Raw genomic sequence first — 135680 nt, forward strand, 5'->3', positions numbered from 1 at the left:
AGTGGAAAGGGGGCTCAGAGCCGAGTGGTCTCCAGAGGTCCCGTTGTGTTACTATTACTATAAGGACCGGTAGGAGACCCTCGAAACCACATTTCCCTTTGGACGGACTGGAAGACTGAGCGTCTGATAACTGGAAGTGCTCCAGATTGTGTAAATGGCCAGGACAAAAGGTGGAGGGGATCGGGGCCTCTGCTCATATCCCGCTGAGACTGGAGATAACCTGCAAGACCTAGGAGCTTCGCCTATCCGACTCTGTTCAATCTAACACCAGCCGTCCAGGGAACCAGAGTCTTCATGAACTCCATTTCCCAGAAGCCTCCAGCCCCCCTTCCGTCCCGCCCCCCTGTCACAGGACTACATTTCCCAAGAGCATGGCGCCCGAAAGACGGAAATGAAGGGCTGCCCGGGCTTCGCAGAAGGAGAGGGCGGAGGGCCGCTCGCGCGGCAGGGGCGGAGGCGCTGGTACAGAGTGGACTCCATTTCCCAGCGACCCGCCGAATGCAGTGATTGCGTAGTGTCACGGCGGCGAGCGGAAGATGGCGGCGGCGTCTGTGAAGAGGCGCTGCTGAGGGGGCGCGAGGGGGACGGAAGCCGGAGCCGCGGTGAGCGGGGGGCGAGCAGCGTGGGGGCCAGGGACGAAGGGAGGAAGGACTCTGAAAGGGTAGGGGCGCTGTCGGGGCCAGTGAGGACACTGAGAGGAGAAGGGAGCAGTGACGCTCGGGACCCCAGTTTCTTCCCAGCTTTTGGACCCTTCCGTGGCTCCTCAGTACCCTCAGGGCAAAGTTCCAACGTGGCCGCCAAGGCGCGTCCGCGCTCCCCGGCCTCAGCTCTGCCAATTTGCTGTCCCTCTTTTCGCGCAGCTGCACTGGCCTTTCGATTTCCTCAAACTCGCCATACGCTTTCCCGCCTCAGGCTTTTTGCACATGCCGTCCCCTCTGTCTGCAACATCCTTTTACTCATTCCGCCTGGCTGACTCCCATTCATCTTTCGGATCTTGGCACCAACGTCACTTCCTCTGCGAAGCCCTCCTTTCCCGCCCTCCGTCCCGAAATCCGCCTGTTGGAGGATCTCATAGGTCGCTGTTCCTTTCCTTCATGCCACGGAGGGGGTGGTCTCACTTGTTATTGAACCTTTATTTGTGTGGCTTGTTAGTCCTGTCTGTGACCATGAGCCACATGGTGGGTAGGGACTGGGTGTGTGTCGGTCTCCGCTGTGTTCCCAGCACTGCGGAATCGCGCTGAAAACTCCAGTTAAGGTTCGTTGAATCAATGAAAGATTCTCAGGGGGCCACTCTGTGAATGTAAGGGAAGTCGTCGTACTCCAGGTGGGAGTGGGGCGGCAGGACTCTATAAGGAGCACAGCGAGAGGGAAGGGGAAACGATGATTATTGGTGATAGCAAAAGACTGCAAGATACCCCCAGATGTTCTTTAGTAGGGAGACTGGCAGGAAAAAACCAGATAGCCTTCAGAAAATAAAATATCATGGAATTGTAAAAAGGAATGAGGGAAGGGGGTAAAAAAGGAACCAGAGACAAAGAATGGACTGCAGCATATATTAAGGGAAAAGCAGAATGGAAAACAGTGTTTATCGTATGCTTCCTTTTGACAAAAGTAAAGGAAATACTTGAAAGTGAAAGTCGCTTAGTTGTGTCCGACTCTTTGCGACAGTCCATGGAATTCTCCAGACCAGAATACTGGAGTGGGTAGCCTTTCCCTTCTCCAGGGGATCTTCCTAACCCAGGGATCGAACCCAGGTCTCCCGCATTGCAGGTGGACTCTTTACCAGCTGAGCCACAACGGAAGCCCAAAGGACATACGGATATACATTTAAAAAAAAATGTGGAAGAGGAAGGACACCAAGTAAAAAGTTTGGGTGACTCAGTGTATTCTCATCATGAAAAGAGAAGAAAAGTTCATCATGAAAGCGTTCATTGTGTTCTGGGAAACAGCAGTATACTGAATTGTTGGGTGGCCATGACCTTTAATTTGCATGAACAGAGCTGGGGGGCAGGGGAAGCAGTTCTTTTTAGAGAGGCAGTCCCGCGTGGGACTGAGAAGGCTAGGTTCTGCAGCCAGGCTGCTGGGTCTGCATCTTAATCGTTGTGAGCCTTTGATCAAGTGGTTTTACATCCTTGGACTTCAAACATCCACATCTGTAACATGAGAACTGGGGCTTCCGTTGGGGCTCGGTGGCAAAGAGTCTGCCTGCAGTGCAAGAAACTCGGCTTTAATCCCTGGGTTGGGAAGATCCCCTGGATGAGGAAATGGCAACCCACTCTAGGATTCTTGCCTGGGAAATCCCCTGGACAGAGGCGCTTGATGGGCTACAGGGTGTTGTGAGGTTTAAATAAGTTACTGTGTGAGAATTGTGCCCAGGACATACTAAATGTTCAATAAATATTTAGCTGTTATTTTTCAAGCATTCCCAGAGCCAAAGGGCATACTGAGGGATACTAAGCCCAGTGATTGTTGAAGCCATTTGACATTTACTCAAAAGATTTTTTTTTTTTAATCTTTTGGTCACACTGCGTGGCATGTACGATCTTATTTTCCTACCAGGGATCAAACCTGTGTCCCCTGCATTGGAAGTTCAGAGTCTTAACTGTGGACCACCAGGGAAGTCACACTCAGCAGATTTTTACTGAATACTTATTAGATGACTTCCCTGGTGGCTCAGACGGTAAAGTGTCTGCCTACAATGCTGGAGACCTGGGTTCAATCCCTGTGTCGGGAAGATCTCTGAAGAAGGAAATGGCAACCCACTCCAGTATTCTTGCCTGGAAAATCCCATGGATGGAGGAACCTGGTCCATGGGGTTGCAAAGAGTTGGACACGACTGAGTGACTTCACTTCTTCTCCTTCTTCACTTGGTGCCAAGCGCTGTTCCACGCTGGGGATAAAGTGAACACACACACCTCTTCCCTCGTGGAGCTTATAACTATGTAGTGTGTTTATAATGATCCACGCCATGGAGAAAAACAAAGCAACACAGATGGTGAGGGAGAGTAAATGGAAATTTGAAATCAGATGGTCAGAGAAGACCTCGCTGCTGGGATATCTGAGTTGAGACCTGAAGGAGATGAGGAGGAAGAGAGCTGTGGCAGTATCTGAAGGGAGGGGTAATCCAGGTAGCAGGAAGAGAAGCACAGAGGCTTAGAGGAAGGGGTATGTTGGTGCAATGACGAGGAGGCCAGAGTGACTGGAGCAGAAAGAGCCAAGAGAAAGAGCAGAGACAGCAGAGCCGGATCATGTAAGGTCTGCCCGGCCTTGGTGAGGACTTACTTGGCTTTGACTCTAAGCAAGGTATGGGGGTGACAGGCAGCAGGGAGGCTAGGAAGGAGGCTGTTGGACAGTCATTCATTCAGCAGATACCTGTTGAGTATAAACTGCTATGTACAGTATATTATGATTCTTTCAAAAGGTGCATCTTTTTCACCTCCTCAAATTATTAACAGTTTATGCAATAGCCTTCAGATCTCTTTCCCCGCACGTGAAAATAGCTATACTTATGTTTACTATGTCTGTTAATTCATCTAATCCTCAGAATAGTTCTGGGAGATCACCACTGTTGCCATCCCTGCTTTACAGAAGAGACAGCTGAGCCCCAGCTGTTTCTTGCCTCAGGTCATTCTGTGTACACACACACACAAACTTGACAAAACTCAGTTGAATCGTATACCTTCCTCTGTGAGGCAGCAGACTGTCACTGTCATCTTTTCATGATGATAATTCTTTGAGACCCATCCTTTTTTTTCTTGTTTGCTCCCTTTCCTACTTTTTGGTTTTTCCTTCCATTCGTTTTTGATGTTTTTAACAAATACATATATTTTTCCTTTCTTTTGTGAAAAGGGAACATACAGTAAACATTGCCTTCACTTTGCTTGTTTTTAATTTAATATGTGCTGGAGCCCACTGTTTATCAGCACACAGAGAGATTTGCCTCATTCCTTTTTACAGTTGCGAAGTATTTTATTTTGTGGATGTATCACAGTTCTGCAGCCCGTTTCCCTATTTGAGAAGACTCGGGTTGACAGCAGTCTTTTGCTACTAGGAATAGTGCTGTAATTGATATCCTTATTTCTTGATTTTTGCCAGTGTGCCTTTGAGAGAGATGTCCAGAAATATCCCCCACTTCTTTTGAAACACAATGTCATAATATTCCAGAAAATGGCAGAAGTATAATTTATTTGATTAGGCCTTCTCTGAGGTACTGAGTACTTATCTACTGTGTGGAGGACCCAACTGGAGAGACGAGGGGCACTGAGACCAGAGAGAGGCGGCTGCTGTGCGTGCATCTGTTCAGTCCTCCAGCAGGTGTTTGTGGTCAGCCTGCTCTCTGTAAAGTACTGGAGGTGAGGCTTGGTTCTCCACGGGGTACAGCCTCTTAGCCAGGAGACATCAGTCTCCCCCAGATTACAACCCCACGAATACAGAGCCCTTCAGAGATAGTGGAGTAATGGCCGAGCTTGCTCCATCCTCCTCTCCAGCAGGTACCGGGCCGCAGCCATGGCAGCCAGCAGTGGGGACAGCGTCACACGCCGGAGCGTGGCATCACAGTTCTTCACTCAAGAGGAGGGGCCGGGCATCGATGGCATGACCACATCAGAGAGAGTGAGTACAGAGAGAGGTGTGGAGTAGGGAGGCCTGGGCCCTCTCCAGGGTGACCCACCCCTAGCTGGAAGATCTCAGGAGTGCTGTAGGAGCTGACCTGACCTGCCTTTCACCCTCCTTCCAGGTGGTAGATCTCTTGAACCAGGCAGCACTGATCACCAACGACTCAAAGATCACAGTGCTCAAACAGGTGAGGGGAAGAGGGTGACGCCGGGCTAAGCAGGATGAGAGGAGCTGGGATGGGAGCCTCGGAAAAGAGGGCACTGGTACTAACACTAGCATCCACGTCTAAGCGTTTGGGATACGGCACGCAGCGCTGCTCGGCCACACCATCGTTTAATTCTCACAAAAGCTCTCTGAGGTAGGGTAATTTCTTCTCTGTTTTACAGAGAAAGAAGTAGAGTCTCAGAGCTTAAATTAGCCCAAGGTCACTCTGCTAGGACCTGACAGAATTAGGACCTGAATGCTGGATTCAGACTCCAAATGCTATGCTCTTGATCCTCAAGTTTCTTCTCCGCCAGAGTCCTGTCCAGTGGGGAAGACGTACAGGTGACCCAACAGTGGGGACCCAGAGTGGGCAGGGCTGAGATGGAGGCGCCTAGGGGGATGTGGAACCCAGAGACTTCTGACCCAGCCTAATGGCGGGCAGTTAAGGAGGACTTCCTAGAAGAGGGATGTCTGAGCTGAGACCTGGAGGAGAAGGAGAGAACCAGGCCAAGGGAGAGAGGGAGAGTGTCTTGAGCAGAGGGCACAATAGCTGGTACAGAAGCAAAAGAGGATGGGGATTTAGGGAGTGCTGAGTGTGGTTCAGAACAGGAGGCAGATGGAGTTCAGGGGACCCCAGTTCTGCTTGTTCTGCACATGGCCTTGGGTAGCCAACGCCACCTCAGCAGTGAGTGGGGTTCTGACAGGGCCTCCCTCATGGGGTGGTTGTCAGGGCTGTTCACCAATAGTGCCTTGGCTCGTAGGCACTGAGCTTCTGTGAGAGTGTCTTTGGGAAGGGCTTATTCCAAAGAGCCTGGCAGGTATTACACAAGGGCCTCAGGAAGTGGGCTCTCACTGGGATAAAATGCTTGCTGAATTATGGCAGTTGAATGGGGAGTAGAAACAGAAGGAGCGTGGAGAGAATTGCTGGATGCGCCTCAGGAAGGTAGGAGTCCCATGGCACCTCTCACATACTCACTGGTCCACCAGGACCTGCGCCTTGTAGCATCTTCTTATTGAAGCCTCACAGTAGCCCTACAAGCTGTTGTTTCTGGTTCCCATTTTACAGAAGAGTAGACTGAGACTCAGGGGAAGCCGCTTCCCTAGGCCATGCTGGGAGTTGAGCTGAATCTGAACTGAACGTATCTGCTGCTCCCCCATGCTGGTTTCTCCTTCGCATGCCTGTCTGTACTGACCAGCCTCTGGTTTCATAAGTGTGTCCTCCTCCTCTTTCCTGATCTGCTTCCAGGTGCAGGAACTGATAATCAACAAAGATCCCACACTACTGGACAACTTCCTGGATGTGAGTGGCCAACAGGAGAGAAAGGGTATGGGTGTGGGGATAAGGGAGGTGATCCTCGTACAACTCTGACCCACCTTCTTCTTGACCCTGGCAGGAGATCATCGCTTTCCAGGCAGACAAGTCCATCGAAGTGCGCAAATTTGTCATCGGCTTCATTGAGGAGGCTTGGTACGGGGTGTTGCATGGCATCCGTGGGGGCACCCCTACTGGAGTCAGCCTCTCGGGCTCCTGGCCTGGCCCTGCCCTGAGAGTCTTGCCCTCTGCTGCCCACACCCATTCTCCCCCTCTGATTCCCCAGCAAATATTTAATAAGGTCCAAATCTTGGATCGTCCACTATTCCTCTACTTCTTCCACACTTCACATCTGCATCATCAGTAAGGACTGTCGACCCTGCCTTCAAGCTGTAAACAACATCTGACCATTTTTCAACCACTTCCCTTGCTGTACCAAATACTTTTTTATTCGATCCTCATACATGGGATTATTTGTTTGGCCCATTTAACTGAAGAGAAAACTGTGAATCAGAGAGGTGAAGTGAGTTTCTTAAGGTCACACAGCCAGTATATGGCAGTGCTGGGATTTTAACCCATGTCCATAACACCATTGCCCAGATTCTCAGTCTCCCATCTTTTACTGGTAGAGTTTTTTTTCCAATTGAGGTATACTTGATTTATAATAATATACTAGTTTCAGATATACAACATAGTGACTCAAATTTTTTATAGATTATATTCCACTCAACTATTATAAAATATTGACATATTCTCTGAGCTGTACAATATATCCTTGAAGTTTATCCATTTTTTATGTAGTAGCTTGTACCTCTTAATCCCCCTACCCCATCTTGCCCCTCCCCCATTCCCTCTCCACACTGATAAATGTTAGTTTTGTCTTTTTTTAACATGTTAGCATATATAGAGAAGCATATGGAGAAGGCAATGGCAACCCACTCCAGTATTCTTGCCTGGAGAATCCCAGGGACGGGGGAGCCTGGTGGGCTGCCGTCTATGGGGTCACACAGAGTCGGACACAACTGAAGTGACTTAGCAGCAGCAGCAGCATATATAGCACTTTTGATTTTAAAATTTTAACTGTTTTTCCAAACAAGCAAAAAAGAAGAGTGATATTTTTTTGAGGTATAGTTGATTTATAATATATTAATTTCAGATAAGTAACATAGTGATTCAGAATTTTCATAGATCACTGGGACAATCAATGGTACATTTTCTGAGTTTGCCAAAACACTTTTTGTTCCAGATATGTATCACATGACTGCTGTGTGCCAGGCATTTGTGTCAGGCTGTAGAAATAGAACTGGATAAAAACAGATATTGTTTCTGCCTTCATGTAGCTGATAGTTGAGTTTCATATTTTTCAACGGATTAGCTTAATATTTAACTTGAGATTGTAACATGATGTGAAAATTCACATTCTGAGCTCTAGGTGTAGCCTTGAATTTATTCATTCACTGAACAAATATTTATTGAAGGCCTTTTCATTCTTTCCTTCAACAAAAAATGAGACTCTGCTAGTACTTAGATGGTAAAGAATCCCCTACTTTCAGAGCCCTCCATCTTAGGTAAAAAAAATTAGTAAATAAGACTCATGATTACGTAGGGCAGAGTGCTTTAAAATATTAATGACTAATATTTGTTGAATGCTTTCTTATAGCCTTCTAAGAGCTTTACATGTATTGTTGCAGTTTTCACAACAAGCCTCCAGGTAGGAGCTATTCAAAATGAGACAAAGGTGCTTGTTCAGATTCACACCAGTGGTCTGGCACTGCTGCCTCTTAGGTGAACTGTGGGGCCCTAATAGTACGAGAGAGTGGGCGTCGTAGGACCCACCTAGACCGTGTTCGAGCGCACCTATGTCCAAAGGTACCAGATGCTGGCACACACGACAGGTGCCCACCTGCATTCCGTTCTTTTGACACATCGGCCCTGATTTCCCTTTCCTTGGAGGCTGCAGGCTCCCATCACCTGCGCAAAGGCCACCTTGACCTTGCCTTTCTTCTTCCATCCCCAGCAAGCGAGACATTGAGCTGCTGCTGAAACTGATCGCGAACCTCAACATGCTCTTGAGAGATGAGAATGTGAATGTGGTGAAGAAGGCCATCCTCACCATGACCCAGCTCTACAAGGTGGCCCTGCAGGTAGGAGCTCCCTTCCCAGCCTGACAGGTCTCATTCGTCTCTTAGAGTTCAAAACCAGCGTCAGATCACATCTTTCAAGGTCAAGATGTGCTGTTGATCTTTAGGAACAGACAACGAGGGGCTCTAAATTCTAACAGCCCAGGAGTTGCCATTAACCCCTCTTTCCCTGCATCCATCCATCCATTTATGCGTTCCACAGACGTTCCCCAAGAACCAGGTCTTGTGATCAAATGGGCCAGCTGGGTCCACACTGTGGTGTGATGTACATTAACATTATCAAAAGGAAGAAATCCGTTTGCTCTCTGCCACCACCTTGTGAGGTCGGCATTGTTGTTCCTTTGGCTTCTTTAAGATCTGAGCCTTCAACACTCAGCCTTGTCACTACCTCTGAACCTTATGAGGGCAGGGCCAGGCCTGGCTTGGTCACCCTGGGTCCTGTCCCCCGCATCACCTAGCCCGGGGCCAGGGACGGAGTTGTAACTCGGTGAACGTGTCCCCAGTGAACGTATGTATCATCGTTGATGGATCTCTGAGCTGTGGTGGAGTCAGTGATTGGCGTCTTGTCCCCATTTGCCTGTCTGTCCACCCCTCCCCGGCCCACACACAGTGGATGGTGAAGTCACGGGTGATCAGTGAGCTCCAGGAGGCCTGCTGGGATATGGTGTCGGCCATGGCTGGGGACATCATCCTGCTGCTGGACTCTGACAACGACGGCATCCGTACCCATGCCATCAAGTTCGTGGAGGGCCTCATCGTCACCCTTTCGCCCCGCATGGCTGACTCGGAGGTGCCCCGACGCCAGGAGCACGACATCAGCCTGGACCGCATCCCTCGTGACCACCCCTACATCCAGTACAGTGAGTGCCCCGTCAGCTGGTGCCATTGGTCTGCCACTGCACCGGCTCCCTTCTCCTCCTTTCCCCCTTTCCCCCTTTCTTCGTAGTTTTTCATTTCTGGAATCAGTTTGATACAGTGCTTAAGAGCCCTGATGCCACATTCAAATCAGTGTTACCTCTTCCTCACGTGAGCCTGGGCAAATTACTTCTTTCTGAACCTTATCTTCCTTCTGTAAAATGAAATGGCAGTAGGGCCCTTCCAGGTTGGTAGTGCTGTTCCATGGGAATGTGAGCACCCAGTAGTAAATACCAGCTAGTTCTGCAGCTTTTCTGATTGCAAATTATAAAAGTAGTACATGCCCGTTTTAGTGTCAAGCAATAAATATGGAGGAGTAGGAAGGGAAATTCCATCTTTCCCCAGTCCTGCTTCTCAGAGATGAATACTGCCAAGAGTATTGTTTCCTCTCAGGTCTTTTCTATGCAAAGATAGGTATTTATATGTGTATATTCATAGTTTTGTGTTTGTTGGGTTTGTTTATAGAAAACAGGGCCATGCTTAATACTTCCAACTGAGAGGCATGAAAGTGTAATGACTTGTGTTTGAATCTCTGCTCTGCCATTGAGCACCCGACCTATTCTCTCTGAGCCTGTTTCTTCATTGGTAAATCCGGAGTCATTACTATGGCATCTACTTTAGGGTGTTAGTATGAGCTTTTGGTGAGTTTATATGGCTGGCATTGTAAGCATTCCACAGATATTAGCTGTTCTTCTATATTGTTTGACCACGTTTTGAACTCAACAAAAATTAAGTTGCATCTTTCCCAAACAATATCATGTTCAGATGTTACAAAATATTCCATTAGAATGGCTACATTACATTCTGTATTTTATTCACTGTTTTGTATAATGTCGCATCCAGTAGGTTTTTGCACAAGAAATGTCAGGAAAGATATTTGCCACAGTTTCAGAGTTCACTTTTGGTGAATGGATCAAGGACCCTGGTGGTTCAGAGGATTTTGAGTCCTCTATCTGTGTGTTGTCACGTGTGTACATATTCAAAGTTTTACGTTAGTGTAGTTCAGACAGATTCCTTATAGTTGGATATTTTAAATTATTTCTACTTGGTCAGGATTGCAAGCCCATGCTTTGAGCGTCATCTCTAGATTTTTATTAATAGTATTATAGTCAGACTCATCACGCACTAAATCTCCTGAGTTTTTTTAGCCAGTCACAGCCATCCATGTACGAGGATCTTTCTCCTTTTGGTCCCAAAGACTGCTCTCTCTGGAGGCCAGGGAGAAAGCCGCCTACTAACTGGTCCTTTTCTCTCCCTCGTTAGATGTGCTGTGGGAAGAAGGCAAGGCAGCCTTGGAGCAGCTGCTCAAGTTCATGGTGCACCCCGCTATCTCCTCCATCAACCTGACCACAGCCCTGGGCTCCCTGGCCAATATTGCCCGCCAGAGGCCCATGTTCATGTCAGAGGTGATTCAGGCCTACGAAACCCTCCACGGTAGGTTGGTGCCCTCCCCCACTTCCCCTGTCCACAGACCAATCTCCTCTTATGTGGGCTAAACAGCAGGCCCCGAAAGCTTTCATCATCATCAGTCTAGTAGGTTATGGCCATAAGGAAGGCTTCTCTAGATGAGACACATATCTTTCAGTGATTGCACATGACAGACACGTGGTTCAGAGCTGCTTTAACATTGAGGTATGTGTGGGTGAAGTGACCTGGTGTCTAAGTACTTTACAATACTCCAGCTCTTCCCCTGTCTCCCCTAAAAAAGCAGGGAGGATAGACGTGCCAAGATCAGCGAAATGTTGATGGCTACATGGTGATTCATTACCCTGGTCTCTCTACTTCTGTGCATGTGTGAAACTGAAAGGTGTGGAGCAGAGGCATGAGTGTGTGAAGATCAGGAGTCCCTCTCCCTCTCCTGGCTCTTATGTGTCTCTTCCCTAGGGTAGCAAAGATGGCCCCCAGTTGTTCCAGACTTCCATCCCATCTACTTGGCAACCCCATGGGAAAGAGAATGACTCCTTCCCAGCCATTCCAACAGAGGTCCAAGGGCTCATTGTTTCTGATTGGCCAAGAAGACATTGTGAGCCTATCTCCCAACCAATCACAATGGCCAAAGGATTGCAGTGTTCTTACTTGCTCTGAGACTCTTGTCCCCTTGGACTGAGAATGGAGCTGGGATGGTTCCCTCAAAGGAAAATGGGAGTGTTGTTGGCTGAGGAAGTGGGAAAGGATGCTGGGCAGACACAGTTGCAGGCATCCTCTTTTGCTGTGGAACAGGGGAGACTCACCTCTCAAGGTGATTGTTAAGACGTTTGAAGGTCACTCTGGTGTCAGGGACCAACAATGCACTGCTGTGGCAGCTCAGTTGAAACATTCTGCAGGTGATTATTGCTTTCCGCAGGACAAGTGTGTTGGAATTTCCAGACCACAGGTAGAGGGAGATGAGACTTAATGTTTAATAAAAGGAGGCTGGGTTTTCTGTTTTAAGGTTGACTAATACTGAGGGAGACCTCTCAAGGGAATATCAGCTTGTACAGGGGGAAGGCCATACAGTAGATCTGAGAGTGAAGGAGCTCTGCTAGGAGATGCCCGCCACCACTGCCCAAGGTGGGGCTTAGGAAGTCAGGTGGGCAGGGCCCCATGAGCTTTGTCCACAGCATAAAGCTCTTGCTACTTTTCTTGCAGCCAATCTGCCCCCAACGCTGGCCAAATCTCAGGTGAGCAGCGTGCGTAAGAATCTCAAGTTGCACCTGTTGAATGTGCTAAAGCACCCAGCGTCCTTGGAGTTCCAGGCTCAGATCACCACCCTCCTGGTGGACCTGGGCACGCCTCAGGTGGAGATTGCCCGAAACATGCCCAGTGGCAAGGATGCCCGCAAGCGGCCCCGAGACGACTCGGATTCCACACTCAAGAAGATGAAGCTGGGTGAGCTGAGGAGCTGGGTCAGGCCTGGCAGGAGGTGGTGGCAGGGACTGACCATGTCCAAAATGTCTAATTATTTACAGGAAACTGTAAGCTTAATTTACATGATAGATTATATTGTATAAATATGATGACATATAATAAGTGATGTCAAAGTAAAATTATTAAAGAATATAACATACGCAAAAGTAATTACTTAAGTTATACAGAAAGGAGTAAAATGAAAATAGTCTCCCTTTCATCCCTCTCCCCAAAAGTAACAAAACCACAAGTATTAACACTTAGGTTTTCTTTCAGAAATGCCTTTGATGTGTAGAGTTCTCCTTTCCTGTGAAGTAATTTGCTGGGGGGTGGGGGGCGGCCGTGCTGCAATACACAGATCCCATGATGCTCCCCCCCGCAAAAAAAAAAAAAGAAAGGATGGAATTTTATTTTTGTTTTTTTCATTTTGAAAAATAACTTATTGGGTATGAAGATTGAGGTAGAGATCTGTTTTTCTCCACGTATCCACCTAATTTTTTTTTTCTTTATTTTGGCCGCTCCTTGTGGCATGTGGAATCTTAGCTCCCTGACCAGGGATTGAACCCACAATCCCTGCAGTGGAAGCAGGAAGTCCTAACCACTGGATCTCCAGGGAATTCTGTAAATTTCTGATAGCATTTTTCCAAAAAAACTCACATCAGTGTATGCCACCCCAGCAGTGTGTGAGTGCCAGATACCCCACTGGGTAAACCCTGGGTATAAATGGTATCCTTGGTTTAAATTTGCTTTCTTGCCTGTTTTGGAGTTAGGCTGTGCATTGTTTTACATTTATTAGCTGTTTGCATTTATGTGAAGTACCCGTTCTATTGGGCTGTTCAGCCTTTTGTAATTGAATTGGAGATGCCCTTGGTTAATGCAGGGTATCAGCTCTTTGTTACATGTGCTCCAGACTTGACAAAATTGTGTAACATGTCATATTTTTGCCTTAATCTACTTAAATCATCATTCTATTGAACATTCCAGCTTTTCCACTTTTGTAACTATAGCTTCAGGGAACATCTTTGCACACAAAGCTTTTTCTCTAAGGTTCATACTAAATTAGTTTTTTCCCTTGAGCTAGAACCTCTGTACTTGTATTCACCCAGCCTGTTCTTGATAGAAGTTGTATGCTGTATCTCTGTACCGTCAGTGTTGCTGTGAATTTGCTGTACATTTTACTTTGGCTGTATCTGTAAGTTTTTAGGGTAGATCCTATAAGTGGAACTGCTGTGTTGAAGAGGTATACACGTTTAAAATTGTGACCTGCTATCAAACTGCCCTTCCCGAAGGCCATGCCAGTTTACACTTCCACAGTTCACACCCCCACAACAACTGTCACTACTTTTTTTTTTTTGTCCATCATATAGGCAAATTTGTTGTCTTATTAGGATGTTTTACATTTTCTTGATTCCCTGTGAGGCTGAAGACTATTTCAAAGATAGGTGTTTTTAAACAATAAAGCTCTGTGAGCTTATTAGTTAACCTTTTCGTCTTCTTGGAGCTTAGTGTGATCAGCCAGGCTGGTGTTTCCATTTCTCAGGTGAAGAGAACTGAGGCCTAGAGAGAGGTGGGTAGTTCCCCAGGGTCACGTGGCCACACTGCTCCTGTTTGCTGAAGCTGCTTCGGGGCAGGGACCGCCAGGGGTACCTGAGAGGAGAGAAGGGCCTGGTGCTCCCTCCAGAGAGTCAGCATCTTGTTGTCTCCTCCATCCCAGAGCCCAACCTGGGGGAAGACGATGAGGACAAGGACTTGGAGCCAGGCCCCTCGGGAACCTCGAAGGCCTCAGCCCAGATCTCAGGCCAGTCAGACACAGACATCACAGCCGAATTCCTCCAGCCTCTGCTGACACCCGACAACGTGGCCAATCTGGTAAGGACACGTAGGGGCCTTCTCCCACAAGGCAGGGAGGAAGGGTCTCCAGTCTTTCCCTGCCTTTCCGCTCCATGCTGCCCACCTTTTGCACATAACATCAGACCTGAAACACTTCTCTTTTCAGGGTTGGGAGGGTGTGGTCCACTGGGCCTTCCTCACCTTGGATGGACCTCTTCTTAGATGATCTTTATTCCTTCAAGAGGTCACTTGTCATACCGCCCACCCCCCAGTCATAGTTCCCCGTCAGGTTTTCTAAGTCTCAATCTAAGACCCACCCACTCTTCTCTCCTTTCCTTTGCAGGGAGGGCCTATTAGGTCTATTAACTGGAGCATCAGCCCCATGACTTGTTCATTATGTGGTGTGGGATTGGCATTGGTGGGGTGGGATGACCAGTGTTATTTTTAGATTTTCAAAGATGTCCTGCTCCAAAGTAACAGAACCATTGGTTTGAGTTGATGAGGCAGTTGGAATGGGGGAGGGGCGAGGAGGTGGGAGGGTGGTGGTCCTCACATCAGTCTTCAGGCTGTAGCAGCACTGAGACCTTTTTGTTGGACCCTCCTGGAGAATATCTCTTCCCATGCTCGACGGCAGTCACCATCAGCTTTCCCTTCTGTCTCCCTAGAGGCTCCAAGGGGGTTAGTTGCTGGGCAGTTGGGGCAGCGAGGAGTTTACTCTCCAGCTCACATCTCTTTGGTGAGCTCCAGGCCTGGGTGTCTGGCCACCTGCATCTTTCTCTCCTTGAGTGAAAGGAGACTTAACATGTCAAAACTCAACTTGTGAAATTTCTCCTCCCACTCCAGTATAGGCCCATGGCCCCTCCTGTGTTCTTGGCACACATGCCTCTCGTCCCCACACCAGAAACTTGGAAGTTCAACTCTTTGCCTCCACCTCCCCCCAGCCCTTCCCCTCTTCCCCAGCCCTGTGACTGACCCCTGCCCTGTCCAGGCCCCGCCCTCTTCCCACAGAGGACCACTTCTTCTGGCTCTGCCTTCTACCCTCCCTGCGGCAGCCAGAGGCATCTTTGTCAAGTACAAGTCATAAAGCTCCCCTGCTCAGATCCCTGCCAGGGCTCTCTGCTTCCTTCCAGATAAAACTTAAATTCAGCTTGCCTTAGGCCCTGTCTGATTTGGCTTCCATCAACTTGTTGTATCTTATCTATCCCCGTCACACTTCAGGAAATTGTCTTTTTCAAATTATTAGCATGTAGTTGTTCACAGGATTCTTTTGCTCTCGTAATACCTGCTGTCTCTGTAGTAACGTGCCATTTTTTTGTCCCTGATACTGTGTCCTTCCTCTTTATTTTGTATATTCTTGCCATAGATTTGCTTGTTTTAAGCCATTTCAAAGAGCTGGCTCTTAAGTTTTTGATCATCTTTCGTAATCTTTTGTTTTATTTCTGCTGTCTTTTTTTCTCTTTTGTTTCTGCTGGCTTTCTTTCTTTCATGTTACTTTCTTTCAATGTTTTTCCCCAAAGGTAAACGCTTGGCTTATTAGTGTTCAGTCTCTGATAGCTCAGTTGGTAAAGAATCCGCCTGCAATGCAGGAGACCCCAGTTCGATTCCTGGGTGGGGAAGATCCCCTGGAGAAGGGAAAGGTCACCCACTCCAGTATTCTGGCCTGGAACAAAAGAGTCAGCCACGACTGAGTGACTGTCACTTCCACTTTTCTTCCAATGTAAGCATTTGAGGGTCCGATTTTCCATTTAAGTACCATTGTAGCTGTATCTTCCATGTTTTATTTCATTATTTTTCTCTTGTCATTATTTAAGAGCATGCATTCAAACTTCCAAGCCTGTAGGGGGTTGAAGTTATCTTTTGTTACCGATTCCTGACAGACGTGGATATGTTGTTCTGTTAGGGTACTGATTTTGTGTGTGTTTGTTTTAAATCAATTTCTGTCTCATATTACACTCTGTCGCTGAACCTCCTTCCACTCTCTGGGCAGAGTACCAGCTCTGGTGCCTCTTAGCCTTCTCCCATGCTGTTCCCACACCTAGAATTTCCCCATCCACCTGCCCCCACCGCTGCAAGGCCTCACTCTCTGTCAGTCTGCTTCCGGCCTACCTCTCAGTTCCCAGCCTACATGCCACCGCCCGGAGGAGCCAGAGCGGTCCTTGGCCTTCCTGGGGTGACGCCCCCTTTCCCTCTCTCATATGCCACCCACACTGCATCAGTACTCGTTTTCTCTCTCACTTGCACAAGAATCTGTGCTTCATGAGAGGCGGCCCAGGCCTGTCCGCATCACTGCCATTCTGCCAGCAGTGTGTGGAACCAGTGTCCATTGGGTCAGTAAGTAAGGAAGGTTCCTGGCATCTTGCAGGTCCTCATCAGCATGGTGTACCTGCCCGAGGCCATGCCCGCCTCCTTCCAAGCGATCTACACCCCAGTGGAGTCAGCAGGCACCGAAGCCCAGATCAAGCACCTGGCTCGGCTCATGGCCACGCAGATGACGGCCGCAGGACTGGGGCCAGGTGAGTGCCGCAGGGAGCTGACCAGGGCCGGGGTTGGCACTGTGGCCACTGGGCTCTCCTTACTTGGAGAGCGCCTCTTTGTCAAAGTGCAAATGGAAAACCATGTGAAATCTTAGGTGTCAGTAGTCACAGGTCCCATAGATAGAGTGAGTGCTCAATATTTTCAGGCCCTGGGCTTTGAAGTCCAGCAGACCTGGGTTTGAGGTCTGAGAGGACCCAGACTACCTCAGCCACTTAGTAACTGTGTCTTTGATCAAGTTACTTAACCTCTCCAAGCCTCGTGTGGGTTCCCATTCTCAAAGTGCTGCTGAGGTATAAATTATGTACAGTGAAACTCATGGCTCAAAGTGTAGAGCGTAGTGGATTTTCACAAAGTGAACATGTCAGTGTAAGCACTACCCAGGTGGAGAAGGACTGTCACCAGCATTCTGGAAAGTTCCTTCTTGCTCCTTTCCAGTAGAGACTCAGTGCATCCCCTGTCCCCACTCTTGTCTTCATAGGTGAGTTGTTTTAGTTTTGAACTTCATATCAGTGGGATCATAGCCTCTGGCTTACTATAAACTCAGCATGTTTTTGAAGTTCATCCATGCTGCTGTATAAACCAAGTGTTTATTTTTTATTGCTCATTAGCCTTCCTTTATGTGAACAGGCCCCCATTTGTTTATCCACACTCCTCTGTTGACAGACCTGTGGGCTCTTTATACAGTTTTTGGCGGTTATGAGTAAAGCTGCTGTGCCCTCATTTGTGTTGAGTTTATACGAAGCAGTGGAATTGTTGGGTCTTGATTTGGGGCATGTTCAGTGCTGTTTGAAACTGCTCATCAGCTTTCTAAAGTGGCGATACCTGGTATCACTCCAACCAAAAGACAATGACGTTTCTTGTTTGAACCTCAATCGTTTTATTGCAAAGTAGGGATGAAAAATATTCCTGCTCCAGAAAAGCATTTTGCAGAATTTTTTTTTTTTCCTAATTTTTTGCTTTTTTGGCCATGCCACAGAGCTTGCAGGATCCTCATTCCCCAACCAGGGATCCAACCCACGCTTTACAGATTGAAATGAATTTCGGGTATGCAAGGCTTAGAGTGGAACCTGGCCCACAGGAGGTCCTTGGGTGGGAGCAGGTGGTTCTGACACACCAAGAGCCCGTTTGCTGCCTTCCCCTCAGGCGTGGAGCAGACCAAGCAGTGCAAGGAGGAGCCCAAGGAGGAGAAGGTGGTGAAGCCAGAGAGCGTTCTGATCAAGCGGCGCCTGCCAGCCCAGGGCCAGGCCATCTCGGTAGTGGGCTCCCTGAGCTCCATGTCCTCCCTGGAGGAGGAGGCGCCCCAGGCCAAGAGGAGGCCGGAGCCCATTATCCCCGTCACGCAGCCCCGGTGAGTCCCCTGACAGGTGCTGGTGCAGGAAACTGGGGCCTGGTTTTGGTGTGTATGTGACAGACGAAGGCAGATAAACAGAGATCGGTCTGGGCCAGGATCTCAGATTCCAGAGTCAGTGCCGTAACCACTGAACCTTATCTGCTGTTTTCTTGTATATAAAACTACTGTCTTATATCTAAAATGGGGCTGATCGTATCTCTCTGTCTTTGAGGATAAGAGAGAATTAAATGAGTTCACAGTGCTGGTTAGAGGATTAAATCAGATGGCTTTTGGGTGGACAGTGATGATGAGGTAAAAAGCACTTAGCGTGGTTTCTAGCACGTAGGAAGTGCTCCTGGTTGTTCCCATCATTGTCCCCATCATCACCTGTCTTACAGACCACAGAATCCAGCCTCTCCCTGCCCTGTCCCCAACCCAGGCTCGCCAGCAGGCCCTGACCTGCTGCCCCTCCAGGCTCTCTGTTCGCCTTGCTCCCTCCTCCTGTCACACCAACCTCTTGGTCGGCAAAGCATGTCCCCACTTGGAGGCCTTTGCACTCCCTGTTCCCTCTGCCTAGAGAGCTCATCCCCAGACACTTGTGGGTCTGATTCCCTCACTTCATTCAGGTCTCACGTTGTTATCCGTTGCCTGCTCCTTATAGCAGCCTCCCCTCAGATACCATGTACCAAACCAGAATAGCATCCTCTGCCTTCTCATTGCCCTGCAGTGCCTCGGGGTCACGGGGGAGTTGGAGGGACAGTGTGGGGTTGTCTCTGTCTGTATGGCCTGGGGTGGGGCCCGGGTTCCAGAAAGGACGTTCGGAGTCACCAAGTCCCTGTCCCTACTCTCGCACATAGGCTGGCGGGTGCTGGCGGGCGCAAGAAAATCTTCCGCCTAAGTGACGTGCTGAAGCCCCTGACGGACGCGCAGGTTGAGGCCATGAAGCTGGGCGCTGTGAAGCGGATCCTGCGGGCCGAGAAGGCCGTGGCCTGCAGCGGGGCCGCCCAGGTGTGCCCCCGTCCTCCCAGTGCCTCCTCCCAGCCCCTCTCTCCAAGAGCCTGCCGCACGTCCCAGCGGAGAGACGGACCTCCGGGTTAACCCTCCCTGGCTCCAGACCCCAGCACTGCCGCTCACCGGCCGCTTCTCCCAGCCTCACTCTGACCTCCCATAAGGCAGATATGATAGCAGCAGCTCCTCACAGGCAACGTGGAAGAAGATGTGTGGACACGCGTGCTCTGTCCCCCAGCGCGGTGGCTGCAAGGAAGAGCCGCCTGCACGTGGGCTCTCAGGGTGCTTGCTCTTGCTGCGGTTCACAGCATTCTTGTTCTTTCGCCGCAGACACACTCACACACCCACACCTGCTTTAATTCTGATTCTGCTGCTTGCTGGGATTGCAGCCTCAGTCAAGTGGCTGTTTCCCCAATTTTTGAAGTTTAGTTTTAGTTAACCAAATAGTATATGAACATATGCTTTCTGTTCAAATTATTTCCAGGCCATAAAGGGACCATAAGTCTTCTTTGGCCCCCATCTGCGAGCCATCCCCCTAACAGAAGCAACCAACAAACACACTCGGGGAGTCCTTCAGGATCATTTTCTGTAAACTCAAGATAATACTCCTAAAAATTTAGATATTTATATTTTAGATGCACTTTAGATACAGTGTAGCTATTTGTAATTTTATGTATCTATGATTTAGATATTACTCCTAGAAATTCTAGCTATTACTCCTAGTTTTATTGTTACTGTTTTCTCCCTTTGCAGTTTTTTTCTTCATATAAAGGAGACCTCCTGAAAATACGGTTCTTAGGTTTTCCTTCCTCACTTAATACCGGGTCTGCGCTGGCTCCCTGAGGCTGGGCGGGAGCAGAAGCAGGACACAGTGAGGGGTGCCCGGCGTTGCCCGCCCCCCACGCCGACACAGATCCTCACTCCCATTTCAGGTGCGCATAAAGATCCTGGCCAGCCTGGTGACGCAGTTCGACTCGGGCCTGAAGGCCGAGGTCCTGTCCTTCATCCTGGAGGACGTCCGGGCCCGCCTGGACCTGGCCTTCGCCTGGCTCTACCAGGAGTACAACGCCTACCTCGCAGCTGGCGTCAAGGGCGCCCTGGACAAGTATGAGGACTGCCTCATCCGCCTGCTCTCCGGCCTGCAGGAGAAGCCGGACCAGAAGGACGGGTGAGGGGGCAGCCCTGCACCCGCCGTCCTCAGGGGTCCCCTGTCCGTGTCCTGCCTTTGCTTTCTGGGCTCCGAGCAGCTCTTCTCAGCACCGAGTGGGTCCTCCACGCGCCCGCCCCAAGCCGCCGCCTCTCCCCGCCCTCCCCACACACAGAACAGGTCTCTGCAGTGTCACTTTGTCCCCGGCTCTGCTGCTTGCCCTCTGACCGAGCTGCGTCACTCACCTCTGGGCCTCCGTTTTCTCCCGTGATGTGTGATGACAGTGCCTGCTTCAGAGGCCTGTTCTGGGGGTCAACTTCTTGCCATCCCCATCTCTTGCCTGAATTGGTTCTGTAGCTTCCTCCTTGTTCTTGACCTCTAGCATATCCATTCTCCAGCAGCACAGGTGACATTTGATAATGTAAAGCCTCTTATTTCCCCACTAAAAACCTTCTACTGTCCTCAAGATAAAATGTGACGTCCTAAAAAAAAAAAAAAACTGATGTCCTTAATAGGCCTTGTGAGATCTTGTATAATCTAGTCGCCACCAACCCTCTCGAGCCTCTTTTTGGCCTCTCTGCTTTTCCCTGCCCACCCCCCACCCCCTGCCCCGACTTCAGCCGCGCCAGCCTTCAGTCCTGTGTTCTCACACATGCCAAGCTTGGCACTTCTCTGTTCTCTACCTGGGGTCCTCTCCACCTACTCCTTGCATGGCCAGCTCTTTCTTATCTACCAGCATTGACTAAAGCATCTCAAAGCAGCCTTTGATGGTCACCGTGTCTGAAATACAACACCCTTCCCAACTCCCCTCATCATTCCCTCCCATTGCTGCTTTGAACAAGCTAGGAATCCCCATTGGACAAAACTGAGTTTCAGAGAGGCAGTCTCTGCCCATGTCGCCAGTCCATCCCCAGGCAGCATTTGAACCCTACTCTGTTGCTTCCAGAGCTCTGTAGCTCTGTCCGCAGGGGGTTGAGCGAGTGCTCTGTGAGGGGTCCTGCCAGCTCTGAGCTACAGTCAGCAGGAGGGGGAAGCCCAGGGGCCTCTCCTTTGCAGCTGTACCCCGTCCCCCCCACCCCGGCAGGATCTTCACCAAGGTTGTGCTGGAGGCGCCGCTGATCACCGAGAGCGCCCTGGAGGTGATCCGCAAGTATTGCGAGGACGAGGTGAGGATGGGCGCGGCTGGGGCCATGCTCGCTGCAGCCTGGGGTGGGGTCGGGGGTTCTGTGAGGGACGTGATCTGACTGAGACAAGGGAGACACCCCAGAGACACACTGCGGTGCCCTGAGCTCTGGCTCCCTTCCTTCTTGCCGCAGAGTCGCACCTACCTGGGCATGTCCACTCTCCGAGACCTGATCTTCAAGCGCCCATCCCGCCAGTTCCAGTACCTGCATGTCCTGCTAGACCTCAGCTCCCACGAGAAGGACAAGGTGACCCCTCACCCCTGCTCTGTGCTGGGCTACACTCAGCCCATCCTCTGTCCCGAGTAACCAGCCCCGTCTTTTCCACATGGCCCTGAAGGTTTCTGGGCCAGCTGCCCTTCTTGTGACAACTTGGTGGTGGTGGCTTTTCCACTTTTGATGGCACGAGGCTGCTTAGAATGTACATAGACAACACCCCCCCCCCGCTCCTCCGGCCCAGGAATGGCAGTCCATTTCGCTCTTACTCCGCCCATGTTGGTGCACCCCCTCTTAAGGCCTGGTGCTGTGCTGGGACCTGGGGGCGGGCACTGACCAGGAGGGGAGCCATTGTGACCACACAGCGTGTTCAGTGCCTGGAGTAGAGTTGGGTGTGCAGCCAGGGAAGGGAAGCGGTCTAAGGAAGACTTCTGGAGGAGGAGTGGTGTGAGCCAAGACCTGCACTGAGTGGACGAGTGTGCCCTGCACAGAGGGTCAGCGTGTGATTGAGAGGCTCTCGGTCCGTCCCTGTTCCTGCCTGCCGCCAGCTCCTTCCTGACATCTCATGGCCATTCACTCAGCAAGCCTTCCCTGCTGGCTTGGCTCAGTGGTGCTGTTGGGGATAAAGCGGTGCCCAAGACCGAGCCCTGTTCACAAGGCCCCCAGCAGGGGATGTCTGAGTGAAACAGGATCTAGCCAGTGACAGGCATGCCAGCAGTGGGAACCTTTTGTGCCAAGTCTTAGAGCTGGGGAGAATGTGGTCACTTTAAAAAAAAGTGAGGGCTTCCTTGGTGGCTCAGACAGTAAAGTGTCTGCCTGCAATGAGGGAGACCTGAGTTTGATCCCTGGGTCGAGAAGATCCCCTGGAGAAGGAAATGGCAACCCACTCCAGTACTCTTGCTTGGAAGATCCCATGGACGGAGGAGCCTGGTAGGCTGTAGCCCATGAGGTCGCAAAGAGTCGGACACAACTGAGTGACTTGACTTTTTCGAGCGACTAAGGAAAGCTGCTTCCAGTTGGAGTGTAGCAAGCAAGACAAGAATGAACGATAAGAGACGGGATGGGGCAGGTAGACGGTGGCGTGGTACAGGGCCTTGGGTTGGGCCAGAAGCCTCTCTCCCAAGCTGGTAACCAGCCTTGGGCACGGCAACTCAGCCCCGCCGGGCCTCTCTCAGACCTCGGCTTGTTTCACACCAATGCCGCCAAGCTCAGAGCGGCCGTCCTCCCCCGACCCCACTCCTCAGGTGCGTTCCCAGGCCTTGCTGTTCATCAAGCGCATGTACGAAAAGGAGCAGCTGCGAGAGTACGTGGAGAAGTTTGCCCTCAACTACCTGCAGCTCTTGGTCCACCCCAACCCGCCGTCGGTGCTGTTTGGAGCTGACAAGGACACAGGTATGGCGCAGGTTCTCCAGAGGTGCAGTGAGCTGGGGGATGGCCCGCTGGGGGAGACAGCCAGACAGCAAGAGCTGGAACGCGCTCAGGTGGCGAAAGCAGGAGCCTGTGGGAACCCAGAACGGGTGCCTGGCCCAGCCTGAGGGGTCAGGGAGAGTGTCCTGAAAGAGGGCGCAGCTGGGCTGGAAGCCGAGGACCAGGAGAATGAGCCAGTGATGGGACTCCAGGAAGGGCCAGGCAGGTTCTTTGCAGACCATTCCCTTAGCAGAGCTCCGGGTCCTCTGGCATTGCAGACCGGGAGACCCAGGCCCCCAGGGAAGGGCCCATTAACCTGGAAGGTTCTGGCTGTGGCAGAAAGCAAGGGGCTTCTAGGAGCACAGGAGCCCCAGTGCAGCTTGGGTGCCGGGCCAGCTTCCCAGGAGGTGTGCTGGCTCTATGACCCTGAGGTGGTGCAGAAAGAGGAACTGGAGGGCTTCCCTAGTGGTCTAGTAGTTATGACCGCATGCTGCCAATGCAGGGATCACAGGTTCGATCCCTAGTTGGAGAACTAAGATCCTGCCACACAGTGAGGTTAAAAATAAAAAAGAGTTGGGCGCCGGGTTCCAGGCAACAGAGTAGCACGTGCACAGGCTCCAAAGTGGGGGCCCCAAGGGACCGTCAGAAGGAGGCTGTGAGCCCAGCACACACCCCCAGAGGCAGGGCAGCCCTGAACAGGAGCTGTCAGGGAGAGCAAGGCCAGGCGTCCCCTGAGGGTCCCGGATGGTGGTGAGAGCGCTGAGGAGGGGAGGGGCAGGGCCAGATGTGCTCTTGGGAAGATCGGTCTGGGTTGGTGGTCAGAGGAGACCAGATGGGAATGTAGGGCAGAGACTTCTAGAAGGGGAGCAGGTCTGGTTGCACCTCATTTCCCAAAGGACTGGCTTCCTTCCCTGGGACAGTTTGCTTCCCAGGCCCAGCTCCCAGTCCCTTCTGTGCCTACTGCCCCCCAAGAAGAGCCAGGTGCTGGGCAGGGGCGAGGGGGAGTGGGGCCCATCTGATCTTCACCCCCTGCACCCCTGCCCTCTTAGAGGTGGCCGCACCCTGGACCGAGGAGACGGTGAAGCAGTGCCTGTACCTCTACCTGGCTCTTCTACCTCAGAACCACAAGCTGATCCACGAGCTGGCGGCCGTGTACACGGAGGCCATCGCTGACATCAAGAGGACAGTGCTGAGGGTCATCGAGCAGCCGGTGAGGCCCCTGGCCCGCCCCTGGCCCGAATACCAACTCCAGCCCCGCACCTGCCCCTCCCCTGGATGTCCTTCCCCTGCTGAGTGCTGAGGCTATGGGTCATCACCCCCCGACCCCCCACTTCCATCCACTCCTGAGAAGACAGCAGGGTAGCCCTGTAGTTAAGAGCTTCCAGTCGGACAGACCTCAGTTCACATTCCATCTCTCCCCTTCTCACTGCGTGACCTTGCACCCTTCAGTTAAAACCAAGCAAATAATTCAGACCAGCAAGCTTGTTGGAGTGATTGATTCTGTGACCTCTTGCCTGTGAATACCTGTATCCCTGTTGTCATGTATGAGCCGTCCCTCCCCTGCCTTGCTGACAGGAATCTTTACTTGTCGTGGCCCGAGTCCCTCCTGCTCCTCTCTGGAGCCACAGGGTCACACACAAGAGAAGCAATGCAGTTACAGGCTGGCCTGTGAAATTCAGAATGTCTGTTCTTCCCTTCTGTCGCCAGATTTGAAACTGCTCTTCTCTATCTCTGTTCCTGACATTTTATTACTGAGAATTCCACCATAAACCAAAGGAGAAAATGTGGCAGGTTAATTCCCACATACCTGCCTCCCAGAGTCAATGGGGTCCTTACCTGTAACGTGGGGGTAGTGATCTGGTTGTGAGGAGGAAGCAGATTCTTCTCCTCATTGTCACGGTGAGCCCAAGGGACTGTGAGCTCCTTGAGGGCAACGACTGTCAGCTCCACTTGCAGTTGGGCAAAGGAAGGGACGAGCCCTTGATGCCTGGCCCTCCTCCGCTCCCTGTGTTCGGTGCCCGTGGAGGGGATAGGGGGAGGCTGCAGACGCAGCAACAGGTTGAGCCCTGATCTGAGCCAGCAGCAAAGCTGGCACCTGGGTGGTCACAGGGAGGTGGGCAGGGGTCACTTGTGCCTGCAAAAGCAAAAAAAGTCTTCACCAAGGAATTGAAGAATAGCTTGGGCATCAAAGGTCAGGTTGAGTCCCAGAGGCCAGGCCTGGCCTGCCTGGTGGGAGGGCAGCATGATAAGAGTGCAGGAAGGCGCTGCAGGAGCCTGTGTGTGTATGAGGTCGGGTAGAAGAGACCTGGACACTTCTGGCAGCCCTGCCCACCTTCCCCAGATTTCCCCCACTTCTCTGAAGCCTGACACCCATTCTTTTCTCTCTCTGCTTTATTGAGATACCACTGATCACAACATTATCTTAGCTTAAGGTCTACAAGATAGTGATTTGATACATGTATATATTGTGAAATGATTATGATCATAAGTTTAATTAACATCCATTACCTCAAAGAATTATTGCTTTTCTTCTAACGATGAGAATATTTGAGATCCGCCCTCTCTTGCCAGTTCCTCCTCCAGAGTCCCAGTGTCCCGCCAGCTGCCTGGTCTCTGATGCCTCCCCAGCTCTGCCCCTGGGCCTGCATCCCCTCACACTGCCCAACGTCTCCTCTCTCATCTCTCGCCTGTAGATCCGGGGGATGGGCATGAACTCGCCAGAGCTGCTCCTGCTGGTGGAGAACTGTCCCAAGGGGGCGGAGACACTGGTCACACGTTGTCTGCACAGCCTCACGGACAAAGGTGCCTCCCGGGACCCCATCTTTCTTCCTTCTCCTCTCCTGTCCAGGCCCTCCCCATTTGCCTTCTCAGGACCTGGGGATCAGAGCCACTGGGTCCCTAGACGCTTGGCCCTCTTGTGAGTCTCTCCCCATCCTTGGGCCTCAATTTCTCCGTGCGCAAGGGTGCACTGCTAAAATGCATTTGAGAAACCGAGGGCCAGGGATTTCTGCTCTGAAGTGGAGCAGTCCCTCCCCGCCCCTGCCACACACCCACCACCATTCGTTTCTCCTCCTCAATGTCCACCCCACCACCCCAAGCCCCTGAGCCTCCTGCTTATTCCTCCGCCTGCAGTGCCCCCGTCCCCAGAGCTGGTAAAGCGGGTCAGGGATCTCTACCACAAGCGACTGCCAGACGTCCGCTTCCTCATCCCAGTGCTCAATGGGCTGGAGAAGGTACGGAGCTGCACACCTGGATGCCCCCACCCATGGGGACACGCCTGGCAGGGCGGGGAGGAGGGAGGCTCCCGGGCACCCTCATCAGATGCTGTGAGCACAGTCTGGGTCTTGTCTGGGTCAGTCTCAATTTGGCAAGCCCCGCCCCTCTCTGAGCCTCAGCTTCTTCCTGTTGTGAGTGAATATCCCAGTTATCCACCACCAGAGCCCTCCTCCCCTCCCGCCCCACCCTGTACACACGATCCTCCTGAGAACAGAGTGGAGCCACAGAAGCAGGGCAGGGGACACCTCCCCTTGAGCGTGTGCTTCCCCTGCCCTGGTCTTGTTCCTCCCAGGCTATGGGACCTCGCGTGAACCTCCATCTTCTCTTGTAGGAGGAGCCATCAAGCTGGCCCAGGGGCTCACCAGGGGGTGATGAGGCTGGGGCTGGGTTAGACCAGTGAGCTGGGAAAGCTAAACCTTGAGGGACCAAAGAGAGGAGAGAGGGAAGGCACTGGGGGTCTAGGTGAGGCCAGAGCTTGCCCCTCACCGCCCCAGGGTGAGCAGTGGGCAGGCTTCTCTGGAGTGGGCAGGGGATGCATCTGACCTGCCCTCCTCTGCCTTGCCCTTGTAGAAGGAAGTGATCCAGGCCCTGCCAAAGCTCATCAAGCTTAACCCCATCGTGGTGAAAGAGGTCTTCAATCGCCTGCTGGGCACCCAGCACGGTAGGTGATGTGCTCGCCTCCCCACCAGGGGCCAGCTCAACCCTGGCCCTCGTTTCCCTCCCCAACAGCTCCCCCAGGAGACCCCACCTCAGGTGCAGGAAGGAGGAAGAGGTCCCAGAGGTGAGAGCTGGGGGAGGGATGCCACCACCTTTTGGTGGGGGGTGTTCATCTTGCTCTCTGAGGCTGCCATTCAGGCTTGGTGACATCTCGACATCTGTCCCAAAGCTCCTGGGCCACCCTCCCATGATACTTGGGTGATGGTTTCATCCACATTGGGGACAAAACTGTGGGACTGAGGGCTGACTCTCTATAAGCATTTTCCCTTCCAGGACCTCAAACACGGGCCCCATCCCTGCCCTACCTCAGGTCTTGCCTGAACCCCTCTGGCTGTGGGTGAGGGGCCTTTTGTTCGAGTTTGGACTCGCCCTGGTCCAAAAGAAAGAAAACTTTCAACCTAGACAGACTACCAGAGGGCATAGGGTAGATTCCTCAGCCCTCACCCCAGGGGCTGGAGCTAGGGAGGGTGGAAGCTCTCTGTTCCGCACGTGACTTGGCGACTCAAAACACGCGCGCGAGTGTCTGGGACCCTCGACACCCCACCAGAAGAGTGCCGTCTCCCCCAGCCTCGTGCCCTGTGGCGTTCAGCCCGAGCGCTGTGTGCAAGTCTGTTGCCTGGCCCCCTCTTGTCCCGTCTAGCAGGCGCCCCTGTGCCTCTCTGCTGTGCTGGGGACCTGGGATGAGCTCGTCCACTCCCTGCCCTTGTGGGTGCACAGCCTGGGCCGGGACGGGAGAGTGGTTGAGTCACAGGCGAGGTGCTGGGGGCCCAGTGCAGGCCTGAAGGCCTCTGGTTGGAATGGTCACCAGCCGCGGCCTCACTGGGGCGCCTCCTGGTGCTCTCAGTCTCTCCTCCCGCCACTCCAGCCCTCTCTACCCCTAATCCCAGAGGGCGCCTTGTCTTCCTCTGCCGCTCCCCCAGTCTAGGGGGGCTTGGACCTGTCTCTCAGGCCTCCATACTGTCTCCTCCTCCTCCCCCCGTTCCCCATGCTGCAGGTGAAGGGAACTCAGCCCTGTCCCCCCTGAACCCTGGAGAGCTGCTCATCGCCTTACACAACATTGACTCGGCAAAGTGTGACATGAAGTCCATCATCAAAGGTGAGGCACACCCCCCGCCCCGCCCCGACCCCCTCTTCAGTGGCCTGGCCATTGCGGACCCGGGGAAGAACCTTGGACTGGAGTCGGCCCCCTGTGGAATCAGCCAAGTCGGAGACTGTGCCCACCGCAGCCCCGTCTCAGAGCTCCGGACGCCAGCCTCGCTCCTTTCCATCCCTCCTCCTCTCCTTCCTTCCTCCCCTGCCCCATCTAAGGAACTGATGCACCCCCTGTACACCAGCACAGAGCGTTCCTCAGGAAGGGTGGGGAGCCCTCCTCCCCAGCCCCCAGGGGCCTGAGGAGTGACCAACGGGAGAGCTGAGCCTGGAGAGCGGCCCGAGGCAGTAGGTGACAACCTGGCCGGCCCCCCACAGTGAGCAGTTCCCTAATGACAGCCTGTCTGTTCACCTAGCACTTAGTCTGGGCTGCGCTTTCCCAAGCGCCTCAGAGGCCCACCCGCCCAGCCACACCACTCTGTTCCTGGTAAGTATGCTGACTTCCGTTTTGTAGTCGGAGTGGAGGTTCCAGAGAGGTTAAGTAACTTGCTCAGGGCCACCCAGAAGCTAAGTGGTGTAGTGGACAAAACAGAATCGGAAGTTGGGAGACCCGAGTCCGAAACCGGTTCTGCCTGCAGATGGCCTCCTGGGTCCCAGGGGGACGCTCCCCTCCCTCCCTCGGCGCGCCCTTCCCTCCCTTCGCTCCCCTCCCCTCCCTCCATGCTCTCCTCCAAGTCCTCCATGGCTGCTGGTCCAGAAACCACGCTTTCCCACGGAGGCAGGAGCCCTTACTGTCCCTGCTCTTCTCAGAAGACAGCTGGTCTTGCTTCCTCCTCTCTCCTTTAAAAGCAGGGAGGGGGGTTTTCCCTCCTTGCTAGTGTCTTGTCCTGCCTGAAGTAGCTTCAGTGACATATTTCCTAGTCTTCCTCAGCAGATTCTCTCAGAAACCTTTAGGTCAAGAGAGGAGCTTCTGAAAATACTAAACACACACTACAACTGAGAGGGAACTCAGGCCTCTAGTGCACGCGGTGGAGTGTCTCAAAGCTGAGGCTCAGGAGTGGTCATCTTACATGCCCTGGCCCCTTAGGTGACCTCTGGAAGTTATGAGCCCATTCCCAAGGACCGTACCCACACGTGACCTTGTGTACCATTTGAGGGGACTCAGATTGTGCTAGCATGGCCTGGTTCTGGAACTGTAGAGCGGCCCCTGGCTGGATCTGGTGGTTTGGGGGCAGGGGTCTGGTCAAGAAAGGAGGTCAGGCTGTAACCGTCGGGCCCCGCCCACCGCTCCAGTGATGCCCGTTCACAGACCCGGGTTTGGTCCTTGATCTCACAAGGGAGCTGGGGCCCAGGGGGAAAGGCCTTGACCACAGGTCACCCGTGCAGCCAGCAGCCAGGCCCTGGAGATGTTGGCGACGCCCCGAGTGGTTTCTCCCTAAACCCACGCCCACGCGGAGCCTCTGTATTGCTGCGCTCTCAGCAGCCCTTCAGCTGGTCTCCCTACTGGCTGTTCATCTCAGAGCACGCTTCTCCGCTCCACTCGTGCTTTTCTCCATTGCACCAGTAACCCTGCCTGCCTGTTAGCTCCAGGTCCTGTTTTGTGCCCCATTGGACTCCCCACTGTCTGTCAGTATAAGCAGTCATCACTGGCATTCACTTCGCTTAAACCACCCTCTCTGATGAGTTTTTCTATAGCCAGACCTGTCCAGTGGACTGGCCCAGCGATTAAGACTCACTACACACCTCTGCTCAGCCCTGTGCTGGGCCCTGCTGAGGACATGGCAGGGATGGGGACTGTCCTGGCCCTGCCCTCCCCGGGCTCACAGTCCATCCCTCCAGTAACAGTCCAGAGTGAGCAAGACTGGGGCAGGGGGCCCAAAGGGGCCCCCGACTCTCCCTTGGGTGGGATGTTAGGAAAGGCTTCCTGGAGGAGGGGACACCTGAGCTGAGACCGCAGGATGAACAGGGGTGAGGAAGCAGGAGAGATGATCCCTGCTAGCAAGGCCTGGTTCTGGAACTGCAGAGCAGACCCAGCTGGATCTGGTCGAGGATGGTGGTGGGGGATGGAGTCGGGCTGTAATGGTGTAGGCCCTGCCCACAGCTGGTCTCTCATAGACCCGAGTTCAAGTTCAGACACCCTCTCAGGCTGCTGTATGGAGGGTGGATTAGAGGGTGGGTGGGAGGCCCAGGAGGAGGCTGGGGTGGAGCTGAAGGAGAGGAGAGGGAAGAAGGCTGATTTTGGAGGCTTTCTGGCAGAGCAGGCAGAAGCCAACAGCTACCTAGATGGGAGGAGGAGGAACAGCCTCTGTTTCGGGCGGGTCCTCTTGCACTGTGTTCACCTTCTGCGCTCCCTGCAGCCTAGGTGCCCTCCCTACCCCGCCTCCAGCCTCCTCCCTGCCTGTCTGCCTGCAATGCCTCCAGCCTCCCTCTCTTCCTTACAGGAGCTCCCCAGCCCCCATTCTTTATAGGCATCTACCTCTGTTCTCCATTAGCCTCTCAAGGATTGGGGGGCCTCTCTTCTAGCTCAATAAAGACTTCCTGGTTGACAGACTCACCTGGCAAGTGGTGTTTGGGGCAGAAGGGGTTCAGAGGCAATTCCCAGAGTCCCCCCACTAACAGTGGATCCGAGCACCACTGATCTCACTGATTTGGAGTCCCACAGCGTGCTCCTGAGGGGCCTGTCCTTGTGGGTGCTTTTGCTGCACCAGCCCCCCTCAGGCCCTTCCTGGTGCTCATCTTACGCCCAGACTTCCTCCTCTTGCCCCTCCTTCATGACTCTGTGAACTATGACCTCCATATCCCCCCAGGCCTGGTAGCGCCCGAGCACCAGCACGAGCCTCGTGCACTGGGTTGAGAGCAGGCAGTCTCTTGACCAGTCTGCTCGTGGAGACCATGAGCAGCATGTCCCCTGAGGGGACATGTGTCCCCTGAGGGACTGCTTATGGAAGTCACAGCTGCTTCCTTCCAGTAGAGGTGGAGGTGCCACGCCATCCCAGTCCAGCCACAATGGGTCCCCAGGGGTAGGCAACATATCTTTCTCCCCTCACCCTTTCTGGACGTTGTTCTCCAAGAGAAAGGACCAATGTCTTCCTACGGCCCAGTGGGGCTTCCAGGAGATGGACGTGTCCTCTCCCTTACCCCAGCTCCCAGGCTTTCCAAGGATCAGACCACAGTGTCCACTTCTGGGTGGGAGGGAATCTGTCTTGCCTGGAGCTTCAGGGAGTTGGGGCTGGATCTCACCTCATGCAGGCAGATCACAGGGCTGAGGCTTTCTAAGGGATGTGGGGCTCCCACTTCCCAGGGGCTGCTGGGCAAAGGGGACAGGTCCCCTCTCCGCCTCCTCACAGCCACCAACCTGTGCTTTGCGGAGCGGAACGTGTACACGTCGGAGGTGCTGGCCGTGGTGATGCAGCAACTGATGGAGCAGAGCCCCCTGCCCATGCTGCTCATGAGGACCGTCATCCAGTCCTTGACTATGTACCCCCGCCTGGGGGGCTTCGTCATGAACATCCTGTCCCGGCTCATCATGAAGCAGGTAACCCGCCCCGACCACCCTGGTCTCCCAGGCAGGGGACTGCCGCAGGATGTGCTGCCAACAGACTTGAGGCAGAACTGCAGGCTTTTCCAGCCGGTTTGGCCAGTGTCCCAAGGGAGCCCTCGTGCAGAGACCTGCTCTATGACTGGCAGACTGCTGAGACAATACAGCCCTCTAGGGGTCACTGTGTCAGACAGCAGCAGGGCGGCAGGGTGGCGAGTGAGGCTGCTGGGTGGTAGGAGCAGACTTCGAGAGGTGCACGTCCAGGAGGTGTGGCTGCCCCGTCAAAGTGTTCGTCACTTAGTTGTGTGCAGCTCTTTGCAGCTGCTTAGACTGTAGCCCACCAGGCTCCTCTGTCCATGGGATTTCCCAGGCAAGAATACTGGAGGGGGTAGCCATTCCCTTTTCCAAGGGATCTTCCTGACCCAGGGATCAAACCTGGGTCTCCCACACTGCAGGCAGATTCTTTACCATTTGAGCCACCAGAGCTGCCCCTTGCCCCCCATCATTTGGCACTCAGTCAGACAAGAGGCATCTTGAGCTGAAAGATGGCACCAGTTTTCAAGAGAAGCTAGAAATGTTTTATGAAACTTCAACAAAAAAAACCCTCTATCCACAAGCCTTCAGACTGGATTCAGACCACAGGTTGCCACTTTGCAACATCTGGCTTAGAGGTTAAGTGCAGATGCAGGCAGATCTGGGGCTTGGTTCTGCCCTTGGTACCTGTGTGACCCTGGACGAGTCCCGCACCTCCCTGGGCCTCCTAGCTTTAGCAGGGCTAACGTCGCCCTCTAGAGGTGGCGGTGAGAATGCAGCGAGGCATGGCCTTCTTGCTAAGGTCTTTGTCCCAACTTCTGGTGCAGCTGGCTGCCTGCAGGCCCCCTCACGACTGCTCCCTCCCTGCCTGGTCCAGGTGTGGAAGTATCCCAAGGTGTGGGAGGGCTTCATCAAGTGCTGTCAGCGCACCAAGCCTCAGAGCTTCCAGGTCATCCTGCAGCTCCCACCCCAGCAGCTGGGGGCCGTCTTTGACAAGTGCCCAGAGCTCCGGGAGCCCCTGCTGGCCCACGTCCGCTCCTTCACCCCCCACCAGGTACCCCCGGGTGTGGGGTGGGTGGCCCCATGGGTCCAGCCCTGGGGGACTGAGGCGGGGGTGCGGGCAGGGGCACCCTGGCAGTGTCACGAAGGTCCTGGGGTCTGGAGAGTCAAGGACACCTAGGGTCTGAGTGGGACTTGGGGGAGGGGGTTGTGTCCGGATCGGAGCTCTCCACAGCGCCCCCATCTGCTTTTCCCCTAGCAAGCGCACATCCCCAACTCCATCATGGCCATCCTGGAGGCCAGCGGCAAGCAGGAGCCAGAGACTAAGGAAGCACCTGCCGGGCCCCTGGAAGAGGTGAGGGTCTGCAGCCCCCTCCCCAAGCCAGAAGTGCCCTGCGCCCCTCCTCCTACCCACACCAGCCCTCTTTGCTGTCTGCCTCAGGGTGGTTTCCATCTTTTCCCCCACCATCCCCTTGAGAGCAGCCTGGGTCTTGGGTCCCAGCCGTCCCTGAGGTTTTGTGTGTCACCCCGCACCTCCAGGATGACTTAGAGCCTCTGGCCCTGGCACCACCTCCGGCCCCCCGACCCCCTCAAGATCTCATCGGCCTGCGGCTGGCCCAGGAGAAGGCCTTAAAGCGGCAACTGGAGGAAGAACAGAAGCTGAAGCCTGGGGGACTGGGAGGCCCCTCCTCGTCCTCGTCCTCTTCCTCGGCGCGGCCAGGCCCCCCCCAGCCAGAGGAAGCCATTGACTTCCGGGAGGAGGGGCCTGAGTGTGAGACCCCGGCCATCTTCATCAGCATGGACGATGACTCGGGGCTGACTGAGGCCGCACTGCTGGACTCTAGTCTTGAGGGACCCCTACCTAAGGTAGGGATGACCGCCCCAGAGCAACAGAGGACGAGGGAAACCAGGGGCCGGGGTTAAGTGTGTGTGCCTAGTGTCCAAGGCGGGGAGGGGGCGGGAAGGGTAGGGCCTGAAGAAGTACTGGAGGTGCGACCACGCTGTCTTTGACCTGCCCCCGCTTCTGTCACCAGGAAACTGCAGCAGGTGGATTGCTTTCAAAGGAGGAGCGGAGCCCCCAGCCCCTCACAGCTGCTGGAGAAGACACAGTGCAGACTCCCAGCCCCGCCACTGAGGAAGTGGGCGAACCGGAGACCAAGGGGAATAGCTGACGGAGCTTGTTGGGGGGCCGGGGAGTGGGACTGGGAGCTCAGGGAGGCCGGGGAGGGGCTTGGCCGACGGTGCTTTGCCTTTAAAAATTAAAAAAGTAAAAAAGATCGCCGGTCTGGGGTATGCGTGTCATCTCTGATGCCTGCCTCCGTGTCAGCTGTGGGATTGTGCAGAGGCTGGTGGGCGTGCCCAGGAGGCCCTCCAACCCGCCGGGGAAGACTGCAAGCCCCTCTGGCATGGGGCTGCGCCTGCGCGAAAAGCCGCTTCTTGGTCGCGCATCCCCGCGTGCCCTGTCCTGGTAACGGCCCGCCCCCTCCATCCCTAGCAACTGGCGCAGCTAGCCCAGCGGCTGCTGGGTGCACACAAAACGGGCGACTGATCTGGCCTGCCTATCTGCAAGCCTTCTTCCTGGAAGTCTGCGATCCCTTTGAACTATGGGGGACCCTCCACCTGACCCCGAGCCCCCTTCTCAGCCGACCTCCAGCAGTAGAAACTCACAGGTCTCCGAGCGGCGGCGCAGTCGGGAACGCACCAGGCCCCTGGTCCCCGAGGAGCTGCAGCAGATACCGCTTGACGCCCAGATCCTGCGCGGCAGTCAGGAGGTGCTGTCGAATCAGAGCAACCTCCGTGGCTGGCCACAGAGGGCCAGCCTGACCCCAAACGAGAACCTGGTTTTCCAGGCCGAGGACCCTTATGTGAACCCAGGCTTTTCCGCAGAGGTGCAGCCCCAAGCTTACCTGAGCGAGGGCAGGCTCCAGGCCAGCCACAACGCCAGCCTAATGCTGCCCCAGCTACAGCAGGGTGAAGGCAACCTATTCCAGCAACTGGAGTCTGCCTACCAGGGGCCGCCAGCAGACCTCCCGGGCCAGTTCACCATGTACCAGAGAGACGACCTGCCATTCAGCCAGGGTACCCAGCATGGGCCCTACATGAGGGATGACCCCACTCTTCAGTTCTCGCCCTCTGAGCTGGGTTTCATGTCCTTCAATATGGAGTTGCCCGAGCCAGAACCTCGCGAGCTGGCCGTGCAGAACGCCAAGGCCTACCTGCTGCAGACCAGCGTCAACAGCGACCTCAGCCTGTGAGAGAGGGCCATGGAAGTGGGGCGAGGGAGGGACCCAGACAGGGAGAGACCTCAGCCAAGGCCCCACCTCCTCGTCTAGACGAGATTGCTCTTCACTGAGAACCAGCGACCACTCTGGGGGCATCTAACTCAGACTGAGAGTTAGGGAATAAATAGCAACACTAGCTAGCATTTACTTAACCAGACTGTGCCAGCAATTCACAGGTTAACAGCTGGTTCTCATGGCTGAGCTTAGCACATCTGTTCCAATTTTGAAAGAAAAGTGAAAGTCGCTCAGTCCAATTGGAGGCTTTACAACCCCATGGATTGTAGCCTGCCAGGCTCCTCTGTCTATGGAATTCTCTAGGCAAGAATATTGGAGTAGCTAGCCATTCCCTTCTCCAGGGGATCTTCCCAATCCAGGGACTGAACCCAGGTCTCCCGCATCGCAGGCGAATTCTTTACTGTCTAAGCCAGTACTTAGTTAGTTACTGCCTAACCCAGGGAGGGAAACAGACACAGAGGAATTAGGTCCCACGTGCAAAATAACACAGCTTAGCTATGGTAGATCCAGGATTTCAGCACAAGTGATTTGGCTCCTGAGGCCCTGTTATCCACTAACATTTCCTGCCTGAGAAAGGCATTTGCCAAGGCCATGTAGATGCAGTCATAGGCCCCCATCACAGCCTCATGAAGCTTACACTCTAGTGGGGGAATGGACAATAAGTATAAGGTGATAACAGCTAAGGTGAGCGATAGAGCAGAGTAAGGGGGATGGGAGTGGATGTTAAATCATACGAGGTCAGGGAAGGCCTCTCTGAGGAAGTTACATTTGATCAGGAACCTGAAAGAGGTGAGAGAGAGAGCACCATGTGGGTAAACTGGAGGAAGAATTGTCCAGACATAGGACACAGAGTAAACTCCGGGAGTTGGTGATGGACAGGGAGGCCTGGCGTGCTGCGATTCATGGGGTCGCAAAGAGTCGGACACGACTGAGCAACTGAACTGAACTGAACTGAACTGAGGCCACAGTGAGCTTAAAGGCTTGGGAGCTTGCTGTGTTTGAGGAACAGCAAGGAGGCTGGTGTAACTGGAACCAAGGGAGGAAGTAGGAGAATGAGAAAAGAGTTGGGAGGAGTAGCAGGTCTTGCTCAAGCACAAAGCTGACCCCCATTCCTCCCATGCTCAGAGCCTGCCATGGCTCACCAGTGCCTTCAGAAGAAGGTTCCTACTTCTCAGAACAGCCTTCAAGGTCCTATGTAATTCAACCCCTCCTCCCTCTCCAAATGTCATCTCTAGTCAGCTCCTACCTCAGATCCTAGAATCTAGTCAAAATTAACCTCAAAATAAATAAATAACCCACAGCTCTGCCCCAACAGCACCCAGCCCTTGGGAGTTTCAAGGTCCCTTAATGGGTCTTTTCTCTTTCTTTTTTTTTGGTCATGCCGCATGGCTTGCAGAATATTAGTCCCCTGACTGGGGATTGAGCCTGGGCCATAGCAATGAAAACCTGAATTCTAACCAGTAGGTTAGAGTGAGCTCCAGTGAGTTCCCTCAAGTCCCCTGTTGGAAAGCTCTCTCTCCTTCTTGCCCTTCCCAAGTCAATGATGGCTCTCAACCACACCCAGCACTGCTGCCAAATGGTTGCACACTGAAGAGGCTTAGACATACATGATTTGAAATTAGGCAAAGTGAAAGTGAAAGTGGAGTTGCTCAGTCATGTCTGTTTGTGACTCAATGAACTGTAGCCACCCTCCAGGCTCCTCTGTCCATGGGATTTTCCAGGCAAGAATACTGGAATGGGTTGCCATTTCCTTCTCCAGGGGATCTTCCCAACCCAGGGATTGAACTTGGGTCTCCTGCATTGCAGACAGACTCTTTACCATCTGAGCCACCAGGTGGCTCAGAAATTAAGCCAACTTGGTTTTCGATCCTGGCTGTGCTACCCCTGGGTGACCTCATGACCTCAACTTTTCTAAGCTTCAGTTTCCTCATCCGGAAAGTGAGGATCATAATTTTCTCTCAGGTGTCTGTGGTGAGAATTCAGCATTGCTTTCAAGGGCCCAGCATAGTGCCTGACTCAGGTGAATGGAAGTCATGCTGGTACTGTTAACTCTCCAGCCTCCTTTTCCTATCTCAACCCGTCTTCCTCACTCTGCTCCAGCCACAATGACCTCAATATTCCTCCAACATGCCAGGCACACCCTCAGCTCAAGGTCTTTACACTCCATTCTCAATCATGTCATCTGCAAACCATGGTAGTTTTGCTTCTTCCTTTCTAAAATTTTACATTTTCTTTTTCATGTCATATTTCATTGGCTGGGATCTCCAGTGCATTTTATAGAAATGGTAAAAGAAGGCTTCTACCTTTCCAATCTCATAGAATTATTCAGTCTTTCACCATTACATTTGGTGTGTGCTGCAGCTTACACATGTCTCCTCTTTATGAGATTATAGAATATTATTCTATTCCTAGTATCCTAGGTTTTTAAACATCATGAGTGGATACTGAATGTTAGTTTCTCTGCACCTATTGAGGTGATCTCCCATAATCTCTTTTAACATGTTAATGTGATTAATTAATTTTTTTCTGTATTTTTCTAATATAGGTCCAGTCTAGCATTCTTGTTAGCCCTATTTAATCATGGTGTGCCACCCTTTAGGGGCTTCCATGGTGGCTCAATAGTAAAGAATCTGCCTGCCAATGTAGGAGACGCAGGTTGCATCCCTGGGTTGGGAAGATCCCCTGGAGAAGGAAATGGCAACCCACAGTATTCTTTTTTAATTTATTTTTTAATTGAAGGATAATTGCTTTACAGAATTTTGTTGTTTTCTGTCAAACCTGAACATGAATCAGCCATAGGTGTACATATATCCCTTCCCTTTTGAAGCTCCCTCCCATCTCCCACCCCATCCCACCCCTCTAGATTGATACAGAGCCCCTGTTTGAGTTTTCTGAGCCATATAGCAAATTCCCATTGGCTATCTATTTCACATGTGGTAATGTAAGTTTCCATGTTACTTTTTCCATACATCTCACCTGCTCCTCCCCTCTCCCCATGTCCATAAGCCTCTTCTCTGTGTCTGCTTCTCCACTGCTGTCCTATGAATAAATTCTTCAGTACCATTTTTCTAGATTCTGTATATACACATTAGAATATGATATTTAACTTTTTTTTCTGACTCACTTCACTCTGTATAATAGATTCTAGGTTCATCCACCTCATCAGAACGGACTCAAATGCATTCATTTTTAATGGCTGAGTAATATTCCATTATGTATATGTACCACAATTTCTTTATCCATTCATCTGTCAATAGAAAGCTAGGTTGCTTCCATGTTCTAGCTATTGTAAATAGTGCAGCAATGAACAATGGGATACATGTGTCTTTTTTAATTTTAGTTTTCTAAGGGTATATGCCTAGAAGTGGGATTGCTGGGTCATATGGGGTTTTATCCCTAGTTTTTTTTTAAGGAATCTCCATACCATCTTAGTGGCTGTATCAATTTACATTCCCACCAACAGTGCAAGAGCGTTCCCTTTTCTCCACATCTGCTCCAGCGTTTGTTTGTAGGCTTTTTGATGATGGCCATTCTGACCAGTATGAGATGATATCTCATTGTAGTTTTGATTTGCATTTCTCTAATAATGAGCAATATTGAGCATATTTTCATGTGTTTGTTAGCCATCTGTATGTCTTCTTTGGAGAAATGTCTAAGTCTTTCCCCCACTTTTTAATTGGGCTGTTTCTTTTTCTGGCATTGAGTTGTATGAACTGCTTGTATATTTTGGAAATTAATCCTTTGTCAGTTGTTTCATTTGCTATTATTTTCTCCCATTCTGAGGGTTGTCTTTTCACCTTGCTTATAGTTTCCTTTGCTGTGCAAAAATTTTTAAGTTTAATCAGGTCCCATCTGTTTACTTTTGTTTTTATTTCCATTACTCTAGGAGGTGGCTCCTAGAGGATCTTGCTTTGATTTATGTCATCGAGTGTTCTGCCTATGTTTTCCTCTAAGAGTTTAATAGTTTCTGGTCGTACATTTAGGTCTTGAATCCATTGTGAGTTTATCTTTGTGTATGGTGTTAGGAAGTGTTCTAATTTCATTCATTTACATTCAGCTGTCCAGTTTTCCCAGCACCATTTATTGAAGAGGCTGTCTTTGCCCCATTGTATGTGCTTGCCTCCTTTGTCAAAAATAAGGTACCCATCGGTGCGTGGGTTTATTTCTGCACTTTCTGTCTTGTTTGATTGGTCTATGTTCTGTTTTTGTGCCAGTACCATACTGTCTTGATGACTGTAGCTTTGTAGTATAATCTGAAGTCAGAAAGGTTGATTCCTCCAGCTCCATTCTTCTTTTTCAGGACTGCTTTGGCTATTCGGGATCTTTGTGTTTCCATATGAATTGTGAAATTTTTTGTTCTAGTTCTATGAAAAATGCCTTTGGTAATTTGACATGGATTGCATTGAATCTGTAGACTGCATCTGGTAGTACAGTCATTTTCACAATATTGATTCTTCCTACCCAGGAACATGGAATATCTCCCCCTCTGTTTATGTCATCTTTTGATTTCTTTCATTCAGTTCAGTTCAGTCGCTCAGTCATGTCTGACTCTTTGTGACCCCATGGGCTGCAGCATGCCAAGCCTCCTGTCCATCACCAACTCCCAGGGTTTACTCAAACTCATGTCCATTGTGTCGGTGAAGCCATCCAACCACCTCATCCTCTGTTATCCCCTTCTCCTCCCACCTCAATCTTTCCCAGCATCAGGGTCTTTTCCAGTGAGTCAGTTCTTTGCATCAGGTAGCCAAAGTATTGGAGTTTCAGCTTCAACATCAGTCCTTCCAATGAATATTCAGGACTGATTTCCTTTAGGATGGACTGGTTGGATCTCCTTGCAGTCCAAGGGACTCTCAAGAGTCTTCTCCAACACCTCAGTTCAAAAGCATCAATTCTTCAGTGCTCAGCTTTCTTCTCAGTCCAACTCTCACATCCATACATGACCACTGGCAAAACCATAGCCTTGACTAGACGGACCTTTGTTGACAAAGTAATGTCTCTGCTTTTGAATATGCTGTCTAGGTTGGTCATAACTTTTCTTTCAAGGAGTAAGTGTCTTAATTTCATGCCTGCAGTCACCATCTGCAGTGTTTTTGGAGCCCAAAAAAATAGTCTGTCACTGTTTCTACTGTTTCTCCATCTATTTCCCATGAAGTGATGGGACCAGATGCCGTGATCTTAGTTTTCTGAATGTTGAGCTTTAAGCCAACTTTTTCACTCTCCTCTTTCACTTTCATCAAGAGGCTTTTTAGTCCCTCTTCACTTTCTGCCATAAGGGTGGTGTCATCTGCATATCTGAGGTTATTGATATTTCTCCTGGCAATCTTGATTCCAGCTTGTGCTTCTTCCAGCCCAGCATTTCTCATGATGTACTCTGCATAGAAATTAAATAAGCAGGGTGACAATATACAGCCTTGAGGTACTTCTTCTCCTATTTGGAACCAGTCTGTTGTTCCATGTCCAGTTCTAACTTTTGCTTCCTGACCTGCATACAGGTTTCTCAAGAGGCAGGTCAGGTGGTCTGGTATTCCCATCTCTTTCAGAATTTTCCACAGTTTATTGTGATCCACACAGTCAAAGGCTTTGGCATAGTCAATAAAGCAGAAATCGATGTTTTTTCTGGAACACTTTTGTTTTTTCAGTGATCCAGCGGATGTTGGCAATTTGATCTCTGGTTCCTCTGCCTTTTCTAAAACCAGCTTGAACATCTGGAAGTTCACAGTTCACGTATTGTTGAAGCCTGGCTTGGAGAATTTTGAGCATTACTTTACTAGCGTGTGAGATGAGTGCAATTGTGCAGTAGTTTGAGCAATCTTTGGCATTGCCTTTCTTTATTAGTGTCTTATAATTTTCTGTGTTCAGTTCTTTTGTCTCCTTAGGCAAATTTATTCCTAGATATTTAATTCTTTTTGTTGCAGTGGTGAATGGGATTGATTGCTTAATTTCTCTTTCTGATTTTTCATTGTTAGTATATAGGAATGCAAGTGATTTCTGTGTATTGATTTTGCATCCTGCAACTTTGCTAAATTCACTGATTAGCTCTAGTAATTTTCTGATACTATCTTTGGGGTTTTCTATGTACAGTATCATGTCATCTGCAAACAGGGAGATCTTTACTTCTTCTTTTCCAACGTGGATTATTTTTATTTCTTTTTCTTCTCTGATTGCTGTAGCTAGGACTTCCGGAACTGTTTGAATAATCCCACAGTATTCTTGACTAGATAATCCCATGGAGACAGAGGAGCCTGGCACCCTACAGGGTTTCCATAGGGTTGCAAAGATTCGGACAGGACTGAGCAACTAAACAGCAACAACAACATCCTTTTAAGAATGCCAGGTACCACTCGCTTAGGATTTCAGCATATGTAGTTCTAAATGAGACTGGCATGGACTTTCCCTTTCTCCTACTTTCCCTGAGTTCTGATATCAAGATTATGTTAGACTCATGAAATGTCTCAGGACCTATGCGTATGCTGTTCCCTCCAACTGCAACACTCTTCCTTCTAATATTTGCACAGTACGCCCCCTCAGTGAATAAGATCATTCAGATCTCAGCTTAAAGGTCACCTTAGTGAGGCTCCCCCTGGCCTCCCTATTTAAAACTGCAAACCATTTCCTATCCCTAGCATTCCCAATCCCCATTCCCTGCTTTGTTTACCTCCCTATAATTACACACTTTTGTATATTTTGCCCATTTGGTTAATATCTGTCTCTATCGCCAGACTGTCAGGTCCATCAGGGCAGGGACCTTTTCTGTTATCTATGGTGTCCCTAGTGCCAGGGACAGGGCCACATACACAACAGCGAGCTCAGCAAGCTGAGTGATCAGTGTCCCCCACCTCCTACTCCCCTCTCCCTGAGGCAGGTATGAGCACCTGGCGAACCTGCTGACCAAGATCCTGAACCAGAGGCCGGAGGACCCCTTGTTCCTCCTGGAGTCGCTGAACCGCACCACTCAGTGGGAATGGTTCCACCCCAAGTTGGATACGCTTCGGGACGACCCGGAGATGCAGCCCACTTACGAGATGGCCGAGAGGCAGAAGGCATTGTTCGGCCGGAGCGGCAGTGGCGAGGGAGAGCAGGAGATGGAGGAGGAGACGGTGAGCGAGCCAGTGGGGAGGCGTGAGTGGCAGAAAGAGCCGGAGTGGTGGGACCAGCCACTGAGGGCCTTGAACTCCAGGCTAAGGGGTTTAGGCTTTCTCCCGAAGCCACTGGGGCACCACCAGAAGGTTTGAAGCAGAGGGAAAGTTGTAGAAACCTGACTCCAGTGCCACATGGAGGTAGAGGCTGGTTTCTCCTGCCATCCTTTCCTCCTTTCTGCAAAATAACTGCTTTGTGGATATTTTCTGTGAAACCTGCTACCTTCTGGAGTTTTTCAACACTGAAGGTGTCTTCTATCCCCTGGACTCAGTTTCCTCTTTTGCAAATTGAGACCTGCTAACAAGTCTTCCACCCACGACTCATGAACATTCTACTATCCTCGGAATATTTAATTCCATGGTTTTCTTTCCAGCATTGTGTTCAGTTGCTCAGTCGTGTCTGACTCTTTGTCACCCTATGGACTGTAGCCCGCCGGGCCCCTCTGTCCATGGTATTTTCCCAGCAAGAGTACTGGAGTGGGTTGCCATTTCCTTCTCCAGGGGCTCTTCCCAACCCCTGGACTGAACCTGTGTCTCCTGCATTGGATGGTGTCTCCTGCATTGGATACAGCATTGGACGATGGCTTAAAATTTGGCTGAAATGTTCTTTCACTGGTTTAAGAAACATTTTGGGGGGACTTCCCTTGTGGATTTCCCTTGGAGAAGGAAATGGCAATCCACTCTGGCACTCTTGCCTGGAAAATCCCATGGACGGAGAAGCCTGATAGACTACATCCATGGGGTCGCAAAGAGTCGGACACGACTGAGCGACTTCACTTTCACTTTCCCTTGTGGTCCAGTGGTTAAGACCTCACTCCTCCAATGCAGGGGGCACAAGTTCCTTTCCTGGTCAGGGAACTAAGATCCCACAAGCCCTGTGGTGCAGCCAAAAAGAAAGAAATATAAACAAACATTTGTTGAGAACTCTCTGTTTACGATAATTCTGACATCTCCTAGGCTTAGGAGTGTAGGCTCATTTCATCCCTGAAGCAACCTTAAGGCAAGTGCCATTTATTATTCCTATTCATGGAGGGAGGACTTAGAGGGCTCAAAACTAGAAAAGCCGGGACGAAGAAGGCAGTGAAAGATTGTTGTTGAATCACGCGAATACACCGGGATTCTTGGCCCCCGGAGGAGAAGAATTCAATCCGGGGCCAGAGACGAGGCTTGATTGCTCAGAGCTTTTGTGTAATAAAGTTTTATTAAAGTATAAAGGAGATAGAAAAAGCTTCTGACATAGGCATCAGAAGGGGGCAGAAAGGGTACCCGCTTGCTAGTGTTAACAATGAAGTTATATAATCCAAAGAATATCTGGAGGTTGTAAAGACCTCATCAGTCCTACTCCCATAATTTACATTTTAAGATAACACTGTCCTCAGGCAAGATACATCCATGTAAAGACCAGGTCTACTCCCATAATTAACATTTTAAGATAACAGAAGGTTGAATCCAAAGACTGTCCTTAGGCAGGATACATTATTGTTATATAATCCTAAGGAATGTGGAGAAAGAAAAAAAGTTTGTCCTTTCTTCCTCCTTGAGAATTCCAGACCCCTCTCTCCTTGGAGACCCCTAGACTCCTTATCAACCTGCCTAGGAACTGACTCTCTCAGCAGGGCTGTGTCCTCCAAAGCCTGGGCTATCATCTCGGCCATCTCTGCAGATGCTGTTGGTCTGTGCTCACGTCTCATGCTTCTGAAATTCTAGGGTTCTGGCCACAATGGGGTGAGATGCTGAGAGAACCGGGAACGACCATCTGACCAAGGAATGAATGAGCCCTTGGGTGAGCAGAGCGCAGGTGGGAATCCAAGTCTTAGACACGAACAGTTTTTACCTGAAAATACGGTTTTAAATTTTAGATCAGCAGTCTCGAAGTCTCTAAGGAGGCCGCATCGCCTTAGAACTGCACTCTTCCTCCCCGACTCCTCCAGGTCGCACCCCATCTATCGCCAGTCCCTGATGGCCCCGCCTCCTTAGAACGCTGTGCCTTTGGAGGCTCCACCCTCGGCTCCGCCCCCTGAAGTATAATCCTGAGGGAGGCTCTGCCCTCTTCGAAGCCAAGTCACTAGAGGCCCCACCCCTTAGAACTTGGAGGCGGGGTTTCTTTGGTCGCTGTATTTTTGATGATTGCTTTTGGAGCTGGAGTTTTTAATATGAGGTTTGTAAAAGGGCAAAATTAGTGCGGGTATCTGTGGCCTGTGCATGATTCTAGGAAGAAAATCGAATTTGTTACTCAGCACTTTGTATTTATTTTTTCTGTATGAGGGGCTCTCATTCCTCTCATTTTCTATTTCTTTCAAATGGAAAGAATTTCTGTTTCTTTTATGATCCCCAACAGCATTTATGGGAAAACTGTCCTTTCCCCGCTTTGAAAATGCCACCCCTACCCTTCGCTTACACCCGTGTGGACTCCAGTCTGTTTCTGGAGTCCCTGCTTTGTGCCTTGCTCTGTAGATGGTTTTCTGTTCTGGGACTCTCCTGCTTGTTGTGTACAATCGCTGCATAGCAGATTTGGCTCCCCATCACTGCACCTCTGTTTTGAAAAGTTCCTCACTAGTCTCACGTTTATAGTTTTAAAGAAACTTTGGTATTATTCTTGTACTTGTTTGTCAACAGAGCTCACTTTAAGACAGGAAATAGATGTCACAGAAATGAAGACGAGTGGCTTAGACAAGATAGTTTTTCTCACACCTAACAGTCAGGTGCAAGCAGTCTGTGGCTGGCAAGGTGGCTCCCCAGAGAAGGGATACTGAGGGCTATCTTCTCCCCCTCTCTCCCCCTCATCCCTTGCCCTTACTCCATCCAAACCAAGAAAGCACCTTTCAGGATCATAAGAATTTGGGCGTAAACCCTATCTCTGACCAAGGCAGTCAGTAAAGCTCACTTTGGGCTGCAGGGACTTGGTCCAAGCAGTGCAGCAGAACATTTCATTGCTTCGCTGGGCTGAGAGTGGGTACAGTTGGGGCAGCATTTCCATGAGATCATGGAGAGGCCCAGCGCTTCCCTCCCTTCTGTTCGGTTATCATCATGTTGACGCTTGGTACCTTGAGTTTATCACTTTATGTTTGAACAATGACTACTACAGCCTCAGACATCATATTTCCACACCAGTGCCCTGAAAGGGGAGTGGGGAGCTCTTCTCAGTATGCCCCACCTTTTTTTTTCGGTTGAGCCATGCGGCTTGTGGGATATTCATTCCCTGCCCAGGGACTGAACCCAGGCCACAACAGTGAAAGTGTTGAGTCCTAAGCACTAGGCCACCAATAAACTACCCCCCACCCACTGACTCCCTTTTTTTAAAAATCCAGAAAGCAAGGGAATTCCCCAGCAGTCTAGCGGTTAGGACTTGGCCCTTTCACTGCTGAGGGTGCTGGTTCAATCTCTGGTTGGGAAACTAATATCCCACAAGCTGGGCAGCATGGTCCAGTAAATCAGTCAGTCAATCAGGAGCCCCTCAGAAAATATCTGCTTGCATCTTATTGGCCAGATGGGGTCACATGACCATCCCTGGCTGCAAGGGAGGCTGGGAAAGTGACTGTGGAACTTCTCCACTTCTCCAGTCTGGAGAAAGCAAGCAATGGAGAAGGGGGTTGAGAATGGTCCTGATTTGGTGGACTGAACCCAACAAACCCAAGGGCAGGAATGTAGCTGGACCCTAGGCCAAGCTGGCATTCAGAGATTCCCCTCTGCTCCTAATTTTTTAAATTCCATCCAGTTGCCAGTAGGAAATCTTTTCCTTCAGGTCATAGATAGGATCTTTCTGGAAACTGGGAGAAAGAAAGAGGAAGCTTCCACAGTTAATAGAAGAGTTACAGAGTAGGGGCTAAGACTATGGCCTCTGGAGCCAGACCAACCCGGGTTCAAACCCAGCCAACCCACAGAAGTCATTTCTAAGCTGGAGGGCACCAGCTGTAGTTTCTCTCCACCCAGTTACAAATTGCAGAGGGACAGAAAGGAGAGCCTGAACTGCCATTTTGTCCTCACTTGCTCCAATCAACAGTGACCAGAGGGCAGGGTGACATAATCTGATCATGGTTGGTGAGGCCACTCCATTGCCAAGTGGGTGGAAGACATTCCCAGAAAGAGGGTGATGGCCACTGGCTCATGGGCCAGGCACACACTCCAAAGAGGGTTTCCTTTGCTCATTCACTTAGCTTCCCTGCCGGCAGCACAGTGAGTCTGGGGATTCAGTTTTGACTCTGTCCCACCGAGCTGCTGGTGTAAATGTCGATTAGGCAAAGAAGCTTTTGCCCTGTGTTTTAGATTGCGGGAAACTGCCAGAATCACTTTCAAAATCATGGTGTTCCTCCTATAGAGTATTAGTCAGGGTGTGCCATGTCGAGCTGAGATAACAAACAGCGGCTTAACGTCACACAGTTTATTTCTCGCTCACACTTCCTACCCATCCAGGCTGGGCTAGGAGGCTCGGCTCATCAGCCATTTGAGATGAAAGGTGATGGAGATGCCGCCGTGACTCAGGCTCCCACAGTTGCAGAGCAGGAAAAACAAGGCATAGCAAACCCCACACTGGTTCTTATTGCTCCTGCCTGGGTATGACCTGTGTCCCTTTCACTCCCATTTCAAGTGGTCAGAGCAAGTGACATGACCGCTCCTAATGCAGGGGTGGGGGTGGGAATGTATAATCCCCCTGTGGAGAGGGACTTCTGATATTTGTGAATAAAGAACCAGTCTAGCGTTCACAGAAAGCAAATGCAGTACTTGTTCCTTTTATTAATAACACTGAACTCACAAATGGAGCTTTAAAAAAATGGAAATGCACTATACAACTTTAAGAAAAAAAATGCAATACATTTGTCCCCAAATCTTTTACATCAACTATACAATTTAAGGGCTTCCCAGGTGGCTCAGTGGTAAAGAATCTGCCTGCCAGTGCAGGAAATGCAGGTTGGATCCCTGGCTTGGAGAGATCACCTGGAGGAGGAAATGTCAACCCCACTCCAGTATTTTGCCTGGAGAATCCCATGGACAGAGGAGCCTGGCGGGATACAGTCCATGGGGGTTGCAAAAGACTCAGACACAACTGAGCAACTGAGTACTCACGCAGGTACAATTTAAGTAAGCATCATGGTTCCTTGGCACACATACCCCTCCATCAGTGGCCAGAAATGGTTGCTTGAGCAACTGGATTACCGAGTAGTTTAAGTCTCTGGACTCTAGGAGAGTCAGCATGGGGAGCAGGGCTTCAACCTGGTTCCCTCTGCCATCTGCCCCCTACCCCGCTGCAGGCTGAGACCGCGGTGCCAAACATCATGGAGAAGGCCTTCTACTTCGAGCAGGCCGGCGTGGGCCTGAGCTCCGATGAGAGTTTCCGCGTCTTCATGGCCCTGAAGCAGCTGGTGGAGCAGCAGCCCATCCACACCTGCCGCTTCTGGGGCAAGATCCTGGGGCTCAGTCGCAGCTACCTGGTGGCCGAGGTGGAATTCCGGGAGGGCGAAGAGGAGGCGGAGGAGGAGGAGGTGGAGGAGATGACGGAGGGCGGCGAGGGGATGGAGGCGCACGGAGAGGAGGAGGGCGACGAGGACGAGGATAAGGCCACGGACGTCATCCCCAAGCCCACGTGGAAGCCGCCGCCCGTCATCCCCAAGGAAGACAGCCGAACCGGCACCAACAGGTACCTGTATTTCGTGTGCAACGAGCCGGGCAGGCCGTGGATGCGGCTACCCCACGTCACACCGATCCAGATCGTGCAGGCCCGCAAGATCAGGAAGTTCTTCACGGGTTACCTGGACGCGCCAGTCATCAGCTACCCGCCCTTCCCGGGCAACGAGGCCAACTACCTGCGGGCCCAGATCGCCCGCATCTCGGCCGCCACGCACATCAGTCCCCTCGGCTTCTACCAGTTTGGCGAGGAGGAGGGCGACGAAGAGGAGGAAGGTGGAGCCGGGCGCGACTCCTACGAGGAGAACCCCGATTTTGAGGGCATCCCAGTCCTCGAGCTGGTGGATTCCATGGCCAACTGGGTGCACCACACGCAGCACATCCTGCCGCAGGTGAGGGCGGGGCTCCAGCCGCCCAGGCCGGGGCGGGGGTGGGGTGGGGTGTAGGACCAGGTGTGACCCCGGAACTAGCTATGCCAAGAACCTGCTGGCAGCGAGGCATCTGTGCTCCGTAATAGTCCTCCATGCATCCATCCATCCATTCATTCAACAGATATTGGTTGACAGTCCCCAGTCAGAAACCTTTGGGACCAGATGCCTCTTGGAATCCCGAATTTTTCAGATTTAAAAATGGTGATATTGGAATTCCCTGGTGGTCCAGTGGTTAGGAGGGGCTTTCCCCAGTCACTCAGCGGTGAAGAATCTGCCTGCAATGCAGGAAACCTGGGTTTGATCCCTGCGTGGGGAAGATCCTCTGGAGGAGGAAATGGCAACCCACTCCAGTATTCTTGCTGACTCCAGGCTTCTGGGGGCCAGGGTTTGATCCCTGGTCAGGGAACTAAGATCTGACAAGACAAGTGGCATGGCAAAAAAAGTACTTATAAAAATAAGAGCATTTTAAAAATACACAAAAATAAAAAGATGACACAGTGCACAAACCATATATTACATAACATGTCAAGGAGGCACTGGGGCTGCAGCCCATTTTTAAAGGTGTCACTTTCTGCAGCAACACTGAAAAGCCTCTCATCTGTCAGTCAGGATTGCAGCCAAATGACTCATGAAAAAAACTTGGTTTTCAAAGCTTTCCAAATTTTGAAAGTGTGGGTAAGAGGTGGTGGACCTGCATTTACTGAATGCCTAGTTTGTCTAAACTTTACATACATTTATTTGTCCATTCAAGGACGCATCTGTTGTGTGCTAGGAACTTTCTTATTCATTCATTTATTCGATAAACATTGATTATGGACTCCGAATAACCGCTTTTGAGATTGCTATAATGGCCATTCCCATTCAGTTGCTGAAACTGAGGTCTGCTATATGGTCTGCACTTAGGTTCACTCATTCATTCAACAGACGTTTACTAACTCTTCAGTACTTCCTTCAACCCAACAATAATCCAATGAGAGAGGCATCCATGACACCCCCATTTCACAGATGAGCAAACAGAGTGCCATATGGGCTGTTGAATGTCAACTCCACAAGGGCAGAGATGTGGGGGTCTCTTTTTCTCAAGGACGTAACTCCAGCACCAGAAGCACTGCATGTATATAGTAAGTGCTCCTTAAATATACAATAAATGAATGGATGGATGGCTCCCTAAACGGAGCCCACAGAGGCTGAGAGAGGAGGGGTTCCCGTCTCACCGCAGCAGCTCTCTCGGCCCATTCTCCCCCGCCCTCCTGCCTGTGCAACTCACCCTGACCTTTACCCACACCTGGGTCCCTGGGAATAGGACTGGGCCCCAGCATCCTGCCTGGCCCTTCACCACTTCCCAGGGAACAGAGCCTGGGCTGTTCCCTGGGGCTACCAGCTGACCTCCTCCTCCCCACCTGCAGGGCCGCTGCACTTGGGTGAACCCTTTGCAGAAGACAGAAGAGGAGGAGGAGTTGGGGGAGGAGGAAGAGAAGGCAGATGAAGGAGTAGAGGAAGTGGAGCAGGAGGTCGGGCCCCCGCTGCTGACCCCCCTCTCAGAAGACGCAGGTAACAGCCCCACACACAGGCCAGTGGAGGCTGGGAGAAAGGGAGGGGAAGCAGTTCTCTGAGCCTCTGTTACATTCTCATCTATAAAATGGGCAGCCCATGGGGTTATAGGAGCATGTCCATCTTGTGAGCCGTATCTGGCCCATGCAACGGCCCAGATGGTGACACATGATCTTTTGAGTCCCATGTGGGCTTGGAAAAAGGGAGCGAGAGCTAGGGCGGCCTCCCCAGAGGAGGCAGGACTTGAGCTGGATATTGGAAGACTGGACAGGAATTTCCTGAGGTTGGGACCTCAGGTAACTGATGGGAGGAAGGAGGAGAGGCTGAGAGTGGGTGAGCAGAGTGAGGATGTGAACGCAGATTTCCATGAGTCTGGAGCCTGTAGGCCGTCCTCTGAGCCCTGGTTCAAACTGATGGCCAACGTAGAAGGGGAATCATAGCGGCACCCCTGTCAGGGGCCCTCGGGACTCATGCCACTCCGCACAGGAGGTGAGGTAAGTGTCTCCATTGCCTGGGTGTGATCACTGAGGCTCAGAGAGGTGGAGTGGCTTCCTCGGGCCACACAGAAGGAGTGGTCAGAGCCAGGGTTCAAACACGGAAGCCAGAGCTGTTGGTTCCCACAGTTCCCTTCATGCCCTTCCGCTTCCTCCCTCTTTGCTCCCTCCCATCCTTCTCGCTGCCTTCCCTTCTCGGGGGCTGTGCATTGCAGCGGGGCAGGGGGCTGCAGGCCAGTCTCTGACCTCCCTGGTGCTCTCTGCTCCCCTACAGAAATCATGCACATGGCACCGTGGACCGCCCGCCTGTCCTGCACTCTCAGCCCGCAGTATTCCGTGGCTGTCGTGCGCTCCAATCTCTGGCCAGGGGCCTATGCCTACGCCAGTGGCAAGTAGGTCTTCTTCTAGTTTTCCCCAGCAGAGGGCGCTCCTACAACTTCCTCAGAGTCTGACGTGCTGGGGCAACCCACTAGGGTGGGCAAAGATCGGATAGGCTCCCTTAAGGAAGCCCCTAGGGGCTAATGTCTTCACTCAGAATCCAGGAGTCCCACGAGGATTAAATCCCAGACCAAGAAATCCCAAACCAAGAGGGTGTGAGCCTCTGGGATGACAGAATGGAGGATCAGAATGGGAAAGGAATTGACTCAGGGTCACACAGCACCTGCAGGATTCAAACCTGGATATCTGACCCCCCTGGCCCAGGGTTCCGTGCTGTTTGAGGCATGGAGCCAGAGAGCACTCAGATGTCCCCTTTGGGGTGGCCATTAGAGGGACAGAGTCTCATCTCTGGGGAAGCTAACTGCTTCCCTAAGTCTCCTGGAGGGTCTTCTCTCTATGGGCAGAAATCTTCCCCACCAGGATTCCCTCACCGGTCATTTCCAAAAGATCTGCAAGCCAAAATCACTTCCATATCCGCTCACCTCAGTTACACACTCCAGGCGGTCCCTCCGCCTCTCTCCAGCTTTTCTGCTCCCCGGGCATGCACTTACCAGCGCTGTCCACCAGATGGCACGACGACTTTTCATAGCTTTTCCTTTTCCGTCTTGATGATGAACCTGCACGGGGTTCGCTACTGGGATTCACAAGGAAAGGTGGGATTTGATGTAATCTTTATAATTTATCCACATTCTTCGCAATTTCTTTTTCGCCTCCGGAAGCGTGGAAGAGACATACTCGCTTTTACCAATGCCCCTCTGGCCACACCCTGATTTGCCAACATTCCTCTGAAAGCAAAAGATCCAAACTTGGTCTCACCCACCCATCCTCCACTCCCGAGTCCCCAACCACCCATCATCCACCCTCCCATCCACCACCCAATCAGGCATCCGTCTATCCCCACTTTGTTCTTTATAAAAGACTCTGGAATGTCACTGTTTGCCAGCTGTATGCTGGGCCCCAAGCACTTTGTTGAAAAAGCAGATATGAATCTGGGAGCAGGCAGAGGAGGCATAGCTGCCAACGGCACATGGAGCCTCACCCTCCCTCACCCCCATCCCCACCCCAGTCAAATATCTAGTTCCAAATGGAGAGAAGTACCACTAGGGAAAGTGGAGGGACAGATGACAGCTCTCAACTGTCATGTCTAGGGATCAAGGAAGGATTCCTGGGAAAAGCAACCTTGATCTGAAACCTTTGAGGGAAAGAGAAAAGTAACTAGGGGACATTCCCCTTCTTCTTCTTCTTCTTTTTTTTTTTTTTTAGCAATTCAAATCAGACTTATTCATTTATTTTGGCCGAGAGACTTGCAGGATCTTAGTTCCCTGACTAGGGACTGAACCAGGTCCCGGCAGTGAAAGCACTGTGTCCTATCCACTGGACCTCCAGGGGGCTCCCCAGGAGGACATTCTAGACTGGAGCTTCCTAAACTTCGAGTGGCTAGGACTCACCAGGGGCTCTGGTTAAAGCGAAGTTTCTGGTCCCCTAGGTCTGGGTTGGAGCCCAAGACTCTGCCTTCCTAGCAAGTGCAGCCTCCTGAGTGAGGTGCTGGTTCCTGGACCCCAGGAACCAGGGCTGGCAGAGGTCAAGGGTTTCCAAGGAAGCAGTGATTTTTGAAGCCTCCGACAAAGCGATCTGGAGGAAGAGGATTCTCGAGGGGACAGCAAGGCTGTGAAAATAAGGTCAAATCCAAACTGCTCCCCAGGGCAAACTCTCTGGCTCTCTCCCTGTCTCTCAGTCTCTTCCCCTTTCTCCCACTTACTCCTCTTTGCTTCACCCATTAAAAATCTGGGGAGAGGTGAGTTGGTGGGGCTGCTGCTGCTGCTGCTAAGTCGCTTCAGTCGTGTCCGACTCTGTGCGACCCCATAGACGGCAGCCCACCAGGCTCCCCCATCCCTGGGATTCTCCAGGCAAGGACACTGGAGTGGGTTGCCATTTCCTTCTCCAATGCATGAAAGTGAAAAGTGAAAGGGAAGTCGCTCAGTCGTGTCCGACTCTTCGCAACCCCATGGACTGCAGCCTACCAGGCTCCTCCATCCATAGGATTTTCCAGGCAAGAGTACCGGAGTGGGGTGCCATTGACCCAACCAATTACATCCTTGTTTATTATTAGTCTCCTCCCTCTAGAATGTAGGCACCATGGCAGCAATTCTAATTCTTTTGCTTTTTTTAACATTGATTTGTTTTTAATTGAAGGATAATCGCTTTACAATATTGCTTCGGTTTCTGCCAGCAATTCTAATTCTTGTCTAATTTGTTCACTGCTAGGCTCCCACAGTTAGACCAGTGCTGGCCAATGTATATAAAATATGAGCCACATATGTCATTTAAAATTTTCTAGTAGCCACATTCAAGAAATAAAAATAGACAGGCAAAATTCATTTAATAATGTATTCAACTCCAAATATCCTAAATATTCTTATTACAACATGAAATCAATAATGTAAAAATTGTTAATGAGCTACTTTGTATTTTGTTCATACTGTCTTCAAAATCTGGAGTGAAGGTTACACCTTTAGTAGATCTCAATTCGAGTGCTGCATTTTTTTTTCCACACCTTGCGACCAGTGGGATCTTAGTTCCCCAACCAGAGATCAAACCCACACCCCACTACATTGGAAATGCAGAGTCTTAACCACTGGATTGCCAGGGAAGTCCCTTAGGTACTAAATTTTCATCAGAAATACTTGACCTGTATCCAGATTTCACAACATTTACAGTTGAAAAAGTAGATTTACGTGCCCAGGTTGTCCCAGACATATTTGGATGTCTTCCAATAAATGAAGTATTGGTTTTATAATTTAGATTAATTAAAATTAAATAAAATCCACATCATCCAACAACAGCAGAACACACATTCTTTTCAAGTGCATATGGAACATTCCCCAGGATAGACCAAATGATAAATTTAGAAAGATTAATCATATAAAATATCTTCTCTTACCACACTGGAATAAAATTAGAAATCAATTAAAGAAGCAAATCTGAGGTGGCACAGTGGTTAAGACACTGAGCTTCCAATAGAGGGGGTGCAGGTTTGATCCCTTCGGGAGGCTAAGATCCCACAGGCCTTGAAGACAAAAAAACCAAAACATAAAATAGGAGCAATATTGTAACAAATTAAATCAAGATTAAAAAAAAAAATTAGTCCACAACAACAACAAAATATCTCTTAAAAAAGGAAATTTGGGAAATTCATAAGTATGTAGGCATTAAACAGCATAATCCTGAACAATCAACAGGTCAAAGAAGAAACCACAAGTGAAATCTGAAAATTAAATAAAATTCAAAATTCAGTTCCTCCGTCTGGCCAGCCCCGTTTCAGGTGCTCACCAGCTATGTGTGCTGTTAGACATTGCAGCTCTGGACACAATCTGGCAGTTAGGAAGATGCCCAGGAAATAGTGAAAGAACAGTCGAACAGGGAAACCTGGTGGGCACATTGCACTCTACCGCCCACAACTCTGCAGCATGCTGTGCCTAAATTGGGTCCCACCTTTAACAAAAGTCCAGGCTGGGGTCTTTGAGGGAGGACTTGCCAGCACCTCTCCACCCCTCCAGGAAATTTGAGAACATCTACATCGGCTGGGGTCATAAGTACAGTCCTGAGAACTTCAACCCGTCCCTGCCAGCCCCCATTCAGCACGAGTACCCCAGCGGCCCGGACACTATAGAGATGAGCGACCCCACGGTGGAGGAGGAGCAGGCCCTGAAGGCTGCCCAGGAGCAGGCCCTGGCGGCTGCGGAGGAAGAGGAAGAAGACGAAGAGGAAGATGAGGATGAGGACCAGGATGACTGAGGCCCCCTAGCCCCCTCCTCAAGCAGGTAGCCAGCAGGTTTTCCCTTATACAGACTTATAGGTTGATTTTTTTTTTTTCATAGTAGGTTTGCTTTCTGACCCTAGAGGACAGGGGTAGAAGAGGAAGACAGCTGCTCTAAATAAAATTTCCCCAAGGCATTTGGGTGAGTCACTCAATCATTTGTTCACCACGTCTGTTGACAGGACCTCAGAGTCAGGACTGTAGCACTTTGCTGTGAACCCAGACATTGCCTGGCATAGTCTCTCCCATCTGTTCATTTATTCATTCATCTGGCCATCAAACAACTCTTGAAGTGCCGCCCCTGGTCAGGCCAGCCCTGTGCTGGGGACACAGCAGCGACCAAGTGACCCAAGATTTATTCTCCCAGGGCTGGATACTCTACAGGAGAGACAGATGCCTACCTCAGGGAATGACAACCCAGAATGGGGAGCCCAGAGCACTGACAGAGCTGCTGAGCTCTGGCTCATAAACAGCCAAGAACAGAGTAGGAAGGCATTCCAAGCAGAGGGAACAGGGTGTGAAAAGATCCAAGAGCAAGAGCGAGTGTGATGTGTTGGGGTAGATGCTCAAACCTCATTTTTGAGACATGGTGTGAGGAGTCAGTGGCAACAGATAAGGCTGGAAAGTTTGCAGGAACAGATTACCCAGGGTTGAACTCTGTCCTGAGAGCCCTAGGGAGGCCATGGATGGGCTTTGAACAGCGGTGGGCCGGGCCTGATCGTATTTATGCTTTAAAAAGACCTCTCTAGATCCCAAGTGGAGTGTAGATAGGGGAGACATGGGTCTGGGAGAGCAGAGACAAGGCTGATACAGGGAGAGTCCAAGCAGGAGAGGAGTTTCGACCGAGGCTGCAAAGAGGAATGGACTGGAATAGAGGAATTCAGGTGACAGAATGCAAAAGACTTGGGGATTGTAATCAGGGAGTGAAGAGAAATGGCAGAAGTCTAGGGAAACACCGAAATCTGCAGCCTGGTGACTGGAAGGAATGGCAGTGCTGCCTCTAAAATGACACAGGAGATGAGTGGGGTTTGAAGTAAGATTGTCAGTTTCATTTAAGATCTGTGATGGGAGCAGGAAGGGAGGGACACTGACTATTAGGGAGCTGTTGGGATCAGGAAGAAATTTTGGATTACCAGTGGATTACTGGGACACCTAGAGTATTGCAGGGATCAATCAAATTTTGGTGGGTGTTGGAGGAGTGAGTGAGGTTGTGGAAACATATAGGAGTTTGGTGGAAAATGTGGAGCTGTTCAATTCAGTTCAATCACTCAGTCGTGTCCGACTCTTTGCAACCCCATGGACTGCAGCACTCCAGGCCTCCCTTGTCCATCACCAACTCCCGGAGCTTACTCAAACTCACGTCCATTGAGTTGGTGATGCCATCCAGCCATCTCATCCTCTGTCGTCCCCTTCTCCTCCTACATTCAACCTTTCCCAGCATCAGGGTCTTTTTGCTGTTAATCAATTAATCAGTATTGGGTCAGATGAAGTCACTGGAGTTTTATGGAGACGTTGGAAATCAATGAGATTTGCAGAATCATCAAGGGTGGGGAGGAAGGGTTGGAGATGCTGTGGCTAGTCGGGGACTTTAAGATGTAAGTGGAAAACACTGGAGGGTGTATGTTGGGAGTCTTCAGGAGACATTAGGGTCACCTGAAGTTATTTCTGTGACGTCATGGGAAAGACAAGTTGTGGACCAGGCCTCCTCTTGAGGGTACTCCCGTTGCTAGGAAAACGGTTCCCAGGGCGCCGTTGCTAGGGACTAGGGCTCTTTTAGTGGCCACGCCCCTTTCCCTGAGGGCCCCGCCCCCACAGCCAACCATTAGACGGTCGCAGGCACGAAGGCCGCGCCCACCTTGTAGCCCCGCCTTCAGACCCAGAACCGTTACCGGAGCGACGGCTGGAGCTCGTCCCGCCTCCCTACCGTGTTGCCAATCGAAAAGGCGTTGCCCGGGCGACGACCCCACCTCTTCCGGTGCGGACCCCGGCTTCCGGCAGGGGGCCCGGCGGCGGGCGGCGGTCCGGCAGCAGCGGGGTCCGGGGTTGGGGTGGGGGGGCGCCCAAGATGGCGGCGGGCGGAGCGGAGGGCGGCTCGGGCCCCGGCGCCGCCATGGGGGATTGCGCGGAAATCAAGTCGCAGTTCCGCACCCGCGAGGGCTTCTACAAGCTGCTCCCCGGCGACGGCGCCGCCCGCAGATCGGGTCCGGCTTCCGCCCAGACCCCGGCGCCGCCCCAGCCGCCGCAGCCCCCGCCCGGCCCTGCCTCTGCCTCGGGCCCAGGCGCCGCGGGCCCCGCTCCGTCCCCTCCGCCTGCAGGCCCCGGGCCCGGGCCCGCGCTGCCTGCGGTGCGCCTAAGCCTCGTGCGTCTCGGGGAGCCCGACAGCGCCGGGGCCGGGGAGCCGCCTGCCACGCCCGCGGGACTGGGCGCCGGGGGAGACCGCGTCTGCTTCAACTTGGGCCGCGAACTCTATTTCTACCCGGGCTGCTGTCGCCGTGGGAGCCAACGGGTGAGCGGCCTGCATCTTGGGGCCCTGGATGCAGGCTGAGGATGGGGACCCCTGAGGTGATTCACAAGTGACAGGAGGGTACCTGAATGACAGAGGGCCTGGAGACAAGCCTCCTGGATGTGATGGACGTCCTAGGGGAAAGGGTTCTTGTAGGTGATGCAGGGTTCTAAAAGGTGATGGGAGGCCCCCTGAGTGCTGGCCATCCTGGAGGTGGTGGGAGGCCTTGAGATCACGTGAGATCCCCAGGTTATGCGTGGGGCTTCTGGGATGGTGACTCTTGTGGAGATGATGGAGAATCCGAGATGGTTGTGGGGTCCTCCAGGGTTCTGGCTGGCAGGCATTTTGCAGGTGTTGGGAATTGCAGGCTCATAAGTGATACCCAGGGATATTGCATTCTGGGGGTGTCCGGGGGACTTAGGGAGCCCAGAGGTAAGGAGGATTCTAGAAATGACGGGGGCTTAGAGGTAATAGGGATCATGAAGGTGAATGGGATTCTAGAGAAAATTGGGGTTCTGGAGATTAATGACGGTGCTGGAGGAAAGGAGAATCTCGGAGCTGATGGGAGATACGGAGGTGATATCCTCAGGTATGACAGGTGTCTCTAAAGTGATGTCCATCCCAGAGGACGTGAGACCCTTGGAGTAAGTGGTGGCCGCTGGAAGTGTTGGGGATTCTGAGAGCTCAGAGGTGATGAAGGCACCTAAAATTTGGGGGGACTGTGAGATTTAATGGGTTCCTGAACTGTGTGATGGGAATTCTGAGATTTAGGAACTCCAGAGTGAAGAGACTCCTGGGACATTGGGCTTTAGCGTTCTAGGGATTGGGTGATCCTGAGTTTTGGTGGTCTTGGAATATTGTGGTGCTAAGACCTAGGGGAGTTGCTGAAATTATGGGGGAGGACAGGAAAGGTATAGAAGCTCAGGGACTGTGGGGACCTTGCACTGATACTCTAGGCAAGAGTCCCTGAAGTTGGGCTGGGAGGGGCGTCCAACCTGGGGAAGGAGGCACTTAGTGGTCTTATGTGGTGGCAGCGGGGGAACCTTCCTGCCTGGTGTTCTCCTCTGTTTGTGTTTTGGGTCGTCCTTCCTGTCTGTGGTTGCCCCTTCCCTCCTCATTTACCCATCCACCTACCCACTTCCCTCAGGGCTTTAGCCCTGCTTCCTCTTTGTGGTTTTCCCCCCAACCTCAACACCCTCTTCCTTCCTCTCAGTGGTAGAAGCCATTAACTCGTTTTCTCCCACCACTCAAGTCCATTGACCTCAACAAGCCAATTGACAAGCGGATCTATAAGGGCACTCAGCCCACCTGCCATGACTTCAACCAGTTCACTGCTGCCACGGAGACCATCTCCCTGCTGGTGGGCTTCTCAGCCGGTCAAGTCCAGTACCTGGATCTCATCAAGAAGGACACCAGCAAACTATTCAATGAGGAGGTGATTATGGGTCCCCATGGCTCAGAACTCCTTCCCCATCCCACCCACCCGCACGCTGTTTGCCATGAGACTACAGCTGCCTGGGGAGCAGTGTCAGCCTGAGTGGGGGCAGGGTGAGGTAGAGACTGGGGATGGACTGACAGATACGTCGAGGGGGGTGACAGCAGTTACTCTGATGACAGCCAACGACGACGGGTGCACCTCTGGTGCCCAGGCCCTGAGCTATGTTAGCTCTATGCTGAACACATCACTCCTGGCATTTTCATCAACCAATGGGTTAGGATTGTGAGACCCATTTTGCAGATTAGAAAACTGAGGCTGGTCACTGGTTGGGATTTGTTTGAAGCCAGAGCCCTTGCTCTTCACATTCTGGACTACATCCTCTACTCACTGTGTGGCTTTGGGAAGGTGCCTGTTCCTGAGCCTCAGTTTTCCTCCACTGCAAAATGGGATTCCTGTCCCTACCTCACAGGACTGTTGTAAAATCACATGTGGAGATTGCTCAGTCGTGGCATAAAGGGAAATGCCAGTGGAAGAGCTTATCTGTGTTCAGAATTACTCTTGTCCTCTTTCTCCTGTGTTCAGAGAGGGTGTCCCAAATGTACAGAAAGCATGAATGGCAGAGAAAAGTGAGTCGAAAAGGGAAGGGATTAAAAATGGACTAGCTCATCCATTCACAAAATATTAGCTGAGCATTCGCATTCGTTGCCAGACTTTGCTGTAAGCACTAGGAGTATTATATGTCAGTGAACAAAACAGAGGGCCGTCTCTTTGTGGAGCTTTCATCTCGCTGGCAGAGACAGTTATCAAATACCTAAGTATGCTGTGTGTCAGCAAGTTGTGGGCGAAAATCCAGCAGGGGAGGCGAATGGGGAGTGCTTGGCGAGGTTAGGAAAGGTCTCGCTAGAAAGTGACAGGGAAATAAAGGACCTGAAGGAGGCAGGAGAAGTTACTAGGGAGAAGGATGTTCTGCATAGAGGGAACAGCTAGCACAGGTGCCCAAAGCAGGAGAGCAGAAAGGCTGGGTGGCCAGAGCAGCGTTGAGGGGGAGGGTAATAGAGGAGTTCTCAGAAACCCGGCACGGAAGGGAGAGGAGATGTAGGGTCTGGAAGGTCATGGACGCTTGCCACCTGAGCCATAGAACGCAGGAACGATTTGATTGATTTCTAAATTCTCCAGAGAATGCAGAAAGGGAATCCACTTAGATACCTGGGAAAGAAGTTAATTTGTTACAGACACTGGATGCCTAAGGGCTTCAAGGCTTGGTTCTCTCCGGAGCCCTGCCTGATAGAGGCTGCCCTGTGTGTTCAGAGTGGGAGAGAGTGCTAGGCTGCTGGCTTAGGTTTTAATCGCATCTCTCTGGCAATGGTGTAGAGAAGAGACCTGGGCGGTGGTGGCCGGGAGGCGGGTTAGGCCATCAGAAGCCTGATGACGGCTGAGACCAGGGTGGTTGGATTCAATGGGGGGAGGTGAGGACAGGTCCGTTTCTGGGTGAATTTTGAAGCTCCAGCCCACAGGATTTCTTGCAGGTGTGGAAGAGAGTGCTGAGGACAAAAAGGAGCAAAGATGCTTAGCTGACAGGACGGAGGTTGTCGTTCATGAGTCCAGGAACTACTTTCCAGGACTCCTATCTGCACAGCTCTGTGCTGTGGGGCCAGAACAATGAACCAAATAAGCAAAGGTCCCTTCCTCAGGGGAGCTGATAGTCTGTGAATCAATTTCTTGCCTTAAGCACGACACAGTAAAGATGGTGGAGGGGGTTAGACAGAAGACATTGCTCTGGAACGCAGGACTGCCCTCCTGCCGAAAAAGGGACGTTGAGACTCTATGGAGTGCCCTTCACGCAGCCCTTCTCCCCCTGCCTTCCCGTGACCTGGTGTCTGTCCTTTTAACTCAGCCCCTCCTCTCCCGGGAGATCCAGGCTGGGGATGATGACTTTATGTGAGGAACCAGGCTGGGGGGGAGGTGGGCCAGGGGAGGGTGGCCTTCTCCCAACCGTGCTCTCTCCCCTGGTAGCGGCTCATTGACAAGACCAAGGTGACATATCTGAAGTGGCTGCCCGAGTCAGAGAGCCTGTTCCTGGCGTCCCACGCCAGCGGCCACCTGTACCTGTACAACGTCGGCCACCCGTGCGCCTCGGCGCCGCCCCAGTATAGCCTGCTGAAGCAGGGCGAGGGCTTCGCCGTCTACGCCGCCAAGAGCAAGGCGCCCCGCAACCCGCTGGCCAAGTGGGCGGTGGGCGAGGGGCCCCTCAACGAGTTCGCCTTCTCGCCCGACGGCCGGCACCTGGCCTGCGTCAGCCAGGATGGCTGCCTGCGCGTCTTCCACTTCGACTCCATGCTCCTGCGGGGGCTCATGAAGAGCTACTTTGGGGGCCTGCTCTGCGTGTGCTGGAGCCCCGACGGGCGCTACGTCGTGACGGGGGGCGAAGACGACCTGGTCACCGTGTGGTCCTTCACCGAGGGCCGCGTGGTGGCCCGGGGCCACGGCCACAAGTCCTGGGTCAACGCCGTGGCCTTCGACCCCTACACCACGAGGGCGGAGGAGGCAGCGGCCGCGGGTGCTGATGAGGAGCGGAGTGGCGAGGAGGAGGAGGAGCCGGAGGCGGGGAGCACAGGCTCGGGCGGGGGCGCCCCCCTCTCCCCGCTGCCCAAGGCCGGCTCCATCACGTACCGCTTCGGCTCAGCCGGCCAGGACACGCAGTTCTGCCTGTGGGACCTCACCGAAGACGTGCTCTACCCACACCCTCCCCTGGCCCGCACGCGCACCCTCCCAGGCACGCCTGGCACCACGCCGCCTACCGCCAGCGGCTCGCGGGGCGGCGAGCCTGGCCCCGGGCCCCTGCCCCGTTCACTGTCCCGCTCCAACAGCCTTCCGCACCCCGCGGGCAGCGGCAAGGCGGGTGGCCCGGGCACGGCAGCAGAGCCTGGCACGCCCTTCAGCATCGGCCGCTTTGCCACGCTCACGCTGCAGGAGCGGCGGGACCGGGGGGCCGAGAAAGAGCACAAGCGCTACCACAGTCTGGGCAACATCAGCCGGGGTGGCAGCGGGGGCGGGGGCGGCGGGGACAAGCCCAGCGGTGCCGCCCCCCGAAGCCGGCTGGACCCCGCCAAGGTGCTGGGCACCGCGCTTTGCCCGCGCATCCACGAGGTACCGCTGCTGGAGCCACTGGTATGCAAGAAGATCGCCCAGGAGCGGCTCACGGTCCTCCTCTTCCTGGAGGACTGCATCATCACCGCCTGCCAGGAGGGCCTCATCTGCACCTGGGCCCGGCCGGGCAAGGCGGTGAGTCTCCCCTTGCCCGCCCCCCGGGACCCAAGTGGAGGTGGGCCTTGGCGGAGGGCTTCGTGAGCGCACAGCTTCCAGCCCCTGGGGTATGGGGAAGCCATGGAAATCTTGTCCCAGAAAAAGGCTCCCCAGGTCTTAGAGTGGCTTCTAGAACGCTTGCCAGGCAACACCAGCAGCAGGTCAGGTAGGAGAAGCCTCTGGGAGTGGTGGAGACTGGGGCCGGCTGTCTGAAGGGCAGTCAGTGGGCTCCTCATGGCCAGGTCTTACCGGAATGGTGAGATGTTTCTAACGCTGCAGGTCCAGCTCTATGGGCAAGACTAAGCCTGTGGGCCCCAGCTTAGCAGCCTGGGTGTCAGACTCCTGGGATGCAAGCCCACTGCCGGAGGCATGGGCGGTGGGATCCAGGCTTGGGCTTCCAGCTTGCACTTTGGCTCCCTGTGTGACCTAGTTCAAGGCACTGCCTCTTTCTAACCTTTCTCACCGCTGAGGACAGGGACATGGATGTGCCCACCTCCTGGGTTGGCTCTGGGGCTCAGAGAGGCCCCAGTGAGTGAAGTGGGGGCCTGGTGCTGTGTGACTTGGGAGCTGGGGTGTCAGGAGTCTCCTTGGGCTTCGGGCTTGGGGGCTAGGAGGCCAGATGGGAGGGCTGTGCCTTGGTTCCCTGGAAGAGTCTTAGAGTCGTAGGTTCCTGAATCCCTAGAACTTAAAGCATAGTCTCTGAGGCAGGGGCATCGGGATCTGGGGAAGCTGGTGAGCCCTGAAAGAGACCCCTCTATCTCCCTAGTTCACAGATGAGGAGACCGAGGCCCAGACAGGGGAAGGAAGTTGGCCCAGGTCACCCAGCAAGTCAGTGGTAGAGGTAGGACTGTCCCTAAGTCCTTCCCCACCAGAATCTCAGGTCCCCCCCCAGTCAGAAGGGGACCCCAGTTCCCCCCTCTCCTCCCTCTCCCCTACCCCTTCCCCATCCTCTCTGCTCAGGCTCAAACGAGGACTTTAATTATTGTATAAAAGTGCCGCTTGCTGGGACTGGGAAGCTAGCTGAGATTTAAGTTCCTGAGCCCAGAGCAGCGGCCTCTCTGGGGGTGTTTGGGGTGGGTTCAAGGGCAAGGCCAGGGTAGCAGCAGCCTGGCAGACGCCGGGCTGGCTCCCTCCCCGCGGGACTGGTGAGAACCCCAGGTGGTCTCTAACCCTTGCCTGTCTCCCCTCTCCTCTTCCCCAGGGCATCTCCTCCCAGCCAGGCAACTCCCCAAGCGGCACAGTGGTGTGAAGCCGTGGATGTTGGGGTCCCCACACACCACGCCCCCAGCCTCCTAGTGTAACCCTTCCCGCTGAACTCCCGGATCGACGTATTAACAAGACTAACCATGACAGATGGACTGCTCCGGTCCCTCGCCCTGCACAGATTTGGGGGTAGATGGTCCCTCAGACTGGCCCAGACACTGGGGGGATGTAGTGGCCTGTGTGGCCTCCACCTCGTCCCCACCCACTGCCAAATACAATGACCCCTTCCTCCGAGACATCAGTGTTAGCCTCCCTGTCCCCAGCATGTGACTGGTCACTCCTGGGGGAGAAACCGCCCCCTACAAGAGCCCCAGCTCTGCAGTGTGCCCCTCCGTCCTGTGCGCAGGGCAGGGGGCGGCCCACCCCTCCCCTGGCCCCAGCCCTGCCCTTGCCGTTCCTTGTGCTTTTGAAGAGTGTTAAATTATGGAAGCCCCTTGGGGGCCTCCCTGTCCCCTGGGACCTCTTATTTATACTAAAGTTCCCTGTTTTCACCACGTCTCTGTTCCCTTCCGCGGAGGTGTGGAGGGAGTGTGTGTGTGTTCAGTGCAGTCCTAGAATCAGTCCACTTTATGCAGAGCAAGAGCTAGGCCCAGTCTCCCCCCAAACCCCCTTTCGATGGCAGGAAAAATAAGACTGGAGGAGGGCGGTGCCAGGGGCACAAAGCTGGTGGGTCAGTTGCTGGCCGGCCGGGGGCAGGGCCCTTCAGATGGGGAGGATCCCTCACACCGTCCCCACCCCCAAACTCTCAGAAGGAAGGGAGCCGCCAGTACCCCTTCAAGGTCTTCAGTGGGCGTTTTTAAAGTTGCCTTTTCAAAGTGTCCAAATCATAAGTGATGGGTCCCCAGAGAGCCCCCGAGGTCCCCTGAGTGACCTGCTGCCAGCACAAGCCTTGGCCTGCTCGCTCGGCCAGGGGGGCCCTGGCATCCAGGGCCGACCAGAGACCACGGTTTCCTCTGGGAGGACTGTCCACCCTGGAAAGAACAACGAAAATCCCTCCTGGCAGCTCTCTGAAGCCACAGGGAGTAGTGTCTTCCCGCTCCGCCCTTCACCCCCCGAAATGTTTCTGTTTCTAATCCTAGCCTGGGCAGGAATGTGGCTGTGCAGCCAGGGTCCAGGGAGCTATTTTGGGGGCTCCTTTGGCTCCCCTAGCTTTGGCCAGTGGGTCACCCCTGGTCCTGGCTGCTGAGGGCCTCCATTCCCGATTCTCTCACTGCCCCTTCCCCACCTCCTGCCCCCCCCCCAAAAAAAGGGCAGTGTAAAACAGAGGGCCTGAGGGCTAAATTTAAACCGTCCCAAAGTCTGAATCCTTGGCTGAGTCACCCGCAAAGCTGCCCTGGCCTCCAGCCCCCCCTTCCCAGGCCTCACCCCTTTTTCTCCCCTCCCAGCTCCAGAGCTTGGGAGGGGTGTTACCAGATCACTCTGAACCTCAATTGGTCCCCTCCGGGGAATGGGAGGGCTCATCTCTGCCATCGGTCACACCTGTGCCGGGCCTTTTCAGTGGGGGAGGGGGAGAGTTTGAGGGTTGAGATTCTCCACTGCCCCCCACCTCATGCTGAAGCTTTCTGAGGAGCCCGGGGAGGTGGGAGTGGGGGGGCCCTGGCTTGTGAGGGGTTAAGGCCAGGAGGCTGGAGGGGGCCGGCCCGAGGGGTGGGGAGAAAGGGAGCAGCCAGCGGAGAGAAGTGGCCAGAGAGGCCCAGGGGACAGCCAGGGACAGGCAGACATGCGGCCGGGGCCCTCACAGGGCCCTTCAGGCCCCGTGACAGGAGGACCCTGAGCCCTGGGCCCGGGGAGGGGGCCATGGTGCTGCCTGCCCGACATGTCAGCCGAGGTGCGGCTGAGGCGGCTCCAGCAGCTGGTGCTGGACCCCGGCTTCCTGGGGCTGGAGCCCCTGCTCGACCTTCTCCTGGGCGTCCACCAGGAGCTGGGCGCCTCCGACTTGGCCCAGGACAAGTATGTGGCCGACTTCTTGGAGTGGGGTGAGTGCCCACCTTTCTGCAGGGGCTTCTCCACCCTCCACCCCCTACCCCCGGCCCAGGTTTGGGGATGGGGGCAGGGCAGAGGGAGGAGGTGGGTCTGGGCTGGTTGCTGGGGGCAGGATGGACATAGGGCGAGCTTCCCATTCAGGAGCCCAGAACTTGGGGCGACGTGTGCCTCCCCCTGTGCCCCACTGGGCAGGGCAGAGCGGGGTCAGCAGAGGCCAGGGTAGCCATGACTCAGAACCAAGACTTGGGCGCCATGGTCAGCTGGGCTGGGCGCTGCCTCTTGTGGCCCCCCTGTACCCCCTCCCCGAGTCTAGGCCTAGGGACCTGCTGGGGAGCCCTGTCTCCTAGGGAACTCCCCACCACCACCAAAATGGGCTCCATGGCCCTCCACCCTGCCAGAGTGCAGGGGGAGTGGGAGAGACAGAACAGGGCAGCTGCCAGGGGCGCGGCCGACGGGCAGGTGTTCGGCGCCAGCCTCTCCAGCTGCCCCAACAGGTGCCCAGGCCCTGGGAGGGCGCGATGACTCAGGCCCCAGGGAGAACCAGCTCTGTAGACAGGCATCACCCAGCACCCCCTGGTTGGAGGAGGAACAACCAGGGTTCTTCTGGGAGGGCCCACTTTCTCTGCAGGTTCCGTGCTGCATGCCCCCCCCCTCCCCCCCGACTCAAGTCCCTTCTGGCTGAGTGTTCCCCTGGAGACAGGTCCGCAGGGAAGATGGTTTAGCCTCAGCCTCCTGCTTCGTCTGCCTTCAGCCCTTCCTGGCCAGGGCTCTGGTGCACTCAGGTTTCTGTCTCTCTGACATCTGCCATTCTGGCCCTCAGTAGCCTGCTCCTGGTCCTGGGACCCTGTGTGTCCCTGTCCCCGTCCCTGTGTCCTCTCTCTCTGCCTTCTGCTCCCTCTCGTGTCCATCTCTTTCTGACCCAGGCCCTGCTTCTCTCCTTCTCATTTTGCAGACGGGAAGGTGGAGGCCAAGTACTTGGCCTCTGGGAGAACCTTCTCCCCACATCCCCCCAGCCCTTAGTAACTCTCTCAGCCCCCTTCTTGCTGCAGGATAAACTGAGACCTGAGGCGGGGACAGGAATCAGAACTCCTGTAAGGAGCGCTCCTTTTGTGGCCCGGGCAGCATCCTGCGGCCCCTCCCCTGCCAGGCTGCCGGGGCGGGGGAGGGGGCCTGGGTTCCCGCTGCCTTAAAAGGGCTCAATGTCTTGGCTCTCTCCTCCCTCCCCCATCCTGGGCCCTGGCTGCTGCCTCCTGGCCGGCCCACTCTCCCCGAACCCCAAACCCCAAACCTTCTCCGTAACCCACAGTATCTTCCCTCATCCTTAGCTGTACCCATCTCCCTCTCCCTCCTGCCTCGGAGGCTCCCAGCCTCTTCCAGGGCTCCCTGTCCTCCTGCCCCTGAGTCTCCTGCCTCCACCCTCTGCCCTCTCTCTCCCAAACTGCTCTCTACCACATTGCTGGCTCTAGGACCTTGGGCAGAGGACTTCACCTGTCTTGGGTCTTGGTTCCCTATCTGTAGATAAGGAGTGATAGTAAAACCTCCTCCTGGAGTTGAGAACACAGAGAGAACGCATTTGACCGCGTCTGCAGCTCTGGTGCCCAGGCTGTAGATCCACGCTGGCTTCGTCTCCTTCTCCTGTTCCTTCTCCTGGCCCCAACCCTAAACTCGGGATTTCCCAAAGTGTGGGCCACAAGCCACCTGTATCTGAGCCTAAGGTGCTGGATTAAATTGCAGGCTCTGGGCCATAACGCAAGACAGACTGAATGAGAGAGCGCGCTGGGGGTGGGCCAGGTCACCGGGAGTAGGGACTGAAGCCCCAGGAGCTCTGTGAACTGGGCCTGTTTCTTCTCTCTCTGGTTATCACAGACTGCTTTCAGCAGACTTGTTACCTCAACCCATTCATCCTGCACCCTGAAGAGCCCTCTGGCCTAATGTCTGTCCCAGAAAGGGGTTCACAGACATCACACCTCTCTTCATAGGAGGGCAGTTTAGGGCCCTCCAAACCTCACAAAACGTTTATGTGAAGGAGGAGGCAGAGAGCCCTCAGGGGAGAGGCAAGGACAGGGGACCGAGGGTGGGACTGCCTCGTCTCCAATGTCAGTCCCTGTGATTCTGGTTCCCTCCACGCCTCCAGTGGAGCCCATCGCTGCGAGGCTTAAGGAGGTCCGGCTGCAGAGAGATGACTTCGAGATTTTGAAGGTGATCGGACGCGGGGCGTTCAGCGAGGTGAGCCTGGAGCAGCCAAGGCAGCTCAGTGGGGCTGGAACCTGCCTTTTCCTACAGTGGGAGGGGACGTAGGAGACAGGCCTGAGAAAGTGATGAATGACTGAGTTTAGAGCCTAAGGCGAGGCTTGAGGCCAACGGGCGTGGCTTGTGGGGGCGGGGCCACTCCTGGGCCGGGTTACGGGCGGAGTCCTATCCCCGCGAGCCCGGGTGTCTCCTGTCCACCTCCGCCCCGTTACCCTGTTTGGGCCTTCAGGTGGCGGTGGTGAAGATGAAGCAGACGGGCCAGGTGTATGCTATGAAGATCATGAATAAGTGGGACATGCTGAAGAGAGGCGAGGTGAGGGCCGGGCTGGGTGGGCAGGGTACTGAGGATCCCCCCTTGCGTCGCCCCCTTCCCCGCCCGCTTCAGCTCCGGGTGTCCCGCAGGTGTCGTGCTTCCGCGAAGAGAGGGACGTATTGGTGAACGGGGACCAGCGCTGGATCACGCAGCTGCACTTCGCCTTCCAGGACGAGAACTACCTGGTGAGCCCCGGGCTGGGCGACTGTGGGTTCCATATTCTGGACATCGGGAAAGGTCTTTGGGTTATCTTTCTCCCTGACTCTCTTGGTGGGGAGTGAATTTCTGTCTAGTGACATCCTGGAGGAACGAGGATTGAGGGTGGTGGAGGGTGTCTGTTTTGGCCTGGGAAATCTCTGGTGGCTGCGCCTGCGGGGTCTCTGCCCAGGGATGGGGCGTCTCTGGGAGTCTTTGTCCTGGGATGTCAGAGATCGGTGCCCAGTCGGGGTACCGACCCCCATAACACTCCCCCTCCCAGTACCTTGTCATGGAGTACTACGTGGGCGGGGACCTGCTAACGCTGCTGAGCAAGTTTGGGGAGCGGATACCGGCCGAGATGGCGCGCTTCTACCTGGCCGAGATTGTCATGGCCATAGACTCGGTGCACCGGCTGGGCTACGTGCACAGGTGGGCGCTGCCGGGGCCCAGGGGCGCGGGAATCGGAGAGCTGTGATCCTTCAGAGGGTGGGGCCTGGTGAGACGACGAGAGAGAAGCTCGCGTATCCCCCTCCCCTTCCTTCTTCCCTCCGCACAGGGACATCAAGCCGGACAACATCCTGCTGGACCGCTGCGGCCACATCCGCTTGGCCGACTTCGGCTCCTGCCTCAAGTTGCGGGCGGATGGAACGGTGAGCCGTGTGTCGGTCCTGGGGCAGCTCCAGCGACCAATAAGGGGTGGGGTCGGGGTGGAGGACGGAACCGGAGGGGCAGGGTGTGGGGCAGGCCTGAGGCGTGCAGGCCGAGCCAGTGTGAGGGCAGGACCAGATATGGAGGGGAAAGAGGAGACTAGGACTAAGCCTGCTTGTGGGGGCTCGGTGTTAGAACAGGCAGAAGGAGGGACTAAGCTGCAGGGTTGAGGTTAGGAGGAGGCGGAGTCAGAGATTGGAGGGGCGGGGCCAAGCTCAGCTATGGTCCTGTTGGCTCAGGTGCGGTCGCTGGTGGCTGTGGGCACCCCGGACTACTTGTCTCCTGAGATCCTGCAGGCGGTGGGCGGCGGGCCGGGGACTGGCAGCTACGGGCCCGAGTGTGACTGGTGGGCGCTGGGCGTGTTCGCCTATGAAATGTTCTACGGGCAGACGCCCTTCTACGCCGACTCCACCGCCGAGACCTACGGCAAGATTGTGCACTACAGGGTGAGCACCGCCCGGGGAGCCTGTGACCTCTCCGAAAAGGCTCCCAGGTAACAGCCCCTCTTCCCCGCCCCTTCCGAGCAGGAGCACCTCTCTCTCCCGCTGGCCGACACAGGCGTCCCCGAGGAGGCTCGAGACCTCATCCAGCAGCTGCTGTGTCCCCCGGAGGTGCGCCTGGGCCGGAACGGAGCAGGGGATTTCCGGAAGCATCCTTTCTTCTTTGGTCTTGAATGGGACAGCCTCCGAGACAGCGTTCCCCCTTTCACGCCAGATTTCGAGGGTGCCACGGACACGTGCAACTTCGATATGGTGGAGGACGGGCTCACTGCCATGGTGAGCGGGGGCGGGGTAGGTACCTGCGACCCCAGCTCTGCAGAAGGTACCCCTCATACCTCCGCCATAACACTGAGGTTAGGAGAGTACCCTCCTCCTGGGGTCCTGAAATAAGTGCTTCCCCAGAACCCCTGCTCTGTGGGGGCCGAGTACTGGGAAGCCAGCAGTGACCTAGACTCACAGTCCAGTGGGAGACCCAGACTTGTCCCTGACAGTGACGCCCCAGAGAGATCAGGTCTGAGACGTGCGGGGAGGTGCAGGGGGCGCACCTCCTGATGCAGCATGAAAGGTCCTGGAGGGCTTCCTGGAGGAGGGGGCTACGTGACCTGGAAGGATGAGAGGTGAGAAAGCACCATAGAGGAACCCCCCTCCCTTCCTTAGGCCTTCTCTCCCTCAGCTGTTGGTACAAGCTCTCCCAGGCTTGCTCTGTCTGACTGCCCTTGTGCTGGGCACTACTGGGGACACTCATGGACCAAATCAGCCCTGGTCCCCACCCTCCTCTACTTACAGTTAGGAGAAGATACACCTTTACTGTGGCAAGTGCCCTGAAGGAAGCAGCAGGATGTAATAAAATTACGTGGAGTCCACTTTGGATAGACCCCGGGCTGGGGTGGGGAGTGGTGGGCACTTCAGCCAACACTGGGAATGGGTGAGGGGCCAGTCCTGACAGCTGCTGCTCACCTCACATCTGTGTTTCTCTTGCCTAGGAGACGCTGTCAGACATGCAGGAAGGCATGCCGCTGGGCGTCCACCTGCCTTTCGTGGGCTACTCCTACTCCTGCATGGCCCTCAGGTAAGCATGGCCCCTTTGCAGCTTGAGAGGAGTGGATGGGGGAGGGGGAAAGTCCCTCCAAGAGGCCCTGGGGGCTGCTCCAGGTTATCACATTCTGCCTTGATGGCGCCCAGGAGACTTGCAGGGTCAATCTTGGAACCTTATCGTCTTGGGAAGTAAAGACTTTTAGGAGCCCAGAGTTGCAAGACCTTAAATTCTCAGACCATGAGAACTTTGAAATTTAGATTCAGTTGTAAAAACTCAGAGTCACAGACTTGGCCTTGCAGAATCTTCTCACTTTCCACTTTTCCATGTCTAGTGTACAGTCATGGGACCTCACAGTCTTAGAAAATAAGGAGTTTAGAATTGTTAAGTCAGTCTTAAAAGAACACAGACTCATTGAATTACATAACCACAAAGCCTTTTTAAAACATTGATTCTGCAAATAATACATTTGCCTATCACAATTATATCAGACAAAGCCCGCCAGCAGCAGCGGTCCCTGGCTCACACACACACACCTCCTTAACAACTGTGGGAACATGCTGTATTCTAACACGTTCTGTTATTGGACAATGTACTGCAAATGCCATTTCTTATCACGAACAAACTACCACACAATCCTGACCTGCTGGGGAGTGCTCTCCCCACTGGACCGGCAGGACTTAGTCAACCAGCCTTTCTGTCCTGACCTAAGCTGAATGAACAGCCACGAATTGGTCTTGGCAAAGGTCTTTATCCTCGTCCAGAGTCATTGGGTCCTTGAGGACCAGTTCCGTAAGAGGGACTGCTGAGTTGGAGGGAACATCACTTTTATTGCAATTTCATATTCTTTGGGAGGGTCTGTCTTCCTCCCAGCACCTGGGTCTGAGGGGTAGGCTGCTCTCTACTGTCAGTCTTGGGATCCCACACCCAATCTGAAGACCACCTCTTTGGAGGTTGCCAGAGCTGGGCAGTGTGCCCCTCACTTCCTTAGTCCCTAAGGAGAGGGGCCTGAGAAAGGGACATGGAGACGGAGGGGAAAGGAAGATCTTAGAACATGGGTGTCTTGACTCCAGGTTCCCAAAGAAGGGAAGCTCAGCTTCCAGGGGCCTGAGGTCATGCCAGGGGCTGGCCTTTTCCTAACAAGAGGAGGACCTGTCCCTGCCCCACCCCCAACCCCCAGCCTGGCAATTTGTCCCCTTCACTCTGCCTCTCCCCCTCCTTAAACCACAGAGACTTCAGGTCTGGCTGCCCCAGGGCATAGGCTAGGTTGTCCTGCCTCTAAACCCAGGGGATAAGCAGCCTCTGGGGTGAGGCCAGTTCACCCTCCCACCCCTTGGCCGCCTCCTCTCCTCAGGGATGATGAGATCCTAGGCTCCACGCCCATGGAACTGGAGGCCGAGCCATTGCCTGAGCCATTGCAAGAGCCCAGCCTGGAACCCACAGTGCCCCCACTAGAGGAAACGGTGAGTCCCTGGAGGAGAGTCAGTGAGGGATGAGAAGGGAAGGCCTTTGGGGATACCGTGTGCCGTGGAATGCTGGACCTCCTGGGAACTTCCTCAATAGAAAGGGGTGGAAGACCAAGTAGAGACAAGGCTACTTTGGTCAGACGTGACCCTCACAAAGAAATTAGAACAGGTCACTGAGTTCTAATTTCTAATGCATGGAGGGGGACTCTCAAGGGAGGGGAAGCCCCGGAGAAGGAGGAAAAGCAAAGAGAACCTTAAGAGTAAGGGCTCTGAGGTGGGAACCAGCTGATTTTGCTCTTAAATGTGAAAGGAGTGTAGTAAGGCTGCACTGTTCCAGGAGAAAGGACAGTGAAGAATGAGGAGTGGGGTGGCTGAGGCCAGCCCAGGCACACCAGACAGGGCCTTTCAGTGTGGTGTGCCTCCTCCTGAGGGCTCTGAGGGGCTGGAGACAATCTGAGCAGAGGAGGGACCTGGTCAAGTTGGGCAGTGTTGTAGGAACAGACCTTTGGTTTTGGTGTGGATGGGAGGAGACCAGAGTAAAGGCTGGAGATGAGTAGGACTGGGCTGGCATTACCCCTCCAAAGAAGGGAGTCTGGATCACTGTGGAGCTGTGGAGATTCCAGAAGGATCTAGGGGGTGCAGGAATAGAGGTCAAGGGAGGACCCCAGTCCTGCAATCTATGCTCAAGCCTTGAATGCTCCCCAGGCCTCAGGCCACCCTAAGCCTCGTTTCCATACCCAGGCTGAAGCGGCAGTTCCGGAGACCATTCCGGAGGCGGTGGCAGAGCCGGAGGTGACGCTGCGGGAGCTCCAGGAGGCCCTGGAGGAGGAGGTGCTGACCCGGCAGAGCCTGAGCCAGGAGCTAGCCGCCATCCATAAGGCCAACCAGAACTTCGCCAGGTCGGGGTCGGGGCCCGGGGGCAGTCACCACCTTTAGCAGCCTCTCAAGCCAGAGCCTCAAGGGCTCACGGTCCTCACCTCCCCGCAGTCAACTCCGCGAGGCCCAGGCTCGGAACCGCGACCTGGAGGCGCACGTCCGGCAGCTGCAGGAGAGGATGGAGTTACTTCAGGCCGGGGGAGCCGCAGGCGAGTCCCTCACCCGCCCCCTTCCCTGAGGTGCCCGGGGGAGGTGGGCCCTCGGCAGGTGTACACACCTGGGGGAGGGCGAGGGGCCAGGCTGGGGCACGCCGCGCCACCGCCCTCGTCGTCCCTCCACGCGCCCTACGCCTCTCTCTTCTCCTTCCAGCTGTCACGGGGGTCCCCAGTCCCCGGGCTACGGATCCACCTTCCCATGTAAGACCCCTCTTTTTCCCCTGCGTCAAGCCTGCTGCCCCTGTCTGCTGCCCCTGTCTCTGTCACCCCGTACCCCCATCCAGATTTAGGGCTCCCCTCTCTTTGTGGTTGCAGTCAGTAGATATTCTCTATTCACCCCACATCGACCAGATCTCCCTCGTTTAGGCTTCTCACCATATCCCCATTCGGGATATCCCATTTGGGGTCTCCCTAGATAACCTCTCTGACCTCGACTCCCCTCGCTGTCTCTCTCCCACCGCCGAGGGCGGCCGGGCCGAGCTGGGCTCAGATCGGGTCACCTGTCCCTTCTCTCTCCAGCTAGATGGCCCCCCGGCCGTGGCTCTGGGCCAATGCCCGCTGGTGGGGCCAGGCCCCATGCACCGCCGCCACCTGCTGCTCCCTGCCAGGGTACGTCCGGCTGCTCACGCCCGCCCGCCGCGCGCCCCCGCCCAGCTCCACGTACCCGAAGTCGCCTCTGCTTAGCAGCGCCTCTGCGGGGCTCGGCCATTGGTGGGGAGGGGAGGGGTCTCGGGCAGCCAATCAACACAGGTCTCTAGGAAGCAGCCAATAATGAGTTCGGACAAGACTTAGGTTTGCGAGCCGGCCAACCAGAGCTACCCGCCCTGTGAGGGGGGCGGGGCGGGTGCCGGGGGTTGTGGACCCTCTTAGGCGTAGGCGGGGCAAGTCCCGGGAGCCAATCAGAGGCTCGCGTCGCTGGGTGCTGACCCTCGCCCTCTCCCTGCAGGTCCCTAGGCCTGACCTATCGGAGGCGCGTTCCTTGCTCCTGTTCGCCGCTGCTCTGGCTGTTGCCGCCGCCCTGGGCTGCATTGGGTTGGTGGCCTGCGCCGGCCATCTCACCGCAGTCTGACCCCGCCCGGGAGCCGCCTTCTCCGCCTGAACCCTAGAACCCGAGCCTGTTCTACACTCGGGCTCTGCTGGAGGGTTGGGTGACCAAGGCAGGGCCCAGAAGCCCCTCCCATCTCCTCCCAGTTCACAACACTCTGAGCGTGGGTCTCCGCTCCAGCTTCAGCCCCGTGATCCGGGCCCGCCCCCTGGCGGCCGGGGAGGGAGGAGCTGGGGCTGCGGCTCCAGGGAGGCTTGTAGCGGGGAATGCTGCTGCTGCTGCTGCTGCTGCTGCTGCTGCTGCTGCTGCGGGGGGGATCGCGGACCTCTTCCGCTTGCCTAGCTGAGGCCCCCGACGTGGATGGGCAAGCTGCGACCTACAGAAGGCAGCAGGGCCAGGGCCCATCTGTTTCTCACCCTCCAGGCACCCCCACCCACATTGGCTCGCAAACCACAAATCTTCCTTGTGCATGAGGCCCCGCCCCCTCAGGAAGGCTCTCTTTCCGCAGCGAAAGTCTAGCGCGAGCTCCGCCTGCTTTCTTGGGAATCGTTGTTTTTGACAGCCCCGCTTTTTCCGGGATTCTCGCGCCCTCCTTCTCACATGCGCTGCTCTCGGAGCCCGCCGGCTCCATCCGCCTCGGCAGTTTGGGTATTTATTGACCTTTCCTCTGACCCGCTGACAGGCTCCAGGACCCCAGCACCCTAATCCACGTTTTGGATGCACTGAGACCCCGACATTCCTCGATATTTATTGTCTTTCCCCACCTAGGACCCCCACCCCCGATCCTCGCGAATAAAAGGCCCTTCCGTCTGCCCAAACTTCTGAAATTCCTTGGGGTCCGCAGCTTGAGTCGAGGGCAAGAAGCTGCTCAGCGGGCCAATCGGAAGGCGAGCGGAGGCGGCCAATGGCCTGGCAGGAAGCTAGCGGGGAGGCGAAGCGGACAAATCGGGTGGGGGGGTAGGGCTGGGGGCGTGGCCTAGGAAGCCGGCCAATAGGAGAAGACGAGCAGGCCCCTCGGAGGCACCGCCCATTGTCCAGCTGTGGCCCAGCTGTGCCGTTCGACAGCGTTGAAGAGGCGGGCTGGACTGGCAGCTAGCGCAGCCATCCTCCTACCACTGCGCCTGCGCGGGCCACGCTCATCCGTTCCAGAGACTTAGGCTCGAGAAAAGTTGCTGCAAACTTTCCAGCCCGTTTCCCCCGCCCTTTCTCCTAACCAGACCCGCCCCCCTGCGGAGCCGGGAATTCCGAGGGGCGGAGCGTGGGCCGAGATGGGGAGTGAGGGGGCCTTCGGAGGACCCTGGAGACGGCGGCGTGCAGAAGCTTAGTCTCGGGGCAGAGGTGGCTTCGCGCCCTTAACCCTCCCGGACGGCCCGTTACCTTCTCCGTTGTCCCGATGGGGAAACTGAGGCCCTGAGCCAGAGGCACACGCGGGGGGAGGCAAAAAGCGCGGCCTGAGGCGGAGGGAAAACAAAGGGAGAATCACAGACAGACAGGGAGGGGGACGGGCACACACACAGACACTGGGACAGAGACCCTAGTAGAGAGCTGGGCCTGGCATCGGTGTTGAGGAGGGGAGACGCGGGTCCGCGGGAGAAGATCGGGAAGCACGAAGTGGGGGGTGGCGTGGGGAGGGGAGACGGGCGGGGGAGGGGGGCTGGGGAAAGCCCGAGGGAGGAGAAGGAGGGAGGAACTTCCCAAAGTTGCAAAACATGGCTACCTTGCCTGCGGAGCCGAGCGCGAGGCCGGCGGCCGGGGGGGAGGCAGTGGTAGCGGCGGCGGCGACCGAAGAAGAGGAGGAGGAAGCGCGCCAGCTCCTGCAGACTTTGCAGGCGGCCGAGGGTGAGGCGGCGGCGGCGGCCGGGGCCGGGGCGGGCGAAACGGCGGTGAAAGTGGAGGGCCCCGGATCCCCAGGCGTCCCCGGGTCGCCCCGAGGCCACTGCCGAGCCGCCCACGGGGCTCCGCTTCTCGCCGGAGCAGGTGGCGTGCGTGTGCGAGGCGCTGCTACAGGCGGGTCACGCCGGCCGCTTGAGCCGCTTCCTGGGCGCACTGCCCCCGGCCGAGCGCCTACGTGGCAGCGATCCTGTGCTGCGCGCTCGGGCCCTGGTTGCCTTCCAGCGAGGCGAGTACGCCGAGCTCTACCGGCTGCTCGAGAGCCGCCCCTTCCCCGCCGCCCACCACGCCTTCCTTCAGGACCTCTACCTGCGCGCGCGCTACCACGAGGCCGAGCGGGCCCGCGGCCGCGCGCTGGGCGCGGTGGACAAGTACCGTCTGCGCAAGAAATTCCCGCTGCCCAAGACCATCTGGGACGGCGAGGAGACCGTCTACTGCTTCAAGGAGCGCTCCCGCGCCGCGCTGAAGGCCTGCTATCGCGGCAACCGCTACCCCACGCCGGACGAGAAGCGCCGCCTGGCCACGCTCACCGGCCTCTCGCTCACGCAAGTCAGCAACTGGTTCAAGAACCGACGACAGCGCGACCGGACCGGGGGCAGCGGCGGCGCGCCCTGCAAGAGGTGAGGGGCCCGGGGCGGCGCTAGTCCGGCTTTCCCGGGGACGTACCCCCTCTCCCAGACCCGTTGTCCTCGGACACCCCCCCGCTCACACCCTCAGGCGCCCGCCGAGCGCGAGGAATCCGCGTGGATTAACTAGGCACTCGCCCAGCCCTCCACCCTGACACCGCTGCTCCTCTCGCAGAGGCTGGGGAGACCGCCTCCCTCTACTCCACTCGGCTCCGTCCCAGATCCCATCCGCGCCCGCGGCTAGACTTGGGGGCGGCAGTGAGAAAAAGGGGCTGCGGGAAAGGAGTGGCCTTTGTCCTCGCTCCCGGGCGTAGGGGCTTCTTCAGGCCCCTTCTCGGCCAGTCCCTCCCTGACCGCGGCTGTCTCTTCGTCTCTCCCGCCCCACCCCCCAGGGCCCAAACAGCGTGGTCCGTCGTCTGTCTTTGTTGTGAAACGTGAACCTTCCCCAGCTCCGGTTTCCCTGTAACCCAAGCCCTTCCCCTCCCACCCTGCGCGCCGGCCTCTCGCTCCTTCTCCGACGCCCGGGGGGAAGGCAAAGGGGGGGTTGGGCACCGGGAACTGAGCTGGCGAATCCCTCCTTAGTGTCTCCAAAGCCACTCGGCTGTTTTCAGGCGGACTCTGGAGACTTCGGGCAACCCGGTTGCTCAGCCTCCCGGATCCTAAAGCCGAGGAGTTGGGAGAGGAGGGTCCCCTCTCACCCTCAGCGTTCAGCTTGAACCTTTGGGCAGTGGTATCAGGACCAGGCTTGCAGGGACTCCTCCCTGGGGTCTCAGAGAGGAGGTTTCATTAACTCTCTGAAATTGCTCACAAAATGTTGGGCTGGGGAACATGGGGAGGCAGTGGGTGGCTTGTGCTTCCTCGGAGCACTTTGCCGCTGGCTCCAGGCAGGAATGGGGCTGGCCTGAGGGGAAACACAGCATGAGTCCACCACTCACAATCCTCTCTCTGGCCAGCGAGTCTGATGGAAACCCCACTACTGAGGACGAGTCCAGCCGCAGTCCTGAGGACCTGGAGAGGGGGGCGGCTCCGGCGGCTGCCGAGGGCCCAGCGCCAGGCTCCATATTCCTGGCCGGGGCCTCCCCTCCCGCACCGTGCCCTGCCTCCTCCTCCATCCTGGTGAATGGGAGCTTCCTGGCGGCCGGCAGCTCTCCAGCAGTGCTCCTCAATGGGAGCCCCGTCATCATCAACAGCCTGGCCCTGGGCGAGGCCTCCGGCCTGGGCCCCCTGCTGCTCACTGGGGGTGCCCCTGCTCCACAGCCTAGCCCCCAAGGGGCCAGCGAGGGCAAGACCTCCCTGGTCCTGGACCCTCAGACCGGGGAGGTTCGACTGGAGGAGGCTCAGCCTGAAGCCCCGGAGACCAAGGGGGCTCAGGTGACTGCTTCAGGGCCCTCTGGAGAGGAGGTCCCTACGCCTCTGCCCCAAGTGGTGCCTGGCCCCCCTACGGCAGCCACATTTCCACTGCCCCCAGGACCAGTGACTTCCATGGCTGCTCCCCAAGTGGTGCCACTTTCCCCACCCCCTGGCTACCCTGCTGGCCTGGGCCCCACCTCCCCGCTGTTGAATCTGCCCCAGGTGGTGCCCACCTCACAGGTGGTGACCCTGCCCCAGGCTGTGGGGCCGCTGCAGCTGTTGGCAGCTGGGCCAGGCAGCCCAGTGAAGGTGGCTGGTGCCTCGGGCCCTGCCAACGTGCACCTGATCAACTCCAGCGTGGGCGTGACTGCGCTGCAGCTGCCTTCGGCCACTACCCCAGGTAACCCCTTCTGGTGGCTGGGTGGGGGGGTGCACTTGTTTTGGGGAGGAGGGTGCTGCTGGTGCGCCTCCTGGGACTGCAGTGGGGGGAAGGGAGCTCTTCCCTGGCGGGTCCCAGACGCTCCTGAGGCTCAGGCCAGAAAGACTTGGCCTCACCCTGACCCTGAAGGGGCTCCTTCTGCCTCTGGTTAATCCCTGTGCCTGCCCTCCATAGGCTTCATCCTCACTTGGGCGCCTTGGCTCCCCCCTCTCCCCACAGGAAACTTCCTGCTGGCCAACCCTGTGTCTGGCAGTCCCATTGTGACAGGTGTGGCCGTGCAGCAGGGCAAGATCATCCTCACCGCCACTTTCCCCACCAGCATGCTGGTCTCCCAGGTCCTGCCACCCGCCCCTAGCCTGGCCCTGCCCCTGAAGCCGGACACAGCCATCTCGGTGCCTGAAGGAGCCCTCCCGGTGGCCACCAGCCCTGCTCTTCCGGAGGCCCACGCCTTAGGCGCACTTCCTGCACAGCAGCAACCCCAGCCGCCCCCTACCCCCACTGCCTCCGCGCCTAGCCTGCCCTTCTCCCCAGACTCCTCTGGCCTCCTGCCCAGTTTCCCGGCACCCCCGCCCGAGGGGCTGCTGCTATCGCCCGCAGCCGTGCCCATCTGGCCAGCTGGGCTGGAACTGAGCGCCGGCACGGAGGGGCTGCTAGAGGAAGAGAAGGGGCTGGGAACACAGGCCCCCCACACCGTGCTGAGGCTGCCAGACCCTGACCCCGAGGGGCTGCTCCTGGGGGCCACCGCGGGGGGCGAGGTGGACGAGGGGCTGGAAGCTGAGACCAAGGTCCTGACGCAGCTACAGTCAGTGCCTGTGGAAGAGCCCTTGGAACTGTGACCCGCTGGCCCCCAGGCCTCCCCTGACAATGGTGCTCAAAATCCAGGCGGGGAGGAGGGACCGTCACAGCGGCTGCTGTCTACCCACACACACTACACCCTCCCAGGCCGGGCACTCAACCTCTCCGTGCCCTGGAGGTCCACTCCTCGGACAGGATGCTGCCTCTGTTACAGCCCTCTCCTTGGTCTATATGGGGAGATTTGGGGATCCTGACTCGGGGGCTCTGCCCCCCCTTGACCTGGTACTAGCTGTGAGCTGAAAGCCCTGCCGAACGGCTGAATTTCCCCTGCCCGCTACCCCCAGCCCTCTCCCTATCACTCCCTGAAACACTATTAATAGCTCCACTGATGTTCAGCGTTCTCAGAACTGCTTGGAATCCAGGGTGGAGGACAGGCAGTCCTGTGCCCAGAGACTCATGGACCCTCCCAGCTGGGCCCTTCCTGCCCACAGGTGTAGGGGGTGTGGGCCGGGGTCCTCAGTTAGCACCTCCTGGACTAGAGTCCCCGGTACCTTGTCCAGCCCCAGACCAAAGATCCCCGACCACCGGGGCAACCCTGACCCCTGTGTCTAGTTTGTATCCTAAATCTTTATTTTTCTAGGACATGTTATGCCTTCATTTCCATTAAAATAAACAGACAACTAGAACCTCCGGGGGTGTGGGTTACCTTCCAACAACTTGCCCAAAGAAAAGCTAAAGTACAGAGAGCACACCTTGAGTTTCTGGCTTTGTGATCCACGCTCCCTGAGCGGGGACAGGCCTGAAGGTCAGATTGGAGGAGCTGTTTGGGGAGGTGTCTGCGGAGAATAGAGCTGAGGAAGAGGGCCCAGGGCAGCTGGCCTTGTCTCTTGCTGGTAACAAAGTTTTATTTCATTGAAAACAATAAATAATCTATAAATAGAATAGGGTAAGAGGAGGAAAGTGAGGTGAGATTGAACAGGGTGGAAAGCATTGGATTCTGGGCTGGGCAGTGGACAGGCAGAGGGAACCTTCGCCTCCCTGCATTTCATTTGGGTGGGAGGGGGGCTCCTTCCACCCTCTCTGTAGCTTCTCTGATTCCCCTGCCCAGAGTAGAAGGGGGCTGTGAGAGGCTTGCCAACCTTGGGGCAGAAGTTCAGACTGCCCCATACAAGGCAAACACAAAGCATCGGGATCAATAAATAACGCCACCTGCCAACCTGGGGGGCCTGCACTAGCGGGGGTGAGGCCCAGGAAACCATCACCGGCTCCTGGTTTCAACAACAGCAGGGCCCAAGGGAGGATGCGCACCCTCACCCTTGCTGAGACTCCGGAGAGACTGGGTCTGGGAAGCCTCGGGCCTTCTCAGCCAGCAGCTGGTAGAAGGGTTTGGGGGTCTCCCAGTCCTCGTCCTCACTGCTGGAGCTGTCCTGCTTCACGATCCGGTTGTGCTGGCGGCTGAACCTGCGCGCCTTGGTGCTGGGGGAGAGGTGGCAGGATGGGTGGGTTTCCTCCGTCTCACCTCTGCCCCACCCCCGGTGCTCTGAGCTCGGTAGTGACCAGGGCCTGGGCTGGGGATGGCCAGGGCTTTATTCGGCTCCACCAGGAAAGCGCTAGCTCCTTGAAGACCTGTTAAGATCTGCGCACACGCTTGTTTTTCCGGAGAGGGGTGCAACTGAGGACTGGGCAGGTGGCAGCAATTTGAAGTTAGTGGAGAAGAGGGGTTTCAGGAGGGAGGGGATGTCGAGACGGGGAGAGGAGGAGGCCAAGCGACAGGGCGTTAAGACAGTTTCCTGCTCTGAGAAACTCCCTAAAGCAGAGAGCACAAAGGAAGTTCAGGGCCAAGAGGGTCCAAATCGAGAATTCAGCTATTTGCCCTTCTAAGTTCCAGGCAGGCGTGGAGCACCCCTCTGCTTTTGTTCCCCCAACTCTTCCATAAACTTTGGAGACACCCAGATCTCCCATCTGAGGAGACTCCCACCCTGTTTCCAACATCATGAAGCTCAAGGCTCTTAATGATTTTCAGAGGAGCAGGGAGGGCCCTAGCGTCCACCACCCATGCCTCTGGGCAGGGGCTTCTCACCAGTATGGTTTTCGCTCCTGCAGGGTCATCACCCGCCAGAGTTGGGCCAGCTCCTTGGTGGCGGCCGTGGATGCGGTCCCAGGGCAGGCTCTGTGGCAGGAGCGGGGAGGAGGTAAGGAGGTGCCTGCAGCCCTGCCTGGCTTGGGCAAAGGGCCAACCATACAAGGGGCCCTGGCCCTCCCAGAGCCTTGACTTTCTCATCTGAGAACTCAGATCTTCCCATGTTGCCCAGAAAGGCTTCCCTTTCGTGCCTCCTGGAACGGAGGTGACAGAGGAGGGAGCTGGACTAAAGGGTGGCTGGAGAGGGGCCACCCGATGTTCTAGGGTCTGTGTCTGCGGCTCAGATAGGAGCACCAGCTCTTCCCCACTGAGGCTCGAGGGGCCTCCCCCACTCCCAGCTTCAGGCTGGCAATGATTGTTCAGGGTTGGGCGCTTGACAGATCCCATCAAGTTCAGCTCCAAGAACTTCTGCTTGAAACCTTAGAAATGAAGAGCTGTCTTCCCGTTGGGTTGCTGGGGTAGGAGACAGGACATGAGCCTGAAGCTCCTAGGTAGGGGTGAGCGCGCTCCCGACCCGGCCCAGCAGGGATGGAGCTTGAAGCCAAGAGGAACACAGAGTCCAGAAGGGGGTGAAGATCCAAGAGCATCACAGGAGTCTTAGGACCAGCCACGGCTGAAGGTGGAGCCTCTTTTTTCAGATTATAGTAATTAATTAATTATATTAATCAGCTATATCAATTATATAAGTTAATATTAGCCAATTAATTTCCTTTTTTTCATAAGTCTGAGGCGGGTTTCACTGCCTACAACGCACGGGGCCAAGGGAGGCGGGTGCAAGCGTGGTGGGGGAGCGTATCAGCAGCAGAGGGCGGCCTAGCCTTGGGAGTGGATGGACAGTGAGGCAGGGCCCCTTTCAGGGTCGAAGAGGATGCCCACTCACCGGATGTACTGCTTCCGGTTCATCCTGCAGAACATGATGAAGCCGTTGACACACTTCTTCTTCATCTGGGGGGTGCCAGGGGCTTTTTTGCTCTCCTTGGACTTGGGGGGACGCCGGCTGGCCCGGCCCTTCCTGGCCTTCCTCCCGGCCATGGGCAGGGGCGAGACCCGCCGGGTAGGGGTCCACGTGTAGTCCCCGTCGTCACTGGAGGACTGCAGGCCCTCGAGGTCAGCCTGAGTGTCCTGGTGGGGAGCATAGAGAGGTGAGGGGGCCGAAGGTGAGGGCCGGCAGGAGACCTGGACTGACCCGGCCAATGGCTGTCCGTCTCCCTCACCTCCTGCTGCCTCCACACCAAGTCTGTGTCCATGTCCTCCGAGCCGGGGCTGGACGGCACCTTGCTGTTTTCACTCAGCGAGAGGTAGCAGTGGTCCAGTGAGACCGAGGACTGGCCCAGGTCGTGGGAGTCAGGGGGGTCTTTGGGGATCTCAGGGGGCGTGTCCTGGGGCATGAAGGAGAAAGATGGGAGGAGAGGGACAGAGGTGGGCAGTGGTGTCCCTTCATGGCCCCCACCCGTGGCTTTCCTGGGATGTCACATGAGCATCGGAAACAGCTCAGGTTCAAAACAGCCTCATCTGGACACCACCTCACAAGTTCAAGCAAAGGTTCCCCAGTTCCCACAGCGGGTCAGGGAAGAGGTGGACTGGGGGCTTCTGCCTCCTATTCCAGGGCACTCCCTCTCAATTCCCCTGTGAGGGAGCTGGCACACCCTAGGCAAGTTTTAACTCCTCTAAGCGTCAGTTTCATCCACGATGGTGCCACCACACATCCCCTGCCAGGCCAGGCCAGTGTTTATAAGAGCTCCACTAAGGGTGTCTATCTTTGTTTCTACTGTGAAATCAGCTACTCGTTGAGGCAGGGCCACCTTCCCACACATGGAGGGAGAATCATTTGGGGACTAGAGCCAGGCCGCACCTCTTGTCAGTTGGAGGCTGAACTGCTGGAGCAAACGGTGCTGTGGAGGTCAGCTCTGGGGCCTGAGAGGGAGGCTCTTTTGCACCAAGGATCCCAGAGGTCACCTGCTGTTTTCAGTTTCCTCACTGGTTAAATGGGGCGCAAGAGAGCCTGCCTCACAGAGCAGCCCTAAGATTATGTGGGGTTTTTCTGGGCACCTGGCAGCTTTTAGCTTTTATTCTTTACAGGTGGTTCACTCCAAGGGCCCAGCACAGAGCAGGGCGTCTGGTGGCCAGCAGATAGGTTAGGGCAAAGATAGAAGGGTGAGTCTCTGGAAGGACCAGGAGAAACATGATGGACAGACAGCTGAGTTGAGGGGTGGGGGTGACAGAAGGGTCAAGAGGACGGATGAGTGAATCGGCGGGTGGGAAGAAGGACGGACGGGTGTGTGGACAGGTGTGTGGGCAGACACCTACCTTCTTCTGTGGTTCCTCGAGGATGCAGGCAGAAGGTGAGGGTGCAGAATCTAACAGTATTTCCTCAAAGAGAGCTGTCGGGGACATAGAGGGAGACCAGAAGGGTGGCTGGGACAGAAACGCCTCTGTTGGGGCACCGGGCTGCTGTCCTGCCATCCCCATAGCTGGAGTGCCCTTCGCTGGCTTTTTGAGCTTTGGGATCTTCTGCCCAAGTCCAAGTCCAGCTCACAGTCCAGCTCCTGTGGGGGACCTCCAGAGTAGGTCCCTACTATATGGTCCTGGAGCCTTCCTTCCCCACACCAGGCTAGCCTGGAACAACTCCTCACCAGGCTGTGGGCTCCAGGGATGGGATGGGATTTGTCCTGGGAGGATTCACCCCTGGGTATCCAGTACTGCCCAGCAAAAGGCTACATACTTAGTGGGCATCACTGTGGGTTTTTTCCTTCTCAGTGAACCAAACCTCAGGTCCAGCCCTGGGTGCTCACCTTGGGTCAGGTATTCATTGCCGTCCTCCAAGATCTGTTCGGACAGCAGTTTCCCTGGGGAGCTGAAGAGGGAGGGGCTGAGCCCTAGGATCTCCTGCAGGGGGTCTGTCTCTATCCCGTTGGTAATCCGGGAAGGCCCCAAGGCCAGTGGGCTCTCTGAAAAGGAAATGTCAGGCTTGAGGGTGTGTCAGGTGTTGCCGTTTCCCAGAATACAGCGGCTGGCTTTGAGGAGATGGTGCCCCATACTGGGGAAAGGTGACTCTGTCAGTTCCTCAATGCGAGTGCTTAGAAGAGGAAGTTAAGAGGTGCGGTGCCTGGATTCATGGTGGTGGTGGTGGTGGTGGTTTAGTCCCTAAGTCGTGTCCGGCTCTTTGCGACCCCATGGACTGTAGCCTGCCAGGCTCCTCTGTCCATGGGATTTTCCAGGCAAGAATACTGGAACAGGTTGCCCATTTCCTTCTCAAGGGGAATCTTCCCAACACAGGGATCAAACCCACCTCTCCTGCTTGGCAGGCATGTTCTTTCCCACTGAGCCACCAGGGAAGCCCAGAATTATGTTAGGGATGGCATATATATACATATATATGTATGTATATGATGTTGTGCTAGATCCAATAGACTGATATGAGCTAGCTGGAGTTCTGCGTTAAGAAAGATTCGGAAGCAGTTTCTGGGATCAAGAGAAAGAGTTAGGATTGATTAGCAACGTCCGCCGTGGCAACCGATGGCTGGGGACAGCGAGTGCACTGTGTGTCCATGCCTAGTGGACACCCGTCCCTCTCCCGCTTCCCTGGCCATCCTCAGAAAGAAGGTACCAAGAAGGCCCCACACCCGCCTACAAGGGGGAGAGACAGAGCTTCAGTCACCTTGGGGGCTGCCCTCTGCAGTCCAGGCAGGAATCCAAGGGTCAGCATTTGGGGACTCCTTGCCCACCTCCTCGCCAGAATCATAGAACACCAGCTTCTGCCTGCAAGAGGTGGAATTCACAAGGCAGACCTGGAGCCCTGGCTGGAAATGCTGTGGCACACAGAGCGAGCCCTTCCCCTCTGGGTGTCCCAGTGTTGCCCACTGTGGAGTTAAGACGCGAATGGCTCTGTGCCCGCCGCTGGGGGGGTGCTGGGGGCAGAAACCTTAGTCAGCTGAGGTGCCTGCCCTTAGGGAGCTTCAGGGCTTGTGAGGAGAGGCCAGCTGTCATCAGAGCTGATGACACAGGGTGCAGATCTGTGAGGGGGGTTTGAGGAGGAAGAGAGAAGGCGGGCAGGGCAAGACAGAGAACCACGCTGAGCTAGAAGGATAGGTAGAAGGATGGGTAGTTCCTTCCAGGTAGACGAGGAGAACAGGCTTCCACGAAGAGGGAACCAAGGATGAGACGCCCCGGGGGGACACAGGTGGGGCTCCTTCCAAAATGGTGAATATTTAGTGATAAGGATTAAGAGTCACGGGGGAGGGCCTGGCAAGATAAGTTGGGGCAAGAGAGGGTCTCAAATGCAAATTAAGATATCTGGGCTCTACCCAATAAGAGGGAGCAGCCTAAAGCCAAAACCCCACATGATCAAGGACTCTGTTAAAAAAGCCACACGGGTGACTGGTGTTGACAGGCTAGAAGGATAGGACAGGAGGCCAGGGAGGGGCTGCAGCCCTGGTCAGCACACAGGAAGCAGGGCTTTCCCTTGGGCTCCCAATGCCTGGTGCAAAGCTAGGCCCTCAGAGGTGGTCACCCCGGATACCAGCAGAGGGTGGAAATTGACCCCATTTCTCCCCAGGTCTTAGCCATTCCCCTGGAACATATCAGCTCCCCAACTCATATCCCCTGGGCTTCCCTTACCTGGGACCGGGCTGGGTCTTGTTGAGAAAATGGATCATCTTGACCCCTTGCTGGGCCTCAAAAGCAGGATAAGACCCCAAATCCTGAGTATCATCTTTGACACAGCAGCCTACGGGGGCAAGTTGGGATGGTCAGTCCTGTGACTGGGCCAGATGCCAGGGCTCACAGGGACACAGATGGAGAGGTGCTGGGGTCTCCCACAGCCTTCTGCCTCCTCCCACTCCAGCCAAAACCTCAGGCTAGGGGCGGGGACTCCGAATGCGGTTTGAAAGTGAAGGTGTTAGTAGCTCAGTCGTGTCCAACTCTTTGTGACCCCATGGACTGTAGCCCACAAGGCTTCTCTGTCTATGGAATTCTCCAGGCAGGAATACTGGAGTGGGTTGCCATTCCCTCCTCCAGAGGATCTTCCCAATCCAGGGATCAAACTCTCCTGCATTGCAGGTAGATTCTTTACCATCTGAGCCACAGGGTACCCTGAATCACTCCCAGGTTTCTGGAATCCTACATCTCTATTAGAAGCTCTGCTGCTGCTGCTGCTCCTCCTAAGTCACTTCAGTCGTGTCCAACTCTGTGCGACCCCATAGACGGCAGCCCACCAGGCTCCCCCGTCCCTGGGATTCTCCAGGCAAGAATACTGGAGTGGGTCGCCATTTCCTTCTCCAATGCATGAAAGGGAAAAGTGAAAGTGAAGTCGCTCAGTCGCGTCCGACTCTTAGCGACCCATGGACTGCAGCCCACCAGACTCCTCCATCCATAGGATTTTCCAGGCAAGAGTACTGGAGTGGGGTGCCATTGCCTTCTCCGATTAGAAGCTCTAAAGAAGATAAAATATTTAAGTGCAATAATGATGATGAAGATGATGGTAGCAAACAAGTGTATAGTACTTACCATGCCAGCACAGTTTTAATCATTTTACATACTACTCAGCACCCCTTTGCCAAAGGATATGGTTATTATAATAGCCATTTGAAAGTGAAAGTGAAGTCGCTCAGTCGTATCCGACTCTGCGACCCCACAGACTGTAGCCTACCAGGCTCCTCTGCCCATGGGATTTTCCAGGCAAGAATACTGGAGTGGGTTGCCATTTCCTTCTCCAGGGGATCTTCCCCACCCAGGGACTGAAACCGGGTCTCCCGCATTGTAGGCAGACACTTTACTGTCTGAGCCACCAGAAGTCCAATGCCCATTTATAGTTCAGTAAATGGAGGCACTGAGCTCTAAAGAAACTTGCCCAAGGTCACAAGATTAACAGACGATCTGGAACACCCACCACTCATGGGTGACCCCAGGAAGTGAGCGTATGGGATCACCGGAGTGTCACTAGCACCATGCCCGTGGCCTGGCCCAGAGGATAGGCTCTGGGAGGAAGGGCTGAATGAATGGGCAGAGGAAGAGGATGCCCCGAGGCCTCGCCTTCCAGTCGTGCCTGTGTCTTCTGGGGGTGTCACACCTTTGAAGCTGGCTCACAGGAGCATTTGGCTGGCTGCTTCAAGGAAGGGAGGCTCAGGAGGAGGCCCGGCTCTTGCCCCCAGTTCTGTGAACTGCAGCCCTCGCGTGAGGGCCGCACTGATTCTGTCCCCTGCCTTACACCCACAGCCGAGACTAAAGGGAAGAGCAAACTGGGAAAGAGGCCAAGAGACAGCACCTCTCTTGTCCATGGTCCAATCCCCGGCTCCTAGGACTGTGTCCAGGACGCTGGGAGGCGCCTGATCAGTGGTGTGTAAATGACTGGCCAAGTTAGTGGAGAGGAAAGAGACCAACTTGAGATGTCACAGTGGATGCTGCTCTCAGCCACATCCAGCAATGTCAGCTGGCATCTTCCTCCCTTCCTGTCACCTTGAGATGAGGATGCCTCAGCCCTGGGGAGACTGCAGGAGTCCCAGCATCTTGGAGGGGTGGTGGTCCCCACCACATTTCCTCCTTTCTGGTCTGGAGATGGGGTCTCCAGCTTCTCAGGCTTCTCCAAGGCCAGACAACGACGAGGGTTCTGGGCCCGGGTCTGGCGTTCTGGGAGAGGAGAGAGATGGCATCAGACAGGGCTGATGGGGGCAGGGGGGACTGTCTCCAGAAGGTGGTTGGGGTTGGGGTGGAGACATTCTGTTCTGGCCCCAATGACCTGCTTCAAAGCTTTGCCTGGCTGGGTCACTCAGTCCTTCTCAGGTAAGCCCAGATCCTCAATTAAAGATCTAGTCGGATACCCCCTTCCTTTGCCCATGTTAGAATCACTTTGAGAACTCTGAAAAATACTGATGCCCAGGTTCCACCCAGATCACTGAAGCCCAGCGTTCTGGGTGTGAGGCACAGGCAGGGAAAGCATCCCAGTGATTCAGATGTGCAGCCAGGGCTGGAAATCATTGATTAGGTCCGACTCCCCCTCCACTTTTTTTTAAAGCTAGGTCATGTGGCATGCAGGATATTAGTTCCTCAACCAGGGATTGAACCAGTTCCCTCTGAATTGAAAGTGGAATCTTAACCTCTGGAACACCAGGGAAGTCCCCCAACTCCCTTTTTAAAGACATGGAAAATGGGGCTCAAAAAGGGGAAGAGACAGGTAGTGAGTCAGTAGCATGGCTGAGGTGGGACTTGGGACCCTCGCCTCCCACACAGGGGTCCTTCCATCACCCATGCGCCCTGCTGCCCTGGCCCAGGGATGGATGACAGGACAGAAGGATGATAAATGCTGACAGCGATTCCATTTGCTGGGCACTGGCCGCATGCCCCGCCACTTAAGCACTGCTGAGAGGTGTGCATGTGGGCTCCTAATCCTGAGGCCCACCCTGTGGCAGGCACTCCAATATCCAGACCAGGAAACGGAGGCTCAGAGGATGAGAGTGACACCCCCCACCCTGACCCCAGGCCTCAGAGCTAGGAAGAGGAGGGCACCAGGAGTTGAACCGAGGCATATCTGAATCTAGAGCCTGGTCCAGGCTCAGGACTGCTGACTCGCCCTCCTTGGAGTGGTGACGAGCCTGGAGAAGGAGCCAGAATTCCTGTGGGACTCCTGCTTCCTGTTTTACTGCAGGCTTGTACCTGACGCTTGGGTAGGCTTTTTCTTCCGAGGTTTCTGGCATGCTCCCCAAAGACGGGACTTCTGAGAGTGTGGGGAGCTGGATGGGGTGGAGAGTCTCTGCTTTGGGGGGCCTGCAGCAGGGTTCCAATCCAGCCCTGCAGAGGATGGAGAAGGAGGCAGGTCAGATGGCCTCACCCTCGTCCAGCCTGAGTCCTGCCTGTGGACAATGCTTCCCACTGGACGGTGGGGAGGGAGGCTGCTGCAGTCCCCAGATAAACTTTGTAAAAGTGGAAACTGAGGTCCTGGGAGGAGATGGGACTAGTCTGAAGTTCCACAGCCAGGTGGCAGAAGTACAGGTGAAAACTCAGGTATCTGCAGGTCCATTCTGGGCCTTGGCCCAGACAGAAGACTGACTCAGTGCTTCCCAAATGCTTACCCGTCTTCCCCTCCCAAACCAATTCCTCTTCCTACCTCCTCAAGATGGTGGGTGGCCCGCAGCCTCTCCCCGAGGCCTCACAATTCTTCCTTGTGAACATCTCCCAAATTGACCCTCTTCAGCCCACACTCTCAGCCATGGTGCTGCATCTGCTTGCGGTCTCCTGCCCAGGTCCCTCCTAGAAGTGTCCCCGCTGGTCTCCCTGACTCCAGTTTCTTACTTAATGACCCCCACACTAGATGTCAGGGACCTCTTCCTAAACAGCCACTCTGACTGTGGTTTTCCTCTGGCTTACAGTCCTTCAGTCGTTTTCATCCTCTCTATCTCCCTCCCGAGCCAGGCTCTCGAGGTCCTTCAGAATCTCATCTCTGCCTCATCTCCTACCCTTCTTGCCAGGGTATTTCTCACACCAGTAACAACACCACCCAGTGCACACAATGTGGGACGACTGGCATGTTCCGGGCACTGTGTGACAACACTCCTTGAGTGTATTAACTCATTTAATTCTCACAACAAACATAAAGGAAGTACTCTTACTGGTCCATTTTGCAGATGAGGGAACTGAGGCACAGAGCAGTTTAGGTCATGAGACGGATGTGTCTGAGTCAGGACCTGGCTCTGGAGTCTGTGCACGTCATCTGGGTGCTGCACAGCCCCTCCAGTCACACCTGATGACCTGCCTGTCCCCACGCCTTCCATTTGTGTCTTCTTGTGCCTGCGGGCTCCTGCTCACATTGTTTCTTGTTTGCCTGGCATGGTCCCCGCTGTCCTTGAAGGCCTGCTCCAAGGGCCCTCCCCCGACAGGCTTCCCAAGACGCACTCCTCTGGGGTCACAGCATCTTGGACCCACGCCAGGCTATGAGATCCAGGAGGATGGGAACCATTTAGGTCACTTCAGTGTCCCCTACAGCCTGGACATAGCAGGCACTGGGAACGTCGGCTGAGCTTACTTACCCTCGAGTTCGCCATGCCCATGGTTGGCGTGGAGTTGGAGCAAGGCCTTGGTCACATTGATGCTGCTCTGTAGGTAGTGAATGTACTGCAGGATGTGCAAGAGAACCTCCTTCTGCTCCCAAAAGAAAGACAGGGTTGAGCAGGCACTCAAGATCACATGAGGCTGCTGGGGACCAGGGACAGTCAGGCTCCAGGACCCCTGCGGCCCCACCCCAGCAATCCACCCACCATGGGCAGAGAGGTTCCTGTTGTGCTCTTCAGTGCTCACCGTGGCCCAGGGAGCCAACAGTTACAGCTCTGAAGACAAGCCCAGAGCGCTGAAGGGATCGCTGGGTTACAGAGAGGGCGTGGCCGAGCAGGGGTGTGAAGCTAGGCCTGCCTGCCTCCCAGTGCGGTTTTGGGGGCACATACTGGAGAAGGCAATGGCACCCCACTCCAGTACTCTTGCTTGGAAAATCCCAAGGACAGAGGAGCCTGGTAGGCTGCAGTCCATGGGGTTGCGAAGAGTCGTACACGACCACGCGACTTCATTTCCACTTTTCACTTTCATGCATTGGAGAAGGAAATGGCAACCCACTCCAGTGTTCTTGCCTGGAGAATCCCAGGGATGGGGGAGCCTGGTGGGCTGCCGTCTATGGGGTTACACAGAGTTGGACACGACTGAAGCGACTCAGCATCAGCAGCTGCTGGGCTTCTTGTCCCTGGCCCTTAGGCATGTGCACAGTCCCCCTCTCCTCCCTGGCTTCTTTCTTTGAGCCTCAGCACAGCGTTCCCCACCGTCCAGAAGCTTTCCTGACTTCCTGACCCCGCACCTAGGCTGCTCAGATGTCCCTCCTCAGCACTCCTGTGACACCCTGGGCCTGTTTCCACCAAGGCACTTGCCACACTGTTTTATAATTATCCGTTGATATGTCATTCTCTCCCATTGACCTTGAACCCGTTGAGAGTAAGAGAATGTAGCTGATGGATTTCTGGATCCTAAGCACATAGAACGGAGAGGTGACGAAGCCAGTTATCACTGAAGGAATGACTCTTCCCCCATAGCACCAGCAGGCATCCCCCATCCAGCCACTAAGTCGAAGCTGATTTGACACTGGAGATACTAAGCTAAAAAAGATACCAGCCACTAAGCCACAAAAAGGGTGAGCTACACAAACTTTTTTTTGCCTTCACAGAACTTACAATACAGGGAGGGCAGCAGACCTTAATAAACTCATAATTCATATAAAATTATTGACTGTGTGATAAGCATTAGGAATAAAAGAGCATGATACAATTAGACTTGGGTATCCAAAAAGGTCTGTCTGAAGTGGCAGCATTGAAACTGAATAGTGGGGACTTCCCTGGCGGTCCAGTGGTTAACACTTTGTGCTTCCATTGCAGGGGGCTCAAGTTCAATCCCTGGTTGGGGAATTAAGATGCTATATGCCATGCGGTGTGGCCAAAAAATTAAAAATATTGAAATTAAAAAAAATAAACCGAAGAGTGTAAAGAGTTAGCCTGGTAAGGAGGTGAGGAAAGAATACCTATAACTATTTTTTTTTTTGGATTGAAATAGATCCGTAGAATAACAACAAAACTGTCAGCAGTAATGTTCCAAACCCCAAATCAGGAAACATGGTCTCGGGAGTGGGGAATTAATTGAGAGACTGGGACTGACATATACACACTGCTATATATAAAATAGATAACTAACAAGGGAACTTAGCACCAGGAACTCTGCTTAATACTCTGTAATGACCTATATGGGAAAAGAATCTTAAAAAGAGTGGATATATGTATATGTATGACTGATTCACTTTGCTACACAGCAGAAACCAACATAACACTGTAAATCAACTATACTCCAATAAAAATTAATTTAAAAAGAGGAAGCATGGTCTCAAGAGGGACATACGTGAAACTTTTCCATAAAATATAATACAGATAGTCACTAAACATATTTAATCTGATTCATGGGGAAAAAACAGTCACTCAGTAGTGTCTGACTCTTTTCAAGTCCATGGATTGTAGCCCACCAGGCTCCTTTGCCCATGGATTTCTCCAGGCAAGAATATTGGAGTGGGTAGCCATTTCCTTCTCTAGGGAATCTTCCTGACCGAGGGATTGAACACAGGTCTCTTGCACTGCAGGTGGATTCTTTACCATCTGAGCCACCAGGGAACCTGATACGCAGAGGGAGTTATAATTTACTTAAGGATTAATGGCTATTGATGCTTGGCTTCCCAGGTGGCTCGGTGGTAAAGAATCCACCTGCCAATGCGGGTTCAATCGCTGGATCAGGAAGATTCCCTGGAGAAGGAAATGGCAACCCACTCCAGTATTCTTGCCTGAGGGAAATCCCAGGGACAGAGGAGCTTGGCAGCCTATAGTACATGGGATCGAAAAGAATCAGACACTGCTTAGCAACCGAGCACGCACACCACACAATGTAACACAGCCCAAAGACTATTAGCTTAGACCTGGCTCCAACCTGCCACTTACTGGCTGTGCACTGGGAGCAGGTCATTTTATCTCCTTAGAGCCTCAGTTTTCTCATCTGTGCAATGGGCACAGGATATTCATTCAGGCTCAGAGAAGTATCATTAGGACGAAATAAATTTGAGTGTGTGAAAGTGCCCAGCATAGAGCCTGATACATTCGTTGACTAATAAATGCTTAGTTGATGATTGAGACTGAGGACTGACTGGGATGAAGGCCTTATGTAGAGCAGGAGGCCCAGGACTTAATTTAAGGGAGGATGAAAATGGGAAAGGAGTGGGATCCTTAAGACAGCTGAGGGAATTCCCTGGCAGTCCCGTGGTTAGGACTTTGTGCTTTCACTGCTGAGGGCCCAGGTTCAGTCCCTGGATAGAGAACTAAGATCTGGAAAGCTGCACAGTGCAGCCACGAGAAGAGGGGGGACAGTGGGCTGAGACCTGGGGAGGATTCTACCAAGGGAATGTGGTCCTCTGCTCATGATGAAATGCTGCTGCCTGTAACCTGACTTGACTGTCATTCCTCCAGCGCAGGGACTGTGTCTCAGCCATCTCCACCCTCCCTGCCAAGAGCTATAAGAGCCCATGCACACCAAATTCTCCAGTGGGCAAGAGGGCAAAATTTCTCAGCTATTTTTGAGCACTGTGGTGGCCTGTATAATGCCTCCCCAAAAGGTGTCCATGGCCTGGTCCCCGGAACCTGTGCATGTGTTGCCTTATATGACAAAGGAGCCTTTGCAGACGTGATTAAGGATCTTGAGATAGGGAGATGATTCTTGATTCTAGCTTATCTGAGTGTGCCCAATGCAATCACAAGCATCCTTATAAGCGGGAGGCAGGAGGGCCAAAGGCAGAGAGGGTAAACTGTTGACCAAAGCAGAGATAGAGGAGAGACCAGAAGCTGTTATGCTTCTGGCTTTGAAAAGGTCATGAACCAAGGACCATAAGTGGCCTCTAGAAACTGGCAAGGCTTCCCCAGTGTCTCAGGGGTAAAGAACTTGCCTGCAATGCAAGAGACTCAGGAGACTTGGGTTCGATCCCTGGGTCAGGAAGATCCCCTGGAGGAGGGCATGGCAACCCACTCCCATATTCTTGCCTGGAGAATCCCATGGACAGAGGAGCCTGGCGGGTTACAGTCCATGGGGTTGTAAAGAGTCGGATATGACTGAAGTGACTGAGCTGGCACATGTGCAGAAATTGGCAAAGGGGGAGGAAACAGATGCTCTCCTGGAACCTCTGAGAAGAACCAAATTCGGAAATCATCCCAATGAAGTCACAAAAGAAGGCTGTCAGAAAGGGAACCGACATTTATTCAGGCCCTGTAATGGCTATCATGTTGTTTTGGTCTCACAATATCTCTGAGTAGGAGCAGTTATTTTTCCTTGATTTATAGCTGAGAAATCTGAGACTTGAAAGGCTGATAATCTGAGTGAGCTGCCCAGAGTTCTGCAGGTGTGGAGCTGGAGGGCTCAGATCCAGACTGTCTTGACTCCCAGGGAGATGACCTTGACCTGGTACCTTACCTATTTTTTTCCTCTGTCAATTCCTCCCGCCTCCTTTTTTTTTTTTTGTCACCATGCCACGTGGCATGTGGGATCTTCCCTAACCAGGGATCAAACCTGTGCCCCCTGCATTGGGAATTCAGTGTCTCAACCACTGGACCACCAGGGAGGTCCCTTCCCCTGCCTCCTCTGCAGGAAAGAATTCCTCAGACTTCTGGTCATGGGATCACAGACTCCCAGAAATTCCCACTCAGAGCAGGACCCTTGCAATCTCAGTGCTGTCACTGGGTCTGTGTGTCGGTCTAGGTTTCCCAGGACAAGGGAGGTCAGCCCAATTGCTGATATGTTCAGAGCTGCCTCCCAAATTCACCTCGTCTCCTTCAGCCCCTTTACCTTGGTGAGCTTCTTGGTACCAGTCTTCAGGGTCACTGGCAACATCAATGCCAGCTCTTGCAGTTTGCTGGTGTGGTTTTTCCTCTGCTTCCTGTTTCGGGACAAGAGCCGGTTTTGGTTAGGACATCCAAAATGGAATTTGGTATCTGACACCACCCCTCAATCCACCTGTCTCAGTGTTCCCCATCTCAGAGAAGCTTAGTTCCCCAACCAGGGACTGAACCCTTGCCTCTTGCAGTAGAAGCATACAGTCTTAGCCAATGGACCCCCAGGGAACTCCCAGTCACCAAATTTTGCCCATTCCTCCTCCAATCCCTTCTCTCCATCTCCTCACCCCTACCCTAGTCCGTGTGTTGACATCCTCATAGTTCTCCCAGCCTCCCATCTGGCCTCCTCCAAACCATACTCTTTATACGTCAGGGTGATCATTCTTTCTTCTTCTTTGTAATATTTATTTCACAACACCGGGTCTTAGTGGCAGCATGTGGGATCTTTAATCTCTCATTGAGGCACTTGGTTGGGATCTAGTTCCCTAACCAAGGATGGAACCCGGGCCCCTGGCATTGGGTGCACAGAATTTTAGCTACTGGACCACCAGGGAAGTCCCTGGAGTGATCTTTCTGAAACACAAAAATGTCTATGGTTTTCTCATCTGTGCAAAATGAATGAGGATATTCTTTCAGGCGCAGAGGGTTATCCGTAGGACTGAATACCTTAGTTACCTAAGAAGTACTTCAAACCTCTCAATGCCATCCCATTATTAAGAATCAAGTCCTTGATTTTATTAAAAATCAAACCCTTGACATGGCTTATAATGCCCACCCCTCCCCCCACAGCTTGGCCCACCTGATCATTCTGGTCTCATCTCTTACTTCCTTCCATTCTCTCCCATCAACAGCCCCCAACTCCACAGGACAGGTGAGGTACCTCTGCTAAGGGGCCCCTGACCATGAGCTCATGCATTTCTCTGATCCCTGCACTAGGCTGAGAGCTGAGTTGGGGGCACCTAGAACAGGGTCTGGCACATTGTGGGAACTCACTGCCTATTTGCTAAATGAACAGATAAATAAGGGCGTGAAAGAAGTTAACTCCTGAGCAGATGCAGAACTTTCAGGATATAATCCCTGAATCCATAATTCATAATATATCCATGTACACACACCTGTACCTCTTTCTTCTGACAGATGGAGACACAAAGATGTTGGCGTCTCTCTCCCAAATTACACACTTCTGGCACTGCTCCTGCTACTCATTTGGGAAAGCCGGAACACCTCGTCTCCACCAATCCTTATCTCATCTTCCTTCAGGGCCTGGTTCAATTGCCATCCACCCCAGGAAGCTTCCCCTGTCTTTCTCCCTGACTGAAAGCAGGATCAAGCCAAACATACTCCATTGATTACACTTGTATCTCTGATTCCTACTCAGACTCACGAACTGATACCCACTCTTTTATTTTTGGCTGTGCTGTGTGGCATGCAGGATCTTAGTTCCCTGACCAGGGATCAAACCCTTACCCCTCCATTGGGAGCGAAGAGTCTTAACCACTGGACTGCCAGGGAAGTCCCTCGATCCCTCCTCTTTGCCAGGTCCTATGCTGGACACTGTGGAAAGGGAGACAAATCGATTCACTGTCCTCAAGGACATGAGGGACCAGTGTGGGAGGCACTCTTATCTCCCCAACCAAACTCTGAAGTTGAAAGAATCATTCTCACTCATTCATTCAGCAATTGCTTATTGAGCCCTTACTGTGTGCCAGGAAGTGTGGTTGGTGACACGGATAAAAGTCTATAAAACAATAACTCTTTCTAGAGCCCACAGTACATCCAGGGATCCATTTATCAAATTGTTCCACAAACAACATAAAATGGCAACTAGGAGCAGAACCAGCTATATAATTTGCTGAGGATAAGATTTTCCTCGTGGTCTAGTGGCTAAGATTCCAAGCTTCCAATGCAGAGGGCTCCGTTTCCATCCCTTGTCAGGGAACCCAGATTCCACATGCCCCAGTTAAAAAGATCCTGGGTGCTGCAACAAAGATCAAAGATCCCGCACGCTGCAACTAAGACCCGGCACAGCCAAATTATATATAAATATATAAATAATACATATAAATGTCTGTATTTATATGAATAATACATATAAATGTCTATATTTATATATGAATAACACATATAAATATATATTTTTATTTGGAGGGAGGAAAAAAGGTAACTAGGAATTGCAAAATTTTGGTCTCTCCTGGGCAACAGTCCCGAATAAGTGTGACCCAGGGCTGTGCTCACAGGGGCCTCTGGGAATCGGGCACTCCCTCCCAAAGGGGCTTCTTTCCTTGCTGGATGGTTCTGGTTTCAGACAAGTCTTCCTCACAGTCTCTATGATTTTCACTCACTAATCCCAGCTCTGCCCTCTGATTCTGTGGGGAACAGGTCAGCTCCAGCCACACAGGTCTTTTTCTGTGTGGCTGGAGCTTTTTTCTTTTTCTGTTTCTCTCAACTGCCAAGTTTATTTCTGCCTTGAGGGCCTTTCCCATTCCCACCACCTGGAATGTTCCTTTGCCCTGATGTTTCACATGGCTGATTTCTTGCCATTCAGCCTTTAGCTTAAATGTAACAACCCTGGAAAGGCCTTTCCTGACTACCTGATAAACAGGCACATTCTTTGTCACATCCCCACATCATTTATTGGCATCCAAAATCTTTCTTTCTCTCTTTTTTCCTTTCTTCTTTCATTTCCTTCTTTCTCCCTTATAAATATAAACACAAGAGCAGGGATTTTTGTCCCTTTTATTTATTGCTATATCCTGGACTGACTTCTCCATTAGGCACAGGTAAGCACAGTGCCTAAGGCTGGTGATAATTTTAGGGGCTCATAAAGTGTTTTCTTTTGAAATCAGAAGAGAAAAAAATTAATATAATTCAACTTGGATTACATTCATCTTTATACCAATGCTGTCATAAATGACAGTTTTTAATGTGTTTTTAATGAAGGAATGAGCTCAAGAAAGCAAAATTGCCTACGGCCCACAAAAGTCATATATGGCCTTGGCTATATTCCTAGCTCCTGGAATAATACCTGGCTCTTAGTAGGTGCTCAACAAAAAATTGTTGAATTAAAGAATGCTATTCTGTCTTATGATTGCCTTTCAGTCTTTGAAGTGGCAAATCACTCTAATTCTTGGGTTTCCTTTTCCCTGAGCTAATCAGCCTAAACACTCACTATTCCTTTATTTTACAGGAGCTGGAAGGAGCTTTAATCAAGAGCCAGTCCAGGGGACTTCCCTGGTGGTAAAGACTTTAACTTCCAGTGCAGGAGATGCGGGTTCAATCCCTAGTCAGGGAGCTAAGATCCCACATGTCTTGTGGCCAAAAAACCAAAGGTAAAACAGAAACAATATTGTAACAAATTCAATAAAGACTTTAAAAGTGATCCACATCAAAAAAATCTTTAAAAAAGCCAGTCCAAATTTCTCATATCAGCTATGTGAAATCCAAGACCCAGACCCTAATTTGCTTAACATGTGCAAGAATTTAAGAGCCACCCCAAAATGAGGGAAAGCAAGAGGCAGTCCCAAGAAGCAGTATAACAGTTGGTTATAAACTTCAGCTTTTGAAGCAAATAGATCTGGTTGAAATGCCAGCTCTGCCACTTGCTGTGTGACTTTGGACAAGTGCTTTCATCTCTCCAAACCTGTTTATAATTTATTTATAAAACGGAGCTGGCTGGAAAGTGTGATCTTGTCCAGGTGTTTAGCACCAAGGGCGTGCTCATGAAAGGTTTGTTCAAGATAGAAGGTAGACAGTCATTTGTTGGAACGATTTAGGTATAAGGGATGTTGGAGAGTAGGGTGGAGGTATTGTATTGGATGACTATGGTTGATAAAACTGTCATTTTTGGTTGACCAACATCCAATCCCCATTTTCTGGTAATACTTTCCTTTGGTTTACGATCCCTCCCCCACTCTCAGTCCATGTCGTTCACAGAGTCTGAACCCAACCTCCCCTTCCACTCTTGGCTCTGATGTTGTCTGGGTTGGCTCACCATTTGTGAGGGCAAGAGACCTTTCAGTCACTCCAGGTACACATCCTGCCAACCTGACAAGTCTGGCATAGATTCTCTTTCCAGGATCCATTGACTCTGATTAGCTAAGTCTGGGTTACTACCCAAATTCTGAACCAATTACTTGATTCTCCCTTCCATTAGGGAGCACTGAAGCAAAGTCTAATCAAGAAGTCAAGGGATTGGTTGAGGATTTGGGTAGTAACACAGGCTTGACCAATCGGAGTCAATGGATCCTGGGGAGAAAATCTCTGCCAGGCTTGTCAGGTTGGCAGAACATGGACCTGGAGGGGCTTAGGAGCCATCTTGCCCTCACAAATGGAGAACCAACCCAGACAGAGCCAAGACAGGCAGATTTCTGGCCATATCATTTAACCCCTCACTTGGAACCAGCCTAGCCTGATGCCCCAGAATTTTTTGTTTAAAGGATCCAGTAAATCCCCATTTATGCCTTAGCCAGTTTTAGCTAAGTTTCTGTTAATTGCAATTGGGTCTTTATTAATACAATGACTCCACGTCTAAAAAGGGAGGAAAGAGAATGCACTGTTGGTGACCTCTGGAATTCCAGGAAGAATAGACAAGCAGGAGAGAAATTCTTCATTGTCTTCATGTGCTCCTTCTGAGCACAGTTCCTAAGTAGAGAACCTAAATAAAGCGGATGCTGATTTTTGGAGTTAATAAATGAAGAGACAGGTAGATGAAAAGTCACTGGGGAAGAAAATAAGGGATAAGATGAACTTTGGCTCTCTTCTTTATCCAGATGTTGGAGGAAGGGAGACATCTGATCCAACCCTCATCTGCTGGGAAAACCTCTCTATTAGATTCCTGACACTTGGTAGGGGCTTGATGGCAAAATAAATACATAAATAAAAGAAAGGAAGGAAGGGCATTAAAAAAAATCAGAATGTCAAAACCTGCAAGGGCTTACAGATGATCTTTGCCAACTACCTCAGTTCTCTCATCTTGAAATGGCAGTAATATTTGCACCTACTTCCTCCTGGAGTTGTTGTCAGGATTAACGGGTATACAAACAAAAAGCTTAGCAAAATGTCTGGCAAACTAGTAAATGCTCAGTAAACACTATTGTTATTATCATTCTACCAGAGTGGCTGGAGCTTCAAGGGAGGTGGGCCAGGGGGAGCCCTTACCTGTCACTGGGACTCAGGGAATTGGTTCTGGGCTGTTCAGGAGAACACACACATTTGCTGGAATCCCACATCTGCAAAGAGGGGAAAATAAAGAATTATTAGTGACCTCTGGGATTCCAAGAAGAATGCACAGTATGATAGGCAGCCTCATTTCCCCCTATGGTGCTCCTTTGAGCACTCAAGAGATCCCCAAAATTCCTGAGTCCCCATAAACATAGGCCAATAGAACAAATGAAAATGTCCAAAGTCTAAACTGAAGTCCATGAATCTCAAATTGCAAATTTGGACTTGTAAATAATGATCCAGACCTAAAACTAAAAGCAGCAGATTTCCAAACTTTGATTCAGAGCTTTAGTCTTAATAATGAGATGTCAGACTCTGCAGTGGAGAGCAGACCTGAAAACTGTGGCTTAAGATATTTAAACTATGATATTAAGACAGCAACCATATGATTTTAAACATCTAAAATGAGGACCTAGAGCCTAAAAAGGAGACTTTCCCAAACCTAAAAGCCTTAAACTCTAATACTAAGGTATTCTAGACCCCTAAACTGTCAACTTCTGATCTCCAAATATAAGCCCGATACTAATATTAAGAACACAGACCAGAAACCTTAATACTAAGAACCCAAACCCTAAACAAAGAAACCCAAGCTCCCAAAAGCAAACCTCAACCCCCAAATTTACCTCAGATCTGAAAACGAAGACCTCTAGACCCTCAAACTGTCACTTCAAACCCCCAAACTGTGCCCCCAAGCCTAAACTGAGATCTCACATGTGAATTCTATCTAAAACCCAAACTCTAAAACTGCAGCCCCATACTCAATGTGGGGGACTCCAGGCCTTAACAGTTCTCAAAGTTCCAAAATGGGACTCCAAACCCTAAATCTCACACCTCATACTCTATATTAAGATTCTAAACCCTAAATCTATATTGAGACTTCAATTCTCCAAAATTAGACCTCAGGCCCCCAAATTATACTCTAGGCTTATAGATTCCCACATTAGTATCTCTGATTCCAACAGGAAAGTTTTCAGTGACAAAACCCCAAAATTTCAGATTTCCCAAAACTAGTTCTATCCAGACACAAATCCCAAGACTACAGGTCCTAACCGGTGACCCCCAAGTCCCCAGCATTATTCAGAGACTTCATACGTCAAACTTGAGCCTGGACCCGGAAACCTAGGCCCTGCCTCAAATCCAAACTCCCGGCTCTGCTGCCCAGGTCCCACCTCGCATACAGCCTGGGCACCCAAGGCACACCCGCCCTCCTTCCCCCTGAAACTCCCAGAGTGGCCACGGCCAGGAAGTGCCGTTCCTGAGTGGACCCCAGGCTCTGGGCTGACCGGCAAGCCCCCGAACTATTCCCCTTGGCCTCCAGCATCCGCCTCAAGAGACCCCCCTTCTGGTTTTGCGCCAGCCCCAAACTTGGAAGCCCGATTGAACAGTGTCTCGCGCTGGCCCCCGGAGGCTGGTCGCGTGCGGGAGCCTCACGCTGGCCTTGGCCACCACGTTCCGAGCCCAAGCGTGAGGTGGGCGCAGTCCCCTTTGGCGTGAGGTTCCTGCTTGAGGCCTGAAGAGAAGAGCAAAAGTGAGCGCTTGAGGCTAGGCTACGCCCCCACCAGTTCCTGCCAAGGTGTGCTAGGCACGAGACTGGAGAGGAAACGGCAGGGTACAAGTGGCCGTGCGCACGCGCGCCTGGAGAAGGTCCCAGTCTTCCAACACAGCGCGAGCCTGGCTTCGCGCCTCCTGTCAGTCTTTGCCCGTGCGCGCCAAAAGGCCGACCAATCAGGGCTCTCCCATTTCCCGCCTTTTCGGCAGACACCGCCCCTCCTGGCCACGCCCCTAGTCCATTTCAGAGGTCCGAGGCCAAAGGAGCCGAGCGAGGAGGCGGGGTTTCCTCAACTGCCAACTATAAGGAAGCAAGGGAGATCGGACTAATCTTCCTTCCCGCCCTCTGGTGTCCGGTTTCCAACTTTTCCTTTTAGCACAGGGTTAATGTGGACTTATGTGTGCCAAGCCCCATGCTAGAAGTTGAGGATTTAGCCACAGTCTTCCTAGTGCAGTTGGGAAGGCTCACAAACTGTAAGAATCTAGTGAGGTAGAGGCTGCGTTAAAGAGAGATAAATTGCGAAAAGATTCAAAGAAGAGGGCCACAGGAATCAGGCCTTAATAGCAGTTCCTCTCATGAAGTTATGTTTCTTAGTATAGCGAACTATGCATTTTAGAAGGTTCACTCTCACAACCTATGAGAAGGATGGACAGGAAAATACTGCTTAAAGGGAGGCAATCTAGCAACCTAAAGGAGAGTAGAGGCCCTGGTGTCCAGCACATTTCAGTTTAAATCACTTTCTGGCTGTGTTGCCATGGAGAAAATTCTCAATCTAGTTCTGCCTTAGCTTTTATAAATTTGGGATAATGCCTGGATTCTCTGCAGAGTGTCTGGCACATATCTGTGCTTAGTTGCTCAGTTGTCTCCGACTCTGCAATCCCATGGACTGTAACCTGCCAGGCTCCTCTGTCCATGGGGATTCTTCAGGCAAGAACACTGGAATGGGTTGCCATGCCCTTCTCCAAGGGATCTTCCCAACCCTGGAATGACCCAGGTCTCCTGCATTGCAGGCAGATTCCTTACTGTCTGAGCCGCCAGGGAAGCCCAAGAATACTGGAGTGGGTAGACTATCCCTTCTCCAGGGGATCTTCCTGACCCAGGAATCGAACAGGAGTCTCCTGCATTGTAGGCAAATTCAATAGGCATATAATTAGCATGCAATAAATATTTACTCAACACTTATTTACACTGTTCTGGGTGTTTGAACAAGATACACAAAGGTGCTTGTCTTCGTGAATCCTCTATTATAACTATAATATGTACAAATTTCTAGTATATGGAGCTTTCCTCCCTCCTAAGGTTTAAGGCTAACTTCCTTATTTGTAAATTAGTGGTAAGAAAACCAGCGGTAAAAATAGATGGGAAAGTGTTTGAGAAAATACGAGGCACTGTTAATTATTATGTTAATCAGTTTAAGGGAATCGGTAAACTTGCTCTTTCCACCCCTCACAAACGCCCCTTTACAATTTTCTCAATTTCTTTTCCAAGGGCCCCGGGCCAAAATGGAGGAGGCTGAACTGCATCTCCCAGCGCGCCAGGCGGGGGCGCTCTGTGCGCCTGCGCTGTCAGGCGCCCTCTCTGCCTCCTGGGAGTTGGAGTCAGTCTTTTCCTCAGCCCGCCCAGTTTGCTACCTTCCCCGCCTCCGCGCCTAACCGTGCTGCCTATTGGGAGATGTAGTCCGGGGCCTCCCGGACTCCAATTCCCAGCGGGCTTCGGGGCGGGAACCCGGAAGGGGAGGCTAGAGAGGAGCGAGTGGGGGAAACCCGCGTAGCCGAGGGAGCTGCAGCGCGGGGTGATGGTGAGAACCTCGAACCGGGGCCGGGGGCGCTTGAGAACCCGTGCGGGAATTCGGGACCCGGTAGCGAGAGGGAAGAGGCAGGGGCTAAAGAAGGGGCTGGATGAGGGGGAGATCGCTTGGGGGAGGGGATTGGGAGACGGGAGCCGGAGGGAATTGTAGAATGGGGGCTGGGGATGGGTCTTGAAGGTGGGGAGAGACTCGAGCTTTGGGATTGATTGTAAGGAAGCTCAGAGTTGGGGAAAGGAGTCCCGAGTTGGAGAAGGGAGTTGGCGTCCAGGCAGAGGCCCAGAAGGGGGCAATTTCGAGGGTTTTAGCCGGGAGGATGTGGAAAGGCATGGGAGTCAGTGCTAGATGAATGAGAGGGTCTGGAGGCTCCGAGGGAGAGGCCAGTTCTGAAAGCGGTGGGTTGGAGCCTCTGGATCGGATTGTGGGCAGGAGGGCAAGCTGAGATGGTGAAAGAAAGAAATCAATGGTAGAGTGGTGTGTAGGTTAGGATCCAGGACTGTGGGTACGGTGGGGAGCAAGAGATTAGGGGCCTGCCTGTAGCGATAGTTTGCTTAGTCCAGCCAGAAACTCCCGATAAACCGGACAGCCACATAGGGTAATATGGCCAGAAGAGGCCATAGAGACGACTCCTGCACTCTTATTTCTCCAGTGGGATTTAGAAAAGTGTGGTGGTTTATGTGTATGGGCAGTCCGGCATTCAGATCTTTTCTTCACTCCTTTATGATCTGGGCAAGTGTCCTGTCTCTGAAACTCAGTGCCCTTATCTATTGTGGGAACAACATGCCACTGAGAAGAGAGGAGTCTTCATAAGATCGTCCTCCTGGCTCAGGGTAAGTCCTTAGTCTCAGAGTAGTTGGTGGGAAGTTCCCCACCCCAGGAATGTGACTTGGTCACAGGTGCTAATGGATTCCCTCCTTTTCAGTGGAGCCCCAGGGGTGTTTTCTCAAAACGTGGCACTGATCTGGGCACATCCCAGGTCAGAAACATGCGGGGGCAGGGAGAGGGTTTCCCCACAGCCATTCCAATTCCAGTTAACACTTATTTTTTAGGAAGTGCCTGGCCTTGTTCTTAGCTATTTGTATGTGCTAACTCCTTTAATTCTGACCACACCCCTAAGTTGTAGGTGCTGTTATTAGCTCTGTTCTACAGTAAGGAACCAGAGGCACAGAGAGGTTCAGCAACTTTCCCAAGGTCATCCAGCATTAAATGGTAGACTCGGGATTCCAACCTAGGCATCCTGACTTAGCATCTGTGCTCCTGTACTGAGGTTCAATGTCATGAGTAGGGCAGAGTGAGAACTGAAGCCATCTTCAGGTTTTTTTTTTTTTTAAGATTTGTTTATTTATTTACTTCTGACTGTGCTGGGTCTTCATTGCTGCCCACGGGCTTTCTCTAGTTTCGGTGAGCAAAGGCTCCTTTCTAGTTGCGGTGCCTGGGCTTCTCATTGCAATGGCTTCTCTTGTTGCAGAGCATGGGCTGTAAGGTGCACCACCTTCAGTAGTTGTGGCACACAGGCTTAGTTGTTCCACCACGTGTGGGATCTTCCTGGAGCAGGGATCGAACCCGTGCCCTTGCATCAGAAGACCAGAGTCTTAACAACCAGACCACCAGGGAAGTCTGAACCAGTCTTCAGTTCTGCCACTTACCTTCTCTGTGCCCTTGGGCAAGTCTTTTGGACTCTCCTCAATCATAAAATGGGGTCAGTAACCCTAGGAAGGTTATAGAGATTTCAGGGAAGTAAGCATAGAAAGTGCTTGAATAAGTGCTTGATGCATGTGAGTTGTCATTTTTTTGAACGGGAAACGCAGACCTGAGAGAGGGCGGTAGAGAAAGACTGGTGAGGGAGACACCAGCCAGACTGCCTTTTCCTTTCTCTCCCAGGTTGCTCCTGTGTCCTGACTCTTCTAGTTCCCCACCCTCTGTCCCTGGCACCTAAGCCCAGGCCTGACTCCCTGAGGGGGTGCTCAGAAACTCAGTCTGTTCCCATTCCCATTCCTAGCCCCAGCCAAATATAAATAATTCACTCACCAATGCCCAGCCTGGCCCAACTCCAGGTATTTCAGTGAATAGGAGATATTTCTAACAACTGTGTTTTTTTTCTCTCCCGACTTTTTAGTCACTGGGACCTCGCAACTTGTAAGTAATTTTAAAACAGTTTGGTTCATTTGTTACAGGCTTCCGGAGTTTATCCCCTAAATCGGCTCTAATAGGAAAGCTTATGGTTAAAAGCATCAGCGTCCGGTAGGCCCACGTTCCCATCCCCACCTCTGCTGCTGTGTGTCCTTGGCCAAGTTGCTTGCCTACTCTGGGCCTCCGTTTTCTCATATGTAAAATGGGCCACATTCCAACCATGAAACTCTTGTCAGCAGTTCATGAGATCTCATGTATCATATGCCTAGTGCATATTAAGTTCTTTGTAAGTGTGATGCATTTTTATTAATTTTATTCTTTCCAGAAAAATTTATTGAGCATGTGCTCCAGAACCATAACACCAAGATTTGAATCCTGGCTCCATCACCCCCCCGCTCTGTGACTTTGGGCAAGGCATTTAACCCCCCAGGACCTCAGTTTCCTCTTCTGGAAAATGGAGGTTCATCCCTTGAATCATCCACCGTGTTGACAGAGCACCTACTATTTGCTGGCACCTGTCCCAGGTACAGGCTGCCACCCTCCCCTTGGGGCGCTTGTGGCTGTCACAACACTGGGGCAGTTTTGCATCTCTGGTGGCGTCTGTGCTCCTTTTTCTGGTGTGGGTTACTCTTCTCCTGATTCATTTTCAGCCCCTCATGCCAGTTTTGCCTGTTTGTCCTTCAGTTCAGTTCAGTTCAGTCACTGCTCATTGGTGTCCGGCTCTTTGCGACCCCACGGACTGCAGCACCCCAGGCTTCCCTGTCCATCACCAACTCCCGGAGCTTGCTCAAACTCATGCCCATCAAGTCGGTGATGCCATCCAACCATCTCATCCTCTGTCGTCCCTTTCTCCTCCTGCCTTCAATCTTTCCCAGCTTTCTTGGATTTTTAACATTTTGTTTCCAGGTCGCAATGAATGATCTGGAACCCCGTTGGTTTAGGGAAAAGTTGCCAGGCTCTCCTCCTTGTACCCAATTGTCACATCTGGGCGCCCCCTGGTGATGCAGTGCTTCCCCTGCCTCCTTCCTTTATTTGTTTGTCTTAAAAAATGTGTCTGCTTTCCAAGTTACTTTGCCTTTTCCTCAAATCTTAAATGTGTTTCCAACCTGGGTTTATCTGAAGCTTTGTTGTTATTCAATCGTTTAGTCGTGTTTGACTCTTTGTGACCACATGAACTGCTTACTCATGCAGAATGATATATATATATATATATATATATATATATATAGGTTTTTTTCTTTACTATTGCTAGCAACTCTGGTAAAGCTGCATTATTCCTAAAAGCACAAGTTTTCTTTTCTTTTTTTTGATATTTATGTATTTATTTGGTGGTGTCAGGTCTTAGTGGTGGCACATGGGCTCCAGAGCACACAGGCTCAGCGTTTGAGGCACTCGGGCTTAGTTGCCCTGTGACATGTAGGATCTTAGTTTCCTGACCAAAGATCGAACCTGAGTCCCCCTGCATAAGAGGGGGGATTTTTAACCACTGGACTACCAGGGAAGTCCCCAGGTTTTCTAAAAGACTTGGCTTGTCACCTGCTCCTGACCCCTCGGTTAACATTATAATCCCCACCTTACACTCTTGAGTCCTTTCACTTACTATATTTGTTTTCCTGTAGCACTGTGAGATTTACCCTGTCTCCAATCCATGAGGACAAGGATTTCTGTCTCCTGTGTCCCGCATGTCCCCGATGCCCAGAACAGTGTCTGACACATAGTAACTGCTCTGTAAATGCTGTTTAATTACTAGGTGAGACCCAGTACCAGACAGTAACAAAGTAATGGCCATGTTTTGATTATTGGGGGGGAATAGGACCGGTTTAATTTCAGAATGTAAAATAAACAGGGAAGTGGTTTATCAAGTATAACCATCAAGTGGTTGTCAGACTCTTGAGTGGTCCCTATTTTTTTTTTTTTCTTTTTTGCCATGCTGATGGGATCTTAGTTCCCCGACCAGGGATCAAACCCCTGCCTTCTGCAGTGGAAGCTCAGAGTCCTAACCACTGGACCACCAGGGAATTCCCTGTCTTACCTTTTCTTACTTTCCTTTTATTTTTTTAAAACCTTGTTTTTATGTGAACCATTTTTAAAGACTTTATTGATTTTATTACAATATTGTTTCTGCTTTATGTTTTGATTTTTTGGCCCCCAGGCATATGGAATCTTAGCTCCCCAATCAGGGATATAATCCTCACCCCCTGCACTGTAAGGAGAAGTCTTTAACTACTAGCCGCCGGGGAAGTCCATGTCTCACCTTTTCTTAATAATCCTGGTCCCTTCATATTGAAGCTGTCCTTGGTGCCTCACTGGCATTGAGCGCTCTACTGATTTGATCTCAATGAATCAGCAGCCAACCCATGGGTGGGTACTGTTACTATCTGTATTTTACGATGGGGGAAACTGAGGCATAGAGGGATAAGGACCCTGCCTGTAGTCACAGCCCTAAAAGTGAGAAAGCTGGGGTACTCCGAAGCCCTGCCTGGATTCTGTCTGTGGCCTGGATTTCTAGATGCTGAGGATTTGTATGATTCTGACCAGCTATTAGAAAGAAAAGCTTAAGAGGAGAAGAGAGACCAGCAGACCCAGAGTCCAAAAAAACCAATAAAGGGGCATGGATGGATCAGGATTGTGGACACAGTTGTAGCGGGGGTGACAGGGTGGAGAGAGTGGAGAATTGAAGGAATAAGACCAGGAGCAGTGCCATGAGGGTCCTGCCACCGATGCCTGTTGTAGTAATGGGCAAGTACGCTCCCTGGGCACCACTCTGTGCCCAGCCCTGTCCTGGCATGACCCTGACCTCTCCAACTTGCAAGATCTTCGTTCCCTGACCGGAGATTGAACCCAAGTCCTTGGCAGTGAAAGCACAGAGTCCTAACCACTGGACTGCCAGGGATTCCTGTTTCCAGCTTCTTAAGTCCAAGGCTTAGCTTGTTAATTAGCAGCCTTTTTCCTTTCTCTGTGCATTTATGGAAGCAGGTTCTCCCTTAACCTGCTACACAGCTGTCCCCGGAGCTCCCTTTATCATCATCTGCGGAGTCCTTCCTTTTGTCTTTCTTCTGAGCTAGATCTTATCTCCTTGATCTCATAGGTTCCTTTTTCTTGGTTTTCTCCTTTACTTCTGTGAAGCAAATCCTTTGGCAGCTTCCCGAGAAAGGGTTCCTGTGCCTGTCCTGTTGGTTCTTTCATTTTGTTTTGCCAACTTGCACCTCTCATGGAAGGATTTTTAAACAGGGGAGTTCTGTGGTCTGATTGGTGTTTAGGAAGATCTTTCTGGCTACCATGAGAAGGATGGAGCCAGAAGAACTAAACCAGGCCAGGGAGCCAAGTGCAGAGGCTGGAGCAGCTGTGCCTTTGGGGAGAGAATCCAGCCTTCCAGAAACCCAGAGGATGGAGGGGAGAGAGAGAGGCCCGAACCCAGGTCATTGTCACTCAGCCGGGACAGATGACAGATGTGGCCAGAGGAGGTCTCAGGAGGAAGAGACCCTGTGTGGCTTAGGAGGGCACCAACACGGCTCCTGGAGGAGGTGGCCTCCTGCCTTGGTCCTGGGAGCAGGATTTCTACCACTGGACTTGGCTGGACCAGCTCATTTTTCACAAGAGGCCCCCAGGAGCATCTGTGCAGAAGGCGGACAGTAAGGCAGTGTTAGGGGTTTGTTCCAACCAATAAGTGCTGTACACCTGCAATGTGCCTGGGCGTAGATTCTCCAACTTAATCGTGTGATCCCAAGATCTTGTTGACATGTACTTTCTGATTCAGCAGGTGTAGGGGAGAGCCCAAGATTACATTTCTAATACACTTCCAGCTGCAGCTGCTGCTCTGAGGACCACACTCATAGTAGCCAACCACTTGGTGCTATTCTAAAAGCTGGGGATGCAGAGGTGGGGAAGAAAAAACTAGGCAAAAAATACCAGTCTGGGGGAGTCTTCATTTTAGTGAGGGGAGCTGACAATAATAAAGTTTATAGTATAGTAGATAGTAATGCATGCTAAAGAGAAAAATAAATCAGGGAGAGTGTGTATGTCTATCTGTGGCGGGGACTGCAGTTTTCAATCAAGATGTTCTCAGGAACAACAGGATCCTACTGTATAGCACAGGGAACTATATTCAATATCCTATGATAAACTATTATGGAAAAGAATGTATATATACATATATATATAACTGGATCACCTTGTTGTATAGTAGAAATTAACATGACATTGTATATCAACTATGCGTGCTAAGTCACTTCAGTCGTGTCCTACTCTTGGCGACCCTATGGACTATACCCTGCCAGGCTCCTCTGTCCATGAGATTCTCCAGGCAAGAATACTGGAGTGGGATGCCATGCCCTCCTGCAGGGGATCTTCCCGACCCAGGGATTGAACTGGAGTCTCCAGAATCTCCTACGTCTCCTGCATTGGCAGGCGGGTCCTTTACCACTAGCACCACCTGGGGAGCCCCAGTTGACACTACTTCAATAAAATAAATTTAAAAAGAAAGGTCTCATGAAGGTGATCTGAGGAGCGGGGTGAGCCCTCTGGATACCTGGGGAAGAGTATTCCAGGCAGAAGGAACAGAGAGTGCAAAGGCTTTGCAGACAGAACAAGATGATCCAGGAAAATCGCTCCGTATACTCCATGAAGGAGCTGCTTGCACTCTGGAGTCAGCCAGACTCTGATTCAAAGCTTGGCCACAAAGCTGTGTCCGACAGCAATTACTTAGCCATTCCATGGCCCCACTTTCTAACATCTGAAATGAGATTTAAAAGTAGTAAAATGATGTGAGAATTAAATGAGTTAATATTTATAAAGCACTCAGAACAAAGCCTGGCTCACCCTGAGGGCTCCAGTGTTAACTGCTGTTGTGATCATCATTTCCTCTGTAATACATTCATTTGGCCATGACTGTTTCTTTGGATGCCTGCCCCCTTTCCCATGAGCTCTTTCTGGTGATCTCAGTGTCATCTCTGTATCTCCAGCACCCAACCCAGGGCCAGCACACAGGAGGACCTCAGAATGTCAGATGAGGGACATAAAGCTGGATTCTCTAATTGGGGGTATTCCAGCAAGAGTGCTGATTGTGTGGTTCAGGTCCTTACTGATTTTTCTCTTTTCAACCACTGTCTTATGAAGAGATACATTAAGGTTTCCCACTACAGTGGTGGACTTGTCAAGCTGGCATTTTGTTGCTTTGTGCCTTGTCTGTTTTGAGGCCATAGTATTAGGAGCATGTATGTTGCAAACTTTTGTGTATGATGGGTCAGTCTGTTTTGTCACATTCTTTGTCCCTAATCATCCCTTTTTTCTTTTGTCCGTTGTTAACTGTTTTTTTTAAATCAGCACTGTCACTTCTCTACTTGACTTTTTTTCTTTGGCTGTGCTGGGTCTTTGTTGCTGCATGGGCTTTTCCCTAATTTCAGCAAGCGGGAGCTACTCTCTGGTTGTGGTGCACGGGCTTCTCATTGCAGTGGCTTCTCTTGTTGCAGAGCGCAGCCCTGTAAGGCACATGGGCTCAGTAGTGCCGGCTTCCCGGCTCTAGAGCACAGGCTCTATAGTTGTGGCCCACTCGGGCTTAGTTGCTCCACAGCATGTGGGGTCTTCCCAGATCAGGGATCGAACCCGTGTCTCCTGAATTGGCAAGCCGATTCTTTACCACTGAGCCACCAGGGAAGCCTCTCTACTTGACTCTTGGTTCTTATTTGCCTGGTCAGTCTTTTTCCATCTTTTGATTTTCAGTCTGTTTGGCTCCAGATGTTTTTCAATAAGAGGATCTTCACGGAGCATTGCCTTAGGGTATGGCCTTGTTCAGAGCCCAGTGTTTGGGAAGTTAGAGAATTCTGCCCTAGTAACCTCTGACACAAATAGAATATTTGGGTGTAAAAGAGAGTTTACACTGCCAGGCCTCCAGGCTTTTGAGACATGGAGCCTTAGGGCAGGGAACTTTGATCCATTCCGGCTGTGCTGGGCAGTGTTGCTGGGGTCACCATGATGACCATGATAACTCTGACCTTTCCTCCCATGGGTTCACTATTCAGTGGAGCAGATGATCCATCCCTTGATAGTGACAATGGACAGAGCTAGGTTTGGGGAACCCAGAGGACCTCTCTGGGCAGGTGGAAGGTTTCTAGAAAGGGAGCTCAGGGAAGGCCTCCTGGTTAAAGATACAGGCCCATGAAAGTTACATTTGAGCTAAGACCCAAATGGTAGAAGGGATAGAGCCATGTGGGCTCGCTCTTTCTTTTCTGGGGGGAAAGCATGCCAATCAGAGGTAACATAGGAGGAAAGGGCTTGGTGACTCTGAGGAATATCCAGCAAGGAGGCCAGTGTCGGACCCCAGAGGTGGAGCCTGACCCACCCTTAGGGGGTTAGCTTCCTGGAGGAGAGGATGGCTGAGCTGAAACCCCAGAGAATATATAATTAAATAGAGCACAGCAATCTAAAATCAGATTCCCTGGGTTCCCATCCCTGCTCTAAGTCCCACCAGTTATGTGTGACCTTGAGCTAGTTAGGCAACCTGACCTGCCTCAGTTTCTTCATCTATACAATGGAGATAACCACTCCTGAGGATCAGAGAAGGCCTCAGTATTCTAACAATTCTATAGGCCAGAGCTGGTGCTTACCTGGGTCCACTGGGGGCATGGGAAAGTGGGGAAGGATGAGGCTAGAGTTGTAGAGTATCTGGGCTTTTCCCCAGGGGCACTGGGGAGTCATGGTAGGTTCTGAGCAGGGTAGGGACAAGGTCAGGTTTATATTTCGAGAATACCCTTCTGGCTCTGATGTGCAGGATGGCTGGTAGCAGACAGGGTGGTGGGAATGGACAGATGCCTGCAGTGGAGTGTCTCTTGAGCCAGCCTGGCACTGAAAGTGCTGTTCAATAGAAACAAGGTGAACCTTACATGTAATTTAAAATCTTCTAGTAGCCACATTTAAATCAAAAGAGATGAAGTCAATTTTAAACATTTTAACTCATTTATATCCTAAATAGTCTCATTTTAACAGGTAGCCAATATTAAAAAAAAATTATTAAAGTATTTCATATTATTTTCTTGTGCTATTTGCGGCGCCTGTTTAGAAGGGCTGGCCTGAGAGGTCCTTTTGGCCACGCGGCCTGAGCCTCGAATGCCAGGCCCAGAGGCTTGGACTTGATGCCGACGACGACGGTTCTGCCCATTTGTTTTTCAGGGTGAGGTGATCCTGCTGCTCCGTTTCCCCCGCGGGAAATCTCTCCCTCCAGGTTTCCCTACCAAAGCTAGGCACTTTTCAGATCTTTCTGCGCCCTTCCTTTCCTCCGGACCTGGAGTCTCAATCCCTGAACTGCTTGGCCCTTTAAATCTCAGCTGTCAATCAGGGCTCCTGTTTAGAGGAAACGTCGTAATAAACCTTTCCTTGATTGTCATGGCTTGGGTCCTGGCCTCGTTCTTCCGTTTAGCAGGAAATTAGGAATTGTTCCACACTCTCTTGCACTTGACTGTTTCCACACCCCGTTCATCACCTCTCGCCTACTCCACCCTCTTTCGAAGTTGGGCCCCTTCGCCAAGGCCTGCCTTATATGGGCATGGCTCCGAATGGCCGCCGCTCATTGGCTGGGGCCATCACGCGCACGTCTGTCAACAAAGGGGCGGAGGGAAACCAGATGGGTGCCGGGCAGGCAAGACAGCTGGAGGGAAGGAGCGAGGGGGCGGGGCCCTCTTCTCTTGCGCATGCGTGGGTGCCGCCTTCTCCCCACAGGGGGCGCGGCGCGCCGGTGGGGCGCCTTGAGGGGGCGTGTCTAGGTTTCGAGAGTAGCCTTAGAGGTTGGTGAATTCCAGGGAAGCTGTAATAGGAGGGAGTGGGGACATTTTTCGTGGGTATGGGGATACTTTGGGATTCTCTTGAGTTTAGGTGGCGCCTTGGGATTTGAGTTTGGGTTCCCATGTACTGTGTACTGTGGAAGATTCGAATGTAGGGAATCGCCCATGTGGTTTGGGTGTTTGATGGACAGAGGATTTGGGGAGCCACGGAGAGACTTAGAAGCAGAGAGTCCCATGTCTGGACCCAAAATGCATGCGCTTTCGGCTCTCCCGACTTCCTCCCTGTCTGGGTCCGGACAGGGACTTAACCTTTCTGCCCCTCATCTGGACTCGGACAAATAACACTCCCTGCTTCCTAGGGAGGAGCGAGGATTAGCAGGAGTTGTTAAAACAGTACCCAGTAAGCTCATGTCTGCATATTAACATTTTGTGAGGTTTCTTTGGGAGTATTTTGGAGGTTCTTTTGACTTTGAGAAATAAATGGTTTGGTATTAGTTTTATGTGTGAGGGAGCATTGATGTTTTAGTTAAGTTTTGCGGTCGGGGGGCCTTTTGTGGGATTAGGAGGTTTAGAGAGAGTTTGAGCTAAGAATAGAATTTCAGGAAACTGGTCTTTTGGGTCATCTGTGAGGTTGGGAAATTGCTGTGTGTGTTGGAGTTCTTGGTAGGCATGGGATTTGTGTGGGTCTACATTGAGATTGAGGCTTTCTAAGCTGGAGGGGATATTTTTAGGTTTGGAAGTTGAAGATTTTGAGAGGGTCTGGATGTTTTGGGTTAGGATATATTTGCATCTGTAGAGAATGAGTGGCTTTTGCTGTGGTAGTTTCTATTCCTGGACATTTTATTTATTTATAATTTTGTTTATTTACTTTTGGCTGTGCTGGGTCATCATCACTGTGCAGGCCCTTCTCCGGTTGCAGCAAGCAGGGGCCACTCTTGCTGCGGTGCACAGGCTCCAGGGCACATGGACTCAGTAGTTGTGGCTCTCTGGCTCTGGAGCACAGGCTCAAAGTTGTGGTGCATAGGCTTCCTTGTTCCGAGACATGGGGGATCGTCTCAGATCAGAAATCAAACCCGTGTCTTCTGCATTGGCAGGTAGATTCTACATTCTTTACCATCAAGCCACCAAGGAAACCCTGTTCCTGGACATTTTAGATGTGTTGGTTGTTGGTAAACTTAGCCATCTATAGGTTTTAGGGGCTGTGTGGTTTTTTTGTTTTTTTGTTTTTGTTTTTGTTTTAAGCAAGAAAGAGATTTCAGCAGGGGCTGTGTTAGGAGTAGTAGGTGGGATTGGGAATTATGGGGGGCAAGGATTCTTAGGATTAAGACTGGTGTCTGTGAGTGCTTGGAGGTGCTTGCAGGCTGTCTAGATCTTAAAGCTATAGGGCCATGAAATAAATGGTGATTTAGTGGTGTCTGTGGTATTGCCTGAATTTAGAGGAACCATATATACTGCAGAGGTCAGCAAACTTTTTCCATAAAGGGCCAGATAATGAGTATTTTAGGCTTTGCAGGCCATATGTTTTCTGTCACCTCTACTCAACTCTGCTGTGGTAGCATAAAAGTAGTCATGAACAAAGGAACATGTTTCGATAAAATTTTATTTGCAGAGACAGGCAATGGGCTGGATTTGGCCCGTGGCTCAAAATAGTACAACCAGGAGTCAGCAAACTACTTTCACTGGTCTGTAAGCATGTGGAAGTTTTGACATTTGAAGAGTGTCTTGGTTTCAAGATATCTGGAGGGAGATGGCCCAGGGAAAGACTGAGGATTTGAGACTGTTAGTTCTGCAGTAGAACATTGTTGGGTCAGGCTCATTAGCAAGACTGCCTCCAGATTAGGTCATGCACACAAAGTCATTGCAAAATAAAATGGTCACTATTACAAGCCCTAAATTGAGAAATCTGGAAGCCAAGTTTGAGGGCCTGGTTTTGCAATATATAAACCTTCCCCACTCTAAGCCTCAAATTCAGCAAGTTGGGAGCAACTTGAAGAAGCTAGACTAGAAAGCCCTTCTCATGCCAGGGGTCTACGTTTCTGCTTAAAGGAATTACCTGCAGTCTTGGGGCAAGTGTGGTGCATTTTCCTGGGTGAGGATCCACAGCTATAATAGATCCCCAAAGAGCCTCACAACCGGAACCGAGTGAAGAGCTCCACTCTTAAGGACCTCTCTGCCTCCTGCCTCCAATCTTCCCCTGCCCAACCCACCTTGTTCCTTCCTCCATGGGTTCAGGCTCCCATAGCTGTGGGCAGGGCTGGGAATTGTCTTTTCAGGAACTTGTTACTGGGTGAGCAAATAGAAGAAGGAGGAGCTTTTCATCAGTTGGTACTTTAAATTCTGTTTAAAGTTCTGGCAGCGGAAGGCCTGTAGATCGTGAGTAAAACCAGTCAGGCAGTGGAGGGTTGGAGCAAACTGCCAGCTCCTGTCACACTCTGGGTATTACAGAAGCAGGTCCCAACCTCTCTGCCGCCCTCCATTTGCTCATCTGGGTCAGGGCGGGGCGGGAACAGGATCTGAGTGGTATAGCCTGGTCTGTCTCCTCAGGTCCGAAGAAGTTGAGGTCAGAGAGGAGCTGACAGGGCTGGCTGTTCCCCAGCTCCCCCACCCCCTCTTCCGTGTCTCCAGGTGACCTGTGGAGCCCCCCACCGCCATCCAGGCCCTGCGATGTGGTGAACCCCCGCCTGTCTGCCACCATCCCCAGAATGGACCGAGGTGGCCTTCTGCCCTTCCAGCTCTGGTGCCCTCGGCCCTTTGGCACCTACTCCCAGAACCAGCCACGCCCCCCTTCTGCCACCCTCAAGCCCTCAGCCTGCTCCGAGCCGGGCGGTGGGGCGGAGCCAGAACATGGCCCTGCCCACTCTGAGAACACGCCCCCGGTCTTGGCCTCCGATGCTCCCGCCTCCCAGCCTGCCCCGCTCCTTTCCGCAGCGGCTGCTGGCGACGAGGGTCGAGTCCTGCTGGACACATGGTATGTGATCAAGCCGGGGAATACAAAGGAGAAGGTAGCCTTCTTTGTGGCCCACCAGTGTGGTGGGGGCAGTCGGGCCAGCTCCATGAAGGTCAAGGGGCACTGGGGCAGTGACAGCTCCAAGGCCAAGCGGAGGAGGCGCTGTCTTGAGTCTACGAAGGCTCCGCCCGACCCAGGGGGACAGGACGGGCCCCCTGCCGTAGAGGGGGCCCCAACCTCCGCCGGGGAGGATGTGGACCTGCTCTCTGTGGCCGAGATGGTGGCCCTGGTGGAACAGCGGGCCGCCCTGGCCCTGCAGAGCTACCCGCGCCCCAGCACCCCAGCGCCTGTGGTCTTCGTGTCGGCTGAGCAGGGTGGGCCTGGCAAGGGGCTGGGATCCGAACGAAGGTCTGGCGGCGGGGACTGCAGCCGTGTAGCCGAGGCAGTGGCCCACTTTGAGGCCCAGCGGGACAACCCTCCGGCCAAGGGTCTCCGCAAGGAGGAGCGGCCTGGGCCAGGCCCCGGGGAGGTGCGCATCGCCTTCCGGATCTCCAACGGCAGAGAGTCCCGAGCACCGGATGGCAGCTTACCCAACGGGAGCGGGGGCCGGCCAGGTTGCGCCTACCCTGGCAGCCCAGGTCCCGGAGCCCGGGCCAAGGACAAGATCACCTGCGACCTGTACCAGCTCATCAGCCCCTCTCGGGACGCCCTCCCCAGCAACGTGGAGTTCCTGCTGGCTAGGGCAGACGAAGCCAGTGAGGGTGAGACCCCCGCCCCCGCCAGGCCCGAGGACACTCCCCCGGCACCCCCGCCACCCCCTGCCCGGGACTGCGGAGCGTCAGGCTTCCACGTGGATGTGGTGGTCACAGGAGTGGTGGACGAGTGCATCTTCTTTGGCAAAGACAGCACCAAAAACGTGAAAGAGGAGACGGTGTGCCTGACTGTCAGCCCCGAGGAGCCACCCCCACCAGGCCAGCTCTTTTTCCTCCAGTCCCGGGGGCAGGACGGGCCCCCTGAGCCCCCGCCAGCCGACTCACCGGCCACAGCGCCAGGCCCGGACGATGCCGAGGGGACGGCCGACACCTCCCTGTGCCGCCTGTACCGGCACGTGTCCCACGACTTCCTGGAGATCCGTTTCAAGATCCAGCGGTTGTTGGAGCCGCGGCAGTACATGCTGGTGCTCCCAGAGCACGTGCTGGTCAAGATCTTCAGCTTCCTGCCCACGCGGGCCCTGGCGGCTCTCAAGTGCACCTGCCACCACTTCAAGGGCATCATTGAGGCATTCGGCGTGCGGGCCACAGACTCGCGCTGGAGCCGCGACCCACTCTACCGCGATGACCCTTGCAAGCAGTGCCGCAAGAGATACGAGAAGGGCGACGTGTCGCTCTGCCGCTGGCACCCCAAGCCCTACCACCACGACCTGCCTTACGGACGTTCCTACTGGATGTGCTGCCGCCGAGCCGATCGTGAGACCCCCGGCTGCCGCCTGGGTCTGCATGATAACAACTGGGTGCTGCCCTGCAATGGGCCGGGCGCTGGTGGGGGCCGGGCTGGCCGAGGAGGGGAGGTGAAGCCGGGGGAGGGGGTGGGGAAGAGCCCACCACGCCCACCCCCACCCCCTCCCCCTGGGAGCCGAGGGTCAGGACTGGGTCACCAGCCCATACCCCCAACCCAGGCAGCATGGATCCCCCTCCAGAACTAAGATGGGGTTCATGGGGGTGACCAAGAAAGCACTCCAATTGACCCCTACTGGTTTTCTACTCTTCAGATCCTCAAGTTGGGTGTTTTTTTTAATCAGCATCTCAATTTCCTCTCCATTCAGCCCCGATGCCCTCCCTGCCACTCTCCGTACCCCAGGGACCCACTAGCAGGGAGCAGACGGCAGCTAATTTTGGTACTACTTAAGGGTTCCCCCATTCTGGCCCCCTTGCATTCCCTCCCCCAGTTCTTTCTGGAGTTATTCTTTTCCCCCAAGAGGCCGCAGCACCCAGGGTTTGTACCCTTCCTAACCTGCTACACCAGGGCTCACCTCTTTAGGAGTTGGGGGCCATCAGATCACAGATCACATTTTGACACTTTTCATGGCCACCTGCCATTTCTAGACATTTTCCCCATTAAAACAATAAAAATCAGTTTTCTCCGTAACCTCAAGCTATCAGTCTCTCTAGGTCCCCAAGAGGAAAACAAAAGTTGAAGTGTAAAACTTATCTTCCAATATTTAAGCTATTGCCATGACCCCATCCCACCCCCACCCCACCCCCACAAAAAAAGCTGTGAAACCCTTTGCCTAACTCTGGACAGCATAGGGGGGCCGGTGGGCAGGGACTAAGGGTTTCAATATCTGTTTTTTTTCCTTCCACTCTGGGTACTTGTTCAGGTGTTAGAGGTCTCTCCATCCCCCAGCCACATATTTTTTTAAAGAATCCTTTAGTGAACCAAGACCTTGACTTTCAGGCAGTTTGATCTGGAGTACTTTTGTTTGTTGTTTGGGTTTTTGTTGTTTTTTTTTTTTTTTTAATTTGGTTTTGTTTTTTCATCCTTGTGGTTCTGGAAAGCTTCTAACGTGTGGCATCTGACCAATTTTGAATTGGTCCTTTCTATAAAATCAATATTTATAAGGCTGGGCCCAGACTGGTTTGTGTGTTGTTAAGGGAAGCTGTTTGGAAGAGAAGGAAGTCATGGGCCAGTTCATGGTGAGATGGAAAAAGCTGAAAGAATCCTTAGCCAATTCCCTTGGACTGAGATGACTTGACTCTTCATCTGTGTCAGTTTGGATTCAAAAATCTCAAAAGAGTATTAACAGAAACTCAAACAGGGTAGCTTTTATTCCTTTAGAAACTCAGTGTTGGGCAGGTATGGTGGCCCTGAAGTCACTGGGATCCCAGACTCCTTCAAGCCCACTGTTCCATTATTCTTTGCCTTTGGCCCTCAGCCTCATGGTCCAAGATGGCTGCTGAAACTCCACCCATTACTGTTTTGTGGGGAAGGGAGTCTCCTTCCTCTCAGAAATACTACACCCTGCTTCTGTGCACAGCTCATGGATCGCAACTTTAGCCACGTGGAAGGACTGCACGGGAGACGGGAATGCAGACGCTTAGCCAGATGCATTATGCCCAACCGGAAACTCATAAAGATCCCTGTAATAAAAGTTTTAAGATATTCAGCTAATTATTAACTAACAGAAGAGGGGAAAATGGATATTGAGCAGTGGCTAACAGTCTCTGACATTCTTACCAAGGAATCAAAATTTCCAGAGATGAGGATATGTCAGAGTAGTTATTTAATACTTAGATTTTAGAATCAAAGAGACCTGGATTTATAACTTGGCTTGGTTTTGTGGAATTTTGGATTCCTGTAAAGAGAAGGCCAGGTTATTTGGACTCTCCTGCTGAAAACAGGAAGTAAAATCTGAAAAGCCTCAAATAGCCAATAAAACACAGTTATGGATATACTAAGCCAAAAATTTAAGGAAAAGGTCCATAGGGGTCCTAAAGCCACTTTTGCTCTGAGGGCATTTGCCGATGTTAACAACCCTGGGTTTCCAATTTGTAGCCTTATTGGGACAGGCCAGCAGAAGTCAAAGCCTGCCCAAGGTGAAGAATCTAATAGGAGCTGGGATCCCACCAAACTACAAGCTCAGGTAAGACTGACCCAGAACACTGCAGAGAAGGTAAGGAAAGAGGGGGGAGGAGGAAATGAACCCTGAGAATCTGTGGTCACAGGCTGGCCCTTGGCTTGGGTTTGCAACCCAGTTTTGCATCACCTATTGTGATCCAGGGTACTGAGATGTCTAGCAGAAACAAAAAAATCCTCTGGTGGGAGGAGCTGACACCTAGAATCCCCACCAATGAGCAGTAAGAGTCAAATAACCAAACACACATGGAAATAAAGCAGCTGCAGTGGCCACAGAGCAAAAACAGACCCACAAAGGCTGCAGGTGGTGGAACCATCAGTCAAGATTAGAAGAAAAAAAAGAGCTTGGAAATACATGCAGGGAACCCAGACCTGAATAATGGCCTAGCCAAAATGAAAGGAAAAAACCCACAAAGGTATATAGTAGCCAAAAGTAAAAAACCAGTGACTAGGCTAAACAAATCAGACACAATGAAAGAGTTATTCAGCTAGAGCAAGGTCTGAAAAAGTGGCACAGAGACCAAAAAGAAAAAAATGTAAACGGTTATGGAGGATAGAGGAAGTCTAACACATTTAACTGGCATCCTAGAATCAGAAGAGAAAATGAAATGGTGCGATGATAGTATGTCAAGACACAATGATTGCAAATTCCAGACTGATAAAAAGGTGGGTACACGCAATGAATCATAGGCAGGATAAATAGAAACAAATACCTAGACACATGCAATGAACATGTCCAGCTGTGATCTTCAGCAATTGACTTCTCTGAAGCTCAGTTTCTTAATCTGAAAAATGAGAATGTTGGACAGTTCCTCAGAAGGCTGATACACTAGAGTGCTCACTGGTTGTGCCCATCAAAGACCCCTCTTGGGCCCTTCATAGTGTGAAGCTGGGGGAGGCTGCCTTTCAGGGACAGATGGGAGGTGGGGAAAGCATTACCTTGTCAAGCATGGGCAGCCTCATCTGTAAAATGGGCTCATGATACTGACCCCAGATTCAAGTGGAAAGCCCTGCCCAGTGCCTGGGTGTGGTCCACTCAGCAAGAAGACTTACAGGGAGGCCTGGAGGCCCAGGATAGAACTGAACAGTTTCTTCTAACGCTGAGGTGATGGTTTCACCTACCTCTGAGATGGCTGTGATGATAAGGAGATACATTGTAGTTTTAAGTGCTTGGCATCATGAAATGAACAAACAGGAACTCTCTGATTTGAGACCCTCTTACTACCCTAGTTGTTGATATCTGTCAATTTCCTTTCTGACTTCTGGCAATTATACTTCTAAGAGGCTGTTAGTCCCCCCTTCTAAACTTCATTGTAACTTGCAGCCAAATAAAAGCCTCAGGAGGAACTACTTTTTTGGTCAACCATCTGTTGGATCAGCACAGGTGATTTTTAGAAAGAGGTAGGACACGGGCTTAGGAGCACAGCTGTGGGTGAGGATCTGAACTCTGTAAACTACAAACAGTTTGTAATTCTCAGCCCCGGCCACTTCTTTTGCAAAATGAGAACTGAAATTGTCCCTCAGCCCACAGGTCCTCTTGAGTCAGCCTTGAGTTGTCTGGGAAAGCCAATGTTCACCTTCACACTTTTAAGGTTTTTTTGATGTGGACCAGTCTTAAAGTCTTTATTGAATTTCTCACAATACTGTTTCTGTTTTGGTTTGTTGGTCATGAAGCATGTGGGATCTTCAACTAGGGATTGAAACCGCCCCCTGCATTGGAAGGTTAAGTCTCAACCACTGGACAACCAGGGAGGTCCCCACCTTCACTCTCTAACCCTCTACCCTGGCCTGGCCTCCCTGCGGCCTACCAAGTCTCCATCAAAGTCACAAAGTCAGCAGGCACAGAGCTGAGCACCACACTCCCTGCCTAAATACTCTCCTAGGCTTTCTTTGGAGCAGGTTTGCTAAGCAGCTAGAATGCACCAAACTTATATCCTTAAGGACAACATGTCCCAAAGTGCTGATCAAAGTGAAGATTCCCCAGGTGCTTATAGAGTTCCAGCCTCTGAATCTGCTTTTTGTTGTTGTTGTTGGCTTTGCTGCGCAGCTTGTGGGACCTTAGTTCCCTGACCAGGGGTCAAACCCAGGCCCCAGCAGTGACACGCCAAGGCCTAACCACTGGACTGCCACGGAATTCCCCTCATTTTTCAAAAAGCACCCCACTTGCATCTGAAAATTAGATAGGGCTGGGAAATAATTCCTTGGGCCATCACTAGAGTTTGCAGTTACACATGACATCTCTCGTTCCTGTGCTCACAGCCAAAAGGGAAAGGATGGTTTGGTGTAACTATTTTATAGTGAGTTTTAGATCAGACTCATTTCTACCATAAGCACTTTTGAACTATCAAAACCCAATGTTTCCCAACATATCTCCTGAGGTACCCAGATTCTGTGAGGTGCTTCCCAATAAAGGGGTTCCGTGGTGAAATACTTGGGGGAAACATTGCATTCCTACTCTGGATGAAAATCGCACACCGTGAAATGAAGAAATTCATTTAATATTGTTTCACCCTGCTTTGGTCCCCTTTTTCATGCAACACCTATGTACGCTAGTTGTGCAGAATATGTTTTGCAGAAACACTGGTCTATCAGCCATTGGAGGTGGCAGAATCTGGAGTTCCCAAGGATTGGCTTCTCCCTCCTCTGTCCCTGCTTACAAGCAGAGCCTCGGTGGGCCCCACATGCCACGTCCGTGTGGGAGTTAGGTTTGGACCGGTGCAGTAGCAAGGCTGCCATTCTGGAGAACGAACTGCCATGAAAACAGAAGCCACAGAATTCATTTGGTCGAGGGTATTGCTGGTCCGGATGCCAGTCCACGGTCTGCTGATTAAAACTGCAAACGGCACTCAGTCCCCTGTAGATGTGCAACCCGAGCGTTTCCTCAGGACAGGAGCCTGGCTCGTTCCTTTGGCTCTCACCCCATGGTGATCTCTCTCTCTCTTCCATGTCTTTGAAGAGTGGCAGCTTGAGATCAAGAAAGAGCATCTTCCAGTCGGAGCACAAACAGAGCCGAAGGGGTTAGAAAGGGCAAGCCAGCACATCCCAGAAGGGCCTTGGCCTGTCTCCTGCTGGGCGTTTCTCCCTCCGAGTGTCCCCTGGGCAGGCTAGAGCCCCAGGTACTCAGCCAGGAACACGGCCAGGATGCGGCTCAGGTTGTGTACCGTGGGTGGGTGCAGGTTGGCCTCGGAGTCATCGGATGTGTGCCAGACAGAGGGGAAGGGTGTGGCGATGAGGTGGAGCACGGGAACTCCTGCAGGGCAAAGAGGAAGCACAGGCCCATGTGTGGCAGGCCCATGCCTGAGGAAGTCTGCCTCCCCGCGCCCCCCACATTGTGCCACTTGAAGAACTCTGAACAATTATTTTAAGTGTGTGAGGGTACGTGTTGATTAAAAAAAAAAAACACATCCAATACATTCATAACACAAATCAGAAAAGCTCAAAACTTCATGGCTTATGAAAAGACTAGAAGATCTGAACACTCGCTAGTGCCGGGCACTGGTCAAGGTCTTTACGTTCAGTCCCCTCAGCAACTCTTGAGATGGGGGGGGCTGTTAATTATCCCCATTTTATAGATGAGGAAATTGAGACACAAAGAGGTTAAGCAATTTGCCACCAGTCCCCAAATCTAGGAAGGGGCCAGGTCCTACCTGTGGCCCCCCTGCCCCCCAGTTCCCATAGCAGGTACCTCGGCGGAGGAACGGGATGTGGTCGTCTTCCACGGAGCCGGGGGGCTCCCCGGTCTGGAAGTACATCACTTCCCAAGGATGAGACTGCAGGAGGTTCAGACGGTGCAGGCGCTTCTCTGGATGTGGTGGGGATTAGAAGCAGAAGGTCAGCCCCTCCAGGGTCAAAGGTTCCCCTGCTCACAGATCAGAGGAGGGTGGGAGGCCTGGGGGTAAAGCACTGATCATGCCAATAAGGATGAATGTTACTTCATCATTCTGGGATAATGTCAGATACCCCAGACTGCAGGCTGACTATGTTCCTGATCTCATTTAATCCCTTCGAGTCTAAGGAAGCAGACACCCCCATTATTAGCATCGAGTCTAAGGAAGCAGACACCCCCATTATTAGCATCGAGTCTAAGGAAGCAGACACCCCCATTATTAGCATCATGCCCATTTTATAGGTGGGAAACTGAAGCTCAGGGAAAGGAGGCCACTTGCCCAAGCTCATACAGCTGGTTAAGAAGGAAAGCCAGAATCTGAACGCAGGGCTCTCTGACCCTAGAACCCCTGTCTGTAATCACTTCATTTGACTGCTATGGGATCTTTTGTGTTTCTGCCCCAGTGCTTTAGGGAGAGGCTAGAGAGGTGGAAGGAAAGCTGGATGGCCCCTCAGAGGCCAGGTGCCTGGTCCTCTCTCCAGCATCCCAGGCAGGTGTCTGCCTATACCTTCACCCTTACCAATGCTCCTGAGCCGATGGAACCAGCGGGCCGTGCGAGGGAAGTGACTGTAGAAGGTCGGGTTGGGGGCTCCCAGGAGATCAAGAAGCATAAAGAGCTCCTAGGGAGAGAAGTCAGGACTGAGCAGCCCTGCGGGATGCTGCCAACCTCATGCCCCCCTCCTCCCACCTCACCGGCACCCAGCAGGGCCCTAGTCTTACAATAGCCTGGATCCTGGTGGAGCCCAGGCCGTGGGGTGTAGACTCCATGAGCTGGGCCAGGTGCCGGGAGCCATAAAGCGAGTCCTTGGGTCCCCACTGCTTCAGTGCCTCTTCACCATCCAGGAAGATCAGCTGCAAGGTCATTGGCGCTGCCTGTGGGAGCCAGTGGTCAGGGCCAGCTCAGTGCTAGCCTGCCACCTCAACGCACCCACATTTCCTGCCTGTTTGCACAGCTGACTAGGGCAAACAGTCTCCTCACTTGTAGAACCTGATAGCCAAGAGTACAGTCTGCCTGGATTTAAATCCTGGCTGGATTGCTCACTAGCCAAGCAGTAGTGGGTCAGTTACTAAGTTCTCAAAGCATCGACTTCCTTATGTAGAAATAGAGTTAATACCACTTCTCATAGGGTAGGATTTGAACCCGGGTCCTAAGACAGCACGGGTTTCCCTGGTGGCTCAGTGCTAAAGAATCCACTTGCTAATGCAGGAGACGTGGGAAACGCAGGTTCAATCCCTGGGCTGGGAAGATCCCCTGGAGAAGGAAATGACAACCCACTCTAGTATTCTTGCCTGTAAAACCCCATGGACAAGGAAGCCTGGCCGGCTACAGTCCATGGGGTTGGGAGGAGTAGGACACGACGTAGCCTCTGAACAACAAGAATAATAAAGCAGCCTAGGACAGTGCCTAATGCATAGTAACTAAATAAGGATTAGCTCTGATTGTAAGAGCTATTCCTCAAGTTCATTTGGCAAAAGAGACAGATCCACAAATAAATAATTGTACAAACAATGAAATGAAGTCGGGCAAATGCTTCTAAGAATAACAGGGTCCCGAAACATCCTCCAAGGGGGTGGGGGATAACCTGGCCTGGGGAACATGTTGGGTCTGCTGGGAAGGGATGTTTGCACTGAAGCTGAGGAGGACCTGGCCTGGCAAAATGGAGCAAAGGGAAGCGTGTTCCCTGGTGAGGAAGCAGCATGGACCAGGACTGGGGACAGAGAAGGGGCCAGAGAGGTTTGAGAAGAGGCCCTAGGGCCCAGCAAGGGCCAGGGAGCTTGGGCTCTGTTACAAGGGCGCTGGGGTTTCAGCCATGGAAGGGATCTGAGCAGGATAGAGGCATGAGGTGCTTCCATTCATTCCATACATTATTACTGACATCCTACTTTACGCCAGGCAGTATTCTGGGCAGTGTTCAGGGAATACACAGGAAATAAACACAGCCAAGGGCCCACCTATCTGAAGCTTATTCGAGCTTGGGAGACAGACAAACAAATCAACCTAAAGCCCCATGAGGCATGGGATAGCGACAAGGAGCTATTTTATGGTGGCTGGGAAGGTCTCTTTAGGAAGTCTCTTTGACATCAGAGTGGACCCCTGAATGAAGGGTGGGAGCCAGTCAGGAAGGTATCTGAGAAAAGCACATTGTAGGCAGAGCAAACAGCAAGCGCAAATGCCCTGAGGTTGAGAGTGAGGTCCACAGAGGAGGTGGGAGGCTAGCATGGAGTGAGTGAGGGATGAGGGGTGGGAGAGGAGACCAGAGAGATGAGAGGGCACACCTCATGGGCTAAGAGAAGGACTCTGGCTTATTCATGGAATGACATGGGAGCCATGGGAGGGTTTTAGGTAGACAAGGGACAGATTCTGACATTCGGGAAATGGAAAGACCCCCTGGACTCTGGTGTGGAGTGGAGGAAGATAAAACCAGGGAAGGGAGAGTGGCAGTATGGACCAAGGAAGAGACATCCTCATTCACCCACCCCTACCCTAACCCCTGCTCTCCTTACCCTCTCCTTGGCTTTGCCCAGCTCCTGGTCAAGGGCTTGGGCCAGCTCCAGTAGCAGGGAGCAAGGCACTGCCGAATCCGTGGCCCCCACAAAGGGGGCTGAGTCAGATGGGAAGAGCTTGGAGTCATAATGGCAGGCAAGGGTAAGGTGGCGGGCAGCCCCTGGGTCCAGCGTGGCCACCACATTGCTGAAGTCCAATGGCCCCACGGGTGTGGAGGCAGTGAAGGAGTCGAGTTCTATATGCCAGCCTGCTGAAAGTGTCCGCAGCGTAGCCTCCAGGAACTAGTGGCAATAGAGAAGAGGGAGGGTGGGTGGGACTGGGGAGAAGGTCAGAAGGGCCATGTGAACCATGCTGAGCAGTCAGGTTGGCTCACCAATACCACTTTGGTTGAATCATTCCCTTGAGACACTTCTGAGTACCTACTAAGTGTCAGGCATGGAGTGCCCCTATTTCTTGAAGCCCAAACTAATCACAGCTCACCCTTCCATAGCACTCACTCTGTGCCCAGTCCTTGTTCTAGGAACCCCTATGGAGTGGGGACTGACAATGGTTCCATTTTGCAGATGAGGAAACCGAGGCACAGAGAAGATGAAATTAGTTTAAGGTCATACCAAGTGGCTGAGGTGGATTTGAAGTCAGGCAATGTTCAAATGACTCTCAATGCCTTCTGGGGAGCAATATAGAGCTCTGGAGCCAAACCATTTGGGTTGAAAGCATACCATTTATTGGCTGTGGGATTTGGGCAAAATGCCTAACTATTCTGGGTGTCAGTTTCCTCATCTACACAATGAAGATCAGATTGGTACCCACCTCGTTAGGCTCATAGGGCTGTTGCTGATGCATATAATAAGATTGGGGGAGGCGCAGTATAGAGGGCAGTGGTCTGGTGGTTAGCAGAATAGAGCTCCTATTAGCTCCAGGCAGACCCCCAGCTCTGCCACTTGGGCAGGATACCTATTTCCTATTCATTGATGGGCTGTGGGGTCAGGAGTTAGAGGTGGGGTCCTTTTACCTTTCTCACTTGGAGATTGCCCGGGCTGCCCGGAGTCCGTACAACCAGCAGAGGGCGCAGGAAAGTGTTCCAGAGACGGTGAGGGTCCAGTTGCCCCACTACCCTCCGCACCCGAGCTTCGGGGAGGCTTCCGATCAAAGGGCCCTGAGGAAGCAGGTACGGAAGAGAAGAGCAGAGCATGAAAACGACCCTCGTTCCAACCATATCCTGGAGGCTGCCCTCCTCTTCCTAGTCGCAGCCTCCAGCATCAGAGGTTTCTAGAAGTCCCTCCAAACCCATCCTGCCCAGCCCACGGCAATCCTGATGGGGGAAGTCTAGGCCCAGCGAGAAGGGACTCTTCCAAATATCTGACTTTAGGATTAGAACCCAGAACTCCAAGTCTTACTACTCCAGACTCTCTTACGGGGTAACCGCTATTACAAAACAAGCCCGAAGCCTCATTGCGTTGGAAAGGGGTATGCGCTCTAAGAACGGAGACGGCGGCACCTGCAGCTAGGGCCATATGGTACAGACAAAGCCAGGTCAACCCAACCTAGGGTCTTCCCGTGAGACCTTGGGGAAGGGGAGGCAAGGAGTAAAGGGTTCCGCAGTGCCCGTGTCCCCGCCTGTCCTCACCCGCAGCTCCCGCCCCAGCGGTAGCTCTTCAGTCTGGCTATGCCAGATCCTCCAAATGGTATAGAACACCGAGGCTACCGTCAGAGCCAGCAGCAGCTGGGGCAACAGCTGTGCCCGCGGTATCAGGCGGCGCTTGGGCGGTGAGGGTCGCTCCAAAAGGCTGCGTTCCCCGACCTGGAGCCGGGGCCGCCCGCGGCCCCCGGAAGGCATGGCAGCTTGGCCCTGAAACGGGTCGGAGACGGCGGATAGAGTTAAGGCCCAGCCAAGTCCCGCCCCATGAAATAAGCCGGACCAATGAGCAACAAGAGCGGCTGCACCATCCGCCCTCCCGCGAGCAGTAAAGCCAATGGGACTTTCGGCCTGAGGACTGGGCTCCTTTCCTTCAGGGAGCTTTGGGGGTTGGTTCCCCCGGGTTGCACAACCCCAAAGGGAGAGCATAAGAAGTAGGCGCCGCCCCAGCGCAGGAGGGGAAGCCAATGAGAAGCGTTTGATCACCGAAAACATTAGTCTTACTGGGCGCAAATCCACGCCGCTCCCGGATGGACCCTCTCCCTGGTCCAGAAAATCCAATATACACGTAAATCAACAGTTCCCGAAGGAAAGGGGGAGGTGCCCATCCCTGAAGCGAGGAGCGGATTGGCTTCTCGAAGGCCGCGCCCCCAAAGGCAGAGCTGGAGGGCATTTGGAAATGGCTAGTATTTCCCTCGGAGAAGGCAATGGCAACCCACTCCAGTACTCTTGCCTGGAAAATCCCGTGGACAGGGGAGCCTGGAGGGCTGCAGTCCATGGGGTCGTGAAAAGTCAGACACGACCGAGCGACTTCACTTTCATTTTTCACTTTCATGCACTGGAGAAGGAAATGGCAACCCACTCCAGTATTCTCGCCTGGAGAATCCCAGGGACAGCGGAGCCTGGTGGGCTGCCGTCTATGGGATCGCACAGAGTTGGACACGACTGAAGCGACTTAGCAGCGGTATTTCCCTCCTTCAACCTATGCGGTTCTACAACAAAATGGTTTGAATCAGTCCCGCCTTCTTTTCCTCTCCATGGTCGTGAATATCTGCCCAGTACTGTCTTGAATGGTGGCCTGGAGCTACTTACTAAGTAAGGCTTCTATTCTGCAGCCTCCGCCGAAGGCGGAGGTCGCTATAGCAACGGGCCACGCCCCACTCGCTGGTTAGGTTTGCGCAGGCGCGCGCGGAAGTGGGCCGTAGGAAGAGGAAGTCCCGCCTCTGGCTCTCTGTTCCGAAGGCACACCACGGAGGAGACGGTAGTGACTTGAAAACGCGGTCACCATCATCATGTGAGGCCGGGCTGGGTTTGGGTGGCGACAGTGGGGTTGAGGGTGTAAATTTGGCTTCTTACCGGTTGGAGGGGGTAGGCAGAAATGGGAGCGGAAGCAAACATTTGGGGGTAAAGTGGCGTATCTTTCTACTGATTAGTTGCGAAGGGACTCATTGGGGCCTTTGACGGATCCTGACTTGGGAGAGGGGACAGCTTTATCAGATAACAGGGTGGGCTTTCCCAAATAAGCAATCTTATTGAACTGAATTTTAAGAGGAAGCGTTTTTACGAATTAAAAACCTGGGAGATGAGGAGTACGGACTTGTAGGAAAAGTGGTCTTAAGGTAAGAGGCTTAGCTGGAGACAATTGGCTTTTCGATCACATCCGCCATTTGTACGGATAACGAGTTATGGGGGTGATTTTACTTATATATTCACTCAACAGTTATTTATTGAGTGTTTGGGTATTAGGCTGCTTTAGACACATAGATTATTATCACTGAATTACTCCACTTTCCCCAAGGAAAAAAAATCCTCTTCTACATCTTACGGGATGGCAAGAGGCAGGCAGGAAACGTGCTGGTAATAAATATGTAAATTCTAGAATGTGTTAGGGAATAGGGTTGTGAATAAAGAAATAACAGAGCAGGGTAAAACAGTGTGGAATGTCACTTTTGAGAGACAGAACACATAAAGGAGGGAACACTTGAGCAAAAACCTGAAGAAAGTGAAAAAGCAAACCACAAAGATATCTGGGGAGGTACCTAGGCAGAGGGAAAAGTGAATAGAGGGGCCCAAGAAGGTTTGCCTAATATCTTCAAGAACCGCTGAAGAGGCCATTGTGCCTGGAACAGAGTGAGGGTAAAACCTGGGTTTTACTTTTTACACTGAGAGGAGAGCCATGAGAGGGTACTGAAGAGTGAGATGATTCTTGACACAACCCCTGAGACTGCTCTGTGGAGGGCAAACTGTTGGGGAGCGTGGGTGGAGGCAAGGAGACCTCTAGGAAAGAGATGATGGAGGTTTAAGCCAAGGTAAGAAATTCAGATTCTTATAGGTTTTAGTGGCAGATGACTGGATTTTCTGACAGACTGAATGTAGGATGTGAGAGAAGAGTCAAGTTGACAGCAGGGCTTTTGCTCAAAGAACCAGAGGGATGGAGTCACCATTGACAGAGATGAGGAAGGCTGTGGATAGTATAAGTTGGGGTTATGGGCGGTCTGGAGTTCAGTCTAGGACATGCGAGGATTGGAAATATCCATTAGGCATCCAAGTGGTGATACCAAGAGAGAGGACTGAGTAGGAGGAGAGGGATATGTGTCGGGGAGACACCGAGGGAGAGGCCATGAGCACCCAGGCTGTGGGCCTTCTCACCTCTGGGTTCCATACTTGTCTTCTCAGGAGTCTCCTCAACAAGCCCAAGAGTGAGATGACCCCAGAGGAGCTGCAGAAGCGGGAGGAGGAGGAGTTTAACACGGGGCCACTCTCCGTGCTCACGCAGTCAGTCAAAAACAACACTCAAGTGCTCATCAACTGCCGTAACAACAAGAAGCTCCTGGGCCGCGTGAAGGCCTTTGACAGGTGAGCACCAGGGTCTGGGGAGGTATGCTGTCCGGGCCTCAGTTTCCTTACCTGTGAAATATGCGTCATAATAATATCCTCCGGAAGAGTCATGAGGCTTCAGTAATACTGTGTATGAAAAGCACTTGGCTAAGTACCTAACACATGATAAATGCTCAGTAAACATATGCAGCCTTTAGTTAGCATTTGGGAAGTGCTTTCCTCACCATAGATTACTATACAGCAAGATACAGAGCTTTCCCAATTTTTTTCTTTTCTTTCTTTCACTCAGTCAAAGTTCCCTATATCCATCTATCCCTTTATGTGCGTGCATGAGGGCTAAGTCGCTTTAGTTGTGTCTGAATCTGTGCAACCCTATGGACTGTGGCCCACCAGGCTTCTCTGTCTATGGGATTCTCCAGACAAGAATACTGGAATGGGTTGCCATGCCGTCCTCCAGGGGATCCTCCTGACCCAGGGATCGAACTCGAATCTCTTACGTCTCCTGCATTAGCAGGCAAGTTCTTTACCGCTAGAGCCACCTGGGAAGCCCCCTGTCCCTTTACCTTGCTTTAATTTTTCTTCATAGCACTGACTACCACTGTTTACCTGCTTCGTGTTCTGCTCCCTTCACTAGCCTGCAGAGTTCATGAAGACAGGGCTCTTATCTGTTTTTTTTCATTGCTCTAATCATCGCAAAAGTTTGTTGACTGAGCCATTCCACACTGTCATCACACATGCCCATAACAAGACTACTGTGTTGATTCACTTAATTTTCACAACAGCCCTAGGAGGCAGGCACCATGAATGTCTCCATTTTAGAGAAGAGGAAACTGAGGCACAGAAGGTGAAGTCCTTTGCCTGAGCCTTGGAGCCCTGGCTGTCCCCCTTCCTGGGGGCAGTGCCGCCCAGAGGAAGGGTCAGGACGCACCCCTCACTCACTCCTGCTGCCTCCTCGTCCCCACCAGGCACTGCAACATGGTGCTGGAGAACGTGAAGGAAATGTGGACGGAGGTCCCCAAGAGCGGCAAGGGCAAGAAGAAGTCCAAGCCCGTCAACAAGGACCGCTACATCTCCAAGATGTTCCTGCGCGGGGACTCTGTCATCGTGGTCCTGAGGAACCCGCTCATCGCTGGCAAGTAGGGGCCTCCTCCCTGCTGTCAGAACTTGCCCCCCGGTTTTGCGAAGACGTGCCCTCTATACTTGAAATAATAAAACCGTGCGTTTTTTCTAGCGGCCTCTGCCTGTTCCCAGGGCCTAGAGAGCGGAACAGACCCCAGGGAGGGGTGGCAGGGTGTGGGGCCAAGCATGGGCTCAGGCCTCTCTGAACAGGTTAAGAGGCCCAGTCTCTGCCCCTTCCAGGCCTTAATTTTCCCATCTTGCGGTCTTCTGTGTTTTAAACTTTTTTCTACCTTCTCATCACTTTCTCCTCCTCCTCCCCACCTCTCAGTAAGTCACTCTCTCTCAAAATTTTTTTTCACTCTTTTTTTTTTCCCCCATTTGTTTGAACAGTCTGTGCCCAGCCCTGTGTTGCCATGCTGGGGACACAGCAGAGCCCAGAAAAGCCCCCAACCTGCCCTCACTGAGCAGAGGTTAGAGCAATTAATACTGACAGCATTTGTAGCTGACACCTGCTGAGCTGTGAGAGCACCAGGCCCTAGGCTCTGTCTGTTGCTACGTCTCTACACCTCTGAGCAGGCACTGTGATCCATCACCTCCAATTCCAGGGGCAGGGGCTGAGGCAAAGAGTGGTGATGGTGCCTCCCCAGGGGAATCCAGCCCAAAAGTGGTGATGCCGTGATTCAAATCCCTGTTGCTCCTGAGCCAGTGGCTTAACCCCTGAACTCTGCCCTCAGATCACAGCTTCGTGAGCCCTGAGAGAAATTCTCTGACAATTGTAGAGAGGTGGAGGTGGGAAGAAAATAGCAACCCACTCCAGTGTTCTTGCCTGGAGAATCCCAAGGACGGGGGAGCCTGGTGGGCTGTCGTCTCTGGGGTTGCATAGAGTCAGACATGACTGAAACGACTTAGCAGTAGCAGCAGCAGGAGGTGGGAAAGGAGGTCCTGGCTTATTGTGGGTGGATTAAGGGAAATCCCTTTAGTCTTTCTCTGAAGCATATCCATTATGCTCCTCCCACCCGCATCTCTCTCCGAGTTCTGTCTCTGCATCTCTCTCTGTATTCTCCAGAGAGGGCCAGGTGCCAGGCTGGTGCAGTTCCTAGGCACGAGGTCAGGATCCAAGGAGATGTCTGACACGCTGAGCTCTGGAAGGCACAGCCTGAGTTATCCCAAGAGCCCATCAGCAACAGGGCTGAGGACCCTGCAGTAGAAGAAGGCCTCACACATGCAGGGAGATGGCTGTGAGGTTATAAGGGTGCATGTTCATGTCTAATTGAAACACCCATCTGAGGGATAGATACCAGAGCCATCCCATTTTATCGATGAGACAGCTGAGGCCCAGAGAGGGTAAGCGACTTGCCCAGGATCACTCAGGAAATAAGCCGAATTCAAACCCAGGGAGCCAGACCCTGTGACTGGGAGCGGGGCAGGATGGAGCCATGATATCCTAATCTTTAAAGCATGGCGGGGAGGGGACGGTGCTGCTGCAGAAATCTTCCCCCTGGATTTGATGATTGTTTGGAGCCTGGGATAGCACAAGCCCTGGGGTCACACTCCTGGGTTTGAGTCCCGGTCGCACGTCCCTCCTGTCTTCCCCAGGAAGTAGCAGGTCCTTTTCCTGCTTTGCCAGGCTGAGAGCAAAGATTCTAGCCTAGGGCTAGAACTGATGACCCTGCCTGTCATCCATCGTCTCTATCCAGCCATCTGCCCAAATAGTTTCTAATCCCCTCTTCCAATTCAAGTGTGTGAAAGTGAAAACAGGTTGCAGGAAAAGCACTAGGCAAACCGGCCAAGTGTGTTCCATGCACCGGTGAGATCCTCTTAGGAACTTGAGGCCGTCCTGGGATGTCGGTGTGATCATTTCTGTTTTCCCGAAGTGAACCTGAGGCATTTCCCCCAAGTCACATAGCTGAACAGTAGCCAATCTAAGATTTGAGCCAGGCTGGTTCCTGCAGCGTTAGTATTCCTCCACCATCTTTCTAGAGAAGCAGCTTTCAGAAAATGTTGGGTCTGTGGACTTCCTGATGGGTCCAGTGGTTAAGAGTCTGCCTGTCAACGCAGGGGACACTTGCATTGTGTCTGAACCTAACATGGGTTCAATCCCTGCTCTGGGAAGATTCTGAAACTACTGAAGTCCACCGCTGCTGAGAAGCCTGTGTGCCTAGAGCCCAAGCTTCGCAGCAAGCGAAACCAGCGCAGTGAGGACGCCACATACAGCAACTAGAGAGTAGCCCGCAGTTGCCGCAACTAAAGAAAGCCCGCGTGCAGCAACGAAGACCCAGCACAGTCACAAATTAATTTTTTTAAAAAAAGAACATGATCGTCACATGCACAATTTTAATCATACACACTGCAAATAGTTTAAATAGCAGGCGATCACAGGAACGTTCCCAGTTGGGGCTTAAGCATGGAGAATGGTAGCGGCATGGTGTCCATGATCTCTTGGCGACTCGAATCTCTTGAAGTTAGGCAGCACTGCTCTCCAGAGGGTGCAGGGCCACCACCAGCACCTGGCCACACAGCCTGCCCTACCTACTGTCATCTCCCTTATGGCCTGGCCAAGATTTCCCCACCCCAAAAGCAACTGTTTTTCTCATGCTTTATTTACAAGGACCCAGCTCTCAGGCCCCACCTTCCCAGAACCCACAAGAGGGGCCCAGGAGGGCCGCATGCTTCAAAGGACATTGAATTCAGCGGCCGTGAGCCATATCTGTCCAGAGAGCTGGGGACCCCAAGGAAGCGAATCAACAACACCCAGGTGCTAACTGAATCTAAGTGTGTGTCTGTGATGGGGAGCAATTTAGGAGTGAGAGTCTTGTGTGTGTGTGTATATATATACGTGGCCCAGCCACATTGAGGCTGCTGGCTTCCCCCCTAAATCTCATAGTTCCCAGGGGCCACCAAAAAGGGTAGGTATGTCTCCAGGTGGCAGTGGGCCTGGCCTCCAGATGTCGATTTCAGCACTGGTGCCTGCCGTGAAATTGCTTGTTTCTATCCACACTCAGAATCCTCTCTGGACCCCAGTGCCCACTCACATTTCTATCTCTAATCTTTGCTATGAGCTCCAGACCCTTATTTCCAGCTTAACAAGTCCAGAGAGCACTCCTGGTACTCCCCACCTCAAACCCCATCTCCCTCCCTCTTTCCTCTCTCCATCCCAAACTGAGAAATCATCCCTGGAGTCTCTCCTTCTTCAGCAAATCCTCTCAGTTCTACCTTTAAACTAGCTCTAGAATCCAACCATTTCACACCCTATGTGGCTGCCACCCCGGTCCTGCTAACATCACCTCCCACCATTCTCAGACTCCTGACTGGGCTCCCAGCTGCTCCAATAGCCCCTAATAATCCATCCCCCGACAGGGCAGATGGAGCGGTCTGTTTAACACCTTAGCCCATTCCATTAGGAGACACTCCAAAGAATCTTCCATGAACTTGGAATAAAATGCCCACTCTTCTGTCCCCACCTACTTCTCTCTCCCCATCTGTGGGCTGTGACTCATCCCGCTGCAGCCTCGTAGGTCACCTCTCTCTTCCTCAGACAGCCAAGCTCCTTGCCCCAGGGTCTTCGCAGGTATTCTTCCTTCTGCCTTAAAACCTCGTCTGCCAATTCTTTGCAAAGCTGTCTCCTTCACCTCTTTTGGGCATGACTTCAAAGTTGCTTCATCAGAGATGCCCTGGACCACACTAGGTCCCCTTCTAACCTTTCTTCCTAAGCCATCCCACAGTGTACATAGTATAATTTAATTTGGCCTCACCGCCTGTTTCCCCCACTCAGTTGTGATCTCTAGGAAAACAGGGGCTTTTCTGTTTCCTTCCCCGCCCCCAGTCCCAAACCCCCGCCATTTACCCAGCGCCCTCCAAGCCAAACCTGGTACACAGCAGGCGCTCAATAAATACATGCTAACTGAATGGACCCAAGAATCCCGCTGCCTAGCAGTAACTTTCTAAGACGTGGTTGGCCTCACCCCCAGGACCTGGGAGGGTCCTTGAGCACAGAGCGCGGCCGGAGGCGACCTGGCCCGGGCCGGAGCCAGAGGGCAGGGTCCGGAAGACGGGCTCGGGGCGCTGGCGCGGCTCCTCGCTGAGGCTGTGGCGCAGGCGGCAGCGGTGCCAACCCCGGCGGATCTCCGACTGCACCTGAAACCGGACGGCGCTCAGAGGCGGCGGCGCGCGCGCCATTCCCTGCGCGGCCGGCAGAGGGCGGGGGCGGCGGGCCGCGGCTCTCCCTACCTCCTTGTTGATGAAGCAGTAGAGGACGCTGACCAGGAAGCCCTGCCGTGGGGGGAGCGGGGGTTAAACTGGGAACAAGGGCAGGGTTATAAACACCCCTCAGTGAGCTCTGACCCTTTACAGGCCCAAACCACCTCGCCCGTCGCCACATCGGTCCCAGATTATTGCAGTCACCCTTTCCCTGGCTCCTGACTTTCCCCCTCCCCTTGTCCTCGTCAATTTGCAGAGCCATAAGGGCTGGAGATTAAGAACATGTAACCCCAGAGGCTGACTGCTTGGATGTGATCACTGCTTCTCACTTTCTTCCCCACTTAGGCAAGCTGCTTAACCCCTCTGTGCCTCAGTTTCTTCATCTGGAAAATGGAACAATAATACAGTGGTGGTGCTGAGATTTAAGGTATTATTAATACACAAGAAGCTCTAGTGCACGTCACATAGTTAAACCTTTTTCTAAATCTTATCATAACTTACTACATGACATA

At 52.9% G+C, this 135680-nt stretch overlaps 10 protein-coding genes and 1 long non-coding RNA gene across 32 annotated transcripts in view; 7 read left to right on the forward strand and 4 right to left on the reverse strand.

The window, feature by feature from the left end:
* The first annotated feature begins 398 nt into the window (after window positions 1-398).
* Window positions 399-33636, forward strand: SYMPK (symplekin scaffold protein). Of its 5 annotated transcripts, none has more exons than XM_014477625.2 (28): window positions 399-602; window positions 4196-4352; window positions 4488-4611; window positions 4736-4801; window positions 6065-6118; window positions 6213-6286; window positions 8148-8274; window positions 8882-9131; window positions 10450-10620; window positions 11815-12054; window positions 13787-13941; window positions 16265-16415; window positions 17581-17785; window positions 18625-18775; window positions 19708-19943; window positions 21007-21088; window positions 21239-21352; window positions 22564-22711; window positions 23776-23936; window positions 25420-25528; window positions 25859-25959; window positions 26573-26663; window positions 27714-27815; window positions 31156-31343; window positions 32257-32433; window positions 32638-32733; window positions 32919-33245; window positions 33413-33636. In XM_014477625.2, exons 3-28 carry the CDS (start codon window positions 4507-4509, stop codon window positions 33548-33550), a joined length of 3819 nt encoding a protein of 1272 aa, XP_014333111.1. In that variant the 5' UTR covers window positions 399-602; window positions 4196-4352; window positions 4488-4506; the 3' UTR covers window positions 33551-33636. The 5 variants fall into 5 exon arrangements, with proteins under 5 accessions (XP_014333111.1, XP_070243588.1, XP_070243587.1 ...); XM_070387487.1 differs by having other exon boundaries at window positions 4491-4611; XM_070387485.1 differs by lacking the exon at window positions 399-602 and adding an exon at window positions 939-1075.
* Window positions 33637-33929: 293 nt separating this feature from the next.
* On the forward strand, window positions 33930-54139 carry RSPH6A (radial spoke head 6 homolog A). The gene is made up of 6 exons (XM_005893909.3): window positions 33930-34629; window positions 41538-41772; window positions 47058-47822; window positions 49268-49412; window positions 50181-50298; window positions 53902-54139. The coding sequence occupies exons 1-6, from the start codon at window positions 33983-33985 to the stop codon at window positions 54137-54139; spliced, it is 2148 nt and encodes a 715-aa protein (XP_005893971.2). The 5' UTR covers window positions 33930-33982.
* A 1984-nt stretch (window positions 54140-56123) lies between these two features.
* On the forward strand, window positions 56124-64180 carry DMWD (DM1 locus, WD repeat containing). Of its 2 annotated transcripts, XM_070387499.1 has the most exons (5): window positions 56124-56667; window positions 57917-58099; window positions 60116-61384; window positions 62172-62246; window positions 62607-64180. In XM_070387499.1, exons 1-5 carry the CDS (start codon window positions 56227-56229, stop codon window positions 62652-62654), a joined length of 2016 nt encoding a protein of 671 aa, XP_070243600.1. In that variant the 5' UTR covers window positions 56124-56226; the 3' UTR covers window positions 62655-64180. The 2 variants fall into 2 exon arrangements, with proteins under 2 accessions (XP_070243600.1, XP_070243601.1); XM_070387500.1 differs by lacking the exon at window positions 62172-62246 and having other exon boundaries at window positions 56130-56667.
* A 156-nt stretch (window positions 64181-64336) lies between these two features.
* Window positions 64337-74250, forward strand: DMPK (DM1 protein kinase). Of its 8 annotated transcripts, none has more exons than XM_070387490.1 (15): window positions 64337-64644; window positions 66786-66877; window positions 67131-67214; window positions 67304-67399; window positions 67693-67841; window positions 67969-68062; window positions 68360-68566; window positions 68648-68911; window positions 69604-69689; window positions 71008-71116; window positions 71861-72018; window positions 72107-72204; window positions 72365-72411; window positions 72734-72819; window positions 73938-74250. In XM_070387490.1, the coding sequence occupies exons 1-15, from the start codon at window positions 64485-64487 to the stop codon at window positions 74233-74235; spliced, it is 2028 nt and encodes a 675-aa protein (XP_070243591.1). In that variant the 5' UTR covers window positions 64337-64484; the 3' UTR covers window positions 74236-74250. The 8 variants fall into 8 exon arrangements, with proteins under 8 accessions (XP_070243591.1, XP_070243592.1, XP_070243595.1 ...); XM_070387491.1 differs by having other exon boundaries at window positions 68648-68896; XM_070387494.1 differs by having other exon boundaries at window positions 72730-72819; window positions 73157-74073.
* LOC138991754 (uncharacterized) lies at window positions 72875-75108 on the reverse strand. Its single transcript, XR_011467617.1, has 3 exons — window positions 74973-75108; window positions 74633-74706; window positions 72875-72964 (listed from the first exon to the last, which is right to left on the reverse strand). It is a non-coding gene; the product is annotated as an uncharacterized lncRNA (long non-coding RNA).
* SIX5 (SIX homeobox 5) lies at window positions 74392-79041 on the forward strand. The gene is given in 4 exon segments (XM_005900351.2): window positions 74392-75179; window positions 75181-75765; window positions 76725-77521; window positions 77780-79041. Coding segments are annotated over 4 exon segments (2214 nt in total). The 5' UTR covers window positions 74392-74964; the 3' UTR covers window positions 78397-79041.
* A 336-nt stretch (window positions 79042-79377) lies between these two features.
* MEIOSIN (meiosis initiator) lies at window positions 79378-95528 on the reverse strand. Its single transcript, XM_014479632.2, has 13 exons — window positions 95399-95528; window positions 93885-94030; window positions 89513-89624; window positions 88143-88277; window positions 86874-87119; window positions 85113-85221; window positions 84154-84254; window positions 83288-83443; window positions 82803-82876; window positions 81710-81874; window positions 81376-81617; window positions 80436-80525; window positions 79378-79831 (listed from the first exon to the last, which is right to left on the reverse strand). The coding sequence occupies exons 1-13, from the start codon at window positions 95526-95528 to the stop codon at window positions 79666-79668; spliced, it is 1872 nt and encodes a 623-aa protein (XP_014335118.2). The 3' UTR covers window positions 79378-79665.
* Window positions 95529-102408: 6880 nt separating this feature from the next.
* Window positions 102409-120788, forward strand: FBXO46 (F-box protein 46). 9 transcript variants are annotated; one of them, XM_070387505.1, is made up of 4 exons: window positions 102431-102498; window positions 103239-103334; window positions 104960-105158; window positions 115032-120788. In XM_070387505.1, the coding sequence occupies exon 4, from the start codon at window positions 115109-115111 to the stop codon at window positions 117053-117055; it is 1947 nt and encodes a 648-aa protein (XP_070243606.1). In that variant the 5' UTR covers window positions 102431-102498; window positions 103239-103334; window positions 104960-105158; window positions 115032-115108; the 3' UTR covers window positions 117056-120788. The 9 variants fall into 9 exon arrangements, 6 of the variants coding, with proteins under 6 accessions (XP_070243604.1, XP_070243606.1, XP_070243602.1 ...); XR_011467619.1 differs by lacking the exons at window positions 104960-105158; window positions 115032-120788 and adding an exon at window positions 111799-114944; XR_011467620.1 differs by lacking the exons at window positions 104960-105158; window positions 115032-120788 and adding an exon at window positions 104621-104636.
* Window positions 120789-121463: 675 nt separating this feature from the next.
* On the reverse strand, window positions 121464-127536 carry QPCTL (glutaminyl-peptide cyclotransferase like). Of its 2 annotated transcripts, XM_014479639.2 has the most exons (8): window positions 127519-127536; window positions 127006-127227; window positions 126391-126534; window positions 125378-125659; window positions 123593-123745; window positions 123393-123492; window positions 122672-122788; window positions 121464-122236 (listed from the first exon to the last, which is right to left on the reverse strand). In XM_014479639.2, the coding sequence occupies exons 2-8, from the start codon at window positions 127213-127215 to the stop codon at window positions 122091-122093; spliced, it is 1152 nt and encodes a 383-aa protein (XP_014335125.1). In that variant the 5' UTR covers window positions 127216-127227; window positions 127519-127536; the 3' UTR covers window positions 121464-122090. The 2 variants fall into 2 exon arrangements, with proteins under 2 accessions (XP_014335125.1, XP_070243609.1); XM_070387508.1 differs by lacking the exons at window positions 121464-122236; window positions 127519-127536 and having other exon boundaries at window positions 122712-122845; window positions 127006-127324.
* A 618-nt stretch (window positions 127537-128154) lies between these two features.
* Window positions 128155-131082, forward strand: SNRPD2 (small nuclear ribonucleoprotein D2 polypeptide). The gene is made up of 3 exons (XM_005900332.3): window positions 128155-128308; window positions 129691-129870; window positions 130818-131082. Coding segments are annotated over exons 1-3 (357 nt in total). The 5' UTR covers window positions 128155-128306; the 3' UTR covers window positions 130993-131082.
* A 1867-nt stretch (window positions 131083-132949) lies between these two features.
* Window positions 132950-135680, reverse strand: part of GIPR (gastric inhibitory polypeptide receptor) — a 10185-nt gene continuing 7454 nt past the window's right edge. Inside the window, exons 12-13 of the mRNA XM_070386723.1 lie at window positions 135199-135240; window positions 132950-135105 (exon numbers count right to left, since the gene is read on the reverse strand). Coding sequence (XP_070242824.1) covers window positions 134899-135105; window positions 135199-135240 — 249 coding nt within the window. The 3' untranslated portion in view covers window positions 132950-134898. The remainder of the gene's footprint in view (window positions 135106-135198; window positions 135241-135680) is intronic.

Source organism: Bos mutus, chromosome 18, assembly GCF_027580195.1.
Source record: "Bos mutus isolate GX-2022 chromosome 18, NWIPB_WYAK_1.1, whole genome shotgun sequence".
NCBI lineage: Eukaryota > Metazoa > Chordata > Mammalia > Artiodactyla > Bovidae > Bos > Bos mutus.

Bases quoted from the DNA above. Each gene is read 5' to 3' on its own strand.
- SYMPK (XM_014477625.2), top strand. From the start codon at position 4,507: ATGGCAGCCAGCAGTGGGGACAGCGTCACACGCCGGAGCGTGGCATCA. The intron at 9,132-10,449 runs GTGAGTGCCCCG...CTCCCTCGTTAG, and splicing joins CCACCCCTACATCCAGTACA to ATGTGCTGTGGGAAGAAGGC. The intron at 13,942-16,264 runs GTAAGGACACGT...GGCATCTTGCAG, and splicing joins CCGACAACGTGGCCAATCTG to GTCCTCATCAGCATGGTGTA.
- RSPH6A (XM_005893909.3), top strand. From the start codon at position 33,983: ATGGGGGACCCTCCACCTGACCCCGAGCCCCCTTCTCAGCCGACCTCC. The intron at 34,630-41,537 runs GTGAGAGAGGGC...TCCCTGAGGCAG, and splicing joins GTCAACAGCGACCTCAGCCT to GTATGAGCACCTGGCGAACC. The intron at 41,773-47,057 runs GTGAGCGAGCCA...ACCCCGCTGCAG, and splicing joins AGGAGATGGAGGAGGAGACG to GCTGAGACCGCGGTGCCAAA.
- DMWD (XM_070387499.1), top strand. From the start codon at position 56,227: ATGGCGGCGGGCGGAGCGGAGGGCGGCTCGGGCCCCGGCGCCGCCATG. The intron at 56,668-57,916 runs GTGAGCGGCCTG...CCACCACTCAAG, and splicing joins GTCGCCGTGGGAGCCAACGG to TCCATTGACCTCAACAAGCC. The intron at 62,247-62,606 runs GTAGGACTGTCC...CCTCTTCCCCAG, and splicing joins CCAGCAAGTCAGTGGTAGAG to GGCATCTCCTCCCAGCCAGG.
- DMPK (XM_070387490.1), top strand. From the start codon at position 64,485: ATGTCAGCCGAGGTGCGGCTGAGGCGGCTCCAGCAGCTGGTGCTGGAC. The intron at 68,063-68,359 runs GTGAGCCGTGTG...CTGTTGGCTCAG, and splicing joins AGTTGCGGGCGGATGGAACG to GTGCGGTCGCTGGTGGCTGT. The intron at 68,912-69,603 runs GTAGGTACCTGC...TCTCTTGCCTAG, and splicing joins CCATGGTGAGCGGGGGCGGG to GAGACGCTGTCAGACATGCA.
- MEIOSIN (XM_014479632.2), bottom strand. From the start codon at position 95,528: ATGTCCTTGAGGACAGTGAATCGATTTGTCTCCCTTTCCACAGTGTCC. The intron at 89,625-93,884 runs GTAAAGGGGCTG...TTTTGGGAGCAG, and splicing joins GTACCAAGAAGCTCACCAAG to AAGGAGGTTCTCTTGCACAT. The intron at 80,526-81,375 runs GTGAGTGGGCAT...CTCCTGCCACAG, and splicing joins AACCGGAAGCAGTACATCCG to AGCCTGCCCTGGGACCGCAT.
- FBXO46 (XM_070387503.1), top strand. From the start codon at position 115,109: ATGGACCGAGGTGGCCTTCTGCCCTTCCAGCTCTGGTGCCCTCGGCCC.
- QPCTL (XM_014479639.2), bottom strand. From the start codon at position 127,215: ATGCCTTCCGGGGGCCGCGGGCGGCCCCGGCTCCAGGTCGGGGAACGC. The intron at 123,746-125,377 runs GTAAGGAGAGCA...TGGCTCCCACAG, and splicing joins TGGGCAAAGCCAAGGAGAGG to GCAGCGCCAATGACCTTGCA. The intron at 123,493-123,592 runs GTAAGACTAGGG...TTCTCTCCCTAG, and splicing joins CCACCAGGATCCAGGCTATT to GAGCTCTTTATGCTTCTTGA.
- SNRPD2 (XM_005900332.3), top strand. The intron at 129,871-130,817 runs GTGAGCACCAGG...CGTCCCCACCAG, and splicing joins CGCGTGAAGGCCTTTGACAG to GCACTGCAACATGGTGCTGG.